This window comes from Aulonocara stuartgranti, assembly GCF_965226115.1.
Source record: "Aulonocara stuartgranti genome assembly, chromosome: 1".
Lineage (NCBI taxonomy): Eukaryota > Metazoa > Chordata > Actinopteri > Cichliformes > Cichlidae > Aulonocara > Aulonocara stuartgranti.
The window spans coordinates 28,727,904-28,863,543 of NC_138939.1; the positions used below are offsets into that span (position 1 = coordinate 28,727,904).

The 135,640-nt window shown below is 41.9% G+C and overlaps 4 protein-coding genes across 7 annotated transcripts; 2 read left to right on the forward strand and 2 right to left on the reverse strand.

Moving 5' to 3' along the window:
* Positions 1–6,962: 6,962 nt before the first annotated feature.
* On the forward strand, positions 6,963–21,750 carry slc12a1 (solute carrier family 12 member 1; the record flags this gene model as incomplete). Its single annotated transcript, XM_082551502.1, has 26 exons — positions 6,963–7,211; positions 7,883–8,023; positions 8,361–8,436; positions 9,042–9,137; positions 9,339–9,478; positions 13,098–13,208; positions 13,296–13,407; positions 13,516–13,643; positions 13,837–13,921; positions 14,137–14,300; positions 14,390–14,497; positions 14,620–14,743; positions 15,088–15,189; positions 15,453–15,608; positions 15,694–15,793; positions 15,950–16,061; positions 16,343–16,483; positions 17,057–17,163; positions 18,004–18,086; positions 18,456–18,581; positions 19,673–19,801; positions 19,984–20,095; positions 20,287–20,373; positions 20,534–20,669; positions 20,800–20,867; positions 20,963–21,750. 26 exons carry the CDS (start codon positions 6,963–6,965, stop codon positions 21,096–21,098), a joined length of 3,129 nt encoding a protein of 1,042 aa, XP_082407628.1. The 3' UTR covers positions 21,099–21,750.
* Positions 21,751–24,808: 3,058 nt separating this feature from the next.
* On the forward strand, positions 24,809–27,826 carry dut (deoxyuridine triphosphatase). Of its 2 annotated transcripts, XM_082534363.1 has the most exons (7): positions 24,809–25,419; positions 25,914–26,070; positions 26,234–26,325; positions 26,490–26,534; positions 26,635–26,709; positions 27,189–27,259; positions 27,695–27,826. In XM_082534363.1, the coding sequence occupies exons 1-7, from the start codon at positions 25,311–25,313 to the stop codon at positions 27,749–27,751; spliced, it is 606 nt and encodes a 201-aa protein (XP_082390489.1). In that variant the 5' UTR covers positions 24,809–25,310; the 3' UTR covers positions 27,752–27,826. The 2 variants fall into 2 exon arrangements, with proteins under 2 accessions (XP_082390489.1, XP_082390490.1); XM_082534364.1 differs by lacking the exon at positions 24,809–25,419 and having other exon boundaries at positions 25,427–26,070.
* Positions 27,827–28,097: 271 nt separating this feature from the next.
* On the reverse strand, positions 28,098–92,328 carry fbn1 (fibrillin 1). Its single transcript, XM_082534333.1, has 67 exons — positions 92,234–92,328; positions 91,956–92,082; positions 91,496–91,771; positions 89,517–89,599; positions 88,638–88,736; positions 87,831–87,926; positions 86,093–86,188; positions 74,762–74,959; positions 73,631–73,756; positions 72,426–72,551; positions 71,250–71,402; positions 70,792–70,992; positions 70,204–70,356; positions 70,006–70,125; positions 69,795–69,920; positions 69,454–69,576; positions 68,436–68,558; positions 66,197–66,349; positions 65,640–65,693; positions 65,380–65,505; positions 65,169–65,294; positions 64,961–65,080; positions 64,465–64,602; positions 64,308–64,358; positions 64,082–64,207; positions 63,766–63,993; positions 63,546–63,671; positions 62,152–62,280; positions 60,996–61,121; positions 60,607–60,732; positions 60,394–60,516; positions 59,729–59,854; positions 59,035–59,160; positions 53,747–53,869; positions 53,405–53,527; positions 53,177–53,302; positions 50,541–50,663; positions 50,216–50,338; positions 49,924–50,091; positions 47,926–47,994; positions 47,688–47,813; positions 46,675–46,797; positions 46,426–46,584; positions 46,260–46,331; positions 46,045–46,170; positions 45,825–45,947; positions 44,951–45,076; positions 44,753–44,869; positions 44,536–44,661; positions 44,321–44,440; positions 43,647–43,772; positions 40,019–40,171; positions 39,834–39,896; positions 39,622–39,741; positions 39,412–39,531; positions 39,207–39,329; positions 38,551–38,682; positions 38,339–38,464; positions 37,518–37,724; positions 34,161–34,286; positions 33,821–33,943; positions 33,215–33,331; positions 31,294–31,422; positions 31,076–31,195; positions 30,386–30,617; positions 30,137–30,308; positions 28,098–29,714 (listed from the first exon to the last, which is right to left on the reverse strand). Exons 3-67 carry the CDS (start codon positions 91,681–91,683, stop codon positions 29,328–29,330), a joined length of 8,664 nt encoding a protein of 2,887 aa, XP_082390459.1. The 5' UTR covers positions 91,684–91,771; positions 91,956–92,082; positions 92,234–92,328; the 3' UTR covers positions 28,098–29,327.
* Positions 92,329–119,687: 27,359 nt separating this feature from the next.
* LOC309707218 (SHC-transforming protein 1-like) lies at positions 119,688–134,913 on the reverse strand. 3 transcript variants are annotated; one of them, XM_082534392.1, is made up of 14 exons: positions 134,651–134,913; positions 134,376–134,454; positions 133,735–134,297; positions 130,635–130,705; positions 127,264–127,324; positions 127,046–127,165; positions 126,891–126,944; positions 125,353–125,404; positions 125,130–125,256; positions 123,299–123,482; positions 122,428–122,500; positions 122,108–122,204; positions 121,862–122,009; positions 119,688–121,776 (listed from the first exon to the last, which is right to left on the reverse strand). In XM_082534392.1, exons 2-14 carry the CDS (start codon positions 134,425–134,427, stop codon positions 121,612–121,614), a joined length of 1,767 nt encoding a protein of 588 aa, XP_082390518.1. In that variant the 5' UTR covers positions 134,428–134,454; positions 134,651–134,913; the 3' UTR covers positions 119,688–121,611. The 3 variants fall into 3 exon arrangements, with proteins under 3 accessions (XP_082390518.1, XP_082390517.1, XP_082390519.1); XM_082534391.1 differs by having other exon boundaries at positions 133,735–134,454; XM_082534393.1 differs by lacking the exon at positions 134,651–134,913 and having other exon boundaries at positions 134,372–134,455.
* Positions 134,914–135,640: the final 727 nt, after the last annotated feature.

Sequence of the window (135,640 nt, forward strand, 5' to 3'; positions counted from 1 at the left end):
CCTCACTGCCTCGCTCTCTCTTCTCTCACTCTCTCTCACCATCCACACTTGTGCAGTGTCCTCCTCATCATTCTGCTTCCTTCCTCCTCGTCTGTCTTTCCCTGTCCTCCCTGTTCATTTTCCTATCTGTATGTATCCCCCTTCTCTTTTACCCCCTCACCGCTTCCTGTCCTCTCACTCTGGCCACCTGCTGCTTGTGTTCATGTGAAAGATTTTGGGGTTGGGGTTGGGGTATTGGGAAAGTGCAGACTTCCACTTGGGTGACCACACCAATTTTTTGATTATGTTTGGTCATTTACAGTTTCCCTCTCACCGTCTAATGGAATTGCACTGTCGCACAGGCATCTGCTTACATGCAACAGGTAGAGATTCCATTCCTGTGAGCGGAACATATATAGCGTCACATCTTCACAAGATGCGATGTAGTCATTCATTCCTCACTGCTTTGCTTATGTGTAACGGCTGGCTATGCACTGCGACACACTGTAATTCTAACCTGACTTAAAGACATATAGTGATGCCTCGCTTTCAGTGAGTCGAGCCTGTCTCTTTCCTCGGTTCACGTATGCTCTTTGGGTTTTGGGGTTGTTGTTTTTTTTTTTTTTTTTTCTTTGCAAAATTTACAGGGGGGGTGGGGGTGATCTGTAGAATGAGAGAGATCAATCTTCGAACGTTCAATAGAGGCATTTATGTAGATACAGGAAACCTTGAATGAATTTCTCTACAGTCTATGCATTAACTGTTGCACTTAAACAGACTGATTGAAATGGATCTGCTCACAAGACATGATGGCCGATAGCTGACACCATCATTTAAACTCTGTCCAGGTAACATGCAGGCTTCTAAACGCCTGACCCTATCAGAGGAGAGATGAGGCACCTAGATGTTGGTTTACCATGAGCAGCGTCCACTACAACCACTCCCTTGCTGCCATGAGCGGAAACGACATGATGGCGCACTCTCTGACTCTGGAGCAGAAGACAGCCTTTGCCTTTGTGGGGATGCTACTGGTGTTTTTGGGGCTGCTAATAGTAAGGTGTTTCAGGATCCTGCTGGACCCCTACAGCAGTATGCCCTCCTCCAACTGGGCTGATGGCATTGAGGGGCTGGAGAAAGGGACGTTTGAGTACGCCCTTACTTAACACAGGGACACACGCATCAGTAGATGTCCTGGCAAACAAGAAGTGTCCATGGAAATCCATATGCATATTCACACACACACACACACACACACACACACACACACACTTGCAAACATGAACGCACACAAGCTCCGCACAACCATTGCACGCTGAAACGCCATTAAGACATTACTGTGGCATACCAAACTCCAACAGCAAAGCCACGTGTGTTGTTTAATGTGTGTGAATTGTTCAGTGTCCGTGTGCGACTACATGTTTGTTGTATGCGTGTGAGTGTGCGAGGTGGTCATATTGTCGGCCCTTCTGCCAGGGGGTGTGTATTTCAAATCATCGATTTACACAGAACTTGGCTGAAGCTCCCTTTAACCCATACCTGCGAGATGAATGAATGTCTGTAGATAGATAATAAGAGATGGATGTTCATGGATGTTCATGGATGTTCATGGAAGTGGGTGGGAGATTAGGATGCAATGGATCTTTTACGATATAGTTTGAAGACTCAGGGACAAGATTCCTCATGTGAACTTAGAATGGAAGAGAGAGAGTGTTTGAAACTCTGCACAGCTAAATTGTTCTGCACAGGAATGTATACGAGTGGATACAGGGTAATATGTCTAACTAGTGCTTTGTAGACTAATCAAATCCAATCTGTGGATGATCCAAATGGATGCTGCTGCTGCTGTGTGTGTGCACTTCGGTCCCTTTCTGTGGTGTCTTGTTCTCTGAAGTCATGCAATGAAAGGCAACACGACAAACTGTGATTTACATTATGGTGTTACTGTTTCTAAATGATGCAAAATCAACTCTCAAGAGTTTGTACTGCTGCTTTTTTTTGAATGATGGTATACTGTATCCTGCCACAATCACGTGTCAGAGTGAAAGGAACAAAAAACAACCCCAACTGTTTACTTTGATACATGTGGCAGTGTTGCTCTATGACTTGTCAAGCATTACTTCCATTGTTTAGCTTTCAAGCGAAATGAGGACGAAAAAAAATTGGAAGGACTTCCTCATTCTCAGCACTGCTAGTTTTCTGACGACAAGGAGAAACTCTCACTGCTCGCCTGCCTGCATAGGAAAAGGTCACATGGAAAACAGGTGTGGGATGTGCGTCCCGCTGCACCTGAACATCTTTTTCCTGTAGTTTCGGTCTCACCTCCAGTCTTTCTTCCAGACAGAGGAAGAGAGAACAGTCCTAAGCAGAGATTCTGTAATTCGGCCCACTGCTCAAAGTCTGGAGTGTTCCTTTGCTAATTTCTATGGTCTACGGTTTCTCCTTAGCGCTGTGACTCTGCCTTACTGTGACCTTCAATGGGTTTATGTGCCTTCATCTAGAAAACATTAGAGCACCTGTTTGTGCGTGCGTGCCCGCGTACGCGTGCGTGTGTGTGTGTGTGCTTGAGTGTCATATCATGACGACAGGCCTGTCGCTTGCTCAGCTGGTGGTGGAGGTTTCTCATTGATTTTCGTTGGATCCAATGATGTAAAAATAAATAGAATTTTCTTCACTTTAAAATATTGCTTGCAAAGTCTTTGTGTTTTGTGCCTCTTGCTTCTTATGCAGGGAAATCTGTTTTACATGTGAGCACGCTACATGCTACAAAATTTCAAGCCTTTTTACATGGCCCGCTCGTAAGCTAGGAGAGCAGTTTTGCAACATTGCTGCAGCAACAGAGGGAAGGGGAGCAAGAGAGCTCCACAGGCTAATATTGGAGATTGTGAGGGACCAAGCAGCCAAAGCAAAGAGGACACAGGCAAAAAAAAGTATCTTCAAAAAGGGTTTTCTTTATTTTAACCCTCAAAAAGTCCAAAATTACCAAAATTCAAAAGCATACTTAACAGGCCCATAAAAGAGGTCAACTAAATATAACTCTACGAAAAGTAATTTCCAGAAACTTAAATAAAACAAAGTGAGACACAACTTAACTCACAAACTGACCTAATTACAAAGACATGAGGGTAGCTTTTATAATGATTTGGCCAAACCATTTACACACAATAGGGGGAAAACAAAAACACACTAATATTAACTAAGCACAGAATAACCTAACTAAACCTAAAACACCCCTGCTCCTGGTAAGCCCATGGTTGGTCCTGCTGAGCAGGCATTTTGTTCCTAGAGTCCTCAGCCACGCCCCTGTGTGGCTGATGCCATCAGAGATTTAGAAGCAGTTAGACTTTTATTTTATTTTTAAATAAAACATTTACAAATAGGTCCTCATGCAGAAAATGATGATATGCATGTACATGTATGGTACGGTCTAAAGAGAAATGGGGGCTAATGCAACAGCAGACGCAAGCAGATCTGCAGAACCCACATGCAGTTTACAATGAAAGGCCACCCTGTTCATCCCCTCTGACACGCATCATTTGTCAGGAATGCAATCATTATTGCACCATTATCTCTGTCACCTACGTGACACCCTTATCTTAAATCTATTCTTAGCAGGAAAAGGCCCAATTTGCCCTCAAGACCACTTAAAAGAAAAATGAACCCGACATTCTAACAAAGGTTACCCAGGAAGTGTTTCGAAGCGTTTCTGCGTCGCACTGTCTTGTAATATGTCACTCTGCTGTCAGCTCGGACGGTGTCGTTTATTCGTTTAAACACTATAAATCGCTATCCCTTCATTGACTGGAATAAAACAAGGAGACAGTTCTTTGGATCTTTGGCTCCTGGGTTTGATGGAAATAGGAGCTGATGAATGATTACAAAATTATTATTGTACAGATCATGTGTTGATGGCATGGCTGAATAACGTACCTTAGCGTTGCTGATTATCGATCATTAGTTTTATAACTTGCGATCTTCAGACCTCACAGCTATGACCTTGATGTCGCAATAAGGCCAGAAGATCCAAAAAGTTACATTTTTGTTTAAACCAAAAGCAATTTAACACAATCTGCTGCTTTTAGTAAACTCAAAATCATAAAAATATTCAAGGTGTTTATTTATCTTTTCACAGTTCACGCTGGGTTTGCTGGGTTGCTTTTGCATGTATAATCTTAATGTGGACAGGCTCGAAATAAGCGCTTTGAACAACTGTGGAAGCCTGTCTGAATGAACATATCAATGATTACCTACCTCGATATATATCATTGTTTGATAATGGTTATTAATGATTAAAAGGTTCTTTAATAATTTACTTTTAAATGATTAAAAAAAACTGATTCTTGGATACCCTTTTCTTAGTTATTTGCAAGTTAATGTTAATGCTAACACTGAAATCAATTCAAACCAGGGTGGTTTGAATTGATTTGATCAAGATAATATATATACAGAAAGTTTATTTTACCTGAATATTTATCATTATTATTAATGATAATGAAACGGTATATATTACCTGAGTTTAATATTGCAAGAAAACACTTCTATGTGTAGTAGTTATGTAAAAAAGCTGAATTTTCAGAGAAGTGCTGCTACTCTTGGATCAAAGGCTACATTACAGCCATCAAAGCCAGAAGTTGCGAGTTATTTCGCGTTTGACTTTTTCTCCTTTTCATTTTAAGGATCACGTTTGGTCTTTGCTAGATTATAGAAAAGAGAGAACATTTATCCAGCACTTAAAATTTTCTTGTCTTTTTTTTTTTTTAAATAGACCATATTTGAGTCCAGGTCACTTATTTTGTTTCTGAATGCCATAATGCAGTACAATTAGTGCAATAGATGAGTGGAGCTAAAAGGTTTGACCACTCTTTAATTTGCAGTCTATTGCTTCCTGTTTAAGATGTAATGCCGAGAATCTTGTCTGCTAATATTTTCACATTGCAGGCTTGATAGATTATGCAAAGGGGTTTTCTGCCTTTTTCAAGTGATTTGGATGTTAACGAGAGTGCAGACTCCCTTGTTCTCTGTACAAATTGGTGCATATGCACCTGCTACCACAGGCTCACAGTGTCCGCTCAACAGCTCTCTGAGGAAAGCTGTATACTGTGAATTTATTAAAGCAGATCTGGCAAAAGTCAAGCAGCCTGGATAATAAAAAAGAATCGCAGCAATTTCATGTCCCGGCTGCGGGAGAGCCAGCAAGGCCTGAGGATCACTGACTCTAATAAGAAAGCCGCAGTGTAAAATGAGACAAGGCCTGGGTCTGTTTAACCACCAAAAACACTGTAAACCTGGGAATGAACATGTGTCTCAAAGCTTAAGACTAATATCTCTATTAGTTGGATCGATTACTGCAACTCTCTTCTTTTTGGTCTTAGTCAAAAATCTATCCATAAGCTTCAAAGTGTCCAGGGCTTTCTGCTGCTCTCCCCCCGTCTTTGGAACTCCCTTCCTCCTGAGATAAGAAACCTCACTTCCCTCCCTCTTTTTAAGTCCAGACTCAAAACTCACCTGTTCACAATAGCCTAATCCACATAAACTTTTCCATCCTGCTACTTTAGTTTATTTTATTTATTTGCTCTACGTTTTAGCTTTACTATTTTGTAAATTATAACGTTTGTTGTTGTTATTGCTTGTGTACAGTGTCCTTGAGTGAATACATAAAATGTATTATTATTATTATTATTATTATTATTATTATTATTTATTAGGTGTACAAGGCTTTTTGAGTCTGATTAAGAAAAAAAACGAGATGGGGAGGCAGAAGGGAAGAGGAGAGATCTAGTGTGCAGATCTTTACACTCCACATGGAAATTTTTCTTCAGCATGACTCAGTCAGTATCATTCATGTGTTAAACCATAAAAACTTTGAAACACTGATTTGATAGGCAATGAACAATTGATTGTCTCCTTTCAACTTAGATATAGAAACACATGCTGGAGTATCTTTGTCAGCCCGCAATACAGCCAAGGTCAGATCTCAAGTCGTTAGCCACCCTTTCACTGGGTGCATAAATCACTGTGGTGTATCAGTAATAAGGAAGTTTACCTGTTAAAAGGTCTTTTAAAGGCACTTCAGAAGTCATGTGGCTCTGGTGAAAGGCCTCCGGCATGTTCCTGTTATTCATGGTCTTATATTAACTCCCATTTTCCCCATTAATATGGCCATTTCTTCTGAGCTCGCCAATTCACTAACATTCCCCCATAACAATTTGCAGCAAAGAGAATCATTAGAGACATTTATTTAATCCGCTATATAACTCTGGGCCCAGTATACTAGTCACACGTAGATTCTCCTGTTATCACACCGTTCCTCAGGATTATATCTTATTGCAAACATATGTTATGAAATGTATATTTTTCTATTGGCCTACATTAGCCTTATCTTTTTCAGACTCTTTACAATATACACATCATAATGGGTCTGAAACCTGTTTAGTGAGAACTTCCATGTGGATGTTTCCAAATGATTCATCCATAGGTCTGAGGAAATACTATACTTAAACTGCAACCACAGAACAACATATGCTGTTACCCTACTCTTCACACAATAATATTAGTAATCAATTCTCCAGCACTCAGGCAATGAGCACCTTTATCTCTCGTTTGGTGTTTATGACTTGGTTAATAGTTAAGCAATGTCTTTGTGTCCCTTACGATGGAGCAAGGACATATCTGACACCCCTTGTTCGGATTTCTGAGGGTTGATCCAGTAAGTTAGCCAATAGCTGACAGCCAGTGTATGACCCTGGGATACATGGTATAAAGGTAAGCCATCTGAAAGAAACCCAGCTCATTTGCAAGGAGCTGAGAGTATCAGAAGAGTTCTCTGCAAGTCTGATCATAGATCATAGCCTAGTCATCAGTAAACAAGGACAACCACACCAAGTTGATCCAGCTCTCTGCGCTTTTGAAACTTTTGGATGTCTGAAGACTAGACTGTTCTTTCATCCTTGACGGTTTAAATCTGAGAGTCTCCCTCAGCATTCTTGATGGAGAGATTCAATTCTAACAAGGGGGGGCACATCAACTCTGCCTATGATTCCAACCTGGATGAACCTCCAGTTTATGAGGAGACCAACGATGACCACAGGACAGTGCGACCCTCCGTGATCAGCGCCTTCGGTCATGACACTCTGGACCGCGTGCCCCACATTGACTTCTACCGCAATGCAGGCAGCATGAGTGGCCACAGAGCTGTGCGACCGTCCCTGCAGGAGCTCCATGATGTGTTTCAGAAGGTGAGTGAATGTAGATGTGTGAGATGTATAAGATCTCTCTGTTTTTCCTCTATGGTCGGCACCCAATCTCCTCCTCTGTTAAGCCTGTTTTGTCCACAACCTGCCATTCTGCAGAAAATAGCTTGCACCCATTTTTCTCCAAATTCAAATCAGTGACGTTTTAACTGCAGGGTTTTTTTTCCCTCCTCTGCTGCACACTTCATTAGAAAGTGAAGTGATATATTTTACAGATGTTTATTCTTTCAAACATCCGTGCAGTAGCCACAGTCCAATTATTAGGGCCTTATCTTAAAACTTGTGAAACTAAAAAGGACAACAAAAGTTATTCTTACAACTGAATGACAACCAGCACTCTTGACACACTTAAGTTTTATTGTTTTTTTAATTATTATAAGGCTACATTGTCTAAGAAATGGGTAAGATTATTTAGGTTTATTGGCTGAATTAGGTTTGCAACCCTGGATGGTTTAAAAAAAAAGATATTTTAGTACCCTTGCCAGCAAAAAATGAAAAAACACAACCACCTATTTATTGCCATGAGAAAACAAAAACCACAACTTTTTATAATGCCGCCCCTTTTCTTGCAGCGGATTATGCATATAAACACCAAAAATGCCATCTAGTTACTGTGAAAATGTATGTTTCCTTCTGTGTTTTCATTCTTCCTCCAGAACGGGGTGATCTCTGTCCCAGACACATTGGAGGACGATGGCGAGAGGAGCAGTGGAACCCCCTCTGACGATTTAGAGTCTGCTGCTCCCACTGACGATATGAAGGGCATGGTAAAGTTTGGCTGGATAAGAGGAGTCCTGGTAAGTTATTTTAGGTCATGGTAAGCTTCTTTTTTTATTTAACCATGGTCACTCAACCAAAGATGAAGCTCTGTGGGTCTCGATAACACAACGAGGCCCAGTGGCGCTTTCGAGACCAGAATCTGGGAATGATTTGCATTTGCTCAGGACATGATTTTGATCTTGCTTTTGTGTTTCAAGGGCACAAAAGTCAGAAAAGGCCCCCAACATATTTTTTATTGGATTTTTTGTAATTAAAAGCCAAATTATGCTCAGTGACATTTACTCCATAAATTGAAATAACATTAAATCATGAAACACAGTGAGAAAAATAGACTTACACTGCTCTCTTCCACAGGTGAGATGCATGCTCAACATCTGGGGTGTCATGTTGTTCATCCGTCTGTCCTGGGTTTTTGGTCAAGCAGGCTGGGGTGAGTGTGGCAACGATACACACATACGCACACATAAATAGCCACTAAGCCCACAGTAATGTTTTTTTTTGTGTGTGTGAGCACTTTTGCTGAAAATGAGTCCGCCTGTAACTCCAGCCCTTATCAAACAGTGAACGCAATAAAAAATAATCTATTTACCTGGTGAAAATGTATAATCTGGGGCAAAAACAGACCGATCCCAGAGGTCTGTGTTGTCAAGGCCAGTGCCGATGCTGTTCCATGTAATTGCAGGGATTGGAGATAATTAAAGGATAATTAATGAGCTCCCTTAATGATCTATACCTGCTCAAGGTCTGTTGGGAGAGGTAGATAGTGGTGTTTGTGTGTGTGGATGAGAGAGAAAGTGAGAGAAATAAAAATAGGAGTGGGGCTTTGAGTATGACTTCATTAATTTGTTCATTGCTTCAGAACCTATAGATCAGCTGGGTAACCCATGGGGTTCCCATGAGACGTTAAAGTTTAGCACTTTTAAAGCTAACTGTGGGGAGGAAGCTTTCATGTCACACACAGAGTGTTTTACACCTAACTAAGCAATGCTGTAGCTGGACTTTACAAAAGTGATTATTTGCATATTTGCATTTCAGGTCTGGGAATTGTGATCATCGCGCTCAGCTGTGTGGTCACCACCATCACTGGCATTTCCATGTCCGCTATTTGTACTAATGGTGTGGTGAGAGGAGGTAAGGCAGCGAAATTTCAAGATAAAGATAAAGGCACAAAGTTCCAAACAACACCTGAATATGAGCTCCTGAAGCACTTTTTATTTGTGTGTTTTTTTAAGCTGTATTTAACTTATCCTGACATTAAATCAACCAGTCACTGAATTTTCTATTAATCATTCCCTACTGTATGTGTCTGTGTGCGTTACATTGCCATTTCAGGAGGTGCCTACTACATGATATCTCGCAGTTTGGGACCAGAGTTCGGTGGTTCGATTGGTCTTATTTTTGCATTTGCCAATGCAGTGGGCGTATCCATGTATGTGGTGGGATTTGCTGAGACAGTGGTCGACTTGCTCAAGGTGAGACATGTTATATTGATTAGGCTGTTGTAGAAGGATATATATCTATATATATATATCTATATATATATATCTATATCTATATATATATATATATCTATATCTATATCTATATATCTATATATATATATATATATATATATATATATATATAAAAAACACCCAGCACGCCCCTGCGGGCGGTTTATCCTTCAAGCTCGGGTCCTCTACCAGAGGCCTGGGAGCTTGAGGGTCCTGCGCAGTATCTTAGCTGTTCCCAGGACTGCGCTCTTCTGGACAGAGATCTCCGATGTTATTCCCGGGATCTGCTGGAGCCACTCGCCTAGCTTGGGAGTCACCGCACCTAGTGCTCCGATTACCACGGGGACCACCGTTACCTTCACCCTCCACATCCTCTCGAGCTCTTCTCTGAGCCCTTGGTATTTCTCCAGCTTCTCGTGTTCCTTCTTCCTGATATTGCTGTCATTCGGAACCGCTACATCGATCACTACGGCCGTCTTCTTCTGTTTGTCTACCACCACTATGTCCGGTTGGTTAGCCACCACCATTTTGTCCGTCTGTATCTGGAAGTCCCACAGGATCTTAGCTCGGTCATTCTCCACCACCCTTGGGGGCATCTCCCATTTTGACCTCGGGACTTCCAGGTTATACTCGGCACAGATGTTCCTGTACACTATGCCGGCCACTTGGTTATGGCGTTCCATGTATGCCTTGCCTGCTAGCATCTTGCACCCTGCTGTTATGTGCTGGATTGTCTCTGGGGCATCTTTACACAGCCTGCACCTGGGGTCTTGCCTGGTGTGATAGACCCCAGCCTCTATGGATCTTGTACTCAGAGCTTGTTCTTGTGCTGCCATGATTAGTGCCTCTGTGCTGTCTTTCAGTCCAGCTTTGTCCAGCCACTGGTAGGATTTCTGGATATCAGCCACCTCCTCTATCTGCCGGTGGTACATACCGTGCAGGGGCCTGTCCTTCCATGATGGTTCCTCGTCTCCCTCCTCTTTCTTGGGTTTCTGCTGCCTGAGGTATTCACTGAGCACTCGGTCAGTTGGGGCCATCTTCCCAATGTATTCTTGGATGTTCCTTGTCTCATCCTGGACTGTGGTGCTGACACTCACCAGTCCCCGGCCCCCTTCCTTCCGCTTAGCGTACAGCCTCAGGGTGCTGGACTTGGGGTGAAACCCTCCATGCATGGTCAGGAGCTTTCTTGTCTTTATGTCAGTGGCTTCTATCTCCTCCTTTGGCCAGCCTATTACCCCAGCAGGGTACCTGATCACGGGCAGGGCGTATGTGTTGATGGCCCGGATCTTGTTCTTACCATTCAGCTGACTCCTCAGGACTTGCCTGACCCTCTGCAGGTACTTGGTGGTTGCAGCCTTTCTAGCGGCCTCTTCATGGTTCCCATTTGCCTGCGGGATCCCCAGGTACTTGTAACTGTCCTCTATGTCTGCAATGTTGCCTTCTGGTAGTTCAATCCCCTCAGTTCTGACTACCTTCCCTCTCTTTGTTACCATCCGACTACACTTCTCCAGTCCGAACGACATTCCAATGTCATTGCTGTATAGCCTGGTAGTGTGGATCAGTGAATCGATGTCTCGTTCACTCTTGGCATACAGCTTGATGTCATCCATGTACAGGAGGTGGCTGATAAGCAGCTGGATAGCGTAGTGGTTAAACTACACGCCTTTGGAACAGAGGATCGCAAGTTCGATTCCTGCCTGGGGCGTCTGTATCCAGTAAGGGTCCTAAGGCTAGACCCCCTATGCTAAGCAAGCCTACCGCAGACATGAGCGAGACAGATAAATATGAAGGCATGCCGGCTCGGACGTCGCCCGGATCAACAAGGTCCGCGTCAGGTGTTGAGGAACCAGGGCACCCTGACGAAAAGTGGGCTACTGGAACAAGAAGGCATCGGTGGGCAAGGGATGAAAACAGGGCGTTGTTGGAATGCTACTACGCAAGTAACCCCGGCGGAAGGGGCTACATGAATAGGATGAGGGACCTATGGATTCTTCGATACCCAACATCCACAATGACGGCGAAACAACTAGTAGCTCAGTGTTCCAACATTCGAAAGAAGGGACTGCTCTCACAGCTAGAGATTGACGAGGTACAACACAAATGCTACGGCAAGGAGGAGTCAGGATGCCAGGTCAGGGGGGAGATATCATCACCCCCACCCGAGATTGGGTACATAGCCCCAAGTGCGATAGGAGAAGGATCGTTGAGTGCGAGAGGAACTGACCTGAAAAATAGGATCATGGCCAAGCTTGAAACCTGGATCCCCCGTAGCCGGTTACCAAGATTACGTAAAGTACCCTCAGAAGGTCTGCTAGATGATGTTAATGCAGCACTACGGGCAATACCTACAACCACAATTACCGACACTAACAAGCTGATCTACAATACGGCAGCAGTGATCAGTGAGATGCTTGGTTACAAGTTGAACAGCCACAAGGGGCAGTACCCTCCATGGAGAAGGAGGCTAGAGGGCAAGATCAAAGTAGCACGGAGGGAGGTTAGCCAACTAACGGAGTTGCAGAAAGGTGCGACAAATAAGGTGCCTAAGAAATACAGCAAGCTGTCCATACCTGAGGCCTTGGAAACTGCCAAGCAAAGACTCACAGCCTTGGCCAGCCGCTTGAGGAGGTACACCAGAGAGATAGAAGGCAGGAGAATAAACCAGCTGTTCTCCACAGAACCAGCAAAGGTGTACTCTCAGTGGCAAGGGAACAATAAGAGAACAGCACCACCAAGGCTGGAGACGGAGCAATACTGGAAGAGCATATGGGAGAAGGATGCAACCCATAACGGCAATGCTCAGTGGCTAGTGGATCTGAGGGCAGACCACAGCGACCTCCCTGAACAGGGTCCAGTAACCATCACAGTGGCAGATATCCAAGAAAGGGTCTCCAGTATGAAGAGTTGGACAGCACCAGGGCCCGACATGGTTCACGCCTACTGGCTGAAGAAGCTGACTGCACTCCACGAGCGTCTGGCAGCACAAATGAACCAGCTGCTAGTTAACGAGAGACACCCGGAATGGCTAACTGAAGGCCGGACGGTCCTGATCCCCAAGGACCCCAAGAAGGGACCGGTCCCCTCCAACTACCGACCAATAACCTGCCTCAGTACTACATGGAAGCTCCTGTCAGGCATCATATCGGCTAAGATGAACAGGCACATGGGTCAATACATGAGCGGGACACAGAAAGGAATTGGCAAGAATACCAGAGGTGCAAAACACCAGCTACTGGTAGACAGAACAATCAGCCGAGACTGCAAGACCAGACTGACCAACCTGTGCACTGCCTGGATTGATTACAAGAAGGCCTATGACTCAATGCCCCACAGCTGGATACTGGAATGCCTAGAATTGTACAAGATCAATGGGACCCTAAGAGCCTTCATCAGGAACTCAATGGGGATGTGGCGTACAACACTAGAGGCCAACTCCAAGCCCATAGCACAAGTTACCATCAAGTGCGGGATCTACCATATATATATATATATATATATATATATATATATATATATATAGATATAGATATATAGATATATAGATATATATAGATATATAGATATATTGTTTTTGGGGGGGTTTTTTTGTCATACACAGGAGAACTCTGCTATCATGGTGGATGAAATGAACGACATCAGGATCATTGGCTGTATTACTATTGTGCTGCTCTTGGGTATATCAGTTGCTGGGATGGAATGGGAGGCAAAGGTTAGAGCAAAAAACGGTGCTGTTTGTTCACCAGTCTCGTTTACTTGTACAAAAGCTTAAACTGTTTGCATTTGTTTCTCACCACAGGCGCAAATTATTCTTCTGGTTATCCTGCTGGTGGCCATAGTGAATGTTTTTGTAGGAACAGTCATTCCTGCAACCAACGAAAAGAAAGCCCAGGGGTTTTTCAATTACAGATGTGAGACATCCGCTCCAAACCGATACACATTTTTCATTACAAATAATCCCACTCACTCACAAAGTGCTGCTAACCCCTGCCATTTCTCCTCACTCTCTCTTTTCACAGCCAAAATCTTCTTAGAGAATTTTACTCCAGCATTTAGGGACGGTGAGACATTTTTTTCAGTATTTGCCATCTTTTTCCCCGCGGCAACTGGGATCCTGGCTGGAGCTAACATCTCTGGAGACTTGCGGGTAACTTTTTCATACAGAGAAGAGTAATACATGGGGGTCATTAACTGCTACGTAACATAGGCTTGAATAAAGAGTTTTTATTTTTTTAATTCAAACTTATTTGTTTTACATAAATACATTTCTTTAAAGTCATTGTATTTAACTGTCAAGCACAGATCTGCATAATTTAACACAAATCTTTATTATTTCACAGGATGCCCAAGCTGCACTACCCAAAGGTACCTTGTTAGCCATCCTGATCACTGGTCTCACCTATCTGGCTATGGCTCTTTGTGTCGGTAAGTGACATGTTTGATTAAATGCAGCTCCAGTGAAATAAAATCTTCACTGGAATGAGTAAAACTGTGTATAGCATTACCTTGGGCAGATACAGTTTTACCAGGATCATACAATCAGTATCACTTATGTCCCTGAATATAAATGTGTCCTGAAAGCACAAATTTTATCTAAAAAATGCTAATTAATCCATCTGCTCTTTTCTTCGACTGGTCAGCTGCTACTGTTGTCCGTGATGCCACAGGCAACTCATCCAGCATCATAAATCACACAACACCAGTAATTTGCAACGGTTCAACAGCGGTTGCTTGTGAACTCGGCTACGATTTTTCTTCCTGTGAAGTAGAGAAATGCAAGTTTGGCTTGATGAATAACTTCCAGGTACACAACTTTCTAAATAAAGAAACTTTTAAGAAGAATTCAATTTCGTCATCTGTAATGCTCTCATCTTCTCATCACCTCTGATTCAGGTCATGACCTTGGTGTCTGGGTTTGGTCCTCTCATTATTGCTGGAACATTTTCAGCCACCCTGTCATCAGCCCTGGCTTCCCTTGTCAGTGCGCCTAAAGTCTTCCAGGTCAGTAGATCGCCACTGTTTTTTTTAATGTACTACAATAAAATGCAAAGTCATAGAGAAGCAAACCTGTTGCTCTTAACCTCTGAAAATATTTTCCTTCACATCATTTCTTTTCTCCTCAGGCACTGTGTAAAGACAACATCTACAGGGCCCTGCACTTCTTTGCCAAAGGACACGGCAAAAACAACGAGCCAATCCGTGGTTATGTCCTCACATTCATCATTTCTGTTGCTTTCATTCTCATCGGTGAGCTCGCTGCTGCTGTACCATACCACCCAAACAACCTTAAACCAACATTTCATGCTTTGTCTCAAACCACATAGCTAACAAAGTCTTCCAGTTTGAATGAATCAGAAAACACGTTCACACATCAACAGATCACTGACATAAACTAAAGCCAAACAACGAAAGGAAGATTTCATCTGACAAGTGGCGTCCATGCAAAGTGATACAGTTAAAACTCCTTCTTAGCAATCTGCTTATTGTGTATATTCACAAACCTGTTTCAGATACATATTGGTTCATGTTTAAGTTTGATATTCCCGCTCTGTGAAAGAATTTAAAGTGACAGAGATTTTCTGTCTGTGCAGGTGACCTCAACACAATCGCTCCTATCATCTCAAACTTCTTCCTCGCATCTTATGCCCTCATCAATTTCTCCTGCTTCCATGCATCTTATGCCAAATCTCCAGGTGGGTGTCTAAAAAGTAGCTTATAAAGGAAAAATTATGTTAGTAAAATCAGGTAGTTCTGCTTGTCCCTATCCTCATTTACCATTTTTTGTTGCTGTTAGTGTTTTAATCCATTACTTTGTATAAGTGACTTCAAATATTTAGGAAATAAAGCACTACCTGACAAACCGAGCTGTTTCAGCAGTGGATTATGTTTAATGGAGTTTGTTATATATAGTCTGTTTTCCATCACTTTTCTCACATTGCTCTTTGTTTTAATGCAGGTTGGAGACCGGCATATAAATACTATAACATGTGGCTGTCCCTGATGGGAGCATTGCTCTGTTGCGTTGTTATGTTTGTTATCAACTGGTGGGCTGCTCTGCTCACATATGGCATTGAATTCCTCCTCTACATATATGTCACAGTGAAGAAGCCCGGTGAGCTTATTTGATTGCTTGGAAGGATTTTTGCTGTGCAACAGGAGAAGTAGAGCTAACCTGTCCGGACTGATTTTATCTCCAGATGTGAACTGGGGTTCGTCCACGCAAGCGGTGACGTTTGTGAGTGCAGTCAGCAATGCTCTATCTCTGTCAGGCGTGGAGGATCACGTCAAGAACTTCAGGTAAAATCCTGCACTCAATTCCTGCAAGCACATATGAGAAACATTATTATCATAATAGTTTCAAAGATAATTTACGTTAGGTAAAACTTTTCAATCAAGGGGATTTTCAGAAACCTAAAAAAAAAAGGAGATAATGTTCTTATTTCCCGTCTTCAGGCCTCAGATCTTAGTTCTGACGGGTTCGACACGAAGCAGGCCGGCTCTCCTTGATCTGGCTCACTCCTTCTCTAAGAACTATGGACTATGCATCACCTGCGAAGTGTTTGTGGTATGTAATATTGCAATCTCAGACAGTCTTAAAATCTTGATTTAAAAAATCAACCTCACATTTATATTAAGATTTGCAAAATCAAGCAAATGTAATTCATCAGAGTGCAGACTTAGCATGCAGTGGATGTTCAAAAGAATGTGAAGTAGGAATGAGGGAAATGCCAACTGTCTGACACTAAAGTTTAGGGTCAGGTGCACTTTCTGAATATAAAAAAAGATGGACCGCTTTTCCCTTTCACAAAAACGCTTACATTCAGCCGTATGGTGTGATCTCCTCAGGGCCCCAGATCAGAGACCGTTGACGAGATGAACAATGCAATGGAGAAGAACCAGTTGTTGCTTAAGAAGAAAAAACGTAAGGCATTTTACGCTGCCGTGGCCTGTGACAACTTCAGAGAAGGGGCTGAGAGTCTGCTGCAGGTCAGTATGGTCATAATTTATGTAAGAGGTAAATAAAAAAATCTAGTTAACCCACAATAATCCAGCGTATTAATGTGTAACGTGAGTTTTGATGAGAATATGATAGCAGATTCACAGAAGCAGGTTTTATTGACCCATGTCTTCCAAACAACACCCTACATCTGTTGATCTAGAGCTGTCTTAAAAATCTGGCCAGGACATATGTGCAGTAGAAAAGTTCGGAGCGGAAAAACAGTGGTATGGCTCAGACTATTGCACCGTCGAGATAAGGCCTCTTATGATTGTCCGGATAGCTTACTTCAAACAACACGGCAGATTAAAAGCTATAACTGATTAACACTGCATTTGGATGAGCTCCGGCAAAGATAAAGTGAGGTCTGCTGAGTGATCTGACAGTAAAACAGCCTTACAGTCTATTTCGCTTGGAAACTTTTAAGCTTTCTAGAAATCATTCCCCCCTCCCTCTCTTAATCAAGGTTTTACACTCGGTTTTATAACCCCAGGGTAACATGGTGTCTGTATTGCTTCACTTAACAGCTCATTGTGATTTGGGATTTTATATCTTCCTCATAGGCTTCTGGTCTTGGCCGTATGAAGCCTAACACATTAATGATAGGCTTCAAGAAAAACTGGAGGACTGCCGGGGCAGAAGCAGTTCAGAGTTACGTGGGAATACTTCAGTAAGTGCTGAATAAACACACACACATACATTTTTATAACAATAACACACTCAGTAATGAGAAGCACATTGAGAGTTATCATTTCATTTATTTTGTTTTCTCTGTGCTTTTTAAATGTACTTTATGAAGTTTGCAGTGCAGTAAAAAACCAGTGCAAAGTGTAGGCTTCTTTTATTTGATCATTTGAAATCTATTTTAATATGTCATTATAATACATGTGTAGCATTTATTTCACAGTAAATTCCATTTAAATCTTTAGGAACATACAAATAAACATTGTGGATGTATTCACATTGTTATGTACTTAAACATTTATAACCTGCTCCTATAATGTACATTACAAAGCCATAATAATGTGATATTTCAAATGCCCATATATCCTTCCCCATATGCTTACACATTGTTAATGCAAATGGAAATTAGAAACTTAGCATTTAATAACTCTATATAGCATTATTCTCACTTTGACCTTCAGATCAATCTAATGACCTTAAAGGGGAGGTCATAGGTCAAATGTGACATATTTTAAATTATGCATTTCACACACACCAACTGTACACAACAAATGTAAGTGTCATAGTTTCTGGGTTATAAGGGTTTTTGTCAATTTTCAGCGAATTAATCATGAAGTTGACCTTGAAGTTCTTAGTGGATGTAAGCCAGAATTTTTATTTTTTCATAAGAATTCATTCAAAAGTTTTTGAGCTATTGTATTTGTATATGACACACATGTACACCACAGACTACCGAAAGCACAACCTCCGTAATTAAGCATAAAGGTAATTAAGCATAAACAGGAGATCTGTGTTTGAACTAGCATCCTTATTCTCTTGTTGACAGCGATGCATTTGACTTTGAATACGGGACCGCAATGCTGAGGGTGAACCAGGGACTGGATGTGTCTCACATTGTCGAGGCAGAAGGTCTGTATGATATTGTCGTTAGGCTTTAAATTATTTAACCCGCAAGAGCTCCAGCATCAACATACCCATGGTAGAGAAAACAAACCACCAAGAAATTAAGAAAAACTGCTGTAAGAAACTGCTGTACATCTGTCACAACAACTCACAATAACCCTTTGTAATAATAAAAACACTGATAAACTGAGATACTTTGTTCTGTAGATTAGAAGCTTTTAATAAAGGTTTACAACGGTCAGGTAGTTCACAGATAAGATATTTTAAAAAATGCCATTTATAGCTGTGTCTCTGCAGATTTGTTTTCCAATAAGAAAAGGGATCCTACCTTGTGTAACACATATTCACAGTCATGTTTCCCATTCTGTTTTTCAGAGGAGATGCTAAGGGCAGCAAAGGAGCAAGAGGCTCTGGAGAATGAGATGATGCCAAATGGAGGGAAGGGAAAAGGACTATTCAGGAAATCCAGGAAGTCATCTCAGCAAGTGCTCACGACCAGAGGTACCCATCTTACGACTGTCTCTAACTCCTATTTAACCCTCTCAAGGCAGACGTTGCCGATTTGCAACAGTTAAAAACTAACAACCTGATTACCCCACATACATATCTTATGAGTTTTTTTTACTCAGAAGTACCACTGCCGGACTTGGTTGTGCATTAGCAACAAAAAAACTTAATTTGAGCCTGAGATGGTTAACCCTTTCATGCACGAATTATGACAGCCTCACATTTACATTCATCTTTAGGTATGAAAAATAAAAATACTTAATGAAAAAATCCAGATTGAGATTGTCATAATTCATGCATAACAGGGTTAAATAACAATAATTACAATGAAACACGTCATATATCTCCAGTAACGTTAAATGACCAGTGGGTGGCGGGGGATGGAGTGACACATTAGTGTCTAATGTAGTGGTTTATGTGCAAGTAAACCATCAACACTGACACAAATACAAGAAAACAGCCTTTGAATAGCTGTCTACTGTAACGACCACTATGCCTGAAAGGGTTAAAGAAAAAGTTGCATCAAAAGATGAATGTGATCTCTTAATATGTGGAAGCACGTTTCTCTTTTTCAGTCTCCTCCACACACAGACTCAAATAGCGTACATTTAATAAATGAAACCAATGACTCTCTCTTTTTTTTTTTTTTTTTTGGGGGGGGGGGGTGCTCACATTGAGACATAATTGAATCCGCCATTCCCACTAAAGAGGCCCCTGAGGCTGTAATCCAATAATACACTCCTTTTCGTCCACTTTGAAGAGCATCTTTTAAGAATGTTCCTTTAACCCAGACAGCAGAGGGTGCTTGCAGCCTGTAGCTCAATCTTTCTCTGTTTCACACGCACACGCCAACACACACTCATCCCTGAGCTGCATCTTGGCAAGACAGCGAGACAAGGCAGTCATTAGTATACAAAATGCACCCTACTCATTGGAGCATTAAACTTGAGAGACGGCCATTTCTGGTGATGTAGAGTCATCTCTTAATGTTGGTTTGTGATAGTTTTCATATCCGACTTTACAGTGAATTATATTCCCTCCTGCTGTTGCTCTCATATCTTTCTCCCTTTCTTTCTCTCTCCCAGTGTCGGTGTGTGGCTCTCCACCGCCACAGGTTGCCAAAATGAATGAGAAGCTGGTGGAAGCCAGTCTTCAGTTCAAGAAGAAACAGCCCAAAGGCACCATTGATGTGTGGTGGCTGTTTGATGACGGAGGTAATTCTTGGATCATTTTTATGAACACTGCCTGAAGTTCGTAACAGATCCAAATCCATAACATTCTCCTCGATATCACTGGAGACAAAAATATATGAAACAAGCCAAATCTTTAAAAAATAGTAGTCTCTGAAAGACGCAACACGGACCAATAAATAAAAAATGTGCTTCTCTTCTCTCAGGTCTTACACTGCTCCTCCCCTACATCCTCACTACCAGGAAGAAGTGGAAAGACTGCAAAATGAGGATCTTCATGGCAGGACAGCCTGGACGCAGTGATCTGGATAAGGAGGAGTGAGTAAACTAATTAATATTTCAATATCAATTACAGTTTAATATGTGGAAGTTAGACTGGATACATTAATTGGCAAGATATGAAAATTCATGTGCTGCTAACGTTACTGGAATGCTATTTAGCATTAACACCAAAATGAGGAAGTACATGTATAGGACAGCTAATCAGTGCGGGGTGATTTGACTTGCAGGATGAAGGGCTTGCTGAAGAAGTTTAGAATCAACTGCAGTGACATTAATGTCTTTGATGACCTACATATCAAGCCCAGGTCTGAAAGGTAACTGCCATTTCTTTTCACATGCACAAGTAACAGCGAACCAGATGCTGAAGTAGTAATAGTAAAATTGAATCACATTGTAATATCAGCATGCTACAAGTTTAGGGGAGAAAAAGAACATTTATAGAGAAAGCTCATGTTCTTATTTGCATTTCTCCAGCTTGAAGGAGTTACAGGAGATGATTGAGCCTTTCCGTCTGCATGAAGGGTCCAAAGACGCTGATCAGATTAGAGCCTTGCAGAAAGAGCAGCCCTGGAAGGTCACCGACAAAGAGCTAAGCGAGTTTGAGGAGAAGGTAAAAAGCACTGACACTAAGTAATAACCTTACACAGGCTACAGTGAAGATATCATGTATTATCTTCATATCAATATAAACAAAATAAAAAATTTATTGTTAAAAAAAAATAACTGTCGCTTGGTTACAGACACACCTCCAGGTACGACTGAATGAGCTCCTCAAGGAACACTCCAGATCAGCCAATTTAATCATTGTGTAAGTATATATTGTCTGAATAACACTACCAAGCTTAATCCAGTGTTGAAAGAACAATGTCTAACATATTTGTTTACACTGTTGACCCCCTGTAGGAGCATGCCCATAGCTCGTAAAGAAACGATCTCTGATTTCCTCTACATGGCCTGGCTGGACATCCTGACAAAGGACCTTCCACCCACCCTGCTCATTAGAGGCAACCACAAGAGCGTGCTAACTTTCTACTCTTGAGCACTTTCCATGCCAACAATCCGAGTGTGATATAGCTAGAAAGGAAAAGGAATGGTGTTGCCATAATGACAAGCCATGTTTAAATAAAATGTACAAGAATATTTAGTCTTCCAGGCCAGCAGAAAAGTGTAACACAATCAAGCATTTGTGGATAACTCCAGCATATAAGCATATATATAGAGAGGTATATATAGATATATATATATGCCCGCTAAGAAAGGACACACACACAAGTCTGTATTTCCGAAATTGAATTTGCAAATGTGAAATGTGTCCAAATATGAATGTAGCTGCTTAGAAAAACACATAGTCAAATCAATTCAAATCAGTTCATAAACAAAGGCAGAGACACAACCACGGCTGTGCAATGGTCAGACTGTAAAATAATTGTATATAGTAGATGTGTGTATTCTAGAAATGATCAACATCTTGTTATTGGCAACTTTATTATCAGTTCTTTTTTAAACACTTGTTATATTCACTGTGTAAAATACACTGCTGCCATTATACAGATGTTTACCTTTCACGTGACATTTTTTCAATATTTTTCATGTTACTTTCATAGTACACTTTTTAAGGGCAATGGAATAAGGTAGAACATTATAAATCAGATTATTCTGTAAATTTTACCCTTCCTATTTTAGTCTATCTATTTAAGCACATAATGTTAATCAGCTGAAATAAAGATTAAAAACATTTGTGATGTCTCCTTATGTGAATATATTATATATATTTATATCGTCAGATGTTCTTTGTCCAGAGAAATGTGTCAGTGGAGGGGGAAATGGGGTATATACTGCAGTACATAAATTAGATGTCTATTATTTTAAATGTATAGTATCTTACTTGGTACCTTACAGACATCATTTGGGTATTTTCTCATTTTATGATGATTATTCTATACAGTTTGGCACACTGGGAATAAAAAGTATGCACACTTTGAAAGTAGTCAGCAGAACCTAAGGTTTAACAATAATGATGTTTACCCTTCATCAGACATATTTATTCATTGCAAACCATAAAAGATCTTTTGAGTTAAAAGTAAAGCTGCACATGCCACCTACATATCAGCCAAATCAAGATCAGCCTTCCCTATCAGCAAATAAGACGACCTTTACCATTGGCAGTAGCCATAATCTGCTGTGTCACATCAACAATACAGAGTTCAAACATAATTTAGCGCACTTTAAAACTATTATTTTAATTGCTGTAGTTAAAATTTTGCAGTTTAAAGAAACAAGAAAAAAAACACACCTATACAGGCATAACTGGTCAGTATTGGGCCACAACTCCCTGATTATATTATGTGTCTATGAATATATTACACTGAATGTGAATCCCCTTTTAACCACTTTTAACCCACAGAAAGAGCTAAAATTTGTGATCCAACACAAACTTTTCAACTGATGGTGATATTCACCATCAGTTGAATTGTACCATATCACCCTATTAGAGCACTTCGCTCTCGCTCTGCAGGCCTACTTGTTGTTCCTAGAGTATTTAAAAGTAGAATGGGAGGGAGAGCCTTCAGTTTTCAGGCCCCTCTTCTGTGGAACCAGCTTCCAGTTTGGATTCGGGAGACAGACACTATCTCTACTTTTAAGATTAGGCTTAAAACTTTCCTTTTTGCTAAAGCATATAGTTAGGGCTGGACCAGGTGACCCTGAATCCTCCCTTAGTTATGCTGCAATAGACGTAGGCTGCCGGGGGATTCCCATGATGCATTGAGTTTTTCCTTTCCAGTCACCTTTCTCACTCACTATGTGTTAATCGACCTCTCTGCATTGAATCATATCTGTTATTAACCTCTGTCTCTCTTCCACAGCATGTCTTTTATCCTGTCTTCCTTCTCTCACCCCAACCGGTCGCAGCAGATGGCCGCCCCTCCCTGAGCCTGGTTCTGCCGGAGGTTTCTTCCTGTTAAAAGGGAGTTTTTCCTTCCCACTGTCGCCAAAGTGCTTGCTCATAGGGGGTCATATGATTGTTGGGTTTTTCTCTGTATCTATGAAGCGCCTTGAGGCGACTTATGTTGTGATTTGGCGCTATATAAATAAAATTGAATTGAATTCAAAGGAGAAAATCTTAAACTTCAACTCTGTTCTCAGATAAAGGGATATAGATACTCTGAGTATGATCTTTGAACATCGGCTGTTTTTTCAGTCATTTTCAGGCCAGTCCTTGTACCTGACCATGTTTTTGTTTGTTTGTTTAAGTTGTTTAACAGTGATCTAGGAATCATTCAAGCATAAAAAAAGACTGTAACAGACAACTTAATTCCTAAAAAGCTGATCCAGAATATGAGAGATGCATCTGGCCTTTCAGTTGTGACCAGGGAGACTAGATGGAGGTATGCCAAATGACACAAGATCAAATCAGTAGTACCAGGTCTTATGGACTGAGGAAACAAATTTGACACTTTTGGTTCAAATCATCACTGTATACAGAGAAGGCAAGGAGTCCAACAATGAGTGTCTATAGCCATTCGTAGGCTGTGGTTTAAGACTGCATTTCAGTCTGTGATATATGGGATCCTGTCAAAATCAATACACTCAAGAACCAAGAAAAATCAGATTTTGAGCTACTATCTGGAAAGCATCTGATTGCCAATAGCTTAATTTTTAAATAGATCCCAAACACATGGCCAATCCAGTAAAAGCATACCTAGATAGAAAAACAGCACCACTAGTCATGGATTGGCCTCACCAGATCCTGGACCTTAACTTTACTTAAGTAGCACGGAATCATCTTGCCAGAGAACAGAGCGAAGCTGTTTCCAAAAAACAGCTTCAAAATGCCTGAAGAATTCAGGCTGTGTTGACGAATTAAGGTGATCATACCATATCATTTAAAATCTGTCAGACAATGCTCAGGATTTTTTACGAGTCTGTTGTGGTCAGTACCATCCTCTATGCTATTGTGGTCAATACCACCCTGCTATTGTGGTCAGTCGCAGATGCCAATCGACTCAATAAAACTGATCCAAAACGCCAGTAGTGTTGTGAGGATGGAGCTGGACTCCCTTAAGGTGGTGTCAGAGAGGCGGGTGTTGTCCAAGATAAGGACAATGGTGGATAATACCTCCCACCTTCGCCATGACATGCTGGCCAGTCACAGGAGAATATTCAGTGAAAGACTGAAATTACCCAAATGCACCAAAGAACGATGCAAGAAATCAATCCTGTACGGTGGTCCCTAGAGACAAAGCATGTACAAACTCTCTAGGGGCCACAGTAATCCTGCCCATCTAATGCACACTACACAGTGCAATAGTTAGACTCTTTTGCACATGCTCTTTTTACATTATTAAATTTAGTTCAGTTTGTTACTGTTATTGTCTTACAGCAAATGTAACGACATTATTTCCTTGGCGATTAATAAAATATTTTGATTCTGATTTAAATCGTGATACCAGCACGTTCAGATGCTATGACGGCATGTAGGGGTCATGCTGTGGCATATGGAGTAGGAGATGTCCTGCTCTTTGGAGATGACTGCACAGCATTTTGGGTATGATGCAGCAGCGTTTGGGGATAATGCCAAATCTCGGTGCTGATGCCACGATTTGAACTAGCCCAGCTGCTGTGACAGCAAATTAAATTTATATTTAAAAACATAGGCAAGGCAAGGCAAGGCAAGTTTATTTGTATAGCACAATTCAACAACAAGGTGATTCAAAGTGCTTTACAGAGACATTAGAAACAAGAACAAATAAAAAGCATGATTTAAAATTGATTAAAACAAGCAAATAAACTAACTAACTAATTAACAAACAAACAAACAAACAAACAACAGTATATAAAATCAAAACAGATAAAATCAGAACAGTAGATAAAATCAGTAGTTAAATGTAAGTTTTGAAATTTAAGCTTAAAGTGTGGATTTGGTGCTTTATTCAAATGCAGCTGAGAACAGGTGAGTCTTCAACCTGGATTTAAATAAACTGAGTGTTTCAGCTGATCTGAGGCTTTCTGGGAGTTTGTTCCAGATATAAGGAGCATAAAAGCTGAAAAACATACCCTATCAACCAGAACTGGGTTGCGAGTCGATACGACGAAGAGTATATAAATCGTGTTTCGTTTCTTGGTTCTAGCCTATCAAATCGTTTGCGTACTTTATACGCTGCTGAAGCTTAGAGCTGCTCCGAGACACGGGGGGGGGGGGAGTGCGGCGTTCGTGAACCTGAGAAACCTGCAAAACGAAATTATTAACAGTATGGCCCGAATACTGCTGAAGGACTTTCAACTATGCTCGCGGGTTTTTAACGCTGCTCCGCGTTTCTTGGGGAAAGAACTGCACTTTCAAATGACAACTAAAAATAAAGGCAAGCAAGAAATTACGAGCGATAACACCACCATGACCGACACGCCAGGAAGTGCTTAGTGGCATTAGCTTTGCTAGCCTGCCTAGCGTTTTGTAACTGTCTGCTTTGGTTTGGTCATGTTCTTTTCTTTCTTGTTTGTCGTGTTCGAACCACGTAAGCGAAACAGTCATTCTGCTTTGTTCGGATATATAATGTATAAGGCTTATGTCAACGATTTCCTTTTTGCTTTTGTAGGCTGATATATTTTTCCACCGGAAGTTCGAAATATTTATATTAGTAACTCTCGCGAGAAAACTCACGTTAACTACTTTGACTGAACGCGGGAATCTCATACAAATAATCTCGCAGACCCGGGAACACACTGAAGCAGATTGTTGGTGGAAGTTTGTAGTGTCGTCCTTTAATTATCAATTACTTAGTTTTTAGTAGGTTTTAATTTTTTATTGTACTGTAGGTTTTTAATTGTGCATACTTTGCCAACATGCCCGTCCTAGAAGTCACAGATGCTTCTGCAGTTTCTCCATCAAAGAGAACAAAGACAGAAACAAACCCTGCAGAGGAAAGACCTGTCCTCAAATTTGCAAAACTTTCTGAACATGCTACGACCCCGACCAGAGGCTCAGCTAAAGCAGCAGGTTATGACCTCTACAGGTTAGTAACTCTTTAAACTGAAATTGTTAGGTTAGGTTCACTAGATGCCTAATTTGTGACTGTTGATGTGTGTGCATGTATATTTAAGTCTGATTGTACCTTTAACTTAAAGTATTATTTTAAAAATGCAGATACGCTTACCTTTACTGTCTTTACTTAACAGTGCGTATAATTACTCCATTCCTCCTATGGATAAGGCCATTGTAAAGACAGACATTCAGATAGCAGTTCCACATGGCTACTATGGGAGAGTTGGTGAGTGTCTCTCTATTCAATTTTTATTTGTTTTTGGGGTTTTTTAATTTTATTTTATTTGAGTTATCTGTTGTGTGAACTCGTGTTAGTCTTTCCTGTTTGTGCACCAGTTGTAAAACACCAGGTCGCCTGTAACTGTCTTTTTGTGGTTTTTCCCTCCCCAGCACCAAGATCTGGACTGGCAGCAAAACACTTCATTGATGTTGGTGGTGAGCTAGCTAGCTATCTGACCTAATCATTGCAAGTTAACCCCAGTAGTGTACAGACATGACATTTTAATTTGTGTTATGTGTCGCATGTTCTCCTCAGCTGGAGTTGTAGATGAGGACTACAGAGGAAATGTTGGTGTTGTGCTGTTCAACTTTGGCAAAGAGACGTTTGAAGGTGAGTTATGGTGACAATAATGTATATTGTCAGTCTTTCATAACCACAGTAACCAATGAAAGTAATCAGATTAGGGGATGATATCCATGCGCTCCGCTTAATATAGATGCAGTATGGTACGAAAGTAGACTTGGATACTTTAAAAGAATGATGCAATTATCAGCTATTATTTATCAGTAAAATTTGTGATTTAAAAAAAAAAAAAAAATTGGTATTTGTGTGAAAGACTATTTAAGCTATTGGCTTCACTTTGAAGACCAAAAAAAGGTCTAAAAGTGATCTGAGAATGATAAATTGAGCTTCACATATATTGCTTATATTTCATTTAAGACAAAAAATAAATAATATTTTTACTGTTGACACTTTTCAGCCTATTGGAGCTTAATAATGAAAGTATACACATAAACGCTTGATATGAATACTTTTATCGATCAGTCAGATTTAAAGGTTATCTCATCTGCTTCCTTTTAACCTTACAGTGAAAAAGGGCGACAGAGTTGCTCAGCTGGTGTGTGAGAAGATCTGCTACCCAGATCTGGTGGAGCAAGAGGTAAATTCAAAGTTGAGTTTATTGGGTAGATCTAATTAAAACCGGTGCAACATAGATGGTCATGAAAAGATGCGAAGCTTCAGCTGTGTGGCTATTAGAAGCTGCCATTTTTGGTTGCTCTTGAATTATTATAGGCTATTCTACTTAAAGATGTCTAGGCTTATGTCTGTGAAACAAAATGAACGTGAACAGCACTACAAGTGACACAGAAATTGTCATAAAGCTGAATCTCATCCTCTGAGTTTCAGAACCAGAAAATTAGTCTTCTTTAAGGTTGCTTAAAGAAGTCGCTTTGTGTTCAGAGTAGGAAAAAGAAAACTATGTAGAAATAATAAAGGTTTAATAATGCATTTGTTTTCTTGTGTATTTCTTCAGATTAGTTTTAGTCTTTAAATCCAAGTGTTTGCCTTTATTTATTTATCTTTTCTGTTTTAGACACTCGATGAAACAGACCGTGGCGCTGGAGGTTTTGGATCAACTGGAACCAACTGAAACCCTCATGTGTTTTTAAAATATGTTAGTCTTAACTTTGATAAAATAAGAAATAAAGTTTTGTTTTATATTTGAGTCTAGAGTTTTGCTGGGACTTAAAACCATGCGTTCCTAGTAAAAGTTCACTAAAGTTATAAATTCTCAACAAAGCTATTCTTCCATATGGCCACATGGGGGCAGTCATACACAAGAATGTAATCTGCTCTAACTATTTCATTCGCCAGAGACTTGGTAACTTCCCTTTACTTAATACAGACGTGTGCAGAAAGAGGACATATAGGTGCCTGCTCAACTTGGTTACAATGGTAATACAATTCAGATAAAGGGGGGGAAACACAGCAGTGAGTACATGTACTCCAAAAATGTTTTTATTGTGAATTTACATCTAAACCCTCACTGATGTGTACATGGAACACAGACTGGTGTCAGGCTGGTCCATTGCAATGCAGCACTGATTTTGACTTGTGAGAGAATATGTGGCCATGAAGACCTCAGTGCATAATCATGAAGGCCCAGGTTTGGCATCATCAATGTGGTTTGTGTGTGCGTTTGTGTGTGTGTCTGTATGTATACACAGTTTACAAAGGAAGTAGTTGGTCATTATAAGCACCATTACAACCCCTTCCCCTCTATTCCAGGGGTATCCTCTAGTTTACAAAAGCTTCATAGATTAAAAGTGGCATTGATTATTACAGTATAAACACAATTTACATGTAGTATAGAGGAGAGCAGGCAGGCTATGAAGCTAGCTGTTACTGTTGCAAAGACACGAAACCTTCAGAAAGGCCAATGGGATTGTGCCTTGTTCACTACTGAGTGCATTCAAAAGTCTATGTGGATGTGTTGCTAGCACCAGTAAATATGAATTATTCTAGTCAGTAGGAAAATGGAAAAGCATAGTTCAAAAATACGCGGTAGGAGTTGTTCAACCTCCGACATAGCTACATCTCAATAGTCCACAATGGGTTCCTCTCCTCTCCTAAGCCTTATTTGGGGAAACAAAGAAATGTGTGTATCCAGGTTTGATAGTCATTTACCTGAGGGGAGGAAATGAATTTATTTCAGACTATTGGGACTCGCCTCTTTCTTTTTATCCCCCCGCCACTTAAGCTGAGTTCTAAGAAAACAAACAAACTTGGCCCTTAGAGCTTTCTGCAGTCCACAAGCCCTTCAATGCGGCATCCGATTCCACATATCATTATACAAGATTAAACCATACAATTACAAACCCTATCCACACCCTCTAGTGCTTTAAACGCAGCTGGAGTGGTGTGTCGGGGTGATATGCTTTTTATTTCGACTGGAATCTTTCACACCTTCGGTGGATACTTTCCACAGAAATTGTACCTATGATATGCAGAATCATCTTTGGTGATCAAATGACACAGAACAGTCCATCCCCCCCACCCCCACCCCCGTCTTGTCTCTTTGGTGGCGAGCCCTTCGAGTGAGTAGACGTTAACCCTTAGCTGCTGAACCAGAGTCAGAAATGTTTGGCCTTTTTCAGGAGGGACTGTGAGCTTGACACTGGATTAGCAGCTGCTGGCAACATCCGCCTCTCTCAGTCTTGTGATGGTTAATGGAGCATGATCTGCACCCTCATCTTCAGTATGTCTCCCAGCTGTCCTGTGAGGTAGTCTTTATCATGTTGGTCCTCCAGCTCAGCCAGCTCCTTCTTCCTGTAGAGGGGCATACTGCTGATCTGAAGGTAGTATGCGCCTGGCACGAGGCCCTTCTTCTTGCTCAAGTGCAGGTAGCTGACACCCTCCCGCTGGTTGATTTTGAAGTAGCCTTCCTCATTCCCGTAGTCGATGCTGTAACGCACATGGTCGCTCAGTGTGCTTAAGGCCGGGGTAAACTCGAGGATGTGGTCGCGGTTACTCAGGTCACTGATGTTCAGGTGGAACTGGAGAGTGTCTTCGATGTCCACACTGGCCAGGCTGACCGCCTCTGTCTCAGTTAGCTGCAAAGAGAAAATGTGGTCTGGCTGAGTTTAGAGGCTAAAGATGTCCAATAGTAAAGTCGTGTGCAAACACAGCAGAGTGAATCTGTGAATCAGTGTTAATTAAAGTCTGACTAGACGCTGGAGACATTATGAAAAAAAAAAAGACTTGTAATCAGTTGGTAGATCTGTCATTTAATACTGATTTTCACAAAGTTGTTCCTTTTTTTACATGAAGGTTTTGGTCCCATTTCTGTTACAAGGCCTTTCCCTGCTATAGAGGGGAAAACTCTTTGTAAGAAATCAGGGACCTTCATTTATTTATTTTATTAAGACTTAAAGTAGTGAAATATAAACGTAGTGTCTCTTATAGAATCCATCAACTTTTCAAAACCTTCAATTTCTCTTAAAAAAATACAGGGGACAGTGGGCTTCATACATACCTGCATGTCTTCCAGAGGATTTTCCTGTGTTGAGTTAATGCTGCGACGTTTGCGTCCCTTCTTGGGATAGCCATTGATTTTACATTCGTAGCAGGCCTCGGGTGAGAGGGAATTATCCTCCATTTCACTTCCCTGTCCAGGACTTGTGAAGCCCAAACCTGTGACGCAGTGTCTGAAAGCAAAAGTAAAGCCATCAGTAACCTATAAACACAGAGGAAACGTTACCACCGCATTCGCTCGTTTACTTACCCTTGTCCTGCACGGAAGTACCCAGGTGGACATCCACATAAGTAGCCTCCATCCGTGTTTGAACAGCCAAACTTGCATGGGTTCTGGCTCGTGGAGCACTCGTTGATGTCCGTGCAGCCTCCGCCGGTCTGCTCGTAGTTAAAGCCGGTGGGGCAAAGGCAACGGAAACTCCCCAGGGTGTTGTGGCACGACGCTCCCCCGCAGATCTGGCTGTTCAGGCACTCGTTCTCATCTGGGTCACAGGAAGTTGACGGGAAGTAAACAAACATGGGGTCATTCCAGTTAAAAGAGACAAACAATACTGGGAAAGCCTGCAATGAATGTCGTAAATATGTGCAGACATTCAAACTAAAATTAGAGATTTAACTAACCACCACTTGTTTATTCGGCGGTGCACACATCAGGACACACACAGTACATATAATTGCTTTCTCGATAACTTAGCTATTCCTACTTATTTTACATACCAAATGCATTTTTGATGTTACCCTACCTTTTATTTGATTTTTTACCTACTTCAATCGTTCATTAGCACTAACACAATAAATTGAGAAGATTTTCTAATAAAATAGACTCTATTGGAGAACTTCAAGGCTATATGGTTGATATTTTAGCAACCAATTCATGAGGATGTTCCAAAATGAAAGAATTGTTATATTTGCTGTCAAAGAGGACAGCGGTATAACTTACCAACACACTGATTCCACTGATAGTGCTGCAGGTAGCCTTGGGGACAGCTGCACCTGTATCCACCTACTAAGTTCTGACAGCCATGCTGGCATCTGTGATTGCCGTCACACTCATCCATATCTGTCAAACGCACACACACACACACAACACAAAATTACTCAGAGTCTTTTCCTGTGATTAATCAGCTGATGCTGGGTTGGAACAAATTGTTTTTAGACCTTCGCAGGTTTGTCCGCTAGGATCTAATGAGAATCCCCGCTGGCAATCGCAATTGAAGCTGCCTGGCGTGTTCTGGCAGACGCCACTGGAGCCGCACAGATTGGGGTCTGTTGCGCATTCATTGTTGTCTGCATGGACAAAAAGGGAAGGTTCAGACAAGGGTAAAACTGGAAACATGGCATAAAGGCTCATTACCCTGATTTGGACTTGCTGAGTCAATAAAAATTCATTCACAGTTGGCACCGGCCTCTAAAAATAGGTCAGGTTACTGTAAACTCTTGGTACAAACTGTCTTGATGTCTGAAAGGGGTTCAAGAATAAAATCCCTAATCAGCTGAACGAAGATCAGATCAGAAGTGGCAAAAACAAATATTTAAATTTGAATTCCTGACCTTGGGAATAAAAGAAAAGCCAGCGCTCGTTAACAAGAGTTTTCGGGGGAAAAAATGTAGAAGTGGGTGTTTGAGAAACAGGTTTGATTGTTGTGATTGGAATCTGTGTAAATCTGAACACAACGTTGAAGTTCATGCTGGGAAACAGAGTAATCTCTAAATCTCAGCTTTTAAATGTGTTGTTATTTTTCACAGTTGGTTGAGATTTAGAAAGACTGCTAACACGTTTGCAGTTTAGCTTTTCATTTGAAGAAACAATCAGTGCGTGGGACATAATGCTAAAGCATAGCAGGATAGTCTACTTTGTCCCCAGGCAACCCAACTATGGGTTTCAAAGCTGATTTAAAGTGGACACGTTATGATTTTCCTTACTGGTGTCAGTGGATGTAAAGTATTACAGTTGTGGATTCATGCTAAACACGGGTAGAGATTCACATAATAAAATCTGTGCATGTACAAGCAAACCGCATGTTAGTAAATGCTCAAACTGTTTTATTTACTCTTGTTTCTGTAAGATGTCAAGGACATTGGATATTCTTAATTTGGTCGGTGATTATAGCAGACACACCCACCCACTGTTTATGAGGGGCAGCCAATTACAGGAAAGATGGCTTAAAGGGAAAGGATCAAAATGGCTTGATTGAAAGAGGGGTCATTTAAAACAAAGATTGTGTCGACACGTGAAATGACACAAGCTAGTCTAGCAGAGTTGAAGAACAAAAAAAATGATGGTGCTGGACATGCACAAAATAGATGTGCTGGGGAGAGAAGAAGAGTAGCATCTATAATATGTCTGGAAACGGCCACTACTTTCCCCACTGAACAGCTTGTTTGATGAGCATCCACCTTAGTGAATCACACATATGACTGAAATAAGGAAAAACAATTTAGGTCAACTTTGAAGCATATTTGGAATCTACAGCCAAATGACACTATCCTCCTATGACTCAGAGGTTCATTTTGTACCACTTTCTCTTAAATATTGGCAAACAGCGATCATAGTATGACTGGAACAACAGCTTTACGTCACAGTCATGTTTTTCCCAGCTCATTGCTCGTAGACTAACAGCACATCCACACCTGCTGTGTGCCATTTGGGTTACACTCTAAAAAAAGCCAAACCCGAGGATTCCCTGACACTGATTTGATGTGAGGTCTCGGGTGCCGTTTTATGGTCTGGAAAAAAGGCTTGGAGTTGTCATGGCGATCTACTGCAATGTTCCATAACAAGCATTGTTAAGCTGCCATGACTACAAACCAGACCGGCCTAATAAGATCAGTGTGATATCCGCCAGAGTCCATTAACATTTAATGGGTATATAAAGAAATAGACAAAACAGTGCTTCCCGTGTCTATTATGAGCTGGGCAGGATGACACTTTAAAAAATTCTTCTTTGAAAAGACCAACAGTCTGTGTGAAATCCTATTCAGACTACACAGGCAGTTTGATTAAAGACAATTCAGAATTTAAAGGGAAAAAATCACCGGATGTTGTATACGACTGTGTAGACTGTATATGTGTTTTTACCAATGCAGGCAGTGTGATGCTGGGTGAAGCCAGCAGGACATTTGCAGGTGAAGCCACCGATGGTGTTGACGCATAAGAACTGACAGTTGTGCTGTTTGGTCGAACACTCATCCAGATCTGTAAACAAGAACAACATAAAGAATGAATTTCCCAACTGAACCTATTTCATACTTCATAGTTAAGATACAGGGGTCGCAGTCATCTAAGACTACTACTTGCTCTACTGTATGTGGACTGCTCTTTTTCAAGCAAATTCCAGTCCTTCTACAGTCACTGACCTACAAATGAACTAGACACCGGAAACATAGAGGGGTACTGTAGAGGGGGAAGCTAAAACTATGGTAAATAAAGAACACTATGAGCACTATTTGTTTAGGCGTATAAACACGCCTGATAAACACAGATACAGAGAGATGCACTGTGTCAAAGGCAAAGGGCACACTTGCAGTGAGCATTTAAAATTGAGCATCTTAGGACAGCAAGCAGAACGCAGAATGTAGCAGCTCCAACCTGGAAACTAAATCAAGCATGAAAATCGCTGAACTCAAGTGATGTGACAACCATTGGGCTTAATTGCGGGCTTCTTTTGGTGCTTGTGCAAGTTACCTCTGCAGCTCTTTGCATCCTCCTGAAGGATGTATCCTCGGGGGCAGGAACAGAGGTACCCTCCCTCCGTGTTCTTACAGATAAAGTTACAAGGCTTTGGTGCCTGTATGCACTCATCCACATCTAGAGGGAGAGGCAGAATGATTCAAAATAAAGAAACAGATCCTGTAGCCAGAAATTCCATAAACAGAGATCATGAGAAAGACAGACCCGAGCTGCATTTTTCATAGGAGTGGTGTGGGAAGTCCACCCACATAGTTTGGGTTCTTTACTAGACAGCAGGAATGAGAACGAGAGGTTTCAATTCTGTGTAAACACTGGAGGTGAATTTAAGCCTTACCCACACACTGCGTGCCAGTGATGTCAGCAGTGTAGCCAGGTTTGCAGATGCAACTGTAGGAGCCCAGACTGTTGATACACTGACCATTCCTGCACAAGTTCCCCATCACACGGCACTCATCGATATCTGGACAGAAATGAGAAACGCCAGCTTACTTCAAGTTAGTTCAAGATTTGGTTTCTTTCAGATTTTGACAATAATTACATATCAAAAGACCGAATAGTTCCACAAAAGTTGGAGGAAATATCTGTTATGCGTTCTTTTATGCACCATCAATTAAAAAAATGTATTTCGGGTATAAAATCACTGATCTTACAAATTTTGTTAACCAGAAAAAAAGTTAATGCTTTGCAAGTGATGTCAACACAGATAACAACAACCATCTTATATTATTTAACCTTCACTACTCATAATTGTCTGGTTTCTGGTTTACATACACGCAATGGCAGTTTTAGAAAAATTAATCACTGGCCCCATTTTTAGGGCCTCAACTCATCGTATTGTGTCCCGTATTGTGTTTTTTGCACTATTTTGCAGCGTTTGAGTTAGAGATGGACCAATCCGATATTACATATCGGTATCGGTCCGATACTGACGTAAATTACTGGATCGGATATTGGCGAGAAATAAAAATTGTAATCTGATCCATTAAATATTTAAAAAAAAGCACCTCACAAAACTTGCGACATGGCGTAACTCGGCTCATAACCGTAGCACGTCGGAGCAGTGTGCTCACGTGATAGAGTGGCTGTGTGTATTTGTAGCCTCGCTACCAAACTAGCATTTCATCTCCAAGGAAGTGATCCCAGAGAGAAGTAAAGCAAGTGTGTAAGTTCATCTCTGAATGTTTGTAAAGCATTCCAGCGTTAAGCTTAACAACCGATATATGGAGCGACTGCCTCTTCTCTCTCCCTCCCTCTCCTGTTGCTACTTCAATCTTGAAACTGATCAATGATCAGCTGATCGGCTTTTCTGTCGCGAGTCCGTCTCTCTTGTTCGTTCATCGCCCACTTCGTGCCAGAAAGAGGAAACCAGCGGCTGAACAACAGCAGCACGTTTAAGCTTGATAAGCTGTTGTTAGAATTTATTTAATATTACTTTCTACACCAGGATCTTTTTCTACGTAGCTGACGGCTGGTAACTGTGCAGGGGCGGATCTAGCAAAGTTTAACCAGGGGGGCCGATAGGGCATTAACAGGGAAAAGGGGGCACAAAGACATACTTTTTTTTCTTATTCTCATTTTAAATGTCTAGCTTTTAATAAATAATTATCTGAATCTTACACCCAAAGTTTTAATCTGAAGTAAAATGTATAGAAGTCCATTACTGTATATAGTAACTGTTAAGTCTAATATACCCTAGTAAGCTATACTACTTTTTCCTTTGGGAAGATACCATCTGTGCAGTCTGCAATTCTGTTGAAGAAAGATGTTGAATCTATTTAATTATTCTTGAAAATAAATTTATTTCTGTGCATTTTTTTACCACACTGCATCAAATTAAAGCTGATTACGCCGATTAAGCATCATGACGTGGGGGGTGGGGGGTGGTTCCCTATTTTTTTTTTGTTGGGAGTTTACAACCCTATTAGTTAGGTTGCTTAATATTTCTGCTAAGTACTATTTAAAACACCAGAATAGGGAGGATAAAGTAGGTTTAAGTTTATTAGATTGTTCAGTATTGCTGAACTATGAAATATTTTGGGTGCAGTGTATTTTTACATACAGGTATAACAGAATAGCTTTAGTGTTGTTGTTTATTTAAACTTGAGTATGAACTTACACAAAATGCAGCAAGATATTTTAAAAAACAGTTTTGTTGATTAAAAAACACTATATCGGATTCATATCGGTACCGGTAGATATCCAAATTTATGATATCGGTATCGGTATCGGACATAAAAAAGTGGTATCGTGCCATCTCTAGTTTGAGTGCGTGTGTGTAATTTTTTATGTCTGTAAACACGATAGCTTGAAAAGTTTTGAATGACTTCTGATAAAACTTGTAGGAGTGTAGAATGGGATCATGTTAACAGTCTATTAAAATTTGGCTTACAACCACCAAGGTCGTCAAGGCCAAGTTCACAATTTACTGGTTGAAAATTGACAGAAAGCCTTATAACTTAGAAACAATGATCACTGACCTTGTCATTGTTATCTGTATTGACCAAATACAGACATATAGGGAATGATTAAAATAATGCTGCTTTTGTGCCTTGTAATGTCAAGGGAGTTCAGCGAGGGAGGAACTGCCTGCTGGCATATACTCACACCAACAGGGATACTTAATGCAAAAGCAGATAAAAAGATACATAGTATTTATTTTCATCGATTGATGTTTGATCACTATTTTCTCTGGACTGAAAAACTGAGTCAAAGTGTCAAAAAGTTCCTCCGTTAGACCATTTGAGGCTGCAAAATGGAGTCAGTCCCCTTTGTCTTGTGTTAAAATGCCTAAAATTAGAATTGGGGGAAAACACACACACACACACACACACACACACAGCACCTGGTACAAAAAAAAGAATCTGTCATAGATAATTTTCTACTCTGTGCTCACTGAATGGGGTGTGAATTTAGTGATAATCTACTTGTTTAGATTGTATTAAGACTCAAAGTTAAGCTTTATTAAGCCCATGTCCATTGTGACTGATAGGTGGTTGCCAACATAAACTGCTGTAAGCGGAAGCTTTCTGCTAGGCTTCACCTCAGCTAATTATAGTCACTTAAACGCCGAACCATGTTTGTGGTTTTCAATGTGGAAATCACAGAGTAACTATAAACCACAGAGTAATATTTAAAAAAAAATCACCAATCTCCTTGGTAACTGAAGGAAAAAATGGCACAATAGTGTGTTTATTCACCGCAGTGTGTGTTGTGTAGTTAAATATCTCTGATTACATTACCCTGATCTTCTTCACCACAAAAATTGGTTCATTTTCAGAAGGACATCAAATCAGTGTCTTCATATTTTAATAAAAATACAGATATTTGGTGCCAGTAAAGTGATAACTATATAGCACGAGGAACAGATGAGTTATACAGCTGTGTTGATGTTTTACCTTTTGGATGTTTTTTTTTTTAATTCAACTATCTTTCAAATGATGATTGTTTATTGTTTGGCTAACTGCGCAAAGTGTCCTAGAAGTTAGTGCTTCAGCTTTGGTGAGTGAAAATTGAGCATTTTAAGCGCTAATTAGAAGGTGTCTGTGTCTGTTTACAGTCGATGAACCTTGCTAGAAAAGCTAGTTAGAACTAGCTAATAACTTCACAGTGTCATCCAAATCCGGTGACTTCCAGCTCAACGCTTCTGAATTGTAGAAGGTAAATGTGGATTACTAAATACTCATTAAGCTACCTCTTCCATCAGTGGTGTACCCAGGTCCCAGAGGACACATCTTCTTGTACTGGGTCGTCCCTGGCAGGGGACAGAGCTCACAGTTGTTACCCCATCCTCTGCCCCCATCACAGCAACACTCCGACTTGGTCACTGGGACCCTGTTAGTAGAAGTCATCTGACACAGAGTGGTCAGAACCTCGGTGAAGCAGACGCCTTCACGGTTATCTGCAGGGTGAGAGAGACACACACACAGAAAGGATCGTGAGAGCGAGACAATAACAGCAAGCAGACCAAACCACCCAGACAGGGCCTGGCCTCACACAGCAGACATAAATAGATAAGCCACACTGCTATATCACTACTGTCTGTAAGGAGGAAGATAGCCATACAGTTACAAAGTCCCACTGGAGGTTTTCTCACCATGCTCAACACATAACAGCTATCCAGAGCTATACTATATATTTAGACTAGGAGGAAAGGCTTTGAGCAGTATTTCCTTGCTTCCTCCTCTGCTGATAGTAACAGACCCTTGTTTATTTTAGGAAGATTTGGATACCATCATGGTAAAGTTCAATTCCCATGGAAGCATTAAATTCAGCTTCAGCAGCTGTTCTTCCAAAACACATACAGCACATTAATGTCTAAATTATTTATATTGTTAAACTATTAAGTAGCATGGATGATTTTTAATCAATTACTGTCTCTGTGGCTAGACACTGCAAACACTTGTTTTAATTATGTACTCCTAATCTCATCTATCTGGCAGCAAATTAAAGATAAAGGGGTTCTCTTCTGATGATAACCTTACAGCCTTTTTAAAGTGATGACAGTGTACATACCAATACATTCTGTCTGAGTGGGGTTGGGAATGAATCCTTGGTCACATCTGCATCGGTAACTTCCGACAGTGTTCTCACAACGGCCGTTCTTACAGATACCCGGTTTGGCCGTGCACTCATTCAGATCTAAAGCAGACAGACACACAGTGTAAAGAGGCATACTATATTAAATGTACTCAAGGTAAAACCACCTACGACACCATGATAATTACCCATGCAGCCCTCTCCACTGGGCAGCCGTGTGTATCCAGGTGCACAGATACATATATATGTACCAATCAGGTTCTTGCAGGTCATGCCTCTGCTGTCACAGTCATCTATACCATCTGCACACTCATCTTGGTCTGGAAGACAAACACCATAGTAAGAGTAAGTGGATGCAAAAGCCTCAAGAAGCCCACGTGCATTCATGCCTGTGCAACAGGTAACGTAACACAGACACTCAGACAAAGTATGCCAGAGTTTAATCTAACCACTAAATCCAACACTGAGCTCTGGATTGATAACAGGGTTGTAGTGGGGTAGTTGGTGGTCTGTTTGGAGCTGTAATGTAAACAGTGACGTTATAGACACTGACATGTTCCTCCTGACTCACCACTTCCCTCCAAATACAACTGTTGCTATGGCGTGCGAGGTATATGAGAGATCAGAGGTGTAAACAGAGACTCGGTGGGTTACAGTTGTCAGAGTGATTTAAGTTCATCCCAGACAGAGAACCCTTGAGGATCTCACAGAAACAGTGCGAGAGTGCGTTATGTAACTTTATGGAAGGTGCTGGCATGGCTTTTTGTGAGAATTTCTACCAGAGCTTTCCCGTTAATGGACCTGCGAACTCTGACTACACGGGTGAGTCATTTTACTGTTATACCTTTACACATCCTCCTGTCCTCCCGCAGCACGTAGCCTGTTGGGCATTTACACTCGTACGAACCCACTACATTAACACAGCGGAAGGCGCACAGCAGAGGATTCTGGGCGCACTCGTTGATGTCTGGACCGGAAACAGAAAAACCACAAGTTACACATTAAGACACCCATGACCTAAACGGGGGCTCAGATACAGCTTCGGATACCTTCGCAGGTCATCATTGGCCCAGGCTCAAAGCCGTCATCGCACGCACACTCAAATCCCCCAATAACATTAGTGCATGTGCCGTTTCCACAGGGATTTCCAATGTCGCACTCATTAGTGTCTGTGTTGAAGAAAAAAAACGAAAAAAGCGACTCAGAATGACTAAAAGAGCAATCAGGAGGATAAGAAAAAAGAAAATGACCTGACTGACCTTCACATCTGACTCCACTAATGTCAAGGCGGTATCCCATGGGACATTCACAGCGGAAAGAGCCGTCCGTGTTAATGCACTGGCCATTAACACAAGGATTATTGATGCATTCATCAATATCTACAATCAGAAATGTCAACACAGATTGAAATTAAATGCCACAACCTTAACAGAGATATTGAAAAATGCAGATTTATTATCAGCCTATTTACCTTTTGGATGTTCATCTGGCCCACGTTGATATCCCTCGTTAGGGCAGAGATCGCGATACCCCTCTGGAACCGTCAGATGTCAAAAGTCATCAAACGTTTTGATCATGAGCTTACACGAATATGAGCGGTTTCTCACATCTATGTGTTTTGCGCAGCAGTGTCTGTTTTATGTGTAGAATACACACCCTGTCCTTTGATGGGGCAGATTTCACAGGGGTCTCCCCAGCCTTGACCTGGCATGCCGATGCAACAGCACACTTCCTTGGTAGTGTTTTGAGGTTTTGGAGCCTGACAGCGCCCATTTTCAAACTTGGTATAGCAGTAGTTCACACGGACATCTATGGGATAACACACATAGAGAAGGCAAGAACAGTGAATGGTGATAAACAGATGGATGAAATATCTAGAAGCGCAATGTCGTCAAGATAATCTATATCAAGTCAGGATCCTGTCTGGCTTGTTTTGGCAGAGGACAACTGGTTCTGAAAATCTAAAACCTTTCAGATAACTCGAGAAACTATTTGACAACCGTAAAGATTGTAAGAAAAGTTTGTTGCCTCTGAATAATTCAATAAATCAGTAAATCCATAGCTGGTTGGTTCACTATAGCCTCAGCCTGAAGAAGAAGATTCCCAGGCACAAAGATTATTTGATTAAGGCAAATATGACAAAACTCTGTTTTTTCAAACAACTCAAATTTTTTCGTGCTTTCTCAAACTGGGGTCTTGAGTCGTTATGGCAAGTTAATCACTGTGATCACCATCTTCCTGATTGTTTGTTTCTGTTGTTGGTTTCAGTCTCCTTTCATTTTCTGGAAGCTTTGCCACAAACAATTGGCTGTAACAGACAAAAGAGCTTGAGAATCAAAAATCCACATGAATGAATAATGAGCAGGCTTAGTCCGAAAATCATCCGTGACATTTCGGGAAAAGTTTGGAAAACAATCAGTCATGAGGTTCAAAAGTTACACGCATAAATGGTCTGAGCTTGAGCAATTGGTGGTGCCAGAGTGCTCAAGGGCAAGACATGAAACTAACACAAAAGAATGAAGAAACTATTCCTAATCAGTGTGGCAGAATCCTACGTTTTTACATGAAAAATACGAAGAAGAAAATGAAAAAGAAGGAAGCTTCATTTCGGGCCCCTAAACAACAACCATGTTAAAGGTTCAGAATTAGAAACAGCTGTAGTATTATGTATTCTGCGGCCACAATGTAAAAGCTGTAAAGTCTTACGTAGTGCTTGTACCTGCGACTTGATTATTACGTCAGTGTACAAAACAGGACCTCGATATGAGAAAAAGTGTTCTTGTTTTCAACCATTTTTTAATTGTACAGACTGAAGTTGCATAATTATTTCCACTCACCAATCTGTGTGTGTCTGGTTACTCCAGGACTAAGCAGCCCCTTACTTGTAATAGGAAGCATATGGTTTCGCTCTCCTGCTAACAATGGCCTTCAGTGAACTCAACACAAATAAGCTTTCTGACCACCATAGATCACTCACACACCTGGCTCAGGAGCAAAGATCACATACATGAACACCTGGTGCTGTGAGGAGAATGTCAAAGAGTGTCACATTACTTTCCTCCATGAAACGGATTTGTCAGCCTCTCTGCGAAAGAGATTGATGGAGCTCTGTGCACAGCCCCTTGCAAGTATATGTACACATATGCACGGGTGCATTGGAATCTCCAAGTGCATATCTCCTTCATATTTTGCATTTTATAAAAGGAAAATTGTGAAATAAAGAAATTTTCTAAATAAACAAGAGAGTCGCCTGATAAAAAAAAAAAAAAAAGCTTTTAAATGAATCAACTCTTGGCTAACAATGACAGCAGGGACAACGATCTGAAGTGTGGTGACAAATATTTAATAGTTATAATTATGTTCATTTGCAAAACCACTGAAGCATTATAATTTAAAACGTATCATTAATTGGCGAGCGCTGGTGGCCAAGTGGTTAAGACACATACCAAATACTGCAAATGCAACTCCCCTAATCACTGAAATGGTTCCATCCAAGGACTAATCATGCGTGTCATCACCCTCCTATTCTCTCTTTCTGTTTTCCTACCAGTATCGATTATTGCGACGCCAGAAAAAACATGAAATTCACAGCCTCTTTCTTCACCGCATATCTGCATTTTGTGAATGATTCTGTTACCAAAGAATGTTAAACAAACATCCTGCTAATAGAGAAACTACTGATATCCTTCACACTATCTCGACATTTGTTCTTTCAAGCCACTTTAAACTTGTGAGGCTCATTTCTGGGAATGTTACTAACTGCAGTGCTGAAGCTGAGTTTGTTTTGATGGGTGGCCTCATTTTCTTTCCCTGTTTCCAGGCAATCAATAGACGCCAATGGGAATGACATCAAAAGCATCACTGTGGCACCTATGCTGTCACAATATCTGTCACAAATGATTATACATACAGATTAAATTTAGAACTGCACAGAGCACAGTGACAGTGATCACTAATAAATCATTGATGTCAAAGAACCTCAGTGACCATCAGCGATGCACAAAATCACAACAACAGTCACCTCAAGTCGCTCTATGCTGCAAGATAATCGCTAAAATAATACAGAGAAAACCCAAACAATCAGACGACCCCCTTGGCAACAGTGGGAAAGAGAAACTCCTTTTGACAGGAAGAAACCTCCCGACAGAACCAGGATCAGGGAGGGGCAGCCATCTGCCACGATGGGTTAGGGTGAGGGGAGGGAGCCAGGAAAAAGACACACTGTGGAAGAGAGCTAGAGATTAATAACAAATAATTATTGAAGTCAAAGCGGAGTTTGAAAACAAATAGTGAGTGAAAAAGAAACACTCGGTGCATCACGGGAAGCCCCCCAGCAACCTAGGCCGACTGCAGCCTATCAAAGGGAGCTAGTTCAGGGTCACCTGACCCTAAAAGCTTTATCAAAAAGGAAAGTTTTTGGATGTGAGTAGAAGGATTTTAAACTTGTTTTTAGATTTAACTTTCTACTCGTTCTTGTCCCCGTCAGTACTCTCTCTGCTATTGCATACACAGGCTACATAACTCTTCTTAACTTGTGCTGCTTTAACACTATATTGCATAATGCCATAATCCCTTTTGTGGCCGAGAACTACGTCTTCATTCATTATTGTAGCATTCATGTAAAATACAGATGTCACGGAGGAGAGCGGTTAGCACAAATAAATTTAGGCTTTGCGGTCAAATCTAAATATGTACATCTATTCCAGTCTGCTAAATTATGAAGAGTATAATCTAAAATAAAACAATGTTATTCCTCAATGTGTTAAAGGGCTGTTTTGGGTTATGCAGCTATAGAAACTATACGTGCATTTTGGAAATCTCACCATCATCAGTGTTTTCTCAGTAATACACACAAACCACAAACTAATTTACTGCCAGTGTTACTCACTTTCCACCAAACTCCTCCTGTTTATCCCCTAACCTTCAGTCGAACGCTTCTGGTGATGTCATCACTTCAGTGTTTGGAGAGGGAACTCCCTAGCAGAGGACTCAGCGCACCCCCACCCAATCCAAAATACACACATATACTGTATAAACACACACACACAAGTGAGGAAATGGAAAAGTGATCTGTTCAGAGCCACCCTTGGCCTTGTTGAGGCAGCAGCAGCAGAACCAGCTGGAACACAGTGTGCTATCATGAAAGAGCAGGAAAAGCCGGACACCACTGGCTGCTGCTTAGTCTCCACTAGTGCTCACTTTTCACTGTAAAAGCAAACGCATGCTATAATTTCATAGCTTCTTTTCCCATCCTTCTCACTCCCACACGTGCACACACAGTTACCTATACATCTCCGTCCAGACGCAGAGAGCTGGAAGCCTTCAGGGCACAAGCAGGTGAAGCTTCCTTGAGTGTTAGAGCAGGTTCCATACTGACAGATCTCAGGTGACTGGGCGCACTCATCGGTGTCTGACATAAAAGAGAGAAACAACATTGTGAACCTCATTAAATGACATTTCCAGTTGTTTAAACCATTAGAAGCATTCCAGTTTCCAGTATGTCACTGCACATCTAAATGTCAGTGTAATCTCGCACGTGAATAATTGCACGAAGGCAGTTGCCTCACTGTTACATGTTCACTTATCACAATAACCAGCTGCTGTGGCTGCTTCTGATGCTGAGAATTCATAGCTGTTCCTCCCTTCGTCTAGGAACTCAGCACAAAGCAGGAATGTATTGAAGTCTCCGGAATATCTCCTCATCAGCCCCGCTATACAAACAATCCATGTTTTTTGGCTCAGCCTTATTCTCACATGTGAAAGGAAGAAAAAGGGGGTCTGACGAAGCTTCCCCTCCTCTGGTGCACTCCAGTAGAGCTGATCTAAGCTAGTCTAAGTTAGATGTTAGCAGAAATTCACCTCTATGTGCATTTTTTTTGCTTCAGTAATTCTTGTTTTTCACCTCTCAGTTTTTTTTTTAACCACAACACGGAATGAATGGGATTTATGACGCTCTACCTTCACAGGTTTCCTCATGAAGGTGGTAGCCAGGTGGGCAGATACACCTGTAAGAACCATCCAAATTCAGGCAAGTTCCTGCACCACATGTGCCTGGATTCACTGCACATTCATTAATATCTGAAGAAAAGGGATGATATAAATGTACATATTATAGAACATATCTATATCATAATTAGATCAATATCAAAAAAGGACAAACAGCATTTCCTTACCTCCACACAGTCTGCCATCTAAAGTGAGCTCATAGCCATCATTGCACACACAGAGGAATGTGCCCACTGTGTTGACACACTGCCCGTTTCGACACAAGCCCCTCTGCGTCGCACACTCATCGACATCTGCTCGGCACACAGGCAACACAACAGTTAACACAGATGCTATGGCTCTTCTTCTTTTTCACTTTTTCTTTACTCACGTCCACACACGCACCTATGCAGTCGCTGTTGTGCGAGTTTTGAAAGCCAGGATAGCAGAGACAGTTGTAGGAGCCTACGGTGTTCTTGCAGGTCCCGTTTCCACAGGGCTGTCTCTCACACTCGTCCACGTCTGAAACCAGAGAGCAGCGTCACAGTTTTATCACCTGGCAGAGGAACACCGGTGAGACTGATGGGAAGTAGCACCGCTTACCGACACACATCGACAGGTCCCGAGTTGCTTTGAAGCCATTGGGGCAGACGCAGCGATAGCTCCCCAGTGTGTCAATGCAATGGCCTGGATTGCATATACCGGGGTTCTCGTCGCACTCGTTACGGTCTGAGACAAAAGAGAAAAACAAATGTCACACTTTGAATCCATATTCAAATAGTATTTAGATATTTTATCCTCAAACAGTTACTAAAATTCATATATTTCTTCATAATACATGAAACTGACCAAACATTCTTTTGCACTATAACTCAATAATTAGACTGCATGAGGCCAGTGTAACATCATCAAGTGCAGCCTGAGCGTGTCTGGGTGTTAGGACTTGCATGAAAAGCAGGATGCCGGCATAACATTCACTTATCGTTTAGGACTCTCCAGACTGACAGCAACATGATTTAGATATGCTGTAGCACATGTTCAGCAGCTCAACACCTGCTTCACATTCTCTCCTCCTTAATAACAAGCCCACCATGAAGAATTCAGTCTCAGGCTGACTGTAACTGTGCTGCCTCTTTGTGTGCTTTATCTCTGGCAAATAACTGGCCAGAATGTGCACTTCAAAGAGTTTCGCATAACCGCATTTGATAAAGCTGGAAGAAGTGAGACAGCGTTAGCGTGAGGCCACAGAAAGACCCTGTGAAGTTAGCATCTTTCTCAAGGGAATGACAGAGGGATTTCTGGCTGCTCTTTTTTGGCTAATGTTTTCTATCATTCTATCCATCTGTCCACTAATTTTGTCTCCATTTTATGCCATTACAGGAGACGACTAAACTGGAGGCTGATTATACAACTGCAGTGTAATTCGAGTGCCGCTGATACCGCAAACATTTTTAGCTAATAACCAGCACATCCTTACCAAGACATTGCCCAGTGGGAGTGAAGCGGTACCCAGCTTTACACTCGCATCGGTAGCTTCCTGGCAAGTTCAGACAGTCTGCATTTTGCTGGCACACCGGTCCATTCTGACACTCATCAATATCTGACAACAAGAGGGACAGAGATGTTCATACAGCAGGCATAAATATAAAAAGACCAAAGTAAAACACAGGGATTCTACAGCAGACTGCAAACGTCACCTTCACAAATCAGCAGCTTGTCGTTGTAGATGAAGCCAATGGGGCACTCGCACCTGAAGCTGCCGATCATGTTGATGCACACTCCATTCTCACAGATTCCCGGAATTTCCCTGCACTCGTCGATGTCTGTCAAATGAACGAGAGACCAACGGCGGCGTGAGAAAAGAGAAGCGTTCCTCCTCATCGCGTAAGCGTTTCAGTGTGAAAATCTTTACCAATAATCTGTCCAGTGGTGATGTCGATGTAATATCCCGGTCTCTCGCTGCCACACAGGATCGCAAACTCATCTGAATGGACAGGAGGCACGAGTTTATACGAGTTCATCGCCACTTCCGCGTGCTGGTATATACTACGTATTTACTCTACTGTTCTAGACCTCACCGCTGCTGGGCACGGGGCACTGTTCGCAGGGTTTGTTCCACGCACGGCCGATGTTGTAGGAGCAGCAGCACATCTTTTTGGTCATGTTGAAGTTTAGCTCGCCGTCGCACGTTCCGTTGTCAGAGTAAAAGTTCCTGTAGCAGTAGCTCTTCCTCATGTCTGTGTGTGGTGCGTTTGTGAGAAATGCAGAGTTGCAGGTAACCCTAAATACGACAGCGACAATCGTGAAAACCCAGCAAGCCTACCTACCCATGCAGTTGTTCCCTCCGTTGACCTGCATGTAATCCACAGGGCAGATGCAGGTGTAGTTCCCGATGGTGTTGTAGCACTGGCCGGGGCCACAGATGCCTGGCCGTTCACACTCATTGACATCTGTACACAGAGAGAGCAGCACGGGGGAAAAAACATTCCTTCAGTAAAGGTGCCAGCTACTTCTATGAAACATATTTTGGTCCACGCCTTTAAATATATTAAATTCTTTATCAGCATTACTCCTAAAAAGCCATGAGCATGCCTATGAGCCCAGCTCATAGCTGAACAGTTCATTGACCACAAACAAGGAGGACTTGCAGTGCTAGACTTTTGTACTTCAGGTCAACAAAAACACACTAATTAAACACTTTCCCATGATTATTTTCATGTTGGCTTGAAATAAAATATCCCCCTCTGCTGTTACTGCAACTTACTGCATGTGTGTGCATTTCACGGGGGGGGGGGCAAAGCGTGAAATGTGCACGGTGGACCGGCGTGTCTATTACACGCTTTCGGCTGAGTTAAAATGTCACTGTCAACCCATTAAGCCTCCTGCTCTCCTCCTTTCTCTGTTCCCTTTTCTCTTTTTTAAACAGCCTTCTATTTCATCGCCTTTCGTTCCTCTCTCCGTCATCACTGGCGTGCCTACAGGGGACACTGCGTACTTCCCCAAGGAAAGAGTTGACCACATCAGAGCCTTGCTCTTCTGGACACAGTTAGCGCTCTCAGCTGTCTCATCATTCTGGCTGAGCTTTGCTGGGTTAGCAACAAACGGGAACTAGAGCAGACACTTATTGAGCTGCAGTGTTGTCTATGGGACAACAGGGTCCAATATTTTCTTTGCCTTTTTGCTCCCAGTGCTTCTTTCTCTCTCTTTCTCTCTCCATGTGTCACTGAAAGAACATCTCCACGGCTGGACTCAATTTCCTCCCCAGTGAAATGTCCCAGGGCCAGAGCTGGAGACGGATGGGTCACCTGTTTGTTCATTTGTGCATGTGTGTGCTTAATACCTTCACAAACTCTGGTGTCCAGGTTGAGGGCAAAGCCTCTTGAACATTCACAGTGGAAACTACCAAATGTGTTGATGCACCGTCCTCCCTGGCATAAGCCGGGCAATTCCTGACACTCATCGATGTCTGTGGGAGAGAGAAAGGGAAAACTCAGCACCATTGTGGGCTGGTGTTTCTGTAAGTATACCCAGGGGCGACCTCAAAAACAAAAAAAGGCATAATAGCATGTTGCTACAACCTTCCAAGATGACAGTGATGGGGTTTGGTCTGAAGCCTTCCCCTCCAGGACACAGAGTCTTGTACTGAGCTGTAACACAAAACACAGAAACGAATTACAAGCCTGCATCAAGGGTGTGCGTTATAGCAGAATTTGCCAGTAATTGCGATGAATCGTGGTGCTTGAAAAAGCCATTTTTAGTCATGCACTTGTTTCCTTTCGTTTTCTGTCGTGCTTTTTGTGATCTCAGCGTTAGCCACAGAGCCCAGAGGACCGGACATGACTGCAGCTACTCAGAATTACAAAGCGAAAAGAAAAAGGTTTTGTTCTTGTCACAGAAGCAAACAGTTCCCTGAGCTGAAAAGGATGAGTCATTCCCTGTAATGTTTTGAAACATCTGTTGGCAATTTCCAAATAAGTTGCACAAAGCTGTCTCATTTTTACCAGCAACAGCAATTACAGCAAACACACTAATCGCATGGCAAGAGAAGCCAGCATGTGAGTCTGCATGTAAGCAGAGCAGCTAGTTTGCACCTTAAGACTCCTGATGTACTCTGGTATATTAATATATTTTGATCTTGGATATGATTTTTCATATTAGTTTACAGATGCCCTTAATTTGAGGAAATTAAGGTTTGGTTTAAGGAAATTAAGGTCTGTTTTGTTTACCCTGCCGCAAATAGATGGATTTGACAGGGTTATTGATTAAACATAAACACCAAATCTTTTTCTTTCCTCTACATTCAAATCTAATTTTTAAACCACAATTCAAAACAGCCAACAGCTAACAAGCCAACCCATCCCACCAACAAGAATACAGGGTGAAAAGTCAAGCCGACAAGGAACTGTCAAAAATCACATTTCCAGGAGAGACCACTTCAGCCAGGGTGCAAAAGCTTAAGAGCGTAAGAGCATATATAAAAATGTTTACATCCTGGAGAGGTGGAGGTATGCACAAGAGAGAAGAGGAGTCAATAGAAGCAAGGTGGAAAGGTGAACATGCAGTAGAGTAGAGGTAGTGAAGGTAGGTGAGTTTAATACCTGGGGTCAGGCATCCAAACAAATGTGTACACAAGAGAGGTGAAGAAGGGAGTGCACGCAGGGTGGAAACCATGTCAGGGATGATTTGTGACAGAAGGATAGCCGCAAGAATGAAAGGGAAGCTTTATAAGATGGTAAATCAGAGGGACCAGCTCAGGTTGAGCAGTAAGGCATAGTGGAGATACTGGACAAAGGATGCTGAGTATGAACCTGCCAGGGAGGATGAAAAGAGGAAGACCACAGAGACGTTTCATGGATGTAGGGTTGGTATAACAAAGGAGGATGCTAGGGATAGGGTGAGATGGAGGCAGATGAGCTGCTTTAGTGACCCCTAAAGGGGGCAGCTGAAAGAAGATGATCCTGGTACAAAGAATGGTGTTGCAATCCATAGCTAATCTATCCCTTATGCCTTATCCCATAACTGTAGTTTGACTGTGAGGTGTGTTTCACCTTTGCTCTGCTTATGGATTTGGAGACTCATGGAACACTTTTTAATCAATTTATCTGACAAATGACATGTATTGGTTTATGCACAAATGTAGCCTACTTGATAAAGTCTTCCTAAATCCTAGCATTTTATTTGTATATATTAATTAGCAGGTACTATATCTGAGTGATGCACCCATGCAACCCACTGCATGGTTCCAATTTTATCATGCCATCATTCTTCAGATGTTTGTGTTGCTTTCCTACAGCTGAAATGAACAAAAATGTTGAATCGTGGAAATCTTTATCAAAGTAAGTAATGCTAGCAATAAATTACCTTCTCATGTACTATCACAAGCCACTGAGTATATCAGCTCCAAAAAGAGACGCTAAGGTTAGCTAACTATGCACTGTATTTGGGCTATAGACGCTGTGGCTTCCTGGAGGTGCGTCACGCATGAGTATTTCTTGCTAGAATAGACATTCCTCGCAGTTGAACTGAAAACAAAAAGTACATAATGTGTGGTTACAAAGGATAATGTGATGACTCACTTGAGTTTACAGGCGGGCATAATTCACATGGATTTCCCCAGCCCTTGCCCATGGAGCAGCAACAGGACGCTTTGGAGACGCCAACTCCAATCTCATTGGAGCAGTCCAAATTTTCAGATGCGTCTCCTCGCAAACGAACATCGCGAAAGCAACTACCAGAGCGAGTGTCTACACACAAACGCACACATAAACAGGCACAGATTTTCAGCTATGTTGGTTAAGCCTTTTCTTTGAAATTAGTTAAAGAACAAGCTAAGAACAGTTTTAAATATGTTTAGTGTTGCAGTCTCACCTACACAGCCCACTCGAGTGGGATTGAGTTCAAAGTCTGGTGGGCAGTTACAATGGTAGCTTCCAGGGATATTAACGCACACTCCATTAATGCAGATGGTCGGGTCTGCACATTCATTGATATCTGAGAAAGAAAAAGTACATTTTTTAATATATAAATGATCGCTTTCAATTTTTTGGCCAATACAAAAGCAACTGGATGGATCACAGAATATGAAAGCTCTTATCTTTACACATGTGCTGCGTTTCTTTTGCACTTGTATATATTTCCCCTGTTTGCTGAGGCCTAAACACAGGAACATGGAGGGGAGCTGGACTAGTCTTACCTGTGCAGTTGCCTCCACTTCTGTCCAGTTCATAACCAATGCTACATTTACATCTGAAAAGTCCCGGGATATTCTGGCACTGTCCGTTGACACAGATGTCAGCAAAGGTACATTCGTCTATGTCTGTGAAAAAGAGAGATAAAGAGCGAGCCAGCTGTGAGTGATTAGTGGATCATGAGATCACGGTGGAAAACTGGCAGTGGGCTTTAGGAAGTGAAGGCCACTCACCTCTGCTACAGAATGACAGCTCTAGACATACTCAGACAGACATACGCACACATACACTATCAGAACTGTAGCCAAGGTTATGAAATTGTGCTCTTCCACATCATTACACTCTGCACAAGTCATTACTGTCCAGCTCCGACTGAGCTGATGGAGGCAGGACTGGACAGGTTATTTCAGGATGTTTGACACATCAGTGCAATGAGGTCAGTCTGCTCTTTCAATTGAATCCTGCAGTGCATTATCACTGCACTCAGCATTCATCTGCAACAAGTTATAAATGTGTTCATATGCAGCTTACAAGAAATCTTAAAAACAAGTTAATATTTTATTCAGACTTTGAGTAAATGAGCGGAATACATCCCAATCAAAACATCTTTAAAAAAGAGCCTGCAGTTGAGATTCCCACATATGGCAACTCTGAATCATATGTCAGTATATTATGAAGGTTAGGAATCCAGAATTTATACAGTTGTGGTCAGAAGCTGACTTATATTCATCATTGGCATGAGTGTCATGGTAATTTTGGACTTTTAATGATTTCATGGAACTTGTTCTTCCAGTATGAAATGACTGTACACACATCTTTAATGGCTTTAAAAACCAATAACTGGTTTCACTGGTTTAAATTGTTTTGGGATTTACTCTAATCCACAGAGGGGTTTTAAAAAAATATGAGTGGTGCTGAAGGTTCTACCATGTCTTTTAAATTGACATATTATCTTCTGTTTAGTGATTGTAATTTAATACAACCGGTAGTTTCCGGTAGTTGCCAGCATAAAAAGCATTTGTTTGACACTGCTCATTTAAAACTGAGAAAAATGGGAAAGTGCAAGGAATTCAGTGAAGATGTAAAAGGGAGAACTGCAGATTTACACAAGTTGCGAAGGTCTCTTGAAGCCATTTCTAAACAAGTGCAGACTCTAAGATTATCAGTTCAAACAACTGTATGCAAGTTATTCTGATTTGTCACCACTTCTGTAACTTGTAAATTGGTTAGTATTTCAAGAACAACCTGGGAACTTTCCAGGCTCAAGTGTGTCATGAACTGGAAACTGTTGGAACACCAGTGTCACTGCCTTCTGGAGAAAAATCTTTAAGCTTTTTGGCCATAATGGTAAGAGGTATGTTTGGAAGAGTAAAGGCCTTCAAACCTAAGAAAACAGCTGATAAGCATGGTGGTGGTAGCGTAATGCTCATACTCTGGAGATGTTTTGCCAGCAATGGTACTGGTATGCTGCACAAAGTGGTGGAATAATGAAGAAGCTGGACTACAACAGCTAGACCGTTGAAAGTTGGACACAATGGTATCCTTCAAAACAACAATGATCTTGAACATAAATCCAAACTGGTTTTGGAATGACTAAAGCAGGCTGACATTAGGCTTCTGGAATGTCTTTCCCAAAGCCCTGACCTCCTCTTTATCGGAAATATATGGACTACATTTAAAAGTCAAGAATGTGCCAACCAATTTAAATGAACTCTTCCAATTTTTGACAAGCATCTGGTCAAGTTGCAACTTGCTAAGAGACATTTAACAACATGTTAGTGGGGGTCTATGTATAAGGTCTTGGGTCTGTATGTATAAGTTTGGCCCTGTGTGTATTAGAAAAACAAAAAAGTAAATTGAAAATTGTGCACCTAATTCTTGCTTGGGTCATTAAAGGTGTACGCTGCACAATCATTCCACCCTGGCAAAAGAACCGTTCAAAGAAATCGCCAAAAGCTCAAAATTACAATTTATGCCTACGATGAGTAAAATTCTGTCCACAGCTGTATGTTGTGTAAGCAGCTTGTGCATCTCAAGCACTAATTTTAAGAATAAGACTGTTTTTAGAGCAGCCTTTCATTACAATTCTAATATGTAGCCTTTTTATGCTACAAGGAATTACACTGTAAGCAGGAAATAATGTTTGGACCGGTTTTTTCAAAGAATTCCTTCCACTCAGTTCATTTTTATCTCCATCACAAAGCTTAGATACAACCTTTAACCAAATTGTAGCAATTGCACAACTGATATACACTCCTGAGTCAGATCTCGTAGTTACGAGCTCGCACGCTGTGATGTGTGCTTCAAGTTTCAGAAGCGTGATGTTGAAACACTAAATTATCGAGCAAACGTGAACAGAAAATCAAGGCGAGTTCCACTGTTATTGTCAGTCCTTCGAAAGGTTCTCACAGCCTAAATCACATTAATGCTCAGCATATTGTGCTCTTTGATGTCCAAAAATCCATATAATTAGTAGGCACCATCTGTTTGGATCTGCTATTTCCATAAACAGGAAAACAAAACAAACAAATAGCACCGGGCAATTTTTGGGTTTTGTTTTTTGAAACTGTCAACATAATTTAGGATGCGGGCACCCATTCAAATCCTGGGAACTATGATAGTCTGTGTTGTATTGCCTTACCCTCACAGGCCTTGCCGTCAGCAGTGGTGATGAAGCCCATGTCACATTCACAGCGGAAGCCTCCTGGCAGATTCAGACAGTGGCCGTTTTCACACAGGTTGCCGTTCTCTGCGCACTCATCGCTATCTGCAGTCACACACCCACACAGAGTCAGTAAGCACAAAATACATCCGTGGATCTTTTAAAGGGCTGAAGTGTGGATTAAGAAACTGATTTTGTATGTGTGACCTGAGCAAGAGAATCCATCTCCAGAGAATCCATCCTTGCACACGCATCGATAAGAGCCCATGGTGTTGAGACAGTCAGCATTGTTGCTGCACATATGTGTCCCATTTGAGCATTCATCCAGGTCTGAAACACAACAAACGATTACATTCCTGCAAACGTAACCGAATTCATCCAAATATTGAGGATAAGCCTTGCAGTATTAAATCAATATCAAAGTAAAGACGATAGCCAAAAGCACAGGTTCGCTTTTCGCAATTGCGCATCTCATACACAAGCTCATTCATTTCAGATGGTTCATGTATTTTTACCATTTACTTGCGCATTCCAGGCCATCAGCCTTACCTGTACATTTGAGACCACTGCCAATCCACCCCGGAGCACAACTACACTTGAAACTGCCGGCTGTGTTGGTGCAGGTTGCATGTCTATCGCAATTATGGGCTCCGATTTCACACTCATTGATATCTGACAAAGAGAGAACAAGAAACAACATAAAGAAAAATAGACACAGGTCTGATGGTCCAATGATTAAGGTCTGCTTTCTCATTCCAGTTGGGTTCTTGGCGCTGTAGAGTGAGTTGATGCTTGGTTTGATTTGTATAAAGATAGCAGCAGGAGAAGACAGGGCTAGGTCTTTCTGGCTCACTGTCTCTGTATTTCAGAGCACAAGGCAACGAGGCATTCTCATGATCTCTGATACTAATGGCCTTGCTACAAAGGTTTAATGAGCGCAGCAGGTCTCTGGATTTTCGTCATTCAAGTGTGTCCTGAGAGCTGTAAAACGGCTAAGAGGTGGAACGAAGGCCTAACGCTGAGGCCTTGTTCTGTCTGCACCGTCTGAACTAGTCCTCGCAGGTTATTTTAGGCAAAGATACCTCCTTTTACCCACAGACTTTGCACCTCTAATGTGAAGCTTCTGGAACAGCACATTACGACCCCCGCCCCCCCTTTAATGTTCATGTTTGGGTTTCTCACCGCCCCAGATGTCAAGTGTGGAAATTTAATCTTTCCAAAACATAATTTCTTTAAATGTGATGTGGTAAAAGTGTGATGTGCCAACTCTACAAATAAACATTCCTTCACAGCAAAACCATGACAATAATATCTCCCAACCAATGAAATATTCGGGGTAATCTATTCTCTGAATGTACAGACCTACTGTTTGCCACTCAAGATTCTAATAAATGAGCAATAAAAATTAATGGGAGCAATTAGTGAATATTATTAATATCTGCCCTTCCCAAAAAGTTGATTAAATCCTGTGGGGTGGAACCAATAAGGATCTCTTTGAGTGTGGCTGTAGCCTCACTCAAAGACTGAGGCCTGAGCTAGAGGTGGAGCTTTAATAGCAAGAGCGTACAAGTTAGTTAGTTCACGTTCCCTTCATGTACTTCAAGGGAAACCATGCTGAGAACTCAATTTTTTACGACCTATCAGGGAATGAGACACACTCCTCTCTGCGTGTGTCTGTCTTTGTGAGGGTAGTAATTCAAGACACAGTCAATTAGAGATTAGCGCTGCTGGTTTACAGTCTTCCTAAGGACAGGGTATGGCATATTTTCATTACATTTGATTACAAGGTTAATATGAGGGCTTGCGGCAAACGAATCTCCCTGGATTACAGGCAAAACTAATGATCAGCTCCTCCAAGCCTTTGATGAAAGAAAGAACACAAACACACGCACACACACACACATACACACACAATGCAAACAAAGATTGCTGCATGTGAGAAGCGTGTCATCGGTCAAAAAAGAGGGCTGAATGAACTAGGACAGTGTTTGACAGATGAAAAAAAGTTGCGAATTACACGTTTGCCTATACATGGCTGCTTAGCTGGCTGTTAGTGTGTTTGCATGCCTGACTGCCAGTTTATCTGAGTGTCCTCTTGTCTCGTTTTATTCCAACATGTTTTGACAACTGTCAAGCATTTACCATTTATGTATTTGCCATATTAACGTGCCGCATTCTCTTAATACTTAATACTGCATTTGAAGGATCTGCCTCTACTTTATGTACCACCACTAACATGTTTTTGAAGCCTTTTTACTGTTTTAATCACCATGATCTACTAGTCAAATAATCAAAGCAAGAGTACAAGGGAATCATTTACAAAGACAAATATTATCATGTTAAAAATAAGAGTCGTGAAAAACTAAAACTAAACTAAAGCCAGCGTGGAATAATGATGCCAAAGCAGAATGGTAAATGGTAAATGGCCTGTATTTGTATAGCGCTTTACAAGTCCCTAAGGACCCCAAAGCGCTTTACACAACCAGTCATTCACCCATTCACACACACATTCACACACTGGAAGTGCCAGTGCCAAAAGTGCCATCCATCATCGGCTGTTTGAAGCTGCGTCAGACCATACACAGTACAAAAGACAGAGCCACTGTTACATCGTATTGGTTATGAGCCCATAAAGTCTTTGGGAAAGTGTTTACCCAAGTCAAAGAGCACATGATCGGGGGGGTGTTTTTTCTCATAGATTTCTATGCAATCAGAAGCTTTTTTGCAACTAGGAGAGTCTGCCCCTGCTGGTCATTAAAAATAATGCAGCTCTACTCTTATTTTCCCTTTTTTAGACCCAAAACCCATCATTTATACATTCAAAAGCACATAAATCTAAAGAAACCCCAGCGGTAACATTCGTTCTCAAGGTACCGCATTCACAAACTTGGGTGTTCATGTTGGCCAGCCGCCCAGCAGGGTGACGACAACTCCCCATGAGCCTTTTACAGCTGAAGGGTAAAAACCTCCACATCAACACTGGCACAGGAGCAGAAGAAGCCAAAACATAAAGCGAAACCAGAGTTTTAGTCATTGTACAAAACATGGAAATAGCTTCCAGGTTGGAAAATGAAGCCAATGTGGAAGTGCCTTAAACCTGCACTCTATCTGAAGGAGACGATGATACCTGTGGTTGAGGGGAAAAAAGAAACATTTCCAGTCCTAAAGGGAAAACAATGTTCCATCTTGACCTCTTTAAAGACTTGAGATTATGGACTCACTGATTTTGACTAAAAAAAATGAATAAAAGATTATTTTCCTAAAATGTAGGATTACCTGTGGAAAGAAACTCCTAATAACTTCTCAATAACTTCCTTTTATTTTTTTATTTTTTTTTAATTACTGCTCACCAAGATAGTGACAGCAGAAATACTTCTCTCAAGGCTTCAGAACACGACTTCAGAAACCAATAAATGAAATCACAGGAGTTAAATCCATCTTTGATACTGTCTATGAGATACTCTCATCTTTTCAAGTTGATACACCTTATTTATTTTATACCCAATTTCTAAATCTATTTGAACCATAAACCATAGGAGCTCCTGGGGTGGCTGTGGTTCAGGAGGTACCAACTGGAAGACTAGTTGCGCCTACTCCAGGCTGTGTGCTGAAGTTTCCTTGAGCAAGTTACTGAATCTCGATTTGCCTCATCCATGAGCATGAGTGTGTGTGACTGTTAAGAGAAGGTGATTATATAGAAAAAAGTGTTTGTATGAATATGTGTTATTAATCTCTGTCTCTCTTCCACAGCATGTCTTTTTTCCTGTCTTCCTTCTCTCAACCCAACTGGTTGAATTAGATGGCCCCGCCCCTCCCTGAGCCTGGTTCTCCCAGAGCTTCCTTCTTGTTAAAAGGGAGTTTTTCCTTCCCACTGTCGCCAAAGTGCTTGTTCATAGGAGGCCATATGATTGTTGGATTTTTCTCTGTATGTATTATTGTAGGGTCTACCTTACAATATAAAGCTCCTTGAGGCGACTGTTGTTCTGATTTGGCGCTGTATAAATAAAATTGAATAGTGTGTGACTGAGTGAATGAGGCTTGTAGTAAAAAGCATTTTGAGTGCTCAGTTAAATAAGAAAAGCACTAAGTACCAATCTAACCTTTATCACTCAAACTGAAAACAGCACAAACTGAAATTGTGGCTGCATCCATCTTGCTAGCATGCAGCCCATGTTTAAAGTCATATTCATGTTAAGTTTGATAACAATAAGCACTAGCCAGCGAAAGCTGCTGGTCATACCATATATGGTTAATAACACGATTAGATTGGGAATTAAAATATAGCCAATCTGACCTTTCGGCTGCAGTAGTAAAAACTGACCAACTGACTCTTTGGAATCTAAGTTCTCACTTTCAAATGACAGATAATGTAACTTGTTATTGTCAAAGTTGCATGGTCTTGCTTCAACACATTGTTAAAGCAAGAATTGTTTCATTGTTTTGTCATTTAGCTGAGAGACGATAAAGACAACAGACCATAAAGGCCCCAACTTTCCAATACACATGTAGAGATGCAAAAGTGCTTGAGTGTACGCTCAAGATACTCACACCCTGCCCCTGAGTTCTCAATGTTGTGGAATAAAAACAAAAATAATTCTTGTGGGAGCCACATAAACAGCTGGATCATATCTGGGCTTAAGAGCACCGCTCACTCATTAACACTCGCACACACAGACACACACACGCACAAGAAGGTTTAGTCCCTGCATGCCAACAAGGTCGCATGAGGCAGCTGAACAATAGCAACCAATTTTTTGTGAATTTCATTGTCCGAATTTTTTTATTTGGTGGAGACCTTTTTCCAAAAGAAAGAGTAGCAGGTTTTGTTTCTTGTGTATAAGAAGACATCATGCCTGTCCGAGAGGAATTAGCATCTCGATTCCCTGGTCTGGGGCTGAAATTCCAAAGCTGTGAATCAGAACCGGCTGCTTTTGCTGCAGCCTCGGGGAAAACAAGGAAAATACTGTATGAACATTTAAATGGGATTAGAATGAGCAGGAGTTATGTGTTTGCAAGTGTGTGTGTGTGTGTGTGTGTGTGTGTGTGGAGAAGGTGGAGGTGTAACAGTTCAGAAAAACCTGTTTATTTGCGTCTGAAGAAAATGCACTGCTGCTGCTGCTGCTGCTGCTGAGTGTGTTAGATTAAAAGAAATCACCGGCCAAAGTCACAACTAGCCTTCGACCGCACACTTTTTAAGTAGCCTCATAAATCAAGACTTAATTTTTTCTAGACGAGAGGCGAGTCCAAACTAGCAAAAGACTCTAGCGGACGGACAGACATTGTATTTATGTGTTCTGGAGACGTTACAGGTGATTACGTGCTGCCGAACTCTTCCAACCATCACGTAATGTTTAACTGACCCTAATGAAAGAGCAACAAAAGAATAAACAAAGGTGCAAAATGATGCATGCATTAGATGGAAGACGGTGACCTCACTGCTCCTGCTGCTGTTAACGATGCTGCATGTTTGTCTGCACACGTGAGTGTGTGTGTGTATGTGTGAGCGTGTTTCTTATCAACTCAGACAGCAGCTTTCGAATGGTGATGAGTAATGTTAGAGCTGCTTCGGGTTAGACAGGCATTCTCCCCGGGTCTTCTCATTTCTGACCTCTCTTCAACTTGTTTTCACTGCTGCTGTTAAACAACGTCTCTCACACACACTCACACACACACACTCACACACACACACACACACACACTCACACTCTTTCCACACTGATTAATTAGTAGCCGGCTCCGACTGACTCACCGTTCTTTCACTTCTGTTCATTTTCCCCCACAGTTAGAGCATTTTGGTTTGGTGGGTTTGTATGCTTGTGTGTGCTTGTTTCACTCACCTGTGCAGCCTGTGGTTCCCTTGCGTACAGAGTAGCCCAGGTCGCAGTGACAAATGAAGGATCCCTTGGTGTTCTCGCAGTTCCCACTCAGACAGATGTTCGGGTTTAACTCGCACTCATCCACATCTATGAGGTGAGGTAAGAACAGAGCGATGCCATTTTAAAAAATAAAAATCAAGAACTTGCTTAAAATGAATACAATAAAGGAAAGGTTAATGGCAGTTAATAGAGATGAATTCGCTTTTGTATGTTCAGCCAGCCAAAAAAAAAAGGTTTTAAATAAGCTATAACATGGGTGTTAGGAAAGCACAAAAAATTACATCATGAGCTACACTGAGGCTTTAAAACATTTACTTTAAATAAATACAGCAATAACAGTCAGCTTGTGCAGATCCATTTAGAAGTTGGTTCTTTGTTTTCTCACTCAGTGGAACCAGACGTCTAAATGTCACACATTCCTCCGGCTAACACAATGTTCACTATTTTATAAATCAACAACAGCACTTGCCCCGTTCTCTCATACACAGACTCATTGATCTGAGTCATTTAAGACTTATTCTCATGACTCATATCTTGGATAACCCTGAAGATGCTCATTATGTAGTTTCAGTAAATGCGAGAATCCCCTGGATCTAATAAGCGCAGAGCTACAATTGCAGTGTTTTATTTGGGCTATAAAAAGAACGTCCGTTACCCAGGCAGGTCTTCATATCCTCGGATGACATGAAGCCATCAAAGCACAGACACTGATAAGTCCCTGGTGTGTTTGTACACTGGCCCCCGTCACAGATGTCTGGGCTTTCTTCACACTCATCGATATCTGCAGATTGGAGAAAGCAGAAAGGAAATAGGAATAGAAAAGAGAGGGACAAGAGGGAAAGAAAAAAAAACATATTTTAAAGCTAGGTATGCAAACAATGAGGGAAAAGCACACATCAGCTTCAAAGAGGAAGTCAGGACTGAATTTACTTTGTCTCTCATAAATAAGCAAGTTCAATTCAGGACAGCACTTCTGCAAGAAACTGAACAGTTCTCTCCAATTAACCCCTCTATTGCCTGGATCTCTGTCTGTAAATCCGTCTCTGTTAATTAAAGGAATAAGCATCACAGGAGTGAGTCTATAAGCAGCGCCTGAAACCTGCACTCATTCTCCAAAAAAAAATTCTGGCACCATAACCCGGCTCAGTGTGAGCTTTCTTTAAACATGTGCCAGCCAAGTCACAGCCACGTCTTTGTATTGTACATGCAGGCTTTTTGATGTAAACACAAAAATTGAGGGTATTTTCTTTACATTTTCCATGCAGTGTACAAAAAATGCCAACTGTAAGACAACGACAGACAGGTAACGCAGCTACTCACCAGTACAGCTTCTTAGATCGGGCATCAGGGCGTACCCAGATTGGCAGCTACATTCATAGCTCCCCTCTGAGTTGGTGCAGAAAGTCTCACAGCCACCGTTCTCAATGGTACACTCGTCAATGTCTAAGCGGCAGACAAAACACACATACTGTTGGCAAAAATCGAAATAAAATCTATTCTTTAAAACACAGTCACGTGACAGTCAGAACATACCGACGCACTCCAGTCTGTTCTCAGTAGATTTGTATCCTGTGTCGCAGGAACACTGGTACCGGCCGATCATATTCACGCACTGACCATGCTTGCACAGCCTGTCGCTCAACTCACATTCATTGATGTCTGTAAAGACAAAAAAACATCATATTAGTTTATTTCTCAACGACTGCAAGAATGTCAGCATATAGGAGAGCACATTGGCCCAGAGTTCATGTCTGCCCATCTATCTAAGGACACAAACGCTCTCTAATGAGCCCACACACAGCATGATCCAAGTCAATCCAAGGATCCAAAGAAAATACAGTAGAAAGGGCCTAATGTGCAGTAATCAATGAAGGGAGAAAAACAGGAAAGAGGAAGAGACTCTCTTCTCTCTCAACACTCACCTAAACAGGCCGATCCATCGGGGGCGATCTCGTGTCCCTCCGGACACGCGCACTGGAAGCTGCCCTCTGTGTTCATGCACTCACCTCCTCGACACAACAGAGGGTTTCTCTCACACTCATCGATGTCTGGGGATGGCAGAACACACAGTAGACACAATGATGCAAGTACAGCCATTCAGCGCTAGCCATCGGCAATCGAGGCAACATTAGTCTGTGCACGTGTTTGCTTCACCATAGAAACCCACCGGACTGACAACTTCAGAAGTTCTGTTTCCATTTTAACAAAGACCGTGGGACTGGCAGTCACAAAGTACTTGTTATATCTCAGTCAATATAACGGCATGATTACGTTATTTCAGTCAGCCTGCAAACCCATTCAGTACCACCAGTTTATGATTGCAGTTCTGCCCACATTATTTCCATTTCCAGCTGCTTTTTTGCCACAGCAGTAAATTTTGCTTTGCCAATTTCTGGCTAATTACGGCTCTTCACCAACAAAATTATTGACTCTCACCATTTTGTTTGTATGACTTTTCCAAGATATTTAATCAAACGGCATAAAAAGGCAGACCAGAACAGAAATAGACCATTTTTTCACTAGAGTATTAGAACTTGAAGCTTCAAATAAAATTCATTTTGGTTGGGCAGCTGATTGTGTGCGGGTCCTTCGCGTGCAGGTCAAGTATAGCATTTAATAAAGAGCTATTATGGACTAGCTTTGTCAAGCAGTTGTGACCACATTGGGCTGCCCAGACTAGATGCTTTCAACACCCCGCGGGGACTGAAATTAAGTGAACCAAACTTTCATTTCATTTCGATTACATCATCTTCTTCAACAGTGAGGTCCGGGTCTGGCATACAAGCCTAGGCACCTCATCCAGAGATTATGACCCATGGGGGGAACGTGAAGGAGGTGGCAGGCCGTCACTATACTTTTCAACCTGGCTGTGCTCCACTCAGACATTGTCCCTTTAACAGGGTATATGAGAGAGCTGTTAAGGACATCAAATTACTCAGTTATGTCCTGACAGATGAAATGATTTCACATGAAAGCATGCTGTCGTCTCTGCATATTACTGAACCGGATCATATGAAGATGAGGGGGTATGCATAGTCTGAATCCTCAGGTACTGCTGTGTGGGGATTCAGTGCTCACCCATGCAGTTTTTCATCATCATGAAGCCACTCTCGTATCCTTCAAAGCACTCGCACTCAAAATCTCCAGGCGTGTTCATGCAGGTGCCCGGTCCGCACAGGTCCGGTGAGATGCGGCACTCATCGATGTCTATAAGAAAGGAACAGAACAATGCAGCAAGTTAGATATTATCCATAAAACTGCACTAACATTCACGAGTAAAGAGAGCATATTTAATGTATTTATTTATTGTAACATAAGTAAAAAATAAATAAAATAGAGAATTTATTTTAAGCGGAGGGCAAATTAACATATCAAAGCACAGAACGCTTAAAAATAGTCGACTACATGAAAGCTAAAGGTCTGATCCCTTTTGACTTGAATCCACATTTTGAAACACTTAACTCAAACCATTTGGGCTGGGATTTCCCTCATATGGGGTTAAAGGGTCCCAGATATCATTTACTCTGTCTGGGCCTATAAATTATTTCAGAATAACGAAATAGAACTTAAAGGCATTTAAACCTAAAGTGATGTGTGCACAGTGTTGCAATGTAGCTAACCAGACTGCAAGGACCGGCTCCAACAAGTCCCCAAAGCTAGCCAGACTCCCATTAGACTGAATGAGATGAATGGAGGCAATGTCTTTGCAACACTTTGTTGTAATTAGTGCTGGCAGAGGGATTCAGAGAAAGCGGAACTGATGAAGTATGGTTAGACTTGCAGAGACATAATGGAGCAGCTGACATACTCCAGTCAACAATAGAATTTTAATTGTAGCTAAAGATTATTTTCATTACAGATTAGCTGTCAAAAAAGTTCAGTAAATCATTCTTTCATATATGTGAGAAATACTGAAACATGCTGATCAGTGTGTGACCAGAGCCCATCAAGTAATCCATTAAGAAACTATCTAAGAGTTTATTTTACAATGAGGAGGAGATGTTGCTCCTGAGTAATGGGTATTGTTTGTGGAAGCCAGCTGAGGGGCAGCCAATCAGAAGAAAGCAGAACGCTTAAATAAGCAAATGCCCTACAGACGCTCGCTGTTTAAATATAGAGGTTGAATCAGAGGTTGAACAGGGCGGGCCATTTATATGGATACACCGTAATAACATGGGAATGGTTGGTGATATTAAAGTCCTGTTTGTGGCACATTAGTATATGTGAGGGGGCAAACTCCTCAAGATGGGTGGTGACCATGGTGGCCATTTAGAAGTCGGCCATCTTGGATACAACTTTTGTTTTCTCAATAGGAAGAGGGCCATGTGACACATCACTTATTGGTAATGTCACAAGAAAAACAATAAATGGCCCACCCTGTATAAACTACAATAACAATAAATTAAGAATTTATTTTAATGCTTTCATGCCTTGACCAAATGATATGACCAATCAGCTTCAGTTCTACTCACCAGTACAATTCCTCTCATCAGAGTCCAGAGCATAGCCGTTATCACAGCGACAACGAAAGCTACCAATAGTGTTTCTGCACCTCCCATTGGAGCACAGCGTGCTTATCATCCTGCATTCGTTTATATCTGAGGTGCAGAACAGAGAGATTAAAGACACAGGTGAGAGGTAGTTGATGCAACAACCAATAGCAGTCTTTGCTATTTGTGAACAGTGCCACACCTTTAAGGAAGGGCCTGCCGTTAATGAAGTCACCCCTGTGCGAGAAACCTCGGCCCCGAGGACAGAGCTGGTTAAATTCCGGAGTGCCTTTTTCCGGGCATTCATCGCATTCAGGGCCCCAGGCCACACCCACTGAGCAGCAGCAGGCATCTACACGGTGCCGCCCCGGGATAGGAGTCCCGCAGCGCTCATCCTCATGAGTGAGGTAGCACTGCTCCGTGCGCAGGTCTGGATGTCACAAACACACATTTAACATGTATTTGATATAAGACTATGACGCGCTATAGATTGCACAAGTATAAAGGACAGCTACTACCGATGCACATCCTGCCACTCATGTCAACAGTCATTCCTGGAGGACACTGGCAGTAAAAGGAGCCCGGTGTGTTGACGCATTTGCCATTGATGCACACTCCAGGAAATACCTGACACTCATCCACATCTGAAGGTAAGCAGAGAAAAAAAGCATCATCAATCTGAACATTACAGGAATAAGAGTGGAAGTCTGATTTTCCAGAACCCAGCATCAAAGCAGCACTTACCCTCACAGACGTTTCCTTTGACTCTAGCAAAGCCTCTACTGCAGATCGGATCTAAACAAAGAAGGGCACATAACACGGTCCAAATCAATGAAGTCATCGGTTAAAATAAAAACTATATAACATAAACTCATATCTAAAAAAATCAGCGATTGTCCACCTTTTTCACATTTGGCACAGGGGCTGTTCCAGGCTTCTCCCAGTGTGGCACAGCAGTGGGATTTCAGTGTGGCCCCGTTGATGTTGACCTCACACCGATCATTGATCATCTTCAGCCAGCAAGTGCTCTTAATAGTCTCTGGTTTATCAAACAGACCTCAGAGTTACTAGATAATCAGTTTACATGAAGTAACTTGGATTTGGCTTTATATACAGTATGACACAGTGCATAATATCGTTTACATTCAATTAATCTCCTTTGATCGTTGGAAAAAAGGAATGTGCTGATTGGCTTACAAGCACTGGCGTAGCACTAATTTAGGGGCGATGCATTGGGTTAAGGTTCAGCAAAAGTGAAGCAAATTTTCATTTTTCATCTATAATGATCTAATTATAATTGGTAGGACTGAATCAATCCATACTACAGTGTACCTTTTTTAAACTTTTTTTCAAATACACAAAAAAATCTATTGGTAATGTATTGGTATAATACTTACCTATGCACTCCAGCCCGGTGCTGTCCAGGGAGCTACCCGCTGAACACAAGCACACAAAGGACCCTTGGCTGTTCACACAGTCCCCATTTATACAAGGGCTAGACTCACACTCATTGACATCTGTGGGACACAAAAATGAGACAACAAATCTGAGACACGGCAGATGCAGCTACACTGCACCGCACAAGGGAATGAAGGGGTCTCTGACCCTCGCAGACGTCTGTCTCGGGATCAAAGCGAAATCCCGTCGAACACTGGCAGGAGAAACTCCCCGGCGTGTTCCGGCACTGACCATTTTCGCAGAGCAGCCGGTTCATCAGACACTCATCGATATCTGAAATCACAGACAGGGACGCGTGACGACACTGGCTTTTGAGATCAAAGCTGTAGACAAGGACATTACAGAACAGTCCACCCACCAACACAGCTTTTCCCTGTCAGGTCTACTTCAAAACCTTCATTGCAGGTGCATTTGTACGTCCTCAGCATGTTCTCACATACTCCGTTCTGACAGATGTCAGGGTCGAGGGCACACTCATTAATATCTGCAAAAACAATAAACCGCTGAACATATCTGCAGGAAAAAAACCCAACAAACTCTAAAAAAAACCCTCTTAAATATGCGCAGCACCACTTGGTTTCAAGGTTGTCAGTGGTTTGAGCTTATGTATTACATTACCTCGTCCATCACCAGTCGTTCCGATGCCAGTGGGGCACAGAGCCAGGAACTCGGCTACAAACACACACACCACAATTTGCTTGAAAAAAGCAGCAACAACAGCAACAGAAGTAATATCACATTTGCCAAAAGCCATTTAATACCATGTCATTATCCATTTACACGCTTTCTCATTTAGCTTAGATGTGTACAAAACAGGCTCTTAATGTGGTGCAGCTCTGGCATCTTTTGATACCGAAACCTTAATTGGCACAACTAATGAGAAGTGACTGGATTATGTGTGTGTGTGTGTGTGGTTGTGGACATGGGTTTGTGTGTGTGTTTGGTGGCTGTCAGTGTTTCCAAACTGCGGGAATCACCGTCAAACAACTTAACTTCATATTTTTGTGAAATCTAAGCTGGCATGCAGAGGAGATGCAGTGTTTCATTTGGTCATCCTCACATCAACGGGTGTGTTTCGAATTTTGCGCAAACTGTGTCTGTCTGCGTTTGCATCTGTCAAGCAGCAGGAGGTGGTTCTATATGTGTAAAGGTTGGGGCAATTTGAATAGCCGTACCAGAGCTTTGTGGTGGGCACGGTTGGCAGGGCTCTCCGTAGGCGTATTCTGTGCTGGCACAGCAGCACTCCGACTTGGTCACAGCCCCAAAGAGAGGCTTAACACACTGCCCTCGCTTGTAGCCGCCGTAACACGTACTGCGCATGTGCGTGTCTGTTTGAAACAAAAATAAGACAGACAGCATGTGTGTGAGAAACCGAGATGAGGAAAGAGATCTCGAAAGAGACCGAAGACCAAGCAAAAGAGAGAGAGCGAGAGAAAAGGAGGAAAGAGGCCGCAGCTCCAATAAACAACAACACTGGCAAAACAAATGGTTGTTCTCTTTTCACAATATCCAGGGATTTGAGGAATTCTCTCGCACTGATATCATTCTGACAAATGTTCATATAGACCAAACAACAGCGTTTCGACATTTCTCACACAAAGAGATATCATTTATGAAAATGCAAAACACATCTTTCAAAGGGCTCCTCCGTGGGACCGGAGCAGAAGGAGAGACAGAAAGTTCTTTGAGTGCTGATCAACATGTGCTCAGTAACTGCAGTAAATGTGCAGGAACAGCACAGGTTGATGGTAAAGGTTAATATGACGTGAATACTCTCTGCTTTATCACGTTCATCTTTGCTGAATTTTAGCACAGAATGGGAAAAAATATGTACGCTTGCTGGTAAACATCTGTAGACAGTTGTGGGATTAACCCATCTTACAAGTATGTTCAGTCTGTGCTTTCAGGTGCTTCGAAAAGTGGAACAAACGCTTTCATCACCGGCTTGTCCTTTGTTGGTTAAAACGGTCACATGTACTGAAGTCTTCGCCAAAGCACTTAAAGTTCTTTTACTTATTTCTTTCTTAATGTGCTGGTTGTTCCTATTAAATATGAACAAATTTTCAAATATTGACATCATGGTATGTACAAGTAATCAAAAGCAAATTTTCAGTCTGCTCTAAACAGTTTCAGACAATGTTTTCTGTTCTTGGACTTGTGCAGTACAAAGTCTGGAGCCAACCATCATTTTTCATATTTTTCTTACAAAGAGCCAGATTTCTTGTATTTTTTTTAAAGTGTTCTTGAGCAGTAGTTGTCCAGTCTTAATGGAGGTCTTACAGAGATTTCTTTGAACATTGGCTTCTTTTTCACTCTACACTCCTGTTTATGTGTTGTTTTCTTTTCTGTTTGGTTTGGAGATAAAGTATCTGAATTTCAGGAGTGGGACCTCCAAACACGCTCCTTCCGATTCTTATCTGTATATGATCCCCCAGTTCGACAAGGTTTTCGTGCCCCAGCCTCCCTCCCCTTTTCGATTCTTTCACTTCTTCACCTCTATGTAGTACATGGGGATCAGCCAGGCCCGGGAGCCGCCGCCAGTCCCCTTCGAAACAAACCGCAGCTCCAGGACATGGGCCCAGCGAGTGAAAATGCACATACGAAATAAAAAAATGCACCTCAAGGGTTGAACCAGTGTTGTGTCTACACATAACAGACAACTTAGCAAAGAGACAATTTTAAAGTGTATCTTTATGCACCTTGTTACTAGCAGTCTATCAAATATACAATCTACAAAAAAAGTGAAAGATAGTAAAGTTTAATGGGTATAAAACTGTTATTCTTCACCAACAAGGTGATTTCCATATATAGCCAAGCACTTTTCATATCTTGGTATGCTGTGCAGATGTTCTTAGAAACTTGAGGAAGTGAATGAACTTTCCTCAGAAACAACTTCAGTGAAAAGGTGGCTGTCAAGAAGTCATTATTGAGGAAGGGGTACAGGTATGCCAAATTACACAAGAACTGGACCAAAAATCTAGACCAACAGGTATTTGGGAGTGATGAGTACAAATCTGAAACTTTAGGTTTTTTGGTTCATCAGTAAGTACAAACGTCAAGAGGTACAACAGTCATGGATTGGCCTCCCAAGTGCCCGGACCTCAAAGCTGTTGAAACAGTGTGGGATCATCTTGACAGTACAGTCCAAAAGTTGGAAGAACTTTGAAAGAAGAGCTTTGAATGTCCTTCAAGAAGCCCAGAGAACTATTCCTGGAGATTACTCAAAGAGATTACAAGAAAGCTAAATAAGAGAGTTCAGGCTGTGTTGAAGAATAAAGATGGTCACACCAAATATTGACTTATTAGAATTGTACAAACTCAACTTTTTGCTTTATTTTTAAAAAAAGAAGAAAAAAATGGTGGGATTATTCTTGACTCTTGATCACGCAATTCACTCTAGTTCCATGTACTCACCAACACAGACCCGTCCATCCAGGCCCACTGCCATCCCGGCCATACACTCACAGCGGAAGGATCCCTCAGTGTTGACACAGTGGCCGTTCATGCACATGCCCGGAGTCTCACATTCATCGATGTCTACAAATAGAGACAAGAAAAAACACTTCTGTATATATCTATATCAAACTATATACCTTTCTCTTCACAATATTACGAGGTAAGAAGATAAAACAGATTGAAATAAATAACTGATTAAAAAAATGCAGCCACAACTCCTAAAATTTCAGCTTTGACTTCAGCTAAGAAAACGTTCTGTGTTCTCTTTGTTTTCTCACTGTGTTACAATAATTACGATAACGAGCATGCACCATGATAAAGCATGCATGCTGAAGTCTGTGTTTATGAACGTATGTGTATGATGTGTATGTGTGTGTTCTGTTTGGGTGTCTTGGAGGACAGACAGACTGCGGAGAGAGACAATGAGGCCCCAGGGCCCCTTCAGACTACACATTTCATTAATGGCTGCATAGATCAGCACATTTCAGCCACACTCTACTCTCCTGTTTATTTATTCTGTAATGACTTAACCAGGTCAGTGTCTCTGAAATCAAACGTCTGTGTCTGAGACCATGAAACTCTAGTTGCCATCTAAGGTTCGACATAGCTTCGGATGTTGGCATATACAATAGTTGTTGGCTATTACAGCATATTAAAGCACGTAACAAGAAAAAGCCAAATCGTTTTTTCTTCTTTGCACTCAACAAGTTTAGGGCAGGCTGTCTGCTGAAATCTCAAAACAGGCGGGTCCCAACTATCCAACTATGTCCAACTGGCGTGCAAGGAAGCAAAGGGATTTTTCCAAGGCTTTTTAGGGGGATTTTTTGCCCTGTGTGTTAAGAGTCATATAACAGAGCTATTAACATGCCAGAGAGGTAGTCATCCTCCAAGCTAGGCGAAAATGCAGTCAAGAGAATATCTTATTCAAAATACATTCTGCTGATGCTTCACTTTGTGGGCTTTTGGACAAACGTACCTACACACATGCGTCCGCTGGTGTCGAGATAGAACCCAGGTTTACAGATGCATCTGAAGCTCCCATCTTCATTGATGCACAGTCCATTGAGGCACATGTTCCTGATCAGACACTCATCCAGGTCTGTGGACAAAGAGGAACTAAATGATTTACCCTAGTTTACTCTAGTAACACTAGAGGTTTACTCTAGTAATAATTATTTTCAGTGATTGTGCATGATTTCACCCATTATGGTTCATGCTTCCACCACCTCTAACATATCCATGGTCCATTTGTCATAAATACTAAAGGAATCTTTACCCCATAGAGTAGTAAGTGACCAACATGAGAAGTTAACAGACCTTGACAGTTTTTGCCATCTTGAGAAATTTCAAATCCAGCATTGCAGACACAGTGGAAGCTGCCTTCAGTGTTCACACAGCGGCCATTGTTGCAAATACGACCATTGGCCACACACTCATCCAGATCTGGCAGGGAAAAAAGAAACAGATAGCACAATAAACATACACACTCTTAAAGTGCGCATATGTTGCATGTATGTAAATGTGTAACCTCGGCACTCGGTTCTGGTTGAGGTCGACTGGAATCCAGCAGGACACTGACAGATGTAAGAGCCGTCTGTGTTCACACATTCTCCGTGCGCGCATGGGTTCTTCTCGCATTCGTTATCATCTGGAAAGCAAGCATGAAATTTAACAGCCAAACGCATGCACTTTGAGTTTTGTGTTAAGAAAACTCGTCAGAACTCACCGATGCACTCTCCCCTTCTGTCCAGCCTGAAGCCCATGTTGCACTCACAGCGATATCCAACGCCTGGCGTGGGGATACATCTGCCATTCAGGCAGAGGTTACGAAAGGCCTGGCACATATTGGTGATATTCTGGGTTTGGATAATTACGGGACCTGATAGAACAAAATCACGCGAGCGTTTTTCGTCAAAACGTGAGGTAATATAACGAAAAATCTTATTTTTGTTTAGTTCAACATCTTAATTTACAGGAAGTGTAGCCAACACACCTGTTTCTGGCATATTACACATATGTAGTTTTACATTGCCAGATAAATCTCAACACTGCAGTAGTATAATAGTTGTGCAAAACAGTATGTCGGAATTTTTAAAGCCAAAGATTTTGGACATGTTTAATATAACTCTAAATACTACTATGCAGTTGTGTAAGGATGGTTTCTTTGAGAAAGGACACTCACTGCCATTCATTTTTTAGTTCAACGGTACCGGTTGTTTGTATATCAAAAGTTGGACGTTGATGGCAATCCAAGATCAATTGCAGGTTGAACATGCAAACATGAAGCAATCACGGGCAGAAAGCTGGGACATACCTGGCCTAGGTATAGGTATAGGTTCTACAGGTGGTCTAGGATAATCAGGCTGCACAGGTTGGACAGGGACCTTGATTGGAATTTGAGGAATGTCAGGCCCAGGATATGGAACCGGGTAGATGTTGGGTATGTCAGGGCTCCCTGGGACACGATCAGGTATCGGTGCACTGGGTATCTGAATGCACAGTTTCTGGTGCTCTTCTATAACAAGCATATTTGAAAAGCAGATAGAGGTTAGCTCTGAATTGTCTAGTGTGTGTGCGAATATGTGTGTACAAGTGAGTTTGTTTGTTAACTTGCATTTTATTCTTTGTAAAGTTTGTTTTTGTTGTTTTCATTGTAAATCTCCATAGATTCTCACAGATTTATTACATTTTTATTAAGAGCACTGATTTTGAGTATAATTAAATAACAATGCCACAAAGATCACAATACTTAAGCCATGTGAATGACTGCACCTGTTCCACGAATGGGGCACATTTCAGGGGTGGACCCATCAGACCAGCAGCGTCCACTATCACAGCAACACTGCATTTTGGTCAACAGCTGTGAATTTTGGTTGGCGCAGCGCCCGTTCAGCAGGCTGGCGTAGCAATACCCACCACGAGCATCTGTGGGAAACGACACAGCAGAAAGTCGGTTAAACTAACCGCGCCGCATGGAATATGGCATGTGCTGTCTGCGTGTTGAGCAAATTGGCAAGAGTACAATCAGAAAAAAAATTGTTGTTTTTGCTTCAGATTTTCCATCATTTGGAAGGTGGAAGCCACTTCCAATAGTCCTCATTTCCTATTTATATGAACCCTTCCTTCATCCTGCAGTTTTTGGCACTGTGTGCCAGCATGACTCACACTCAAGTTGCGCATTAACATAAATATATCATGTTTTGTTTCACACCCAGACCATCCGGGGCAGATTTCATGTGGAGAAAATGACAGCCTAAACTACAGATCGCTTGCTCCAGTTCGACAAGATGTCAGGCACAGAACTGCTCGCAAGCAACCACGAGGTCTTAAGGGGGTCGGGCGAGAAGTGCGACTGCATGAGAAACAGACGAAAATGTTTTGGGCAAAAGTTTTCTGGAAACGAAACACACAGACATTCCTTCCTCAGGAACACGCTCTCCTGGGGGGGAGTAATGTGACTGCATGGTTGCATATGTTTGTGCGTGTGTGCTGTATGCACGTGTATGTGCAAGAGGCTGCTCTGACCTAATTTTTTTCCTGCTCTGGTTTTAGGGCGAAAATGAGCTTAACTAGGAAGCATACAGGAGTTTTCTTTACGAAGACGCACATAGATTTAGCGTTTTCCAGCTGTGTAGAAAGTCACCTGGAAATAAGACTTCATTTTACTTCTCTCATCACGTGCTCGCCACAGCTTGAAGAGAGTTTAACTCAACAAGTGACTATTGACCTAAATTCTACCAGCTGGAACTTTGGAGAGCTTCCTTTCTCTGCTTTCAGTGCCAAGAAGAACCAAAATAGAGTGGAAAAAGGAAAGAGAATGAAGCAGCATCTTTTGCTTTGTCTCCTATTTTGTCATGCCTAATAATGACTGCAACTATGAACACAAGCAAATCACACGCAATGAAACTTGCAGCTCTTTGGAGTGGAAAAGCGGACAGGTGGACTCACCTATACACCTGGATCCATCCACTGAGGTATAAAAGCCCTGGGGACATTTGCAGAAGTAGCTGCCGACAGTATTAGAGCATTCACCCACACCACAAATACCTGGAATGTTTGAGCACTCGTCCAGATCTGCGAAAGAGGAGAGGAGAGGAAAGTGAAAACTATCTTGAAACGTGAATTTCTCCAAAACTAGAGCATGCGTTGGCAGGAACAACGGAAATGAGGCATTGTCACAGGATATCAAATCCAGGGACCTCCGTACCTCTTCTGTTAGCACCATTAAACACCAAACGCACACCATGGAGCACAAAAGTCTGCAGGAATAGCGCTGTGACTTCGACACATTTGAAATATTTCTTACAAAGTGCAGAAGTTTTCCAGTAATTATTTCTGGGCATTAAAATAGCACACATAAAGTAAAGAAGTGCCCGATTACCTTTACCTTTCTCTGAGCTTAGGCCTTGAAATTATTACATACACGCCTAACAGACAATACATTTCGCAGGATCGATTTAGGCCTATATTTGTGGACGAGTAGTAAAAATTTTCCAGCAAAAGCATTAAAATCCATGTGAGTCCCACAGCAGAGGGAGAAAAACGTGTTTTTATCAAGTAATCCTGAAACTGAGTCTAATTAGGATTCATGGTGCAGATCAACCATGTTGATTACAACTGACAGCAATAATTAATGCTAATAACGAATTTTAATAAGGTGAAACATTCAAAGCAATAAAACAGAAGTATTGTAAAGAAGAGACGTAAGTTAATGATGAGTATTTCAATAAAACAAACACAATATTAGCCTCCCAAATCTAATGTCCATACCAGACTTAGTTAGTCTGGAGCAGCAACTTACATAGTCTAGCTTTAACATTTGTATAGAAGGGGGAAAATTCTTTTCAAAATTCATCAGCATTTCTTTCAAACATCAAAATTGAGTGTTACATGGGGTTACTGAGAGAAACCAGAGCGCTGCTTTGCTTTAATTAGGCTTTTTTCAAGGGAAGGGCAAAAATGTGGCTTATGTGTGGTCTTTCCTTACAAAGTAATAATCAGACTACCACGACTGAGGTGAAGTTAACCACATCTTGGCGGATGTGGCTTTTAACTGTCTCAACTTTTACGGATTTAAAAAATATCCGAAGGTCTACTCTGTCATTCAAGCTGACACCGAAAACCAGACAGTTCATGGCTTCACTGTTGCTTACCTTCACATTTCTGCGAGATCTCGTTGAACTTGTGCCCAGCGGGGCATTTACATTCAAACGATCCAACAGTGTTGATACAATTTCCGCCTTGACAGATGCCAGGGATGGCCTGGCACTCATCCACATCTGTACATGCATATCACAGAATTAATACTCTAACACAGACATTATTGTGGTAAAATAAACTTAGAAGAGGAGCAGGAAGTTAATACACATGCTGACTGAGTTTAACGCACAAATGTGAACAGCCTTGGATGTACATGGGTCTGTTTTTACAGTCTCTCTCTGACTTTCCTGAGATCAACAGTATGACAAACGAAAAGAAACAGGGGGAGAGGAATTTCTCCAGCAGAATGAACAAAAACTGCAACCAAACTGGTAAAAAAAACAGGAATGAAGTGAATATAGAAAAAAAAAAAGGCTGACTGTAAAGCATCAGGTTCGATACATTTATGATCACACGCACATGAAGACTAATGTACATAAAGATGTTGCTTGAAAGGAGGGTCATGATGACGCCATTTGTGAGGTGACCCGGACCATCAGGTTTGTGCAGCTTTCTAATCTGTTACTTTGTCAGTGATGCTGATGATTAAATGAAATTCATTTAATGAATGTGACAGACTAAAACGAAGGTCTCAGGCTGGAAACCTACAGGAGGCTGTGACCTGATGCTGTCTCAGAGTACTCCATGTTCCTCTGGGTCCTGGCTCAGGTCCGCCTCCCCTGCGGAGGTTCTGATGTTGTTGGGTCTGGAGCAGGCAGACACAGGGCCGTCTTACCAGAAATGAGCTCTCCCACGTGGCACCGCCACTGACCCGTGTTACTGACTCTGACAGTCCCGCCGCAGCGGGCGTCTGCGGGCATTCCATACACATGTGGGAGGCACTGCCACCCACCCCAATTTAACCCAATTAGAGCTAATCCTCTGGAAAAGGGATGGTGGGCAGAGCTCAGAGGGTGACAGAGGGAGGGGGGTGAAAGCAGACAAGGAGGGAGAAGGAGTTAAAGGAAAAGATGGCAGCAGCAGCACACTACTCAAAGAACGCAGAGGGTAGAGGGAGAGTAACAGAGAAAAAGAAAGATAGGAAAACAGACTGGGAGGCAGAGACACAGAGGAATAGACTTTACCTTGGCATGCCCCGGTGCGGTGGTTTGGTATGAACCCTCTTCGACAGGGGTGAGGCTGGGCTGGGCACATCTCACAGGGGTGACCCCACGCCCGTCCCACTGTGGCGCAGCACAGAGTCTTTGTGCACACAATGCCCGTGAGCTGTCCTTGACACATCTGGTTATTTACTGAGGCAAAGCACGGCCCGGTGCGATAGTCTGCAGAGGTAAAAGGGTGATGTTTTTTAAACCCAAAGCAAAAAGACAGGTTGTAAGATTAGGCCAAAGAAAAAGGTTGAAGCTGGAGCTTAAAATCACAGAATATGAACATTATCCTGAGTGAGTGAGCGAATGGCTGTCTGGCATACACAAACGCTCAAACTCAATGTAATCTCACATGACATCTACAACACACTTAGATTATAAGTGATAAAGGGCCTGCAGAGCAGACGGTAACGCACTCCATAAAGCATGCATTGTATTTTCCTGGCATTTTAATTGGTCTGGCTCTCAGGTGCACTGTTCGTGAGTGTGTGTATGTGTGCGCGTGTCTCTGTGAGTGTGTGTATGTGTGCGCGTGTCTGTGTGAGTGTGTGTGTGTATGTGAGTGAGTGAAAGAAAGAAAGAAACAAGAGATAGGGAAGAGGTCTGGAAAACCTTTTAAAGTTGTGTGGGCGGCTATGGAGAGCAACGGACACAAGCAAGGACAAGAAAATTCAGTCTGTTGCTTCTATTATATGATCACCGGCTCATTAGTTACCGATGCTACTGCTATTCTGTAAAATGTCACATTTACCATCAGCAGTTTGCTACCTTTTGCGATTTTCTTAATAATCCACAATCTAGGGTATAGATCATCATCCCTAAAGCCACCGGAGGCTGGCTGGCTGGCAAGGGTGTGTCTGTGGAACACAGTAGGTGATTTCCACACTAGCTACTACAGCCTAGAATTAAAACTAAAAGGCTAATAATAAATAACAGAGTGTAAAGAAAGTCCCTCCATCAAGACTATTCATCTCTCCTTCCCTTCAAATCAAATTCCCTAGAGCCGACTGCTTGCTTTATCTAACCCCTCTTTTTTCCACTCTCTCCTTACAAGTCCCAAGGAGTTTACACAATCATTTACTCTTATCAGGTGAAGGCCTGGAAGATGAAGATGGAACAGAGATAGGGGCACAGAAGAAAAGGGTAGGAGGGGGATACATCTTTCCCAAAAGAATCTGGACATGAGCCAAAGACAAAAATCATTTCCACATTTCACAGCAGACAACAGACAGTAAGGAAAAAGGGAGACCAGTTCCAGCAGCGCAGTCGTTTAAAACAAACGAGACATTGTGAGTTTCCCATGTGGACCGGGGCCCAGCCCAGTCCCGTCACGTGCACCCCAGCCTCCACCGTCTCTCTGCCTCTGGCACCAGTACTGTGTGAAACAGAACTGGGTCATCTCTCTTTCTCACTCCCCTCCTGCTCAGGCTCAATTGGAGACCAAATGCTTTTGATTCTTTGTCTACTTCTCCCTCCAACAAGCAGCTGAAAGTAGCGCAGTGCATTTACTCAAGCCCAGTTTGAAGATACTTGTACTTTACTTGAGTATTTCTATTTTGGAAAACCTCCATGAGACACTCCAGGATAATGTCTCTTTCTTGAACAATAATAACCTGAAAGTTACCAAAAAGTCAACAATCAGACTGCAGGCTAAACACAACCCAGTGCGACACTCCCATGTTTTGCCACTTTTGTGTTAATTCCCAGTTTAATTAATTTAAATTTGTGCTGAATGTTGCTCCCTGATTGCTCATAGGATGTGAGAGGCAGCCCACACCTTAGATGCAATCTGAAAGGCAAACGAGGGCTCTACCTCTTCATTGGTTTAATTTTTCATGCTGTAGTACATTCATGGGACCCTTAGCAAAACAAATCCAAGCACACATTGTAACACGACTTCACCTTTTTGCAAAAAATACTATATAATGAAAAAGAAATAACTTACATATGTTGTACAGCAGGGGTGATTCTAGGTTCAAAAGTTTAGGGGGGCTCAGCTCCCAATCATAATGTCAGCAGTTCCTAGTAATTATTATTAATGCAACATGCTGTTTACAAATGTAATCAACCCTTTTCACATTTACAAACCTAAATTTACTTAGATACACATTACAGTGTTACCTTCAAATGCAAACTATTTTAGGGTGGAGCCTTTAGTTAAAGAAGATAAGGAACCATTTGTGCCAAAGGAGACAAGATGAGAAACATACACAAAACATGCAGTGTTTTAATCACATAGAAGCAGCCCACCAAATCATCGGTCACATAAAGTAGCAATATTCAGTACAGACACTGGAAAATCACCCCAGACCTGTACATGAAGCAAATTGGTAACAAAGTTCTTTTACCAGTTCACACAAACCCTTCCTTTATTATGCCGAATCAGCATAGCAGAAGAGTGTTATAGTCTGTCACATCAGTGTAGTGGCAACCATCCTGTTCATGCCATGTTTACAGTGGTATGAGTCCTGTAAAATGCTACCATTCATATCAATACGCTCTGTTTACAATGTCCAGTGGCGTTTTTTAAGTGTCCTACTGCAAAACATGCAAAGCATCCATGAAGTACATGAAAAACTACTTTGAGAAAAATAACTTTTTTTTCCCCAGCTAACTTCACGATTTGCTCCCTCGTTCTTCCTGTCCATCCTCTTCACTCAACTAGCTAGGCAAACAGAAGCTACAGCTTTATAATTTTGGGTGAATTTGTCTACATTTACTCTTGTTTCTTTTTGCTCTCTCTCTTTGCTGTTTTCATTTTGCTCTCTCCCTTTTTTCCCTCTCTATACTCCTCTATCACCCAAAAGCTAAACATTACAGTGAATAAAAGACATAAACGGATCACTATCAGTTTATAGCAATATTAAAACTGAATACAGGCTTTTGCTGGACATAGACAGGTAAGATCATTTTAACTTGCTGTCACCTGGATCTGGAGTTGTACTGTAAACAAACACTGAAGCCCAATTCGATCAGAACAGGAATGAACATTTTTTAGCAAACAAAAGTAATAAAGTATATCAGCTCCTCGGCTGGCAACTCCAAATATGTTTTACTCTACGTTAGCTAATATTAACACTATTTAGAGAACAATTTAAACAAAATAGGCACTTTATATGCATAACAATGCAATTATGAGAAGAGTTTGAACTTTTGCTATATTCCAGTTAAAGTGTGTTTTAAATCTGCATCATTGATTTGTGTCATCTTCGTCTTCTTTCTGCCGCAGCAATGAAAGTCTTATTAAGCGATTAATGACAAGCCACGCTGTTGAAGCAGCAACACCTCTGTGTGAGCGCACTGTAACATCATGACATCAACAATACTGGACATAAAACCTGTTTTCATCCTATCCTGTACTGTCATCAATGGAAAAGTTAGGGGGAAAAGTTATTAATACTATTAATATTTTTTTTAGGGGTGCTCTGATAAAAAACGGGTCTAAACTCACCCATGTGAGTAGTAAATTAAAGCACTTCCAGCAGTTGATTGGCTAGGCACAGCAGAAATAACGAAATATCGAAATAAGTAGGTAGCAGAAAAGCTTGTCAGTATTAAAGCCAATCAATTCATCTATAATATTCTACCCTTCTAACATAATTCATGTTTTACAAGTTATCCTCTAATAATGAAGCTGCCAGTCAAGCGATCACATCTGATTGGAATAAATGTCTCTTCATAACATTTTTATTGAAAAAAGCAGCTAGCCTGCAGATAGATAGCAGTGGAAAACAAGTTACACCAGCAACCTAACAAGACACTTGCAAATATGAGATTCTGTAAATGCGAAGCTGTGCAGCTTGCTTGCTCTAGCAGAGCTCGCCAGTTCTAATGTGGGTCGGATTTGTGAAACTAAAAAATTTCAGCATTTGCAGTCATTGTTAAAATATGTTGGAGGAGGAAAATGGTTGAGCAGACTGTAACTTCTGAGGAGTGGAGATGTGTACATAACCTTTATTTTCTTTATTGCACAGAAGGACAAGAATGTGATGGTAAAGTAGAAAAGTCCAGGACAAAAACAACTCCACTGCTGCTAACTCAACATCAGCTCTTTGCAAGCATCTGCAAAGACAGCATGCTAACACAAAGCTAGCAAAGAACCCAGAGTGATGGTAGAGCTAAAGGTATGCAGACTTCAGCCCGGCAGCCAGAGCTTGAACTTCAATAAGTAACAAAGGCAGTAATAATTAATCAGGCTTCACTTCTAAAGCTTTAGCTTAGTCAAGACCAACCTGTCCACAACTGGTAAACAATACCAAGCAGGAAAAAACACAACTAGTCAAGTTAGATTCTTTTGCATTGTTAAAGTATTGTATGGTCAGGAGCCAAAAGCTAACAACTGTGAATTGCTATAAAATGGACAATCATGGTAACAATGTAGAATCAGTTGAATAAGGCCCTGGTCACACTGATCTAGAGACCAGTCTGCAACCATCTGGCAATCAATGGTCGTGAGGGGAAAATCAGTATTTCTGCACCAGTTGGCAAAAAGCTATTTTTCGTTACTTTGGTTGCTAGTATACTGCTGCTGTTGTAGCTTGATCAGAATTGACGGATATGTCTACAAACACAAATACTCAAACACACAACTCTCAAGCAATGTGTACATTGCGCCACGCAAGAAACCTCAATACCTGCTTGACATTAGCTTGCTAACTCATCAAGAGTGAGAACATGATGACCTCGATGAAGACCACTAGCCGAAGTGTGCTCGTCAAGCAATAAAGTTGTTTATCACACTTCAAAAATTGCTGACGCTTCAATGTCTTCAAATATTATCATCTTCTCTAGTCACCTTGAAAGTTGGCAAAGTTGTGCTTAACTCGGTTTGTATCAAGAGTTGCAAAACCAGCCATATGATGTTATTAAAATCACAGCTATGTTGCCTATGTTGCATGTTATCAATACAAGTATTCATAAGTATCAGTATTGATAAACAGGATCACTATTGATATCAATTAAATCGCGGTGTATCAATAGGTGCCACAGCTTTAAAAACAAAAGAAGAAATCATAAAACCAATATTTATACTTCACTGGTAGCCAGTGACGAGAGCCCAGCACAGGGGTGATATGGTCTCCAAACTGCAGGAGAGATAAGGCTTGACTACACAAAAAGAACTGCAATAATCGAGGTGAGAGGGGGAAAAGCATGAACTATGAAATCTCCAACAGAAGGAAATGGTTATAATTTTGCAAGTGATCAAAGAGCCAGTGCTGACAGGAGTGGAATGATTTTGTTTTTGTGAAAATCTAGACTAGAAAGCCAAAGATTGCTTTAAAAAAGATATATTCAGGGGGAATTTTCTCCAGTATTTCCTGCTTTCACTCTATTTTCTTAACACAGAAATTTTGCCTAAGTTACTTAAGGGATCTACTAATCAAGAATGTTCTGTTTTAACTAACTGTGAGCCTTATTTTCTATCTAACACTATGTGCCTCATCTAAAATAACAAAGCGAAAATCTCTATGTAGGCAAAGCAGTTTGAGGAGCTATGGAAAGTTTTCACATGGAGCCCAGGCTGAGTGAGTGCAACAGGCTGTATAAAGAGAACTCAGGTTTCTCTTTTCATCAAAAAAAAAAAAAGGTTGTTATGTCTTATTCACAATGCTCTAAGTACACAATCTAACTTGATATCTGCTTATTACAGCTCTTAGCTGAGGAGAGTGAGTGAGTGTTAAGGCAAAAGATCTGAGCACAAGATAAAGTAGATCCAAGCACTGCACTTAAACAGTCAGCTGAGGTAAACAGGGAGAGGCAGACAGCTGTAGGGTGAAAATGGTGTCATTTCATCCGTCATCTTACTGTCTCTCTGTGAACTGCATACAGCTGGGGGATCCACCCATGTCCTGTACATCTGGGAGTAATCGCACGTGCTCACACACAAACACGCTCACGCACACATGCACACACTTAAAAATTCTGCCCATGTCCCAACTCCTCATCCCCACTCCAGCCAGCGATGATCTCAAAAACACAGCAAAACTTGCAAAATGTTACTCTTGTTTTTGCCCCAGTTTGGAAAAACGTGGTGAGTAGCTGCTTTAGCTCCTTCAGTAAAGAAGTATCTTAGCTTCAAGACTTTGCGTTGACTCTGATTCGTTAGCTCTTTAGTGTTTGTTTTGAGGTTTGGTTACTTTTAGAACACAATAGAAATGCTCCTTCAGTGCCCGGCGAGTTTATGCACAATAACAGCATCATCGAGAAAAGAAACGAGGGAATGCACGACGGGAAGTGGGTAAAAGAGTTTCCTGGATTAACTCCAGGAACACATACACAAAGATATCTGCACACCTTCTCCATATCCACCCTTCCTAAGTTTTTCCCTTGCAGATGGTGTTCATTACATACACCTTACATGCTTTTATGTGTGTGTAATTTGCATATGTTTGTGAGATTTGTGCATGTGTGTGTTTCATTGCACGTGTTATGGGTCTTAATATTTGGGTGGGGCCTTCCCTAATGGCATGTCAGCAGATTTCTTCATCCTCCCCGGACTAACAAATTGAACTCAAACACACACAGACATACACACTTGGGGGTGTCAGTGAGATGCTAAGAGAGCCCCTCAGCTGATTGACCCACTTCCCTGTTGTGCTCTGGCTGCTGACTTGTTGACTGTGTAACTCACGTGTAGCACCATTTCAGGCCAGTCTTTCCCCACCGTCTCAATGGTGTCATACTGAAAGCTCGACTTTATTGCTCCACAGTTAAATGACTCTACAGCCGGAGCACGGAGCCCTGCATGCAATCACCAATTCCACATTCCAACCTTAATCATATTTGCAACGAACAAAGAACACGTTCATGTACCAGACTGCATTTCCACTGCAGTCAGCTGTGCCTGGTGGTGGGACGACTGGTCAGCAGATCGCCAGCCAGTTTAGCACACACAGCTCAGTATGTTCATGCTGAGCCATGACAACGTCATGATAACGCTACAGCCGTGAAAACCTCGAACTCCTGAGTTTAGTGACTTCTGGTCACATGACGTGTGTGGAAAGCTTGTGTTCTTGCTAATGCGATAAGATAGAGCCATAATGGGACGCAGTTCTGTAAACTACATTAAGAAAACCCTGTGGGGTGTATGTATACATGTACTTTATGCATCTGTTTGTATTTATGTGAGAGCACAATGTCTTTCTCTTGGGAGGTAATGGATTATAGCCAAGGAAATTCCAGGGAAAGTAGCTTAACCAAAAATGCCACTGAATGCATCAGCCAACTTTCTCTGCTTCACTTAATTATGACCTAATCTCTATAAATATACATTCACTGGCCACTTCATTAGGTACACCTTGCTAGTATTGGACTGGAGCCTCGTTTGCCTTCATAACTACCTGGATTTTTAGTGCAAAGTTTTAAACAATGACACCTGGTGTGGCCGTCTGCTACTGTAGTCCATTTGCTTCAAGGTTCAACATGTTGTGCATTCAAAAATGCTCTTCTGCATACCCATACTGTTGCCTTCCTGACAGCTCAAAGCAGTCTGGCTATTCTCCTTTGACCTCTGATATCAACAAGACATTTTACCCAGAGAACTGCCAGTCACTGGACCTTTTTTCTTTTTTGGACCATTCTCTGTAAACACTAGAGAGGGTTTTGCAGGAAAATCACAGTAGATCAGTAGTTTCTGATGCATGCCACATGACAAAGCCACTTACAGTGGGGCAAAAAAGTATTTAGTCAGCCACCGATTGTGCAAGTTCCCCCACCTGGGCGATCGTGGCTCAAGAGTTGGGCGTTCGCCTTGTAATCGGAAGGTTGCCGGTTCGAGCCCCGGCTTGGACAGTCTCGGTCGTTGTGTCCTTGGGCAAGACACTTCACCCGTTGCCTACTGGTGGTGGTCAGAGGGCCCGGTGGCGCCAGTGTCCGGCAGCCTCGCCTCTGTCAGTGCGCCCCAGGGTGTGAATGGGTGGATGACTGGATATGTAAAGCGCTTTGGGGTCCTTAGGGACTAGTAAAGCGCTATATAAATACAGGCCATTTACCATTTACCTAAAATGATGACAGAGGTCAGTAATTTGCACCAGAGGTACACTCCAACTGTGAGAGACAGAATGTGAAAAAAAAAAATCCATGAATTCACATGGTAGGATTTGTAAAGAATTTATTCGTAAATTAGGGTGGAAAATAAGTATTTGGTCACCTCAAACAAGGAAAAACTCTGGCTCTCACAGACCTGTAACGTCTTCTGTAAGAAGCTTTTCTGTCCCCCACTCGTTACCTGTATGAATGGCACCTGTTTGAACTCATCATCTGTATAAAAGACACCTGTCCACAGCCTCAAACAGTCAGACTCCAAACTCCGCCATGGCCAAGACCAAAGAGCTTTCGAAGGACACCAGGAAAAGTATTGTAGACCTGCACCAGACTGGGAAGAGTGAATCTACAATAGGCAAGCAGCTTGGTGTGAAAAAATCAACTGTGGGAGCAATCATCAGAAAATGGAAGACATACAAGACCACTGATAATCTCCCTCGATCTGGGGCTCCACGCAAGATCTCATCCCGTGGGGTCAAAATGATCATGAGAACGGTGAGCAAAGATCCCAGAACCACACGGGGGGACCTGGTGAATGACCTGCAGAGAGCTGGGACCAAAGTAACAAAGGTCACCATCAGTAACACACTACAACGGCAGGGAATCAAATCCCGCAGTGCCAGACGTGTTCCGCTGCTGAAGCCAGTGCATGTCCAGGCCCGTCTGAAGTTTGCCAGAGAGCACATGGATGATACAGCAGAGGATTGGGAGAATGTCATGTGGTCAGATGAAACCAAAGTAGAACTTTTTGGTATAAACTCAACTCGTCGTGTTTGGAGGAAGAAGAATACTGAGTTGCATCCCAAGAACACCATACCTACTGTGAAGCATGGGGGTGGAAACATCATGCTATGGGGCTGTTTTTCTGCCAAGGGGACAGGACGACTGATCCGTGTTAAGGACAGAATGAATGGGGCCATGTATCGTGAGATTTTGAGCCAAAACCTCCTTCCATCAGTGAGAACTTTGAAGATGAAACGAGGCTGGGTCTTCCAACATGACAATGATCCAAAACACACCGCCCGGGCAACAAAGGAGTGGCTCCGTAAGAAGCATTTGAAAGTCCTGGAGTGGCCTAGCCAGTCTCCAGACCTCAACCCCATAGAAAATCTGTGGCGGGAGTTGAAAGTCCGTGTTGCTCGGCGACAGCCCCAAAACATCACTGCTCTCGAGAAGATCTGCATGGAGGAATGGGCCAAAATACCAGCTACTGTGTGTGCAAACCTGGTAAAGACCTATAGTAAACGTTTGACCTCTGTTATTGCCAACAAAGGTTATGTTACAAAGTATTGAGTTGTATTTTTGTTATTGACCAAATACTTATTTTCCACCCTGATTTACGAATAAATTCTTTACAAATCCTACCATGTGGATTCATGGATTTTTTTTTTCACATTCTGTCTCTCACAGTTGAAGTGTACCTCTGGTGCAAATTACTGACCTCTGTCATCATTTTAGGTGGGGGAACTTGCACAATCGGTGGCTGACTAAATACTTTTTTGCCCCACTGTAAATCACATTTCTTCCCCATTCTGATGCTCAGTTTGAACTTCAGCAGGTCATCTTGACCATGTCTACATGCTTAAATACATTAAGTTCCTGCCATGTGATTGGCATACTAGATAGCATAATTGGGCAGCTGAATAGGTGTACCAAACAAAGTAGCTAGTGAGTGTAAAAAAAGTTACCTGAAGAAGGTTTCGGGTCAGATATCTGCCTGGCTAGACCAGAAGCCCAGAAATACTATTTAAGGCTCTATCATCAGATGATAGCCAATCAGTTCCCAGACTGGGCCGAACAAAATACCAGAAGAATAGCCAAAAAGCAAATTTATGGATTTCTATTTATTTTCTATCCACTATTTCTCACTAAAAAGTCAATCAAATAGAGGAAAAATATCATCCCACATTACCCTTAAAAGTTGAAAATACATTTTAATTCAGTGAAATACAGTTAGCTAGCTTGTAATTCTGAGCTGTTTCATTCATATCCTAAACGGACATCTTCAAAGTGCTGACAACAGTTGAAGCTAACAATAACACACAGAAAAAGATGCATATTATCAAAGAAAAGATGTAGAGATGAATTATTTTTTATTTTTCCACTATTTATACTCATCACTACAAAATCATCACTTTTATTGATTTGTTCTGGCTTTCATCATCTTAGATTTTGGCTAAACATGAACTGGCAATGGCATCAATGGATAACTCCATACAGTATATTACACTATGTTAAGAACCTGACTGAAATTGGAGGGTGGTCTCTAAGTAGTTGCCCGAAATACGCAAGTATACCTGTTTCACTCATTTAAAAATGTATCATCTCCTTGAATTCTCATCACCTTACATGGCGAATCAAACAGTTAAAAAAAAGTTATGGCCCCCTTCCCTCCCAGTGCATAATTATTTTGTCAGAAATAATTATATAAGACAAAACATGTTTTTTCCTTGTGCTTTTTTGTGTTTCTTGAAAAATATGACTATTGACAAGTTAATTTGTTGAAAAAAAGGCTTAATTTACATTCCTGCAAAATCTCACAAACACTCCAAAGACTCCGCAGCAAAGAGTAGAAACCCAGCAGACAAGTGTTGAGCAGCCAGATAAGTTGTTATTAGATACAGGCTAATGAACATACTAAAGTAAACCAATAGGCACATCTTCAGTTGGACTTAATTGACAGGCCTCCCAAGCATAATTAGGATCTCGGCTTCTAATCCAAATATTAGTTTTAGTAGGTCACCATTTTGACCTCTAAAGGTCGTCAGCACAAGCACAAAACACGTACACTGAAAAAATGCTCACATTTTTGTTCAAACACATTGCAGGCTGCCCTTGGTTTGCGTGTGCTTGTATACTTTGGAGACTTTGCTCACATGTGCCAGAGAGCAACCACAGGAGGTTGGGAGGTCTTCAGTTAACAAACAGCTCACATTTAGAAAGACATTACATTCCCCAAAGCGTTGTTTCAGAGCAGATGTGGAAAATAATGGTAATTTCTGAGCTTGAGCTTAAAATTCAAATGTTCCACAACAAACCACATTCCTGGAGCCGATGGCATGACTAAGCAGGAATTGCCTTCAGTCAAAAAAAAAACAAAAAAACACAACCACCACTCAATATCAAGTCACGTTTTTAAAGAAGCAGCACGTGTGCCTTTAAAAACTACTTCAGCAGCAGTGAGAAGTGAATGTAGAGCACAGGAACAGTTTCATGTAAAGTAAAGGAGGAAAATTCGGAGTAATGCGGTGTGGCGCTCATTACCTCGCTCGCACTGAGCTCCGGTGAAGCCGTACGTGCATACACATCTGTTGGGAGCCACGCACCTTCCTCCATTGAGACAGCCATTTTCACATACCGCTGGAGAAGAGAGAGAAATCGACAATGTCACAACAGGAGGACACCGCTGTGTAGACGGGGCCAGGATTTTGTTTTTGTAGGGTGTCACCAAATATAACTGATGCAAAGTGAAGGAATTCAGTAACACAATGATGTCACTAGTTGTGGTTAGGTGGAGCAAGAAATGAGCATCAAAAGTTTAGGCACATGCTCTTAGCTTTAAAACCATGGGAAAAAGACACCCAACCTACACACAGTGATCCTTTTCTATAGTGAAATTTAGTAAGCACAGTCATGTGAAAAAGAATATTTTCACAGGACTCATAACTCATGATTTAATACCAAATAAGCTGTATGATATTATTAGTTTCTCACATTGTTGTGTAGAATTTCTGACCCATTCTTCTTTACAGTGTTTGCTTCAGTTCATTGAGGTTTCCAGGCATCTGATTATACTTTGCTCTCTTAAGGTCCTGCAGCAATATTTTAAGGAGGCTGATATCTAGACCAGCGGTCCCCAACCCCCCGGGCCACTGACCGGTACCAGTCCATGAGTCGTTTGGTACCGAGCCATGAGAGTTGAGGCTCGGCTGTGAAATTCATGGTTTTTCAGGGTTTTTATCGTTTTAAAATAGTTACTTTTTTATCGTTTTTATCGTTAACTCGGTTTCCCTGGGTCTTTTCCCATGTGTTATGAATAAATCTTCTTTTTTTTGGTTTATTTTGTTGTATTTATCTGCGAAATCTTCAAGGCCAGTCCGTGAAAATATTGCCGGACATAAACCGGTCAGTGGCGCAAAAAAGGTTGGGGACCGCTGGTCTAGACTCTAACTGGGTCACTGCAGCACCTCAAGTGTTTTCTTTTTAAGCCATTTTATTGCACATTCAATGCTGTATACTGTCAGAATAATGATGCTTTAGCTGTCAGAGAGATGGCCTCTCATTTGACTCTAGAATACTTTGATATTCAGAGTTCATGGTCAGCTTAATGGCTGCAAGGCACCCAGGTCACAACACAAGCCCAAATCATCACCTCTCCTCTACCATGCTTCACAGTTGGTGTTAAGTGTTTGGTTTTCACCAAATGTGGTGCTGTAAATTACGGCCAAACCTCTCCATTCTGGTCGCACTTGCACAAAAAACATTATTCCAGAATTCCTTTGATTTGTTAAGATGCAAATTTTCAACCTTAATCTGTGCTGTTCTCTGACCTTGTGATTAGCTTGTCTGTCCAGTCTTGGGACGATTGTGGCGCTGTGTTAACACACATCTCAACGCTCAGAACAGAAATCTGCCAAAACCTCTGCTTCCACAGTGCTCACACTTGCTGATGATCAGTTAATCAGGTTCATTTGATTAGCAGCACCTGAGTGCTACTTATTCTCTGATTTCCCTTGAAAGCAGTAAGGCTTTTTCACATGACTATACACAGTGTTTTAATTAGACAATAAATTCTGTTCTTGCATTCATTAGCTCTTTTTTCCACCCAAATAAGAGTTGCCAGACTTGCTTCTAGAGGGCCTCAATGTTATTGACGCTAAGTTTTACTAAATAGCACTATTACAAGCTTGAGGGTAAAACAGAAACTCTAAGAAATAGAATTAAAAAGGAGGCAGATAATGATGAAGTTATTCAGAGTAATGCGTTTTATTATGAGCCTTACGTTGTCCACAGTGGTTTCCCACATAGCCCTTCTGACACAAGCACTGGTCCTCTGCACATGATCCCCCATTCATACACCGAATGTTACAGTGCTGGACTGTGGGAAGAACAAGACAAAGATACACACACACATGAACACAGACCAGCGTTAGGGTTCAGTTCAGTGTATCCAAACACATGCTGCAGATTATATTTACGACATCAACAAAACTGACACTGAACCATGTTTCTTAAACGTTATGCTTCTAGATATTTCCTAAAAAAATTTATGGTGTGTAAACAGATGAGCACACCAGGTTGAAGTGTGGTGAGCTGCAAGGGAGCGACATAGAGAAGATGTTGATGGTGGACATCTTCCAAAGCATACACACTCCCAGTCGACACTTACACACACCCGTTCACAAAACCCACAGGACCGGCCGCTAGTATCAAGGATGTGATTGCAACATATATCAGTTGCTTCAGTCTTAGGCAGTTAAAAGGGATGCGTTCAGGTTCTTTGCCCTGCTATCTCATATGCTAGTACACATAAGCTGGTGCCCATTACTCATGATAAGGAGAGAAAAACAACTGTGATTTTTTTAAGTGCCAAAAAATCAATTCGATTGCAATTTCTGTAATAAAAGAAAATTTATATAAGATGGCATATTTTCTGTCATCCATTACTCCTATTTGCATAAATCATAATTATCTTTGTCTATTGCCCCACTCCCATTCCAGCCACCCACATTATATATTACAAAACTAATAACACTTCAATGGAGCTGATTCAGAAGAAAGTATATGAAAATGGAGGTGAGTGAATGACCTGACTTGGATCCACAGGATGGTGCGATCTGACCATTGGGGCAGGTGCACATATTGGGTCTGGAGCAGAAACCATCTCCACATGAACTCCGGCAGATGGCTGCAAATGAGAAAATGATACTCGGTCAAAGAAAATACAAGGCCAAATAACAAAGCAACGCTCACGTCACGGCGCCAGGACTTGACTTTATTTTGCGTTCGAGAAATTCTGATGTTGTGGGTCTGCTGCTTGTCAGCCTGTCCGCTGCCGGTTTTGAATTTCAGGTTAGAATATCAGTTGTTGCAGCTAAAACGCTGATCTTAACCTCATGCTAAACTCTCTTCTGTAATATTTCAAACACAGACCACAGTCCAAAGAAGGCCAAATCTTTCTTTTTGCCCTGATCGTGCTTTACTTGTAGAAGCTGACTTGGCAACGTTGCTGAGCTATTTTCTTCTGTGAGTTTTGTTACCATAAATGTTATGTGTTTTCAGTTGGTGTCGTCTGTGTTGCTCTGTTGTTCTCTTTCCCACAGACTTTTGTTGGCATGGTCCACTTCCCCCCCAGCTCCCATCAGGTAGAGTCCAGCCAATGAACCCTACTCCATGAACCCCACTGCTAAACAATGTCATTAGAGCTGCGACCGGCATCCAGCCAGCGCTGCAATCACACAGCTTCTCAGACTCTCTTGTCTACTAAGTGAGTGAAGGCAGGTGAAGTTTGACAGAGCAAAATGTGGAGTCAATACAATTAATGACAAAGTATACCTGAAGTAACCACAGCCAGAGAAATAGACCAAATAAATTTTGGATAAAATAAATAAAAACTGAAATTTATGGCAAAAATTGATTTAAAATTGACAATGAGAAGTGCAAGTAGACTAATAGAGGTGATACTCACGAACAATGCACTGATTTCCTCCAGTCAGAGTCTTCCAACCTGGGCAGCAGTAGGCGTTGTTTCTTGAGCCGCACACATTTGGGCTGCAGACGATCAAAAAGTGATGATCCATGTCAAAAAAACTCAAGTATTTTCAAGACAAGTCCTTTAATTAAGATATATATCGAAGATCTGTCCAAGTGGGCTTGAAATTTGGCACACCAAACACTAATTACTCTATATTACTTACTCGTCTACATATTATTGAAACTGATGGTCTGTTTCTTGAAGCTTTTAAAACAGGTGGCAGGAATAATGGCACACTGCTCATGGACACTTTAATAGAATGGTAGTTGGGATCTGTCTGTGTTGTCCAAGCACAGCATCCATATTTTGTTAAATACACAAACACTGAGACCCTCCCAAAAATACTAACAATCAGGCATAGTGATAGATCAGGTGAGCCACAAAGTAAAGATAACCTGTAATCCCTGCTGATCACCTGATGAGCTGATCTGAAAGTCCACTGCACCTATACACAAGGCTCAACATAGTTTGTAGACTTTCACTTGGTAAAAACCACACAGAGTGAACTATTTATGCTTCTTTAGCCCAGAAACAGTAGCTGCACATCTGCAAGCTGCAAGCTGCTTTGCAACCCACCTTCATCTCGACTTCTCATTGTCACCCCGTTTCTCACTTAATACCAAATTCTTTGTCACCATGTGCCAGTAATAAGCCATGTATTACTGTAGAAGTAAATGACAATCCTAATCACAATCTTTTGTATGTACAAAGGAACTGCCTGAATCATATCCTAACAGTCCTCAAAAAAAACCCCACAAGCTGTCCATTGCTTTTACTTAGAAAGTTCTTGTGTGTGCCTGTGGTTCCCAAGCTTTTTTCACATGGATCTGATGTTCCCTTGCACAAATGACAGAACTAATTCTTTCATTTCTTAACTTTTTAAGTATCGAATAAAGCTGTCTGGTGTTCGTGTGTAAAACAATGTAGGGAACCACTGGAATATGCTATGATGTGAGCACAGCCACTATAAGAAATTTACTGCACCTGTACACAAAAATGTTTTATCTGACATGAAAGTGAACACCTAGTCCGTCCTCCCACCTACAGATGTTGAGCAGGTCGACATATGTGAACTTATAATCACTTTGCATACATTGACCAAGGGGTCAGTATATACATAATGTACACTGTAACTGAAACCAGACAATTGAAGCCATTTGGATGTTGGAAACAGTGGTAAGTCTGCATGACACAGTATGCAGCCTGTATGCACTTCCTGCACTGAACCCAGATGTTCAGATAGATTAACTTAAAGCATGTCAAATAAAAATGCCTGTGGAGAATGCTCATTGAGTTGTGTGACCTTCATCAGCTGTTTGCTGTCATCACTGAACACAAACGTTCTTTCTTTTCTGCATTGGTTTCCTCCTGTCTGTCTTTCCTTTCTGTCGCTCTCTCTTTCTCACACACACACACACACACACACACACACACACACACACACACACACACACACACACACACACACACACAAAACCTCTCCAGCAGTGACCCACTGTGTACAGCTGCAGATGTGATTTATCCACAACTGGGGTGTGGTGTTTTTGGCTAGAAAGAGGATTAGGCTGTTACTCTCTTTCTTTCTCTCTCCCCCTCTCTCTCTCTCTCTGCCACAGCCACACGGCCAATGGCCTCCTTTGTTTGGATGTAATTTATTATTGCAGTCAGCAGGAATGTGATATTCTTGCCAGTATTTAATTACTAAACCTTTTCTCCAAACTTCCCATCACAGACAATGTCACTCATGGGTCCCAGTCTGCCTTTTTAAAAATACACAAAATCACACACACACACACACACACACACACACACACCAATTAACATGTGAGGACAGACACCTGCTCCAAGTTTAAAAGAAAAGAAAAGAAAAGATTTCCAAAACTGACTTTGCCGGATTATTAGAACCACATTACCCTCTGAGGACGTCCGTCCCTCCCCTCCTCTTGGCCCTACTGGCTCTGGTGTCGGTCTGCTTCGTCGCCAACTCAGTGATTTCGGTATCTGCCACCTCTGCTGCGTCTTTAGCCTCGGCACAGAGCGACAGTAAAGCCACAGTCACGGCCAACTGCAGCAGCCGTCCTCCACGCTTAATTTCTGTCATTTCCACTCTCAAGTGTACGACTTCAGTGAAGAAAAATCACCTTATGTAGTTTCCCAGCCCCGTCGACCTCTCCTGTCTGGAGTCAAAGCTGCACAACAATAAATGCAGGAGGGGAAAAAACATTTTGAAAGGAGACAGTGGAGACTGCAAGAAATCGTGGGCAAAAAACCAAATAAAAAACACTCTGCTGTTGTCACTGGGTTGGTGGTGATAGGTTTGCAAAAGCATGCAAAAAAAAATTTAAAAAAATGTATCACCAGCCAATTCCTTACCTTGTCTCCCGAATAGGAGATTCGCTTGGGACTCGACAGAGGACTGTCTGCACTTTGACTTGCAGGTAAAAACAAAACAAAACAAAAACAATAAAAACAAAAAAACAAAAAAACGTGTAGGAGCAAACTGTGGAAAAGAAAAAAAAAGCCACTGAAAACCGTCGCTTAGGCTCCTAGGCTATAAATAGATGCAACTTTTGAAGTCTGCCCGAGCGCATCCAATTGTGCACAGATAAGTTAGCTGATGCATTCCAGAGGATGAGAATGGTAAAACTCACTGCGTCTCTCCTTTCCAGCTGAGGTCTTTCCTCATCCCTGCTCAGCTCAACTTTCCCCAAACTCCCCCCTTCCGTGCCCTGCTCTCGCGATACAATAAAAATCTTGAGGTTAAAAATGCACTTTAAGCCGCGGACCTTCAGCATGCAGCGACACTATAACGACAGAGTCAGCCCAGAAAAAACCGGGAGGATGAAGACGTTTATATGTTTGTTTAAAGTCTGAATAATATAAATAACATGTCTTTTTTTTCATCTTTGAAACCAGTACACCTGCTCCTCCTTTGTTTAAACGTGGTGACACAGAACAGTTCCAAACGATAATCAGACGAACCATTCTCTCCAGTAGTTATAAATATTAAAGAAATGTAATTTCTTTCGCTCATCCCCTCAAAAAATAAAAAAGTCACTGTTATTCCTCTTGATATATGTCCGGTGGATATTTACACTGTCCATATTTGAGGAATTTTGTCCAGTCCAGTGATAGTTTTCACACGCATTGCTTCATGTCTGCAGCCACACCCAGCAAATATAGAGTCAAACTTGCTCCTCGCTCCAGTCTGCTATCCCTCTAAAACCAAGAAGAACAAAAAAGGTTTTTGACACAGTATAGGCTATGTGTTCCATTGCATTGGCTTTCATCGCTGTCTTTTTTCCTTCTATTATGCGCATTCTCCTTTCACACGAGTCTGAGCACAGCCCAGTCTTACACATTCGTTTTGCATTTTAGATTTTATAGCTTGAACGAAGCCTCATGAAATCACCACAGAAAGTTGCCATTGCCAGGTTGAGACAACACACTAAATTCTCCGTGTTTTATGTAACCCTTTGTCCATTTTTCACCTCCCTCTGTAAAGACGTTGATGACAACTTGCTTCAGCTGCTCCAACAGGTGTCCCACCTTATGTGGAGTTGATCTGCATTACAGTTTATATCAGCTTCCACAGCTATTCTTTTCTTTGACACTCAGGTTGAGGCACGCATCTCCATTAGGCCTGCTGACATCTCCAGTTGGATGTCTGGCCACCAACTCAAACTTAGTCTCAACAATGCTGTGCTGCTTTTTCTTTACTCTGGAAAGTCCTGCCCTCTGCAAGGCCTCTTCATCACTGCGTACAAGACCACGTTTGCTCCTGAGCGGACTGCCAAGAATCTGCGTCTGCCTCAAGACGACCAACTGTGAGGCAGCTCCCCGAGAGCAGGTTTGGTCTTGTGTGTTTGAAGCCGTATGCTGCTGCAAAGTCTGTAAAGATTTGACCTGAATACTGTGGCCCATTATCAGACATGAGGACCTCTGGGATGCCATGACGGGCAAAGAAAGATTTCAGGTGAGTAATGACGTCGTTTGATTTTGTCCTGTTTAACAAAGCAATCTCAACAAATCTAGAGTGATAGTCAACAGCGAGAAGGTAAGTTTTCCCTCCCAGCTCGAAAAGATCTGTGCCCACTCTCTGCCATGGGCGGGCACGGTATTCTGTTGGCATGAGTGGCTCACTGTTATTGTGTCTTTCTTGAATACACGTTTTGCACTTGAGCACCATCTCAGAGATTTGTTGACTCAGCCCGGGCCACCACACTGTTTGGCGTGCACGAGCTTTACATTTTACAACACCTTGATGTCCTTCGTGTAGTTTTTCCAGCACCTCGTTTCTCATTGCTGAAGGAATGACAAGCCGTGTGTCTTTTAACAAAAGGCCGTCTTCAACAGTGAGCGTGGCTCGGTCAGGCCAGTAATTTCGCAGTAAAGGCTCTTGTTTTGCATGTTCTGGCCAGCCTTCGGTGCACATGTCCATGACGCGAGCACACACACTGTCGCTTTTCAGTTGTTCCTTCAGTGTTTGCATATAAGATGAACTGACAGGCATGTTTGCTACAATACTGTCGACATATATGTCTGTGCTTTCCATTAGCTCTTTGTCTGACAGGTTCATTGGTTTTTTCAGAGGTGAGCGGGACAAAGTATCTGCTGTCCAGAGCGATTTCTCTGGGGCGTACTGCACAGTGTACGAGTAACGCATGAGTCTCATTCTGAATCGCTGGATCCTGGGTGGCAAGAGATCCAGAGCTTGTCCTCCCAGTAAGGAAACGAGAGGTTTGTGGTCCGTTTCAAGACAAAAATGTTTACCAATCAGGAAATCACGAAAACGCTCACACGCCCATGTAGATGCCAGTGCCTCTTTTTCCACTTGTGCGTATCGTTGTTCTGTAGGAGAAAGGGACCTCGATGCATACGCCACTGGTCGCCATCCTTCTTCCCACAGCTGCAAAAGAACACCTCCGAGACCATAGGATGAAGCATCTGCTGATACTTTAATGTCTCTGTTGGGGTCATACATTGCGAGCACTGGGGGTGAGGTCAGGGCATCTCGTAATGTTTTGAAAGCTCTCACTTGGTCAGTTCCCCAATACCATGCGTTCTTTTTGGAAAGAAGATCTCGCAGGGCTTTGTCTTTTTCAGCTAAATGGGGGATGAACTTGCCCACTTGATTCACCATGCCCAGAAAACTGCACAACTCTGACACATTAGTTGGCTCTGTCATTTCTGTAATTGCCTCCGTTTTCTTCGGGTCAGGACTGATTCCTGTATCCGCTATGATGTGACCCAAGAAAGCAACCTTGCTCTGGGAGAGCTCGCATTTTTCAACATTCAGCGTTATGCCTGCTTTTTCCAGTCTTTGCAGTGTAGCATGTGTAACAGAGTTAGAAAATAGCTTAATGAATTTCCTCAAAATTGATGTGCTTTGTGAATAGTTGGAGCCACCTGGTGGACAAACACAGCAACTGCAACTGTTAAGGTTCCAAATTGCTGCGCAGCGCATGCCTCAGCAAAGGAAAAAAACTCCCAAGCTGGTGGTAGGTGCTAGTGAGCGATACTGTTGTCAATTTTGTAATTGTATTAATGAAAACACCCTCATAGTGGTAATTGTCAACATGTATTTTGATTGTAAGCAGTACTAGCATGTATCCCGAAAGTTACAGGCATTTTGATGCATGGGTAGTAACTTTATTCACGAGTAGCATTTTTAGTTAGCATGCTAAGCTAATACTCGTTAGCTAGTCGGGTGCTTTTTGACTTGCACTCAGCTCTAATGCTTCTCTATGAGATTGTGATTGTTCTAATTCTTTTTAACAGAACTGAATGTTGCAGTTGCTTTGCAGATTGTTAATGAAGACTGTGTGCTGTTTTCTTTGTACCAGGTAGGCGCTGTTAAGTATAAGTTTTAATTGATGCTGTTGTATAGGAAAAAAAATGATGAACAATGATGATTGTTTTATAATAGAAAAGCTGTTTTTATATGTTATTGTTGTTGTTGGTTAGGAAAAAGGAGAAAAATAAATAAATAATATTGCTACTATACGATCACAAGTTTGGTTTCAGCTAGAACTTTTAAAATAAAGATTTTGTTGATGTTGTGTTGTATAAATATATCTTAGTCATTTGTTAAGTGTTATGTTTGGAAAAGGAAAAAGGAAAAAAACTCCCAAGCTGGTGAACTGAATGTTGCAGTTGCTTTGCAGATTGTTAATGAAGACTGTGTGCTGTTTTCTTTGTACCAGTTGCCAGAATAAAGAGGGAGCCCAGAGTAAGGGCAAGTCCAGCGTTGCAGTGCCGTCCTTTCTACATGGGCATATCACACCACTTGCACAATAGACTCTCAGAACAGCAACAGCTACATTGGTGCCGTGACTCTGTGATTTGAGATCAACTTGATGCAGATCTCCAACCCAGGTTGCAGTGTATTGTGCTTAAAGATTCATCCTTTGCTCGTCTTGGACTGTGAATTACGTTGAGGTACTGGACTGTTTGTTCTTTGATTTGATGGGACTCTCTCCGGACTGCTTGTGCTGACACCTGCAACTCTGAATATTTGTTATTGGCTACGTTTTGTTTTGGTTTGTTTTTCTTGCTTTTCCTTTTTTTTCTGTTTATATGCTAATATGGCAAGCAAATTCCAGCTGAGTGATATATGTGAAAATGTTCTCTCCTCTGTTGGGCGGGGTAGAGGTGCAGCACGTGCTCATTTACTGTCACATGGGTCAGTTGGGAGGGATGAGGGAGCTTCACCTGTGTTGCCTGGGAGGGTTGGAGCCTTTGGGTCGGATTTAGATCCGGATGAGTCTCCCGTGGGGCAATTTTTGCGGGGCGAAGCACGTCACTCCACTCCCGGTGATGGGAATGACACATTAAACCAGTTTAGTGACATGATCTTTCAACTTGGTTCACAGATAGGTGAATCTATTGCGGCCAGACTTATGTCTAGTGGAGCTGTTGGTGATGTCGACCGAAATAATGCTCACTCACATAACCAGACTTCACATTCGGGTGGCGATACGAATACACCTAGTGAAAACACTCAATTCAGTGTTATTGTAAAATCCGACAGGGAACCTGTCATTTTCAGGGGTGATGGTACAGACAAGTACACAGTGACTGAATGGGTTGAGTTGATGAAATCATACATCAGGAAGCAGAGTCTTGATGTGTCGTTGCAGACAGAGGAGGTGATGGGGAGGCTAATGGGGAAGGCCAGGGATGTAGTTAAGATAGGCTTGAGAAGTGATCCTGCGCTTATTACTTCCTGCGCCCCTGATGTCATATTCAACATGCTGATAAGGTACTTCAGCAGCACTTCCTCTTGCCTACCCCTGCAGGACTTCTACTCAACTCTGCCTTCTCACAGGGAGAATCCTGTTGATTACTGGATACGCCTCAACAAGGCTGCTGATATGGCTGAGGAAGGTTTGAAGCGTCAAGGCAGGCGAATGGAGGACATTGGTGGTGAGATCGCTAAAATGTTTGTGAAACACTGCCCAGATCCTGAGCTCGCATCTGTGTTTAAGTACAAACAGATACATGAGTGGACGTGCAAGGAGATTCAGGAGAGGATAGATGAGTATCGGCGCAAGAGGGTGTCTTCTGTGAGAGTGCGCGTGGTTGAGGCCCATGCAGCAGCGCTAATTCGTGATGACACGCGTGTTGAGCTCTTGAATAACGATGACAGGAAGTCTTCTGGTGTTGACGCGCTTCCTACGTCACCCCCGTCACCTGGGGTAGGACCCTCTGTCTCACCCTCTCCTCTCTTGTCCCAGACGCAGCAGATGTTTCTTGCTCCAAGCTGTCCCACTGTTCCTCCTCTATTGTCACAGGATGGGGAACGGAATCCGACGACCTCAACTCAGAATAGATGCCAGACTATTCCCCTGCATTACCAGAAGCAGTCTGCCCTCCCTGCTCCTGAGCAGCAGTTCCCCCACAGTCAGCAGCCCAGCGACAATGCTGTGCTTGGTGAGATGATGTCGATGCTCAGGGAGCTGTTGAATAAAGCGAAGGCTGGGGATGGACATTCCCCCTCACGGCAGGGTGGCAGACGAGTACAGAATCGGGCCCCTTTGTTCAATGGCAGGAGCTGTCAGGTCTGTAATAAGGAGGACCACACTACACAGTCCCATTGCCGCTTTGCCCGACTCTGTTTCACATGCTTTCAGCCCGGTCACACACGTCGCTCGTGTGCCAATGGGGCCTCTACGGGTGACAATGCCCAGGGAAACTAGACGACCTGTGCTTTGAGGGAGGCTGTACAGGTCATGAAGAACACTCCCACACACATGATGCAGCAGAACTGTATGACAATGTAAAGGACTTAGACAAGTCTGAGAGAGTTATTTTTCAGGACACACAGAGAATCAGCAGCAGTGACAGCCTGTTCTACACTCCTGTTACAATCGGAGGCAAGTCATCCCTTGGTGCTATTTTGGATAGTGGTTCAATGGCCTGTTCTTTGAGTGAAGTAGCGCTGCAGAGGCTTGCTGCTGCTGGTGCTATTGATTTGAGAAATCAGGGGGCACCCACTGTTGTTTTTGTTGGCTGTGGTGGTGTACGAGTGAAGCCTAAATCAGTGGTGGAGCTTGACATGGAAGTGTATGGGTGTCGTATCTTGGTTCCAACCTTTGTTGTTGAGAATCAACAAGATGACTTAATAGTTGGCTCGAATGTCATCAGACATTTAATCCGTCAGTTCAAGAAAGATGCAAGCTACTGGGAGGCAGTTTCGATGTCGCGTTCAGGGCATCAGGAACTTGAACAGTTCCTCTCTCTGCTTGCTGGCCTGGAACGCTGGTCTGGTACTGAGATACCAGACAAAGTGGGCACAGTCAGGTGCAACAGGGCTGTCACCCTGCCAGGTAACAGTGAGTTTCTTGTATGGGGGAAACTTCCGAAAGATGTTAAGATATCTCCCGGCTCTACTGTAGTTACTGAGCCAACCACCTCTCGCTCTGCACCCAGGGGCATCATGGTCGCTAGAGTGGTGACTCCTCTCTGGGGAGACAGGTGGGTCCCACTCAAGCTCCTTAATGTCACAGACAACCCTGTTATTCTGCGGAGGAATGCCAAGCTTGCTGATGTCTACACCTGCCTTGCATTGGAGGATATGGAGGTTCCAGAGCTCAGTCAACAGTCTACTCGTACAGAGCCCACTGGGACATCTGTACCCACAGTGGATGTTGGTACTGTACAGGAGAGGCTGGACCGTGTTGGCCTGGGTGACCTGGACCTGAAATCCTGTGATGTGTCATCGGACTGGCAAGAAAAGTTGGCTGACCTTGTGGTCAATTATCAAGATGTCTTTTCTCGCCATCATCTGGACTGTGGTGAGGCTAAGGGCTTTGTACACAGGATTCGACTGACAGATGACAGGCCATTTCGTCTCCCCTACAGGCGTGTGCCTCCTGCCGAATACCACAAGCTCCGCCAGGTTCTTAACGAGATGGAGGAGAGAGACATAATCAGGAAGTCTACTAGCGAGTTTGCCTCACCTCTTGTCCTTGTGTGGAAGAGAAATGGCGACTTGTGAGTGTGCACCGATTTTCGATGGCTCAACAGGCGGACGCTAAAGGACGCTCATCCCCTGCCACATCAAGCTGATTGCTTGGCAGCCCTTGGTGGCAATGCGTTTTTTAGCACGATGGACTTGACTTCTGGCTTCTATAACATGCCGCTACATGAGGAGGATCGCAAATACTCTGCATTCACAACACCCATGGGTTTGTACGAGTATAACCGCCTCCCTCAGGGTTTGTGCAACAGCCCAGCCAGCTTCATGAGAATGATGACCTGCATTTTTGGCGATCAAAATTTCCTCAGCCTGCTGTGCTACCTTGATGACCTGTTGGTCTTTGCACCATCTGAGCAGTTGGCTTTGGAGAGATTGGAAATGGTTTTCAGCCGACTTCGCCAACACAACCTGAAATTGGCCCCAAAGAAGTGCTGGCTTCTCAGGAGGACGATGAAATTCCTCGGGCACATCATTAATGAGTCTGGTGTGTCCACAGATCCTGCTAAGGTCGAGGCTGTCAGCAATATGACCATTGCGGACCTAATGGAGCCTGATGGGATCACCCCGTCACAGTCCCGTGTCAGATCATTTCTGGGGATGGTGAACTATTACCAGCATTTTGTGCCCAATTGCTCTGCCTTGGCAAGGACCACACTTTGACCTTCTGTCTGGCCAGAAGCAGAAGCGCAAGGGGCGGGCACGTGTGAGCCGTGCTATGCAATCTCGGAAGCTGACACCTACTGACTGGACACATGATCATCAACAGTCATTTGAGGATCTGAAGGCTGCTTTGGTGTCCTCAGTAGTTTTGGCCCATCCTGACTTTGCTCGCCCTTTTGTCTTGTCCACCGACGCCTCCTTGGATGGGCTGGGAGCAGTTCTTTCACAAGTTCAGGAAGGTGATTTTGTGGCTAGACCAGTTGCATTTGCCAGTAAATCCCTTTCCCGTGCCCAGCGTAAGTACCCTGCTCATCGCCTTGAATTCCTTGCGTTGAAATGGTCTGTGTGTGACAAGTTCAGCCACTGGCTCAAGGGACATGCCTTCACGGTGTGGACTGATAATAATCCACTTACACACATTATGACTAAACCTCATCTGGACGCCTGTGAGCAGCGGTGGGTGGCGAAGCTGGCATCTTACGAGTTTGATATCAAATATGTCCCTGGTTCTAAGAACATTGTCGCAGATGCACTAAGCCGTCGACCGTTTGTGAAGTTGGCTGTCGGAGAGAGGTTGCTCTGCTGTCCCTATAGCAACCTAGTTGGAGAAGCTCTTCCCATCTCTGTTGGCTCAGTACAGGAGGCATTTCGACAGTCGAACTCCAGTCGACATCTCTTCGATGGCCAGGTCGAGGAGGAGCCTAATGTGTCGGTGCATGCTAAGAACCAGTCCTTGACTAAAGAAGAGGTCTCTGCCATCTTTGAGACACATACCCTTTGGGAGTCGGGTGCCAGAACGCGTGCTGTTGACATCCTCCAACAGCTTCCACAGCTACTTCTCCCTGCAACGGATGCTCAACCTGTGTTCTCTGAGGGTGAGCTTCGTGAGGGGCAGTTGAGGGATCCTGTCCTCTCCAGAGTGCTGTACTTTGTGGAACGTGGCCGTCGACCTTCCCGGAGGGAAAGATCCAGTGAGTGTGCCATGGTCATTAGGTACCTTAAACACTGGGACAAACTGATGATGTGTAATGGTGTCCTTTACAGAGTATCTAGGGATCAGGTCTCCAAGAAGAAGAGATACCAATTTGTTGTTCCTGATGCCCTTAAACCCGAGGTCCTCCAGGGCACACATGACAATGCTGGCCACCAGGGGCAGTTTAGGAGCTTGTGTCTGGCCCGCCAGAGGTTCTTTTGGCCGCACATTGACAGAGATGTGAAGGATTATGTGCGACAATGCCAGCGGTGTGTCATTGGTAAGGCAGCTGATCCTGAGGGGAGGGCACCCCTGGAGAGTATCAAGACATCTGCACCTTTGGAAATTGTGTGCATTGATTTTTGGACTGCGGAGGATTCTAACAAGAAACCTGTTGATGTGCTGGTAGTGACAGACCATTTTACTAGGATGGCCCAGGCCTTCCCTTGCCGAGATCAGTCTGCTAAACAGGTTGCGAAGCAACTCTGGGACAAGTATTTCTGCATTTATGGATTCCCAGAGAGGGTCCATTCTGACCAGGGCGCATCATTCGAAAGTCAGCTGGTTGCCGAATTGCTCAGGGTTGCTGGTGTGAAGAAGTCTCGGACGACGCCGTACCATCCAATGGGCAACGGTAGTGTGGAACGTTTTAACAGGACACTGGGCAACATGATTCGTGCCCTCCCTCCTGATGCGAAACACGACTGGCCCCGGCGCCTCCAGACCCTGACATTCATGTATAACTGTACTGTGCATGAGACAACAGGTTACGCTCCTTTCTATCTCATGTTTGGTAGGGTCCCCCGTCTTCCAGTTGATGTGCTGTTCAAAAACATACTGAAAGATCCTGAAATCGGTTGTTATGATAGCTACGTGGTGTCCCTGACAAAGGATCTTCAAGAGGCAATGGCTATTGCTCAAGGACATGTTGACAAAGAACAGAGACGTCAGGCTGAGCTCTATAACCGCCGTGTGAAGGGGAACTTGATCGCTACGGGTGATAGAGTCCTGGTTTCCAACAGACGTGAGAGAGGGAAGCGAAAAACAGCAGACAGGTGGGAGTCCGCCATATACACTGTCGTTGGTGTGAAACCTGCTACTCACACATATGTGATCAAGAATCCTATCACTGGACAGGAGAGGGTTGTGCACCGTAACCTGTTGATGCTTGTTAACTTCTTGCCTGTGGACGTGGACAGTCACGCAGATCGCACCTTTCAGTCTTCTTCTGAAGCTGGATCTGGCGATGCCATGGATGCGACGGGATTGCTGTCTTTCTCAGAGAGTGGGGATTCTGTGAACAGAACTCGGCAATGGGTTGACAAATTGTCGGCTGCACGTTCGGACAGCTGTGAGGGCGCTGAGCCCTCTGGTCATGTTTTGAGCATGGCTGATGAGCCTGAGAGTGTGAGTGATTTGCACCATCAAGCCGGTTCAGTGACCTCTGAACGAGACTGCTTATCGGCCCCCTCGACTATCACTCAGGGAGGGAACAGACAACTCACGCCTTCCACCCACTCTGGTCCTGGCGATGTACAACCAGTCAGATCTCGTTTTGGACGCATTGTCAAACCAGTCAATCGGTTGCTCCATGTAATGTCCACTCAAGAGGTTGTTAATGATGCAAGTCAGATGATTGGCAAAGTCTCTAAGTCATTACGTCAGGCTTTTCAGTAAGTTTTTTTTATTTTCTACATTGTGGTTTCCAGTTTGGTGTATTCTTTGTTCCATTCTGGTTTTCCATTGCACCACCATGTTTGAACTTCGGTCCCGATGCGGGGACATTTCTTTTTCTGTGGGGCATGGTTTGTGTGGGGTGTAGACGGCATCCTGCATCCAGGAGCTGGTAGTGAGTTGGCGCCGCTCACTCTGCTTCATCCTTTTGGGGATACTTCTTGAGTTGGTGTGTCTATATAACCATGTCGGGTCTGTTTTCTTTTGGGTTTCTCTTTTGTTTTGTTGATTTTGGTGGATGCTGTGGGTTGTGCATCTTTAATTTTGAGTGAAATTCTGCAGGGGTGGATGTAACAGAGTTAGAAAATAGCTTAATGAATTTCCTCAAAATTGATGTGCTTTGTGAATAGTTGGAGCCACCTGGTGGACAAACACAGCAACTGCAACTGTTAAGGTTCCAAATTGCTGCACAGCGCATGCCTCAGCAAAGGAAAAAAACTCCCAAGCTGGTGGTAGGTGCTAGTGAGCGATACTGTTGTCAATTTTGTAATTGTATTAATGAAAACACCCTCATAGTGGTAATTGTCAACATGTATTTTGATTGTAAGCAGTACTAGCATGTATCCCGAAAGTTACAGGCATTTTGATGCATGGGTAGTAACTTTATTCACGAGTAGCATTTTTAGTTAGCATGCTAAGCTAATACTCGTTAGCTAGTCGGGTGCTTTTTGACTTGCACTCAGCTCTAATGCTTCTCTATGAGATTGTGATTGTTCTAATTCTTTTTAACAGAACTGAATGTTGCAGTTGCTTTGCAGATTGTTAATGAAGACTGTGTGCTGTTTTCTTTGTACCAGGTAGGCGCTGTTAAGTATAAGTTTTAATTGATGCTGTTGTATAGGAAAAAAAATGATGAACAATGATGATTGTTTTATAATAGAAAAGCTGTTTTTATATGTTATTGTTGTTGTTGGTTAGGAAAAAGGAGAAAAATAAATAAATAATATTGCTACTATACGATCACAAGTTTGGTTTCAGCTAGAACTTTTAAAATAAAGATTTTGTTGATGTTGTGTTGTATAAATATATCTTAGTCATTTGTTAAGTGTTATGTTTGGAAAAGGAAAAAGGAAAAAAACTCCCAAGCTGGTGAATTGAATGTTGCAGTTGCTTTGCAGATTGTTAATGAAGACTGTGTGCTGTTTTCTTTGTACCAGTTGCCAGAATAAAGAGGGAGCCCAGAGTAAGGGCAAGTCCAGCGTTGCAGTGCCGTCCTTTCTACATGGGCATATCACACCACTTGCACAATAGACTCTCAGAACAGCAACAGCTACACATGGAGACGGGAATCGTGCTCCTGATGGTTACGTCCCCACACCAACACATCGTCAATGTGACACACCACTCCTTCGAGACCCTTGATGACCTCCGCCATCATGCGCTGAAAGTGTTCGGGCGCTGAGTTGATCCCAAACGGTAGGCGGTTAAAGTGGAACCGCCCAAAGGGTGTGATGAAGGTGGTGAGTTTGGCAGACTCATCGGACAGGGGAATCTGCCAGAAGCCCATGTTGGCATCCAGTTTGCTAAACACTTTGGCTCCTGCGAGCATTCCCGAGACTTTGTTCAACCGATGGCAGCACATATTTTTCCCTGCACACATACTCATTTAGTCCGGTAAAGTCTACGCAAAGTCTTAGCCTAGGGCTGTTTTTCTTTGGAACAACAACCATGCCGGCACACCAATCCGTTGGTTCCTCAACTCGGGTAATGACACCAAGCTCTTCCATTCGTTGGAGTTCCTCTTTTACCCTTCCCATCAGAGGCAGAGGAAGCCTTCGCGGAGTTTTGAGTGAGTACGGCACAGCATTCGGTTTGAGTTTAATGTGATAGGCCCGCTGCACTTTCCCTAGACCATTGCAAAGTTTAGGGTAAGTAGTCTTCAGAGTGTCCATTGAAACCGCGTCAACTCGCACCAGCAGGCCAAGAGCTGTAATGGCGGGCAGGCCTAGCAGTGGAGTGCTCAGGTTTCTTACAACATAGACCTTCTCTGTTGTCTGTTTCGCTCCGTAGTTGAGCTGTAGCTTTGTAAAACCTGCAACGTCCAGTGGTGTTTTTCCAGGGCCTAACAAAGGTTTTTCTGGCTGCTGGAGAACTGGTCTGTGTTCGTTAGCAAAAATCTTTGATAAGTCCGAGTCAGCTATTACAGTCACATCTGCTCCAGTATCCAGTTTGAAAGTGATTTTTGCATCTTTCACTTGTATGTTGGCTGTCCACGCCTGGCCGTCACTGGAAACTGAGCCTAGGAAGAAACCTTGCTCCTCTTCCTCCTCAATACTTTGCACTGTCTTGCTTTGTCTGCAGACTCGCTGGTAGTGACTTTTTTTTCCACATAAATGACATTTTGCATCATTTGCTGGGCACTCAGGTTTCGGATGTGGAGAGCCTCCGCACTTGTAGCATTTGTTACTTTGTCTCTTGCTATATTGCTGTTGTGTTTTGACAGTTTTATTTTTGAACATGTTGAACTTTGTTTTGTCGTGCTTTTGTATCACTCTGTCAACTGTTTTCGCATTTACATGCATTACATTTGTTTCACTTCTCAAAGCTGACTGTTGCTTTTTGATTTCTTCTGACTGCCTGGCCATATTTATAGATTTATCCAAGTCCAAGTCTTTTTCCATCTGCATGCGCTCAGACAGCCTCGTGCCGGCCAAGCCCACTACTATTCTGTCTCTTATCAGCTCATCGTGGAGCGGTCCGTAGTTACAGTGCTCTGCTAATGCATGCAAGGCAGTCACGAATGCATCAACAGTCTCATTCGGCTCTTGTTTGCGCATATTAAAACGTGCGTGCTCATAAACAACATTTTTCCTGACAATGAAAAAGTTGTGGAAGCTATCTCTCACTTTAGCATAGTCCCGTTGGTCTACATCACTTAACTTTAGTCCTCTCAGGACGTCATCCGCTTCGTCTCCCATACAATATATGAGAGTGTTCACTTGATTTTCCTCCGAGCTCGCAGACAGATTACTTGCCTGACGGAATCTCTCGAAGCGACGGACCCATCTTGTCCATTCGTGTGGTTTGGAAAAATCAAAGGGCTCCGGTGGTTGGATGCTAAACGTAGCGCTGGGAGTGCTAGCCGCGGTGCTAACTCCTGCCCTCGGACGATCGTCTACGTCGTCATTCGGCATTTTGTTTCCACCTTCCCCTTCTCCTCACACTCGGCAGATGTATGGAGTCTTACAAGTCACACAGCACTTCTGACACCATGTGTGATTCTTACTCTGAATCTGAATAAGTACGCGGGACCACTGTGTGCGGTAAGACCATCTCTTTTTACTTCCTGTATTACCATCTACCGGCATGCATTGCCAGTGCGTAACACGTAATTACACAATCAAACAGTGAACACATACTGCCCATACAACAAATGTACCAGAGACAATTATGAATACACCACAGGCACGATACCACTTTTTTATGTCCGATACCGATACCAATATCATAAATTTGGATATCTGCCGATACCGATATGAATCCGATATAGTGTTTTTTAATCAACAAAACTGTTTTTTTAATATCTTGCTGCATTTTGTATAAGTTCATACTCAAGTTTAAAAAACAACAACACTAAAGCTATTCTGTTATACCTGTATGTAAAAAAAATATTTCATAGTTCAGCAATACTGTACTGGAACTGTTTGTATGTTATTTCTCCAGGCCTATAGGGGGCGCAGGTTTGCACAGTTTGCTATGTTGAGCCAATTAGTCACTAAAAGAAGTGTGATAGGAAGTGTTTGCTCATGAGTGAAGCAAGACATGGTGTGTTTCTTCCGATCCAAAGCCACCCACTCCGTTAAATCTCTTTGAGTGGCAATATGAGTAAGTTTCTTAGTTGTGTTTACCTTTCAGACAGGGTATATGACATTATTGAAGCGATTTGGAAACATTTGATGTGTTTTATATGTCCACTTAAGTTCAACCCAAGCTAATGTTTATGTGACATTTCTGTATTCTGTATCATTTCAGTTTCACACTTTTTTGCATTAAATCCTGTCCAAATACAACACGTGCCTTGGAGGAAGTGATGCAAGAGAGAGTTTAGCTGGCTGTGAATCTCAATATAGGACACTGGGTCACATTGGGTGCAACAGTACAAATACTGATCAATCTAATAAACTTAAACCTGCACCATCCTCCCTATTCTGGTATTTGAAAGAGTACTTAGCGTAAATATTAAGCAACCTAGCTAATAGGGTTCCAACTCCCAGCAACAACAAAAATAAAAAATAGGGAATCACCCCTCACGCTCCACCTCATGATGCTTAATCAATGTAATCAACCTTAATTTGATGCAGTGTGGGAAAAAATGCACAGAAATAAATTATTTTTCAAGAATAATTAAATAGATTCAACATCTTTCTCTAACAGAACTGCAGACTGCACAGATGGTGCCTTCCCAAAGGAAAAAGTATATTAGACTTAATAGTTACTATATACAGTAATGGACTTCTATTCATTTTTACATCAAATTAAAATTTTGGGTGTCAGATATTTATTTAATAAAAGCTAGACATTTTAAATGAGAATAAGAAAGAAAAGTATGTCTTTGTGCCCCCTTTTCCCTCTTAATGCCCTATCCGCCCCCCTGGCTAAACTTTGCTAGATCCGCCCCTGCACAGTTACCAGCCGTCAGCTACGTAGAAAAAGATCCTGGTGTAAAAACTAATATTAAATAAATTCTAACAACAGCTTATCAAGCTTAAACGTGCTGCTGTTGCTCAGGCGCTGGTTTCCTCTTTCTGGTGCAAAGTGGGCCAAAAACAAACAAGAGAGACGGACTGGCGACAGAAAAGCCGATCAGCTGATCATTAAGCAGTTTCATGATTGAAGTAGCAGCAGGAGAGGGGGAGAGAGAGAGGCAGTCGCTTTACAAACATTCAGAGATGGACTTACACACTTGCTTTACTTCTGTCTGGGATCACTTTGTCGGAGATGAAATGCCTGGTTGGTAGCGAAGCTCCAAATGCTCAACCAGACCGTGGACAGGTCTGGCACAGCCGCTCTATCACATGATGCATACTGCTCCTACTGCTAAGGTTATGAGGCGAGTTACAGCGTGTCACAAGTTTTGTGAGGTGCTTTCGTGATATTTAATGGATCGGATTACATTTTTTATTTCTCTCCAATATCCGATCCAGTAATTTAGGTCAATATCGGACCGATACCGATATGTAATATCGGATCGGTCCATCTCTACCTTTAACATTTACATTTTCTCAGTTTGAACATATGTTTCTATGTTTTACTGTGGAGAAAGTATGGGTAGATAAAATATACAAATGATATACAAAGTTAATTAGGGATTTATGTGAAAACCAAACCAAAACCAAACTATGAGATGCCAAAAATTACAGTTCCTTGAGTGGCCACTTGAGGCTGGCTCCAAAAGTAGCTAAATCCTCCACACACACATGTTGTAATTTTATAAAACTCTATATAATTGGATAAAAGTTCATTGAGGTGTCTGTGGCTGTTAGCTATCTGCCAGACTTCAACTTCACTCATTTCGGTTGCTGATTTGCACCCTGCTCCTTGTCAGTGTTTATAGCATTTTATTTGTGTGGTATTTAGCACTAATTAGCAGGTATCTGTGTTTATGCATTCATACAGCCTGCAGGTTGCTGGTGTGAGTTGACACCTTAGCAAATAAAAAAGAACTAATGGATGATGTTTTGTTGGCTATGTTCAACTTTTATAAAAACGTTTGAAACTGTACATTTAACAATGTATTACTGAAGCAAAAAGTTTTTCCCTTCAGTCATTACACATATTTGTGGGCAATCATCTTTTAAGCTTTAAATCAGTCTCTTCTATCATGTAGTCATGCCGTCATGAGCCACTTCTTACAAAGGTAGTAACAGAAGGTATTGAAGTTTTAGGCAGGCTTATTTTAATGGTATTCAAACATAAATAACTGGATCACCCATACCATTCCCCCAACTTTTCACTCAACATTTCTCCTCTCTGCTGTTTTCCCTGAGTTCTCTGAAAAAAAAATATCCATGTGAGCTTTTCTGTTCTCAAACATTATCTTTGCACTTAAATATTATTTGGACCCACATTTATGTGCTCCATTATAATAGGAATAATACTGGAAGTACTGTTGAGTATGCTTGGTAAAAGTGAACGACATCTAAAGCTGAACTTCATATTGCACCAAGATAACAGACTGGTTACTGGCAAACGGGGCTGGAGTGGTTTACAGTAAAACGGCCTCTCCCTGGTTATCTTGGACCCTTAACTCTCTTGCTGAACCTAACTGTGATTACCCTCTGCAAGAGAAGTGTGACCTGGATAGAAGCTGAGATGAGGGTGAAATTCTGAGTACTAGATTTTGAATTCTAAGTATTTGATTCCAAGTGGTTTGTGGGTGAGTTAAAGGGAGTCAGAGGCAGCTCACTGGCTTCAACACCAAAAAACTCTTGGCATTAGCCATCACCAGGCTTCTGCTGCAGCCATCTGTCAGTTGTGGTGAGTAAAAGTAGGCCTACCTTCACTCAAGTATTGCGCGCAAAGTGGTTGTTTCACATTTTGAAATTCAAGAAATTCAATATGCCTTCTTGCTGTGAGGCAACAATACTCCATCGCATTCAAACAACTGTGGGGATGCTGGGGCCTATCCCAGCTATCATAGGGCGAGATGTCAGGGTCCTGGGTTTTTGACTGAGTGTTTTGAGTTTCCTGTGTTTTTTGTCACTTTGTATTGTGAATTATGTTCTCATTGTTGGTCTTTAGTTACTTCATTGAGTCTAGTTTCTAGTGCCTAGTATTTCCCTCTGTGTATTATTTATCATCTTTAGCCTTTTGGTTCTTAGAGTTCTATGCCTTATGGTTTATGTCTCTGTGTTCTTAGTTGCTCTGTCTCCCCCGTGTCTAGTCTGCATCCCAGTGTTATACTTCCTGTTTTACTTTGAAGGTCTGTGTCTCATGTGAGTGTATCCTGCTTTGCTTCCTTGTCTCGTCAGTTCTGATTTCCCCCAGCTGTGCTCTCCTTCTGTGTCTCATTTCCTCGTTATTCCCCGGTGTATTTAAGCCCTGTGTTTCTTTGTGTCAGTGTCGTGTTGTCCCTCATGCTGTGTGTTCCCTTGTGTGCATCTCTGTGAAGTTTAGTTTATATTTTCCCAGTTTCGTTTTGTATCTTTTCCTTGAGTCAGCAAATAAAGCTGTATTTTGAGTTCATCCCTCGTGTCTGAGAGCTTGCATTTTGGGTCCAACTCCTGCCTGCCACACAGCGATTCTTGACAGAACGACACGACCGGACATGGACCCAGTGGCACTCAACCCGTCAGGAGATCTTCGCCAGGACATTATCTACTCCTTCAACTGTGGCTTGAACATAAGGGGAGGGAGTTTCATCACGCTGTGGAAACAAGGCTACAGCGGTTAATTTCCGGTCTTCCTTGGCTACTAGGTACGCTCCACCCACTCGCACAGGATTTTAACCTAAACGAGCTCCACCTTCATCCCCTAGCTACTACTGCTCACCTGCCCGACTCGCCGGATGTGGAGCTGCCCGCCCCATCGGTGCTGTCATCAAAAAAGAAGCAGCGCCGCCGCCCATCGCCACAGCCAGAAGTCAGAAGAGTTGCTGGCTGTGATGAGTGAAAGAGACAATAATCAAGAGTTTTCTGACTTAGGGACTGTTTATTCCGAGGCCGTGTTTTTTGAGTCAACTGCCCAGCCTGAAGCTCAGTCATCTTCTCCGCCACTGCCTCAGTCTCCAGTGTTTCCCGCTAGCTCAGTCATCTACTCCGCCACTAGCTCCATTTTAACATCAGCCATTAACTCAGCCTGCTATTCAGCCTCCTATGTTGCCATTAGCCCAGTCTGCTAATCAGTGTTCAGCTCAACCTTTAGTTTGGCCACTTGTGCAATCCATAGCTCAATTACCTGTTCAGTCGGTCGCTCATTTGCCTGTTCAGTTCCGAGCTCGGTCTCCTACGCTGCCACTAGTTCAGTCCCCCGTAGCAGCTCGGTCTCCCTCTAGTTCAGTCCCCCCGTAGCTGGTCGGTCCCCCTGTAGCTGGTCAGTTTTTTCCGCTGGAAGGTCCGATGGACCGCTTCAGCCCCCTGTCTCCGCTGGAGGGTCCGAGGGATCTATCCAGCCTGCAGCACCTCGGCCTCTGGCTTCCATGCCATCGCCTGCTTCGCCTGGTCCTGCGGTTGCTACGCCACTGTCCAAGCTACATCCAGCGCCTCAACATCGCCGGCAGCTTTCCAGGCCACTGGCTGGGCGTCATAACCGTCATGGGCAACCTCCGGACCTGCTCTGTTGCCGCTGCTGCCTTCCGCGTGGCCAGTCTCTGGATCTCCTTCGACTGCGTCGCCGCCGCTGCCTTTGGCGCGGCTGGACTCCCAAACTGAACTGTTTTGGACTCCTGTGTTGCTGTCCTCCGGGTCGGCCCCCTGAATCATTCATGAACTGCTCCCTGTGCGCCAGTGTGTTTTGTGCACGTTTTGTTTTTGGACTCTTTGTGCTCCTGTTTTTTGTTTGTACGGTCATTTTGGGTCCAACTCCTACCTGCAAAACAGCGATTCTTGACACGAGAGGCGGGGTTCACCCTGGAGAGGTAACCATTGCACGGCCAATGCATAAATTTCCACTGCTATACTCAGGTATGTGTATTACAGATTACTTGGTTAAACTCTTAGACAGAAAGACCTGGATAATCTGTACTTTTCTAGTCCGAAAATGAAACTGAAGTTCTTGTTTTTGGTTCTAAAAGTTTCAGAAACATGGTTTTAATCAAATATTGCCTTGGTTTCCATTGCTACCATGTGGAACTCTTTGATAATTTTTTATCACTATATATCCTTTAAAGTTTACTCACATGCCCGGCTGTCTTTTTTATATTTGCAACATTGCTAAAACTGGCAGCATGACATTTCAGATTGATGGTGAAATATTATATCATGCTTTTGTTACTTTGAGGCTGGACTGTTGCAGTTCATTACTATCAGGCTCAAAAAAACCTAATTGGATACAAAAGAAAAAGAGTGCTAACGTGGAATAGAGATAACAGATATACATCCCATATTAACTTCTCTACATTGCCTTCTGGAGAAATGAATAATTTAATCCTTCTCATATAAAAAGTCTTGAATTATCAGCCACCTTCATATCTTAAAGACCTCATAGTGCATCCTAGTAAAACTGTACTTTCAGAGTACAGGCTTACTTTGGCTTCCTAGACTTTTCTCTCACGGACAAATTAAGCTTATTCAAGTCATACCACTTCAGTAAATGCATTCTGAGTTACTCAAGATAATCTAAAAATGTGTTCACCAGATGAGTAACATTCCCCAGACTTTTGCTCTGACCAGCATGTTTAAAACTCCTGGATTTCCCCCTTTGATGCTAAGAAAGTAATTTGAATATAACAACGCAGACATGTGTATAGGACGAGCACGCATGAATAGATGGGCTCATGCTGTATTCCCAGACTCACAGACTGATGTCAGAGTCTACGGCAGGATTGTTTCTTCGTGTCATGGTTCCCATCACAGGGTCACCCTCTGCTCTTCCTCAACACAGAGTGGGTGTCATTTACAGTAAGACACCACCTCCTCACCCCACCCTACTTTCCTCCTCTCCACCACCCACCTCTGTGTATCACCCCATCCTTCTTTCAGTCTCTCAGCTAATCTCCTGACTTTTAGAAACTGAGCGTGGGTTTCATTTTAGGGAATGTTTACTCCTCTGTCCTGAAATGGCTGAACCAAAAAAAGCCTGAAATAGTAAGACTGAAACAGAGATTAGATAAACACTGTAGAAGTAGAAGTTCTGCCTTATTGTTTCTTCACAACCCCTCAATTCTTCCCTCCCCCTCAGAATACCAACTAACTGTCATTTAGTAATAACACAACCTGCGTTTTATATTTCACTTGTTTTGCTGTATGGGACGCGAGCCGATCTCCTGCAACAACCCAAATATCATTTCACCAGCTCATCTCCCCGCCCTTGTGTTTCACATATCCCCTGGCAGTTTTTAATAGCTTAGATTGAGATTGCTTCTCACTGTGCTGTGAGCAGCAACTGCAGCAAGACTTTCTCACACTGTATGTTGTCTTTGGCTCCGGCACGCACGGTTCATTTCCTTTTGTCTTCTGCAGCACAACTGCTGCCAATATTCATATGAAATATTTCAAGAAAATGAGCTGCAGCAGAAACGAACCCCCCCCCCCTCACCCCAACACACACTCACACACACCCCACTCTTTCTTTCTGCATGGGTGTGTATGCATGTAACACGTGAGTTTGGCTGCCCGGTGCTCTGTATTTGTATTTTCTATGAGGATAATGTACTGGTGCAATTCAGATGTTTGGGCTCAGTCACTTTGTCATCACAAATCGTCCCCTTCACTGCCACATAGCACACTACAGACTGCACACTGGTGCTGCACAAACTCAAACATAACCACAAAATAACTCAGAGGAATCTCTTCTCGTCTCCAAATGGATCATTTTCATTATGTGTACCTAGGCACTGCGTGAACTCATTTCCCTTAAATTTTGTTTCCATGGAAGAAGAAAAATTGAATTTCTGGGCTCATGAAATGTTGTAGTTGGTCTATTTCACGGTGAGGATGCCTCTTTCAAGGAAAAAGGCCCATGTGTAGGAGGAGAGGAGAAATGCGGGGATGACAGCATGAGTCATCCCTAAGAGTCCTGGGAGCTGAGTTTTAATAGCTGGTTTACGTAAACCAAATGTTTTTCAGCAATACTCAGTTGTGTGACCCTTGATTGAGAAAAGAGTACGTTACATCAGAAAAGCCCGCTACCCTAGTGTAATCAATATAAAAGAACTTGTATTAATGGAACCGTTAAACCCCAATCAAGAAAGTTTCACGCAAGCATGCACCGCATAGACCTGTTTCACTGCACCCATTTGGGTTTGTAGTAAAGTGGAAACACAGGTGTTACTAATCACCTTAATCAATGTTCTGTCCCTAAACACAACAGACCCTTAATTAAGGTGATTAGTAACACCTGTGTTTTTCCACTATTACTTGTCAAAATGGCAACTGAAAAAGTGCTTTGTACCAATACAGAGTTAGCTGAGAGAAACACCTTAACATCTCTTTGGTGAATAAAAAGGAATTCTTTCTTTGTGCTGTCCTAAGTAACTAAATTAGCCGTCATCATCTCTTCATATCACTAAGTAACACAGTATACAGGAAATGTCTGTTGTTTAATCCATACTCTTGCTAAATTAGGGGGGAAAGGACAAGTTGTTTTTATTGGGTGTGTGTGCTTGACTTTTCATTGACCCAGGTCAATGGTTTCCTGGAGGCTTCACTGATTGCTTGGCAACTTAAAAGTGAGGAGCTGAAAATTGATTAAACAGACATATGAGTAAATACAAAAGTAAAAGCTAAATACAGGAGTGTGCAAAATCTGATTTCTTTACATTTGGCAGACTTTTTTTGGTTCCAAACTGAATCCAAATCCCATTTCTTTAGATGAGCCTATGAAAATTGCCAAAGATAACGCAATCATACAATAGGCATGAAATTGTATTTTTGCACCAAAATGGTGATTCCCAAAGAGCTATAAGCTTGGCAGTAACTTGGCAAATCTCAGCATGGTGTGCAGTGTGTTCTTAAAAAAGTTGAGGAAACTGGACAAGTGGAAGACAAAAGAAGTGGCACACCCAATGAACAGTATCTGGCAATGCTCTCCTTAAGAAATAAGAATAAATCAGCCAAAGACTTGACACAGGACCTGAATGAGAAACCTGAAATTTCATTTGATCCAATAACCGTTCACTGAAGCCTCATAAGAAGAAGTAAACAGGGATAAATTAGACAAGAACTAGAATGAAAATCAGAGGCAACAGGTTTGATAGAGTGATAGATACAAATGTAAAATATTTGTTTCAAATCCTTGATGAAAGTGTGCTTACGAGGAACAGTTTCCTGATGACTGCAAGGTCCCTAGTACAATTCTGGCTCAAGCTTTTGTTGACTGCCATATTGTTTCAAGTTTGCATCACCTTTCAATGAATTTCAAATGACAAACCCCAAAGCGCGAATTTTTCCTTTGTCCTTACTTTTAGGACAACAGCAGTATCCAAGCCTTCCACTCACAGCTCTTACAATGGCCATAAATGCTGTAGACAAAGCACAGATATAACCTTAGCTGCAGAGGCACTCGTTTTATTGGCTTTAAAAATATCCTCATCTAAACTATTCTTTTGGCTGCAATGCAATGTTTTCTCAAAATGCTGAAGAGCCGTATTAAATAAAGCGAGTTTACAAAGCTACTCAACATTAAATAATTACCTTTTGGCATTTGCATACATTTATTTTTTAGGTTGTAGTTTGTGATGCCAGGTGTTCACATGCTGAATACTCAGAGATTTATTCAGGGTCTGCGGGGTACACTCAATAGTAGCAATGCAAGCTGTTCTAGTTTGCCTATCTTCCCTCCACGTGCGATTTATGCAGAGTCAGTGTCCCCCCACAAGAATCTGACCATCTTAGGGATGGAAAACATTCCCTGTTTCCCGCTGGTGGTTCACTGCCATCTGTAAGAGACACACACTTGCAGAGAGAACCATAAACACACCCCGTGCAAAAAGACAGACAAATACACTTTACTCCAGTTTTAATGTTATAACTTTATTTTAGGACATCAAGTATGAATGCATTCTTTGTTTGCAAAAGGAAGAACAGAGAGGAGGTGAGGAGGATGCCTGAGAAGGGGATTGTTACTGCTGATGAAGAAAGAGCAGTAACAGAAGAGAAAACAAAGAGCTGTGGCTTCAAGGCTTTTTTACCTTGTTGTGGCCTTGTTTCCTTGTTTCCAAGCATAAATCTCACTACTGTGAAAAAAAAAATTGTAATAATTTATCACTATGCTACCAACTGCAGGAGGCTTCATTTAAGTACTATGCATTTAAAACATTGGATTAACAAACACAATGACTGAGCCTGATGGGATTGTCAAATTGATGATTAAGTTGGGCACAACCTGAAAACAAGGAGCTGGAGTGGAGGTGGGTTACAAAGCTGCTTGCATATGTAATGCAAGATAATGTTCCATGTGAGGTTTACTCACTGGATGTCTAGAAGAGTATCTGCTTAGCTATCAGCTGATGCGGACTAAACATTGAGAGCAGCTGATTTGCAGCTGAGCCTCCTAATGCAATTACAAACAATAAAACTGCAAGAACATATCCTAATCCAGACTTTTGGGAGATTTGTGAATTGTACTGTAAATTACATGAATAAAGTCAGCACCAGTCACAAATGGATGAAAGACTGATTTCAGTTTATATACTGTAGTAAACTTTTACGAGAAGGTTCCCCTGAAACTTTGAGACCTCTGTTCAAAATCTTTAGCAGGAGTTCTCTTAAAAAGTGGGGAAAAAGACGTGAATTAGGGTGTACTATTAATTATGTCTTTTGAGGTCCTATAGAGACCACAGGTCCTCCGGAGCAAAGACAGAAAGTTATGATAAAGATTTACTGAAACATCCGTCCTGCTGTTTGCTCAATTCCAAGCCTCTGCTTGAAAGACAGGGGAGAAGCGTGAGCTGCTGGCCAAAGCATGAGCGAATGACAGAGGAATGGAAAGCAAAAAGAGACCAACACTGGAGAAGTCGCCTTTTGAAGTTGGCCAACAAAACAGTTTTGATTCAAGTCTCCCACATCTGTCTGCTGCCTCGTGCAAAAATCCTGGAATCCCCCACCCCCTCATCATCACCGTGTCACACACACACACTCACTCACACAGAGACACACACGCATGCGCACAGACTCATTTCCAATGCACCGGCACAGATCATGAAAACAAACATTTTCAAGGAAGTTCTTTAGCCAAGTGGCAGATAAGCATGGCTGCTAACTGAACATGATCATGCACACCCTTGTAAGTCCATCTACACATGCACAGTTAGAGCACACACACACATGCACAGTTGGAGCAGAAGCTAATGACATGAACTGACATTGACCTAGTTTCCAGTGGGGCAATGATAAAGAGAGAGTGGAAAGATGAAGATTTGAAAGAGGTTAAGAAACTCCAGGGCATTTTGTGCTCGAGGACAAAGTGTGTTGCGCATGTGTGCATGTGTGTGTGTGCATATGTGTGCGATTCCACTCAGTAAGGCCTGCCAAGCTGCCATGCTAAGCCAGGGTAAAGAGCCTGTGAGCACAGGGAGGTAAAATCTCAGATTGAGGGCTGCTGAGGAGCGAGGCAGTCGCTGTGGGGGTTACGCACACACTCATCTATTCTACACAGACCCGAGCCAACAGCAACTCACTGTATACTCATTTAACAGAGACTCGTGGCTCTCTCTCTCTTTCTTTCACAGCACACCCTCACTGGTCCCTGACTTGTGGAAACAGGAAATAGAAACAGGCACAAAGGCGTCGGTCTCTATATTTTTTTGTGCATTTTGTTTGCAAATCTCACATGACTCACGTGTCTCCACCTCTGGGCTGCCTCTGGGGGAACATACATGTAGATTTTGGCATGGCAATAAGTGCTGCAACATGGCCCAGTCAGTGGGCCAAGTCTTGCTTTGCTTCCTTCCAGATCTGAACTCTGTGTGACTCTGATAACATTGAAACGAGGAACAATTTCATGCTCTCGTATTCTGGGCGCTTTTTATGACTTTAATTGTTCCATTAAGGCGCTTCAGGGTCTGGGAATGCTTTGTCATTTGAGCAATCTGTATGTGTGTGTGTGCAAAGTTAATGCCCTCAGGCTCATCAGCACTCAGGTTTATTCTGCAAAAGGACTTCAAGTTCAGGCTTTTATATTAATGCTCTGGATCTGAACTAAATCCACAGAACTTGAAGATTTTTTTACAAAAAGTTTATCATTTCCTTTTTCTGAGGAAACGTCTCGATATCGGTTCAAAGAACACACTCACACACATATGCACTAACAAAGGAAAGCTCAACATGTGCTTACACCATTTAAGGTAAAGTTCCTTTTGTTGGTCGAGCTGAATATTTAAATTACTCTAACAGTAAATCTTTCTGCAAGCGAAAACTCAAGGCCTCATGGGCTCATGTTGCGAGGTGGAGGGAGATCTCATGTCCAAGGGTGTCTGCATCTATTACTGGGGGTCATGTTCTTAATCAGATGATTGAATAATGAATTACAGCTTGACACAGTGGAGATTTTGTGAAACGTACTGGACATTATTCAATTATTTTAATTATTGGGTTCGAGGGCTGTAAAAGTTATGCGGTGGACCACAACCCTGACTTTTTTATTATTAATTATTAAACCGATGGTTTCCTGGATTAGTTTAATAACTTTTTTGGTCAGAGCAAGTGATAAATTGGTTACTTATCCATTTTGTGACATTATATTCTTTGTCTTAACGGTCACTTTTAAGATTTTTGTTGTTGTCTAGTCATCCACAGTGGCCATTATGTATTAAGTGGTTTCCACCAGGAATTAGGTCCACCAGGGTCTTTCTGTGTGGAGTTTGCATGTTCTCCCCGTGTTTGCATGGGTACTCCAGCTTCCTCCCACAGTCCAAAGACAATGCAGTTAGTGGGGTTAGGTTAAGTGGAAACTCTAAATTGCCCATAGGTGTGAATGTGAGTCCGAATAATTGTCTTTCTCTTTGTGTTGGCCCTGTGACAGACTGGCGACCTGTCCATGGTGTTCCCTGCCTCTCGCCCTAAGACAGCTGGGATTGGCTCCCACGAACCTGAAGCGAACGGATGTTTGGAAGGCTGGGACCAAAAATGTCTCAGTATTACCATTTAAAACCTCCTGATCATATATCTATTCAAATGTTGAATGTCCAACCTTCTTTTTTTCTAACTGAAATATCATCGGTGTCTTTGAAGTCACTTAAAATTACTGCCTTTCACTGAAAGTGCCAAATTTCTTTTTATACCAGAGTAAAAATATGCTTTTATCCTGCTCAAGAGTCCAAGAGTAGAGGGTTATCTATAGACAAACATTTCCTTTGTTCAAATTATCAACACCAGTCTGATAAATTGACTGTCTTGTACAGTTACACTCCGCAGCTTTGCAAGCTAGGGGCCAGAGGTCAAATGGTGACCTCGCAAGTTTGACAACATGTGACCCTCACCAGGCCTCACAAGTCTGAAAGAATGGCATCACACACTAGGTCATTGTTGTTTTTGGTGAGTTGTTCTGGGTGAGGTCCGTGTGACTCAGAGAGAATCCACATGGGCATGAGCGAAGCAGGAAAACCGCATTTCTTGGTTGTAAAATTATTTAATTTCACCCTTGTGACAGCATTCATATTAAAAGATGATATCTGATTTTTTTTGTTTGTTTGTTTGGACAGAGATGCATTCAGTCCCTGCCTGTTTACTGACTGTATCAAATGACGCAGATATCATTATTACATTTACCTTCTGCATAAAGTGTTCAGGAAAACACGGGGACAATATTTCAAGTGTGTTCATTTCCTGTTCTTTACCAAGAATTGTGGGAAGTTAAATGGCATGTAGGTTCTGTGATAACATCCAAAAGAGTTACAGAACAAAAGGCTTCGAGTGTTGCTGTTCTTTAGATATCCTATCAGTGTTTGTCGCTTTTCTCTCGGTTATTGGCAGAGCAGTTTATTTACCCATCAACCGCCAGTTGTTCCTCAGTCTCAGCCTGGCAAACAGTGCTGAAGGTGATTAGTGTGGGAGAGACCCTCCAAGTCTCTCTGAGAGGGCAGCACAGCCCCAAACAGTCCACTGCATACTTTGAGCATACAGTCATTTTCTTTTTACTACACCGAAATCTACAAGTGACAGGGTGCTGAAATCTGAGGGAGCAGCGCTGCAGTTGTTGTTATAGGCTGTTTATTACCAGCTATTTTCACTGATTTTTCAGACACATCTGTGTGAATATCATTAAAACAGACACTGAAATGCAAAAAGGTTTCACTCTTTGTATTTAGCTCTTGTGAATTTGCTTTATATTGCATATAAGATTAAATGGAGATACAGTTTTAGAAAACTATCCAGATCTATTTGACCAATCAGGGGAAAATGTGCTGGCATAGTATAGGATGAAGAGCTCTTGTAAAGACTGATAGCGCCACCTTGTGGTGTGAAATATCCAGTGAAACATGGATGCAGTGAAACATCCTTTTGTTTTCTTTCAGTAAAGAAGAAATAATTAGATATTATATGCAAAATTTTAAATAAAATGAAAAATCATAATGACTTTTAAGAAACACACATTGTGTAAAAATGTTGATTTCTTTATATTTTCCAAGTGGAAAGTAAGTTAATGGATTTATTGAAAGATCTGCAACTATACATGGAAATATAGTACATAAGGTAAAAACTTAGACAGCCGTTTTGTCGTTTCTTTAACCAGTCTTCAGGAATAGTTCTCCAGGCTTCTAGAAAGGCCTTCAAAGCTCTTCTCTGAATATGTAATAATGTGTTAAATAAATACGCTACAGTGTTTTTGATAATGCGATTAATGGTTTGATATTCACACCTTTTGACTAGGATCTGATGTTCTGGGGTTTTCTTTAAAGTTGGGCTCAATTCTGTCCACTTTAGTCCAAATCATTTGAGGCCACTTATTTGAAATGCAAGGGAATTTTTTTTCTCCATGTTTCTTTTTTATCTATCACAATCAAAAAGCTGGTAGTGTTTAAATTTAGTAAACTAATGAAACAGAGTAAAACTCCCAAGGCCAAACCTAATCATGTTCAATAAAACAGCCAGAATCTTTAAAATTGTTGCACAAAGTTGCAATTACCATGCTGATCCTAAACATGGAGTTTACGAAATAATAATAATACATTTTATTGGCTCTTGCTTTCAAGCTTCACCATGTGAGCTCAGCCCATGAAGTACAGAAGATGAATCATCCATAACATCAACTTTTCTTCTTCTTCTTTTACCTTCAGAACTGCTTTAATTCTTCATGGAACCGATTCAACAAGGTGCTGGAAAGATTCCTCAGGGAGTTTGATCCATATTGACCTGATAGGATGGCATGCCAATATGATTCAAAATCACTATATGTACATGTGGATGTGACGATTTGTCAGCTGCATATCCACAATGTGAATCTCCCAATCCACTAGAATCTCGGTGAGTCAGCTGGTCGTATTATTCTGAAATAATAAGATCAGCCCATCTGACAAAAATAACCACACCACATTCAAAGTTACTTAAATCATCTTTCTTTCCCATTCTGATCCTCAATTTAAACGTCATCGTCATCCTGGGAATGTCTACATGCATGACGAAGGGGTTGGTGACTGTATGTGTATAACAACTCATAATTATGCAGGGTATCTAAGGTTTTTGTAGTAAATGGGGAAAAAAAAGAAAATTTCAATACAACCAAGTTATTCAGTTAAATGTTATCGTGAATACAATGACATCTGAATGCTTTTAGCTTTTCTAAATTGAACAATAATGTGGGCAATGTTGTGAGGAACTGTTTATTTTGTGGTACAATCCCTAGTCACTCGAAGCTAATTCCATTAGTTTGATATCTTTTTGTTGTGGCGTGAATTGACTGGAACTCTTGGATGGACTGCAACACGATTTCAAAACAAAGTTCTGTTATTCTGGTTAGAGGTTTAACGTCAAATAAATCACCAACAAAATCCGATTTAATCACTTGTGTAAAAGACCCAAAGATGTGTTTAACCACATGTAATGTGGACCTAAATGGGGCTTCTAGATACAAAGACCACTGCAGTTTCATATTCAGTATGCAACAAACAAGTGGGATGAAAAGTTATTTTTCTCAAGTTAAGCATGGAAAGTGGGAACGAAAACAAAAGAAAATCAAAACTAATGAGCACGAGACAAATATAGTATATAGAAAAGGATTTGGAAAGCCTGCCAACATTCTGGTTATTTCCTGCCAACACCAGAGACTGTGTTGAGACACTGAGTAAATAATAGCAAACTGCCTGAGAGCGAGACAGGATGTTCTGCAGGCCAAAGGCTGTTCTCAATACAGGCACAAGCAGTGACTTGAGAGTTTACTCAAACAAAAAACAAAACACACAGTAAATAATATAATGGGCAAATAATGCAAAATTGTCCCAACAGTTTGGAAAAATGATCTCACTGGAAATTATGTCCAGGGGTGCTCTTCTCTTGAGGCAGCTGAAAGTGTTTAAAGGTTTAAAAGTTCTTCTTCTTCTTTTTGTTGTTGCTAGGCCTCTCTGTGTTTCATCTCAAAAACCACTGCTAATTCAAGACCATGCATCTGGCAGTCTGTGAATGTTTGTGTGTTTGCAGGATCGGCTGTTTCAGGCACAGCTCGCTGCTTCCAGCAACAATGGGCATCTGATTCTCCATGTGGAATCGCACCAGGTGGCCAACGCTCAGAAACACCTGATCACGGGTCCGCACCTGGTCAATAAATGGAAAATATGCTTAAAAGTTGCTTTCTTTCTCTTCTTTAAACGATATTTGAAATCCACCAGCAGAGCTGTACCTGTCCATGTGGATCAACCAGCAGTAGGTGTCGCACAGTAGCTCCCTCCATACCGCTGAGTACATACTGACCAGCGGCAGAGCTGCTCTCTCTGACCAGGAAATCTCCGCTACAGGTGAGAAGCGACTCCGCCTGCTCTCTTCCCAACCTGTGATGAAACAAACAAAATTCCACGGGAGAGAATGACCTTGGAATTAGCAGCATTTTGACGCATCACTCATAGTCAAACAGATATTGATTACCAACCTGCCGTGGAACCATCCTTCTTCCTGGATCAGCTTCTGGACCCGCGTCTCAGTGAGCAGAGAGCGTTGTTCAGTATTGATCTCAGACTGCTCTAAATCTGATGGAGATTAGATAGAGGAAGAAAACAACAGTTGAAAAGCAACAGCTTTAAACCCCATTTGAAGCACTGCTCACTTTATTTGATTTTTAATAACCAAGTTAAAGTAAAGTACAGTTTCCTCTGAATCATAGAGGCATAGAAGTCATAATTGTACTTGAGGGACACATGCATTATATGGACAAACTCGAAACTGGACTCGGATAACGCAGTTGATTTTCACCTGCAGGTGGAGCTGGAGTCTCATCTGTGATGGAGCAGTTCTCATAAAGGGAAACAGGCCGAGGGAAACAGACCTGCAATGGCACACCATGAGTCATACACACCAGACACATATTGTTGGCTGTGCACGTTTGAACGTGTGTGTGTGTTTAGGGGCAACTGCGCTGGTAACATTTTAGAGATGAGCAGTCATGACAGGAAATTATCATCTGGTAATTCTGGGAAGTGAAGAAAACTTGTGAGGTGATGTTTGGTGAGAAGTAGCTCAAGTGTTTCTCCTCTGGGATCAACCTTTGTGCTCAATAACAAGACCATAAAATGTGCTAGTGCACTGTGTGCCTGCTATCATATTTAATTATAACAACATCATTTCTATATTTCTTCACAAAAAAACCACGTTTTGGCTGCCATTTAAAAATGACCTTGTATAAGTTACAAAGTCTCCTGGAAAAGCATTTCAGCATTTACAGCGATTACTGCAAAGTAATCAGATCCAGCTTATCTGTTGGCTAAATGCTAAAACTTTTAGCCAATGCTAAGTTTGTGAACTTAGTCCATAGATGTGATTATAGTCTACAGTACATCCTATACAATATAAGTTTAAATAATGCAGTCTCATGCATTGCAACATAATATGTTTCAAATTGTAATGTGACAAGCTATGACATAACACTATCAAAAACTAAACTGTATTCATGCTAGTCGACCACTTTAAAAATGCTGAAAAGCACCAAGAGATGTGGTTTTAAGCTTTTACAACAACAATGGGAACTTTTCTTTCTGAACAAATTGTGTTCAAGGTCCTGTCCTTATATACACAAACTCAAGTGACTGTAAATTATTAGTGCTTTGGTGTTACAGGTAAGTCTTACCCTGTGAATGTTAGCATCTTCTTTGCTCTCCTCTTCTGTGACCTGAAAGTCTTTTATTCCACCTGGGTCTCCTGGGTTCACATTGTAATAGTCACGGTGTTCACTGAATTCTCCTTCCCGGTTTGCCTTTTGGTTTATTATTAACTCTTCTGGGCACCATTTGTGACAGATTCTCAGTGCCGGTCTGAATATACACATAGTGTTGAGGTATTGGTAGAAGGAAGGAAGGACAGAAAAGACAGATACATTTTAATATCAGATAAAGATACCCTGATATGCCTTCCCTTGCTAAACCATGAATTAACCGTAATTAATGACATTTTTTTGAAACCTGGGTTCAGTTTCACTTGCCCAGGCCTGATTACCGCCAGACCTGCTGAATCAACAAATCACCTAAATAGAACCTGTCTGACAAAGTGAAACAGGCTAAAAGATCTCAAAAACAACCGATAAACAAACTAATTTACATATATCCGGGTGAGATAGTGAGAGATAGTGGTGAACCTTCCCAGGAGTGGAAGGCACACAGGCTCATCTCACATTTGCCAATTAGCATCTTGATGACCCCCAAGACTTTTGGAAAAATATTCTGTGGCCCGATGAGATAAAGCTGAACTTTGTGGAAGGTTTGTGCCCCAAACATGTCGGTGGTAGTGTAGTGGTCTGAGGCTGCGTTGCTGCTTCAGGAGGACTTGCTGAAACTGCTGGAACCATGAATTCTGCTCTCTAGCAGAAATACCTGAAGGAGAACGTTTGGACATCAATTTGTGCCCTGAAGCTTAATGACGCTTTGGTTTTTTCAACAGACCATAAAGTCCAACGCCGAATGGTTCAAAAAAATATTGATGGGTTATTCAAAGTCTGGACTTTCATTAGGCCAAAATGATCTGATTGAGATACTTAAGCATAAATCATGCTTGTTTAACATGAACAGTATGTCTGAATTAAAACAATTCTTCTAAGAAGAGTGGGCCAAAATTCCTCCACACCTCAGTTATTCTAGTTATCACGAGTGCTTGATTGCAGTTCTTGTCGCCAAGGGTGGCACAACCTGTTATTAGATTTAGAGGGCAATTACTTTTTCACAAAGGCCCAGTAGGTTCAGATAGTTTTTAGCCCTAATAAACCAAACGTATCATTTAAAAACTGCATTTTGTATTGATTATGGTTCTCTGTCTCATATTAAAATTTATTTGTTGATCTGAAGCATTTAAATGTAACAAATATGCAAACATCAGGACGGGGGCCAATACTTATGGCACTATATACAATCATACATATACACATATATTCAGCTATACTTATATGTACATATGAATTCACTCAGAGTCACTGACATAATAATAATAATAATAATAATAATAATAATAATAATAATAATAATGTATACTTTATTGATCCCCGTGGGGAAATTCCTCTCTGCATTTAACCCATACGCTCTGTGAAGCAGTGGGCAGCCATTGGGCGCCCGAGGAGCAGTGTGTAGGGATGGTAACTTGCTCAGGGGTACCTCAGGGTAGCTGTTCAGTGGATTTCGAACTCCCGACCTTCCGATCATGGGGCCACCACCACTATCCCTGCCCCATACAGTAAATACTGCATAATATTGTTTCTATATTTAATAGCAAATCCATAATATACTATAATATTTATGTATATATACACACATGCATATATATATATATATATATATATATATGTATATATATATATATATATATATATATATATATATATATATATATATATATATATATATATATATATATGTATATATACACATATATATATATATATATATATTCACATATATACATGTAAGAGCTATAACCTGGAACTGGTGGACAGGACCGATGGTGTCTGGCTGAGAAGGTGGCGGAAGCGCGTCTCAAAGGCCTGACCGATGCTGTTGATAACCTCATTGGCTTGACCCTCGGGACACTCCAGGATGTGACAGGCTGCCATAGAGAGCAAAAGTCAAACATTATTTTCATAACAATCAGTAAATTGAAATTTGAGTGTAAGGCCAGCTCAAAGCAAACTCTCTCTCATACCTCTGTCATTGGCAAGGTCTTTAGCTACATAAGCAATGTAATCTGCCATGTCCTGTAAACAAATTGAGAGAGAAAAACACAATAAAAGGCATGATTATAAATTATAAATGCAAAAAATGACTCGATAGACTTTTTCCATGTGGAAAGCTCAATTTCAATTTATATTTTCACCCATTATTTTCAGTTAATGTTCATCCACGTGTACGCTTCGTCTGAAGAGTTCAGCCTAATACAAGAGCACAGTAAGCTGAATATGGTTCACCATAAAGCTTCTGTGTCAGACTGAATTTAATTCCCCTTTGCTATCTTTCATGTGCCCAAGCCAGCTGAGCAGAGGCTTAGAGCACACTACAAGATTAGTATGGTTAATTAATTAAAAACGGTGAGCTATAATCCCATCCACAGCTTTGCTGGTGTTGTCTTTCCCAGAGAGTAACTACCTTCTTATTTTCTCTCATCTTTAGTCAGTGTATATTTCTGCACATGATTTGTAGTGAATCTGTGTTTGAACTAAAAGGCCAACCAAAATGCAGTTTGACCTAGACAGCAGCTAATAACCACATGCCCTACAGACAGATCTGCATTGATTTTTATGTTCATTACACACATTTTTAGGGCACAGGAAATTTTCACTCAGGCCAAATAACTTGAATCCTGTCATGTGGATATATGTGCGCACAGAGGGAAACAAATTAAGAAGAATAGACCTGAGTAATTAGTCTGATAAGCGCTTGGCAAGGTGTAAAGATGATGAAGGCAGTTAGCTCTGATGAGTGCATAAGTCACAGCAAAGGATTTCATGATTTGTCGCCTTTAGCAATTAATTAGCACAAGAATTACATTCAAGAGTTTTACAATGAGCCAAATTAAGGGTAAAACCGTAAACAGACACATTTATTAAATGACTCAGACTTGAAAGAGTAATCCTTAAGAGAAAACTCACAAGCAGTCACATGATTAATCACTGCTACAGTTCTAGCAGAAATAACCCATCAAATAAAATCTTTTCTTTATATTTGCCAGCTCTTTTATATAGTACCAACAAGCTTTAAACACTTAAGGAGGTGGTTGTCAAACTTTTCTGGAAGGCTTCGCGTCTGAAACAGGCAAAACATTCACGTGACACACTCCCAAGAATGAAGAATCCAAATTAAATTGAACAAAATAAAGGTCAGTATACCCCCAGCACACTCTGAATGCTGGGGATAATATACTGTTGAATATCAGAGGTTCTTTGCATAAATCATATTCATTAAAATTAATCACAAGGGAATGTTTAGACATTTTTGCCAAAGTCTGAAGTTTCATTTGTAGCATGCTTTCAGATGCTGACCTTGTACCACTAATTAAAAGAGCAGAATGATCAAGAGTTGAGGCAGGAAATGATTTAATCCTCCATAAATGGTAGTACACCAATGCAATAATCAGACTAAATCAAATTACTCACTGTGTGTGTGATTGTGCTCTTGCTACCCTGTTTGTGTCCCTATCTGATCATCAACGTGTACAAGGGGAAAGATTTGAGAATATGAACATACTGAATCTCCACCGGAGGCAAATGAAATGGTCTGCATGGGGTGGTGGGCAATCTTCTGTGAAAGAGAAAAGAGGAAATGATACAATAGCATATAGGTTTGCCAGTAAACCTGACATGAGGCTGTTTTGATGGGGTTTAACATGCTGACACTGTCACCTGTAAGGACGAGGCAGCGATTAGAGTCATACTGTCGGTGGAGACAGTGAGGATGATCCTTCTTCCAGAAAACTGCAGGTTTGTCTGACCCAGAACAGAAGACAGTCCCTTGCAAACAGGCTAATGATGACAAAAACCACTGTTATTCCAGCTGAATGTGGCAGAAAGAGAGAGTGTGTGAGTATGAGTGTGTGCCTGTCTGTGTACACAAGCCTTACCCTTTTAGCTTTCACTGCTGTTTTGAGCAATGTCCTCGCACAAAGTCTGCTGATTGCCTCTCTGCACACAAACACATAGACACAGATCAGCATGTACATAAGCACATGCACACAGTAACACAGAGATACCTTTGTATGTGATCTGGTGTGCCCTGCGGACATGTGATGTGCATGTGAGAGGAAGAAAACTACACTACAGAAAGCACATATACATGCACTGCTGGAAGAATGTAACCAAATATACTTACTCAAATGCAATACTTTATTACTTTAGTTTTGGAGTACATTTAGTACACACAACCAAAAAAAACCCCAACATATTACACAAAAGGTATCCTTTTATCTGCATGTCGCTGTGAGTATTTGATTCAAAAGCCAAACATGACTTAGTACTTGGTGGAGAAACCCTTGTTGGCATGCACACTGATAAGACATTTCGTGTAGTTGGTCACTAAGTTTGCACACATGCTCAGCATTTCTCTTCCCCCAATCTCAGCACTTTCTCCCAGTCCTTCTCTGAATCATCTAAATGTTCACTTAATACGAGCCTGTTCATGTGCCTTGTTAAGCATGTGCTGCAAGACTTCAATCCACTGCATATCGCAGTGTGTTCCTAACAGTGTTCTTGGTGACTGCGGTCCCAAGTGTCTTAGGATTATTAACAAGCTCCTCCAGTGTAGTTTTGAGCTGATTCGCCATCTTTCTCAGGATCATCCTCACCCTGTGAGGTAAGATCTTGCATGGAGCTGCAGACCAGAGGCAACTGACGGTCATTTTAAACTTCTTCCATTTCTGAATAATCGCAGCAAGAGTTGTCACCTTCACACTGAGCTTCTTGCTGATGGTCTTGTACCCCATTCCATCTTTGTGCTGGTCTAAAATCTTGTCCCTGATGTCCATTGACAGGTATTTGGTCTTGTCCGTAACAAGATGAGATCAGGAGTATCCGTAATTGATTGTAATCTGTGTGTTACATGTGCACACAGCTAATCGTAGGAGCAAGAATTCTGGCTGGGTGATTAAATACTTATTTCACTCAATTACATGCAAGTCAATTAATAACTTTTTCTGAATTTTTGGTTAATATTCTGTGGTAAACATGTACTTCAACAAAAGACAGGAACATAGGGTAATGTATATAAGTGGAAGAAGATGAATACAGGTGGACTACATCTTATGCAAAAGCTGCAACCTGAAAGAGATAGGAGACTGCAGGGTGGTGGCAGGAGAGAATGTGCCAGGCAGCATTGGTTAGTAGTCTGAATGATTACTTTGGAAATCAAGAAAAAGCGTTTGTGAAGACAGAGCCAAGGATTAAATGAGAAAGAAAGAAAGAAGAATGTTGAAAGAGTTGGTCGGTTGAGAAGAGGTACCAGATGACAGGAAATGGAACAGCTGTAGTACTTAGGGAAAGTCCAAAAAAGGTCTTTGGTGTATTCTCTGGATGGAGGATAGAGGACGAGGAGACCTGGTGGTGGAATGAGGAAGTACAGGAAAATATTCCAAGGAATAGATTAGCAAAGAAAAAGTGGGATATCGGGGAAATAAGAAAGTGGACAGCAGCACTGGGAGGAAAGAGAGAAGTAAAAAAAGGCAAAGGAAAAGGCTTATACTGAGTTGTATGCAAGATTCAAAAACTTGTATAAATTGGCAGAGGCAGAGAGATGGAGCTGGAAAGGATGTGCAGCAGGTTAGACAGCGAGACAGTGGTCAGGTGTGCAGCTGGAGGGAAAAACGGGTTCAAGGTTGGGATGGGATTACATCAGGGATCAGCTCTGAGACCTGAGGTTGCAGTGATGACGCACAGGTTGACAGATGAGGTCAGGCAGGAGTCTCTGTGGACTACACTGTTTCCAGACAACATTGTGATGTGTACTGAGAGTAGAGGGCAGGTATAGCGGATATACTGGATATTGAAGATAGAGCTGCAGGCAGGAGGAAAAGAGGAAGACTGCAGAGAAGTTTCAGGGATGTAGTGAAGGAGGACATGCAGATTGGTATGACAAAGGAGGATGGAGGGTGAGATGGAGGCAGGTGATCTGCGCTCCATCTTAAATGAGCTTTGGCTTAAAGAAGGTACAGTAGCGGCCTTTATGGATCTTTTTTTTTTTTTAACTGCTTTTGTTTGTTTCTTAGTTTGTTTTTAATTGTATGGCATATTTTCAATTTGCATTTGTGGACCAGGACACAAACTGTCTACACTAGCAGTGAGTTTCAGCTGCCCACACATGGATTTCCACTATAAAATCTGTGTATTGTCTATTTTTAATGCAGTGCTGCCTGAGGTCTTGAAGATCACACCCTTTCAATATTGGTTTTTGGCCTTGTCCTTCGCCAATGTCTCTCTGGATTCTTGGAATCTTTTAATGATATGATGAAATCTTCCAATTCTTTGCAATTTTGCATTTAGAAACATTATTAAATTGTTGTGCTGCTTGCCATTGCCCACGTGGTCTTTTACAGTGTTACGAAATCCTCCTCATCTTTATTTTTAAGAAGTCTAACTAGTTGCAAGATGTTGTTTTTGTTAATTTGCTTTTAGCTTTTTACAAATTCAGTTTTCTTGTAACTTATAAATCCTTCTTTTAAGGATAACTTGCAATAATCACTGTAGTGAAGAAAAAATTACAGAAGAACAAAAAAAAAAAACATAACTAGAATAGCTGATCACAAACTTCCATCTGCAGTGTTAAAGCAGTAACACTTCAAAATATTCCTGGTATGTTTCTTTTTTTAAATCAAGTCAATCTGAGCTGAGATTGTATCTCTGACGCTTGGGTCAGCGAGGGCAAAGCAAAAAAACACCCCCACGCGCACGAATGGAACATCCCACTACCTAGGAAGCAATGCTGATTTCCAGGAAGACCGTTTTTCTTCTTGAAAACACATTGTAAGAATTGGATTGAGGTTTGTCTCCCTCTCTCTCTTTTAATAAGACTGAGGGATCATTAGGAGGAAATTCATCTAATTGGATTTTCTGCTCCATCATTCAACAGCGCTTCTGTAAACAGAGAGGGCTGTGTTATGGCATCCTGCACTAGGATTTCAATATCAAATGATGAGGAGAAAGCCCCGTTTATGAAATATTATACATTTAATTTGATTTCCCTCTTTGAAACATTTTTGAAATAAGCTACACATGGTTAGCTTGGCAAATATATGTTAAATGAGTTCAGGATAAAGCAATTTTGCTCACTTTTTTTCCTCATCTGTGTGCAAGCGAAACAGCACCTAATCCATATATGGCATTCCCCTGCAGTCAGGATTATGTTGCATGTATTATACGTTCATGTATTATATCATTAGATGTATATATTCGTATTTGTGTTTGTTTGTGTTTGTTAGAAAGGGGTGCAGAGAGGACCTCCTACCGTGTAACTTGCATTCTTGTATCAAAGTCAAGGGTTCTCATGGACTGGGTCACTTCCACACTACCCATGTACTAGAAAAACACACAGAAAAAAAAACAATGGAAAAATATATTATAATAATAATACTAGTAATAAAAGTCTCAGGAACATCCAACAGAGTCCTGAGGACTCTGAGGTGCGCACTTTCAACAACAATTAAAATATATTAAAGAAACACAACACTCTTACAGGAGTCTGGTCACTTTTCATGAATTTTCTGTTATTGCATCCTCACTTTTAGTTTTTATGATGGAAGAAAATGATTCTGCAGAAAAGGTGAAAAGTTCATGAGCTGATTTGCGGCAGACAACATAGATTTACACATAGCTGTAACGAGTCAAGAGGAATGGAAATAACTGGGCCTTCGAGAAGGTTCCAGAAAGCTGATAGAGAGAGAAAGTGGTTTTATGCATTGTGTTTAAGTCATTTAAGTTCCATCCATGTGCGTTCTTAGAGTTTTGTGGCTGGGAATGGGAATTTTGTTTTTAAAAAAAAGTGTAATAGAACACGTGAGACGGGATGGAAATGCTAGTTTGAAAACAATCAATAAATTAGATACGCAGAGCAGAAATTTAAAGTTCATATCCAAATTATGTCATTGTTTTCCTGAAATCGGTTTAACTTCTTAAGGAATGTATTCTGAAACACACTGGAGTTGTTGTTTTTGTTTGTCTGTTGGTTATATATAACCATGCTATTAAAATAAAGGTATTTTAGTTATTCAGAAGAAAGTACCCCAGGGTTCTTTAAGTGATGCTTAAAGAGATTTCACAGGACACTGAAAAACTAACTCCACCTTAACTGCTTCCACTGGCATTAAGAAGGTAAGCAGGTGGTGCTAATCAAATGCGCTTAATTAAATGATCATCTGGAAGTGTGACCACCACTAAAAAACCAGACATTTTGGTAGTTTGCTGGTCTGGAGTATTCAGCTATGTTAACACTATGTCACTCCAGGGAGTGGATGTCCCAGCAAACCTAAGAGCTACATCTCAGGTTCTACAGATCTCAGTTAGGATGTGAAACGTTAAAGTTCATGACAGTACAATTAGAAAAGGACTGAACAAGTTTGTTCTGAGTGATTGCCAAGAGAAAGCCTCTTCTCTCTAAAAATAAAATGGCAGCGTGGCTTAGGTTTGCAAAGTTCCATCTGCAAAAACCGCAAGACATTAGGGACAATGGCCAGACAAGTCCAAAGCAGAAATGTGTGGCCATGATGCACAACGACTGTCAAAAATCAAACACAGCATATCAGCAAACACAGCTCATACCTACTGTCAAGCACAGCTGTGGAGGGGTGAAGATTTGGGTTTGTTTTGCAGCCAAAGTACCGGAACACCTTGCAGTCACTGAGTCAACCATAAACTCCTCTGTATAGCAACATATTTAGGAGTCAAATATGAGGCCATCTGTGCAACAGCTAAAGTTTGGACAAAATTGGGTGAAGTAACAGAACAATGATCTCAAGGACAGCAGCAAATCTACAACAGAATTGCTGAAAAAGAAAAGACTAAAAGTGCTGCAACAACCAAAAGTCCAGAATGCAACACAACAGAAAATGCTGTATTGGAAACTTAAGAGAGCTGTGCATGAACGAATGCCAACAAACCTCAATGAACTGAAGCAACCTTACAAAGAAGAGTGGGTCAAAATCCTTCCACAACAAAGACTGATAAAATCATACAAAACAAAACAAAACAAGAAGACCTCTGAAAGCATAAACCTCTGCTAAGGCAGCTCACTCTCTGTGCAGTATTTACTTTAAAGGGAATGTTGTACTCTGTGTATATTTATATTTGTTCTTAGTTTAAGAAGTTTGTAGTTTCTTCCATTTTAAAGGGAATTTTTCTTCCTGTACATGCTCGTTGTTGGAGTTTTCTCTGTATTATTGTAGGGTCTTTACCTTACAAATAACATTATAAATAACATTTAAAAATTAAAACTGAATGACAGGCACACAGTCCTTGGCGGAGGTAGTGATTTGCTACTTTGAGTTATTACTGCCCAAAACTAACCTTTAAAATCTTTGTAGCAAATTCTGATTGGAATACCCAAGAAATAAGTAAGTCTCAAGCTTACAAAAGCAAAAGCAAGATGGCAGTTTTAAGCAAAGCAAGTGAGCAGAAAGTAAAAGCTGTGACTACATTTTAATGTGCGACCTGTCAGCAGATTCTAACCATGCGACAAGTAGCCAGTACAATCTTTACAGTCTTACTTTAGCTTATTAGAATGCCAGACAACTCAGAGTTGAGGTAAATGTTGACATGTGTCTGACTGTAACTGAATTTATCAGACTATATAGATGTGAGGAAGACAGAGAAGAAACCAGGCAATATTCAGGCCATGTGCTCAAATACACTATGACGAGTCCCACTTCTACTGGGCAGGAAATTCAGTATCGCAGACCTCATAGGCTGGAGGCAGGATGAGTAAGTCCATTGATAAAAACCAGACTTAAATCAATATATGTATACATGGGTGGGTTGAGCGGGCAGAAGAAACATATGTGTGTGCTTGTTTATAGAGGTCAATCAGACAGTCCATTCTCATTTCCACCAGTGGTCAGCTCACAGGCCTGTGTGGACACACCTCTGCCATCGGGACAAGATGGGTTCTGTTCTAGGACAGCATGCTGATACTAGATATATTCACACACATGCATTCACACACATAGCAGGACTGAACTAGAGGGAAGCAGAGAGCTAGGATGAGTCACTACTGCCTACATAGGAGGCTCTAACTGAGGAGGGGAGTGACTGTGAGTGTGACGGTGTGGATAGAGCAGAGAGTGTATGCATATGTGTATTTTCCATGTTCACGTGTGTGTATTTATTTTGGCCGTGGCACTAAGTAAACAGTAATTTAACACTGCTGAAATCTGGCATATCTTTAGGTCATGACGACTTGCATAGTACAGAGAAAAGGAGCTTGCACAGCATTTTGGTAATTTCTACACACAAAGAATTTTACACACATTAACAAAATTAAGAATATGAATTACTTGGGCAAGTAAAATGTTGGTTTACTCTATCTGATCATGCACATGTGCAGGGTCAGGTACCTTGATGTGATGGTGAACTGCTCTGCTTCCTGTCCCCACCACTGTACGATCACCTTTTGCAGAGGAAATCTTCACACAGCACAGACCACCTCTGTGATGTGAGCAGGGAGGATATCCAGGGGTCCAAGGAAGGCTTGCCATCCGTTGTAGGGTGATAGGTCTTTTTGTGCAGAGCAAAGCAGGGTGAATTAGATTTTGGCCCGTGGATAGGGGAGCGTTGAGGGAAGCGTGAGTGCAAAATCTCTCATTACTTCCTGAACCCCACTCTGTTCTGGACAAGGGTTTGTCAGTAGGGGCACTGATGCTTCTGCCTCTGGCTGTGTCTGTCTGTCCTTTTAGGCCTTGCCGGGAAATAGGGCTTTGCAGTCGGATGTTGGCCATGCGGGGGATGAAATCCCTCAGGGTGGATGGTCCGTGGTGTGTAGTAATCCCAAGTCCCAGCTGACTGAATTCAGAGTCTAAGCAGAGGTCCTGCTTCAGGGGCAACATTCCCTGGGGGTTCTCCTCCAGAGATGTTGGAGAATCGTTGCGCAGTCGACTGTATTTAGTACGCTTCAGCATACCTGTAGAAGATGAAAAAGAAAGTGTCAGAATCAAATCAGCCGCACTGTGATTTTCATTGTACTGATTAAGCGACCTGCCTGGTAGGAGTCCCGTCTGTGATTTCAACCTGGATAAGGTTTGCTCTCTCATAATCAGGAAACAGAGCAAAGGAGAACGCTGAAATAAATGTAAAAAAAAAAAAAGGAAACTTGAAAATTCAGGTCACCATTAAGGAATTTTAACTAAAGATTTTGGTAAAAGGAGATGAAGAAATAACATCAGGTTTCAGGAGCGTCTGAAAACTATCTTTGTGTCGGGTGCGCTCTGTCGTCAGATCATTTAAAGGGAATCCTGCTGTGCAGATTCAACTCACCACTGTAGGACTCTGGGATGTCCTGTTAAGTCTAGAGTCCAGTCTGCTCCACTCTAGTCATGCAGAGTACAGCCCCATCCTACTGACCCACACACTTTCTCAGTCAGTTGCCAGGCTCCCAGCTTCACCTTCACATCAACTTTCCTCCCCTCTGTCTTTTCTTTCTGAGGCGCAGCAGGATTGTGCAGCGTGTATGAATGAACTTTCTCTTTTTTTATGAATGAGATCTCGCTCACTTCCCCTGTCTCTCTCATGACGCTGCATGCAGATGAATGTGTGAATGGAGCAGAGGAGAGATTGACAGACGGCCCCCAAAGGCTCTCTTTCTCCTCCCTCACCCATAAACTACCATCCAATCACAGGCAGGCAGGGTGACTCATGCTGTGCACATACACACACACACACACACACACACTCACACTCAGTATTACACTGAAGCAGTGCTCCATTCCTTTCTTCTAACATGACTTCCACCTTAGAGATGTTTTAAATAAATTATCATTAATTTGGCTTACTTTGGAAAATAACATTTTATCACTGGTACCATGACTGACATGATTTACACAATAAAATGTACCCCATAGTGACTGTATTGTTCAAATTAACACACAGGAGGAAGAGGATTTAACTGAAGCATTTGCATTTCCCTTTGATCCCGATCAGAACAATATTCCAGGCGCCATTTAAACAGTGTTTTACATACTGGTGTTATTCCTGATTGAAAGATTGTCTTTCAGATTGCAGCGGTGCAGCCATACTCTCAAATTCCATAGTAAAAGCATTTTAAACCATGGAGCTTTACCTTTTTCCATAAAATAATAATTACACACCACTAGCTATTGTCAAAGAGTATGCAATATTGAAATCTGAGTGATGTCTACGGCAGAGTTTTGTCCCTTCCTAGTGGCCGTTTATTAAAACTACAATCTATATGATGTTGTTACCACTTTTTTCAGTAATCAGCTGGTCTGTTAACTATAAACTTGGAGC

What these genes read in the sequence shown, in the direction of transcription:
- fbn1 (XM_082534333.1), bottom strand. Translation starts at nt 91,683, where the DNA reads ATGACAGAAATTAAGCGTGGAGGACGGCTGCTGCAGTTGGCCGTGACT. An exon ending in GACAGGGAAAAGCTGTGTTG is followed by an intron (nt 65,295 to 65,379) that starts GTGGGTGGACTG and finishes CTGTGATTTCAG; the next exon opens with ATATCGATGAGTGTCTGATG. An exon ending in CACTGGCACGCAGTGTGTGG is followed by an intron (nt 33,944 to 34,160) that starts GTAAGGCTTAAA and finishes CTCTCCCTCTAG; the next exon opens with ATGTGGATGAGTGCATACAG.
- LOC309707218 (XM_082534391.1), bottom strand. Translation starts at nt 134,427, where the DNA reads ATGAGAGAGCAAACCTTATCCAGGTTGAAATCACAGACGGGACTCCTA. An exon ending in CAGCAGTGAAAGCTAAAAGG is followed by an intron (nt 127,166 to 127,263) that starts GTAAGGCTTGTG and finishes TGTCATCATTAG; the next exon opens with CCTGTTTGCAAGGGACTGTC. An exon ending in TTGCCTCCGGTGGAGATTCA is followed by an intron (nt 125,405 to 126,890) that starts GTATGTTCATAT and finishes ATTTGTTTACAG; the next exon opens with GACATGGCAGATTACATTGC.
- dut (XM_082534363.1), top strand. Translation starts at nt 25,311, where the DNA reads ATGGCCCGAATACTGCTGAAGGACTTTCAACTATGCTCGCGGGTTTTT. An exon ending in AATGACAACTAAAAATAAAG is followed by an intron (nt 25,420 to 25,913) that starts GCAAGCAAGAAA and finishes TGCCCGTCCTAG; the next exon opens with AAGTCACAGATGCTTCTGCA. An exon ending in TGGCAAAGAGACGTTTGAAG is followed by an intron (nt 26,710 to 27,188) that starts GTGAGTTATGGT and finishes TTAACCTTACAG; the next exon opens with TGAAAAAGGGCGACAGAGTT.